The sequence below is a fragment of the Phocoena phocoena genome, chromosome 13 (genome assembly GCF_963924675.1).
Source record: "Phocoena phocoena chromosome 13, mPhoPho1.1, whole genome shotgun sequence".
Lineage (NCBI taxonomy): Eukaryota > Metazoa > Chordata > Mammalia > Artiodactyla > Phocoenidae > Phocoena > Phocoena phocoena.
The window spans coordinates 26,896,167-27,032,848 of record NC_089231.1 but is presented as its reverse complement, the minus strand read 5'-3'; the positions used below and the strand labels follow the sequence as shown (position 1 = coordinate 27,032,848).

The window sequence follows — 136,682 nt, the reverse complement described above, 5'->3', positions numbered from 1 at the left end:
TTTTTTATGACAATGGTTTAAATTAAATAACATTAGAAAAAGTGTTATATCTCATTTCTCCATCATGAACTTTTAATCATTACATTCCAGGAGAGAAATCCAAAACATAAAAATTTAGTGACTTCCCTTCCAACCAAGAAGAGACTGGATCTATCCTTCTGCCTGCAACAATCAAAATATCCCCAAAATATATGAAACAAATGCTTTTAAGATACTGGATATCAGGCAATCAAGGACAGTAATCCTTGAGAGAACAGAAACAAATGAGGTGAGCCCTACAATTGCCCCAGCTTACTGCCTTGAGAGTTTCCAAGCTGCAGCACAGAAGAGAACCCAGGCAAAGCCCATCAGATCCCCCGGATTGAGGAAATGGAGCTGAGAGTCCAGAGAGACCAAGGTGGTGAGAATTTGCAGGACAGAGAACAGAGACAAGGAGCTAAACAGAGAGGGACTCCCTCAGGAATTCATCACAGAGGCTATCAATAAATGCATGTGAGGAAATTATCTGAGGTTAGGGAGAAAACATCCAAAAGAACTAGAGGGAACAATGTCAAACCCACACAGGACCAGGAATGGTGCCCACTCCCAATAGCTAGAGTGTAAAACCTCACAATTCAAGGGGAATTAGGTACAATAACCAGGAAGTTCCTGCCTCAGTAGTGGGAAATAGCTAACCTTAGAGAAATCACTGTTCTGGAAGCTCCTAAGAAATCATAAAAGCAAGACCTGCAAGAATCAAATGCTTCCAAGTAACATAACTGCATCTCAGAACAATGCTCAATTTACTCATAGGAACACAAATATATTCAGCACCTGACAAGGTAAAATTTACAATGTCTGGCATCTAAACAAAGATTACTAGGCATACAAAGAAGCAGGAAAACACATGTCATAACCTGCTGAGATAGAACGAGGTTTTCCTCAAGAATTAAAAGCTGGGCTTCTGTATCCCCAACACATGAATGCAATGAAGAGACAGCTAATCAGCTCTGAAAATATGTGGTTTCTCCAAATCATTATGTAAACCATCAAGAGACCAGTATTGGCTCATATGCCACATTTTTTTTAAAAAAAACCAAAGTCCTCTTTTCACTTAGTCTTTTCAAATAAGTAATATATTCATACAGTTCAAAATTCAAAAGTTACAGAAAGGTATACATTAACAAAACAGTTTCCTCTCTTCTCCCAGCTACTCAGGATTATCTTCTACCATGTACAGGGAGTGCTTCACTCCTCATTAGTTATGTCTACTTTTTGCTAGAGGCAAGTGAATTTTGAGATGGACCTGAAGGACAAAAATGGCAGGATGGGGATAATGGTAAAGCAACTTGAAAGAGGCTTTCCTTGAGTCTGCCTTAAAGGCAGCTGCAGGGAAGGAAATGGGGAAGAGTGTACAAGCTGAAAATAGGAACAAAATTAGCTAATACAGTTGGCCCTTGAATAATGTCAGGGTTAGGGGCACTGACGCTCTGCCCAGTCAAAAACCCATGTGTAACTTTACAGTTGGCCCTCCATATCCTAGGTTCTACATCCAAAGATTCAACCATCATGTAGTACTGTAGTATGTATTTAGTTAAAAAAAAAAAAATTCCACATATAAGGGGGCCTGTGCAGTTCAAACCTGTGTTGTTCAATAGTCAATTGTAAAATACAATTCAGGGTTTTTTATAGCTCACTTTCCTTTCTACTTCCTGGACTACTGTGCTGCTCAGAGGTAACTCACAATGCTTTAGTGATGCAAAGGTCATCAAACATCATCTGTCCAACCTACAATACAAAGAGACTACAAGATTCAGATGAAATCATGATGTGCAAAATACAACTCTATAGCATTTTTAAGTTAGAATGCTATTACTGGCACTTCTTCCCCCACTAAAGTAAAATGCTTTCCAGGACCTAATCATACTGCTAGAGTTTTATTTCTTTAACTTAAGACATGGCTGGGGATGCTCTAAGTTGAGCTATCATCTGATGACATAAAAGAAAAAGACTGACTTGGAGGTAAGAGCATATGGGAGAAAAGCCTTGTGGGCTCTTAAATCCTGGACAAAAAGAGGTAAAATCAGTGAGGAAAAGAGTTTAGAACAGGGAAGCTTGGAAAACCAAAGATAAATGTTGCCAAATTTGGTTTAGACACAGCTCCACTGGGTAGAGAAAGGGGTGCTTCCTTTAATTCTCGCCTTATTCACTTAAAGTATTAGACATGTTCAAAAAATAAAGCTGTAAGTAGAGAGTGTCTGGGAGGAACACTGGCATTAAATATTATTATTAAAAATAAAACCTGTTGCTTTGGCCTCAGGCCAAGATGGAATAACAGCAATCATATTTACTCCTCTACCTGAACTAATAAAAAAAACAAAATATACAAAATAATAGTTCTCAAGACACCGGACATTTGGCAATGAAGGCAAGCAACGCCAGAGAGATGGGAAAATCAACCAGATGATACCTATGATTGTCCCATCTTTCTTCCTCAAGAGATTTCTATGCCACAGGGCAAAAGTGGGAGTAGTGGCAAGAGCAGGCCACAGGAGGTGGCCAACAGTCTCCTTCAAAAGCTGGAGAGAGTCCAGTCCTGCATGAAAGGAGCTCAGATGTTGTCACTCTACCCTAACAATAAGAAAAAAGCTGAGCAAGCTGAAAACCAACAATTCTTCTTAGATCCAGCAGAAAACTAACATCACAGTGCAAACCACTGCCCTCAAAATTGAAGAGGGACAAGCAGATATACAGAATCACCACCTAAAAATAGTAGAAGCCCAAGAACAGAAATCTTCACAGGAATGAGTACTGGGTTCCTTCTACCCAGTAGATCATGTCTGGCTTACAACAAGAATTACAATGCAGGGCTTCCTTGGTGGCGCAGTGGTTGAGAGCCTGCCTGCCGATGCAAGGGACATGGGTTTGCGCCCCGGTCCAGGAAGATCCCACAGGCCACGGAGTGGCTAGGCCCGTGAGCCATGGCCGTTGAGCCTGCGCATCCGGAGCCTGTGCTCCGCAACGGGAGAGACCACAACAGTGAGAGGTCCACATACCTCAAAAAAAAAAAAAAAAAATTACAATGCACACTCAACCACAGAAAGAGAAATGAGGAAAAAATGATTACATGGAGACTAAACATGCTACTGAAAAAACCAATGGGTCAATGATGAAATCAAAGAGGAAATTAAAATATACCTCAAGACAAACAATAATGAAAACACAACCATACAAAATCTATGGGATGCAGCAAAAGCAGTTCTAAGAGGGAAGTTCATAATGATACAGGCCTTCCTCAAAAAGAAAAATCCCAACTAACCTAACCTACCACCTAAAAGAATTAGAAAAAAACAAACAAAACCTAAAGTTAGCAGAAGGAAGGAAATAATAAAGATCAGAGAAAATAAACTAGAGATTAAAAAATAGAAGAAAATCAATAAAACCAAGACCTGGTTTTTTGAAAGGCTAAACAAAATCAACGAAACTCTGGCCAGACTCTTCAAGAAGAAAAGAGGGAGGACCCAAATAAACAAAATAAGAAATGGAAAATAAGAAATAACAACTGACATTGCAGAAATACAAAATACCATAAGAAAATATTATGAACAGTTATATGCCAACAAAGTGTACAACATAGAAGAAATGGACAAGTTTCTAGAAATGTACAGCCTGCCCAAATTGAATCAGGAAGAAACAGATAATTTGAACAGACCAATCACTAGATATGAATAGAATCTGAAATAAAAAAAAAAGTGGGGGGTGGGGATAAATCAGTGGCTTGAGATTAACATACACACACTACTATATATAAGATAGATAACCAACAAGGACCTACTGTATAGCACAGGGAACTCTACCTAATATTCTGTCATAACCTATATGAGAAAAGAATCTGAAAAAGAATGAATATATGTATATGTATAAATGAATCACTTTGCTGTACACCTGAAACTAACAGAACACTGTAAATCAACTATACTCCAATAAAATTTTTAAAAAAGAAAGAAAAAAACCTCCCTGCAAACAAAAATCCAGACTGGATGGCTTCACTGGTGAATTCTAGCAAACATACAAAGAAGAACTTATCCTATCCTTCTTAAACTCTTCCAAAAGATCAAAGAGTAGGGAATACTAACAAAACCAGACAAAGACACTACCAAAAAAGAAAATTACAGGCCAATATCTTTGATGAATATAGATGCAAAAATCCGCAACAAAATATTAGCAAACTGAATCCAACAACACATAAAACAATCACACACCATGATCAAGTTGGATTCATTCCAGGGTCACAAGGATGGTTCAACATATACCAATCAATGTGAGACACCACCACAACAAAAGAAGACAAAATCTACATGATTGTCTCAATAGACGCAAGAAAAGCATTTGATAAAATTCAACATCCATTCATGATAAAAACTCCTGCCAAAGTGGGTAGAGAGGGAACATATCTCTCTCTCCTCTCTCTCTCTTTTTTTGGCCACGCGTCTTGCAGGATCTTAGTTCTTGGACCAGGGACTGAACCCAAGTCCCAGCAATGAAAGCGCTGAGTCCTAACCACTGGACTGCCAGGGAATTCCCAACATACCTCAACATAATAAAAGCTATTTATGACAAACCCACAGCCAGCATACCCACAGTACTCAATGGTGAAGAGCTGAAAGCCTTCCTGCTAAATTCTGGAACAAAACAAGGGTGCCCACTCTCACCACTTCTATTCAACATAGTATTGGAAGTCCTACCCCCAGCAATTAGACAAGAAAAAGAAATAAAAGGTATCCAAATCAGAAGGGAAGAGGTAAAGTTGTCATTATATGCAGATGACATGATACTCTATATAGAAAACCCTAAAGACTCCACACAAGAACTATTAGAACTGATAAATGAATTTAGCAAGGTAGCAGGATATACGATTAATATACAGAAATATTTTGCATTTCTTTACACTAACAAGAAAATATCAGAAAGAGAAAGTAAAAAAACCCAAAACAACAACAAAAACAATCCCATTTAAAATTGCATCAAAAAACAAAACAAACAAAAACAACCTAGGAATAAACCTAACCAACAAGGTGAAAAGACTCACAAGCTGAGAATTATAAAACAATGATAAAAGAAATCAAAGATGATTCAAGGAAATGGAAAGATATCCCATGATCTTGGATTGGAAGAATTAATAGTTAAAATGGCTATAATATCCAAAGCAATCCAGAGAGTTAATGTGATTCCTATCAAATTACCCATAACATTTTTCACAGAACTAGAATAATCCTAAAATTCACACAGAACCACAGAAGACCCAGAATTGCCAAAGCAATCCTGAGGAAAAAGAACAAAACGGAAGGCATAACCCTCCCAGACTTCAGACAATACTACAAAGCTACAGTAATCAAAACAACGTGGTACTGGTACAAAAACAGACAGATAGATCAGCAGAACAGAACAGATAGCCCAGAAATAAACCCACCCACCTATAGTCAATTAATCTTCAACAAAGGGGGCAAGGATATATGATGGAGAAAAGACAGTCTCTTCAGCAAGTGGTGTTGGGAAAGCTGGCAGCTGCATGTAAATCAATGAAGCTAGAACACTCTCTCACACCATACACAAAAATAAACTGAAAATAGCTTAAAGACTTAAATATAAGACATGACACCATAAAACTCCTAGAAGAGAACACAGGAAAAACACTGCCTGACATAAATCGTACCAATGTTTTCTTAGGTCAGTCTCCCAAGGCAATAGAAATAAAAGCAAAAATGAACAAATGGGATCTAATCAAACCTAGAAGATTTTGCACAGCAAAGGAAACCATAAACAAAATGAAAAGACAACCTACGGACTGGAAGAAAATATTTGCAAACAATATGACCAATGAGGGCTTAATTTCCAAAATATACAACAGCTCATACAACTCAATAACAAAAATAACAAACAATCCAAGCAATAAATGGGCAGAAGACCTAAACAGACATTTCTTCAAAGAAGACATACAGATGGCCAACAGACACACGAAAAAATGCTCAACACTGCTAATTATTAGAGAAATGAAAATCGAAACTACAATGAGGTATCACCTCACTCTGGTCAGAATGGCCATCATCAAAAAGTCTACAAATAATAAATGCTGGAGAGGGTGTGGAGAAAAGGGAACACTCCCACACTGTTGGTGGGAATGTAAATTAGTGCAGCCATTATGGAAAACAGTATGGAGTTTCCTTAAAAATCTAAAAATAGAGTTATCATACGATTCAGCAATCCCACTCCTGGGCATATATCCGGAAAAGACAAAAGAACTAATTTGAAAAGATACGTGCACCCCAATGTTCATAGCAGCACTATTTACAATAGCCAAGACATGGAAGCAACCTAAGTGTCCATCAACAGATGAACAGATAAAGGATTATTACTCAACCATAAAAAAGAACGAAATAATGCCACTTGCAGCAACATGGATGGACACAGAGATTACCATAATAAGTGAAGTAATTCAGACAAAGACAAATACTATATGACACCATTTATATGTGGAATCTAAAAAAAATAGTACAGATGAACTTATTTATGAAACAGAAGCAGACTCATAGACAAAGAAAACAAACTTATGGTTACCAAAGGGGAAGGTGGGGGTAGGGATAAATTGGGAGTATGGGATTAACAGATGCACACTACCATATATAAAATAGATAAACAACACGGATTTACTGTATAGCACAGGGAACTATATTAAATATCTTGTAACAAACTATAATGGAAAAGAATTTTTAAAATAACAAATATATATACATATATATGTATAACCGAATTACTTTGCTATACACCTGAAAGTAACACAATATTGTAAATCAACTATACTTCAATTAAAAATTTACCAAAAAAACCCCACACAATTTGAAGAGATAGAACAAGCATCAGAACCAGACCTACATATGGAAGAGATGTTGAAATTGTCAGACTGGGATTTAAAACAACTATGCTTAATACGGTAGAGGGTCTAATGAAAAAAGTGGACAACATGAAGGAACAGATAGGTAATATAAGAACAAAGATGGAAACTCTAAGAAAGAATCAAAAAGAAATGCTAGAAATAAAAAACACTATCACAGAAATGAACTATGCCTTTGTGATGGACTCATCAATAGACTGGATATGGCTGAGGAAAGAATCAGTCAACTTGAAGGAAGAAATGTCAATAAAAACCTCCAGAACTGAAGTACAAAGAGACAAAGAAAAAGGATAAAACCTTCAAGAACTGTGGGACAGTTACAAAAGTTATGACATACACATAATGGGAATACCAGAGGGTGAAGAAAAGGGAACACTCCCACACTGTTGGTAGGGATGTAAATTAGTGCAGCCATTATGGAAAACAGTAAGGAGTTTCCTTAAAACACTAAAAACAGAGTCATCATATGACCCAGCAATCCCACTCCTGGGCATACATCCGGAAAAGATATATCTGAAATAGTAATCACAGAGAATTTCCTAAAATTAATGGCAGACACCAAACAACAGATTCAGAAATCTCTGAGAACATGTAAGATAAATAATAAAAAAAAATCTACACCTAGGCATATCATATTCAAACTGCAGAAAGTAAAAGATGAAGAGAAATTCTTGAAAGAAACCAAAGGAAAAAGAAGTCTTCCTATAGAGGAGTCAGGATAAGAATTACATTGGGTTTCTTTTCAGAAACCATGTAAGCAATAAGAGAGTGTAGTGAATTATTTAAAGTGTTAGGGAAAAAAGTCCACCAACCTAGAATTCAGTATCTAGCAAAATTATCCTTCAAAAATGAAGGAGAAATAAAAATTTTTCCAGACAAACAAAAACAAAGGGAATTAGCTGACAGTACACCTACATAGCAAAAAATGTTGAAAGAAAATTTTCAGGAATATAGGTCAGGAACTCAGATCTACATGAAGAAAGGAAGAACATCAAAGGAGTAAATGAAGGTAAAATTAAATCTTTTATTTTCCTTATTCTTATTTTAACAGTTTGTTAAAAATAATAACAGCAACAAAACATTCAGTGATTATAGCTATAGATAAATTAATTGAATGACAGCAATATCATAAGAGATGGAGGGAGTAGTTGGGAATACTCTGTTGTAAGATATTTACATTACCCGTACAGTGTTATTTGAAGGAGAACATGGATTAGTTGTAAATGTATATTGCCAACTCAAGAGCAAACACTAAAAAAAAAATAAAGAAAAATTGTAAAAATAAATTGATATGCTGACAAGAAAAAAATGGAATAATATAAAATGCTCAATTAAAACTAGAGAAGGCAGAAAAAGAGGAGAGGAAAGAAAAACAAAGAACATGGGCAACAAATAGAAAACAGGAAAAAAATATGGTATATATTAGCCCACCTACATCAATAATCACTCATTTACAATGAATGTGTATTACTTTTGTATTCAGAAAAGCTGTTCTCTCCTGCTCTCCCCACCCAGGAAATCCTTCTCTGATATCATTCACCTTCTGCCATGGCTGCCAGCAAGAAGGGGATGACAAAACCACAGGCAGGTTAACTATTCAGAATCTGTGACCAACAAGGGGTTCACTGAAATTTAAAGAACTTTGCAAAAAACAATGAAATACCATATGAGCAACAGACTAACTGAATACACAGCTTATTCGAGATTAACCACTGTTAATTCTTTACCCGAGAGCTTCTTAAAAACACTTCTAGCAATTTGCAGAACTCTTTCCTTAGAGATTTCTATTAGCCAACACTTGTTATATGGCCTTTTAATTGAGAAAACAAAACACCTTGATACCTTAGGGTTTTGTGTTTTCGATAATATTTTAGACATTAATCATTCCAGTCAAACACCACAGGAAAAATTTCAAGCCCCATTCCTACCCATCAGCAAAGGCCGAGTGAAAAGCCTAGACTTCTTTTCTCGCCCAGAAGTAACAAGGTACCCTTCCCCTCTGGTTGCGGGGGGTGAGGTCAGAGAAGGCTGAGTGAGATTGTCATACCTGCCAGGCGTTATCAAGCCTCATCCTAACCCCACTGTCAGTGGAGAATATGTGGGGTACCTGGACCTTCAACCCCACCTGCTCCACCTTTGTGCTGTGTTAGTATCAGAGGAGGCCTAGTGGAGAGTCAGGACTCTGACCACTGCCTGGCAGTAAGGAGCCCAACCATCTCCCCTTGGTGTCAGTGAAGGCCATGTGGGGAACAGTAACAAGGCAAACCTATCCTTCCTAACCAGGAGGGCTCCTGCTTAGCGAGGAGCCAGTACTCCTATCTCTGCCCAGCAGTAAGGAGGTTCTCCTACCCCCTGGGGTGTCAGTGGAGGCCGAGGAGGGAATCTGGACTTACACCTACGTCTAGAAGTATTGAGACACTCCCCTTGTCTCACCAGTGCAAAGCCAGAAGAAGCCTGATAAAACAGAAGACTTAAATAAATTCGTCTCATAACACCCCAATGTCCAAGATTCAATTAAAAACCAACAGATTCCATTGAGATGACACTGATGTTAAAATCAGATCTGAAAAGGATTTTAAAGCAGCTATCATAAAAATGCTTCAATAAGCAATTACAAACATTCTGAAACAATTGGAAAAATAAGTCTCAGCGAAGAAAAAGAAGAACCAAACAGAAATTTTAGGATTGAAAAATACAATTAAAAAACCCAAGAGAAAGGAAAGCATATGTCCATACATATACTTGTACACAAATGTTCATAGCAATCTTATTCATAAGAGCCAAAATGTTGAAATGACCCAAATGTCTATCAACTGGAGGATGGATAAACAAAAGTGTGGTACATCCATACAATGGAATATTACTTGGTCAGAAAAAGGAATGAAGTACTGATATATGCTATCTGGATGAACCCTGAAAACATTAGGCTAACTGAAATGAGCTCATCACAAAAAGCCACATATTATATGATTCAGCTTATCTTAAATATCCAGAATAGGCAAATACATATACAGAAAGTAGATTAGTGGTTGCCTAGTGCTGAAGGGTGTGAGGATGGGGAAATTAGGGGTGTGTGATTGCTAATGGGTATGGAGTTTCTTGTGGGGCATAAGGATGATGTTCTAAAATTGATTATGGTGATAGTTGCACATTTCTCTGAATATACTAGAAACCAGTGAATTGTACACTTTGAACAAGAGAACTGCATGTGTTACGGGTTGAATTGTGTACCATACCAAAAAAAATATGTTGGAGTCCTAACCCCTAGTAGCTCAGAATGTGGCCCTATTTGGAGAAAGGGTCTTTAGAGGTGATCAAGTTAAAATGAGGTCATCAAGGTGGGCCCTAATCCAATATGACTAGTATCCTTATTATAAAGGGGAAATTTGAACACAGAGACAGACATGTATGGAGGGTGAAGATGTTCATCTACAAGCCAAAATGAGAAGCCTTGAACAGACTTCCCTCAAAGCCTGTACAAGAAGCCAACACTGCTGAACCTTGATTTCAGACTTGGTAGCCTCCAGATGGCAATAAAATACATTTCTGTTAAGTTTAAGTCATTCCCAGTTTGTGGAATTTACAGCAGCCCTAGCAAACTAAAACAGCATGTGAATTATACCTCAATCAAGCTGCTACCAAAAAATCAAAACAATATGCTGTCTACAAGAAACTCATTTCAAATATAATGACATAGGTTGAAAGTAAAAGCTATTCTAGATACTTGCAATAGTATGGTTAACGAAAGAAACAAAATCCTAGCCCTCATGGAACTTACATTCTAGTGGAGTAGATGAGTTTGCCAAACAGTGTGGGTCAGGTGGCTGGGGAAAGGCAGCTAACCAAGCAAGGTTTCATCTACATTTACATTTCCAGGACAGAGAGAAGAAAAAGAGTTCCTGAAGGAGACAGAAAAAGAATTGCGTGGTCACAAAAATCAAGGAATGGAAGGGACTGGGTCAAACGCAAATGTTGAAGTTAGTAAAAGTCAAGTTCATGGAACTTGGCAATTATGTGCACATTTTGACATGAGCAAGAATCATTTCAGGAGTGTGATGGCAACTAAGATTCCACCATGTCAGCTACTTGCCAGCATGCTCAAAATATTCTTTCTTTCTTCTGTTGCACCCACTTGACAAAAACTCAACTCTGAATAGCCTTTACCAATGAGCAGTGTTGAAGAATAGTCCTCCAGACGGATGCCACTGTAAGTCCATTGTGTCCAACTCACTGCTGTTCTTTTCTAGTCCATTCTTTCCCATTCTCTAGGACCACCATTTCAAACCATCTGTTGTCTTTGTACCTACCTCCATTCTCAGCCCCCCCCCCCCCACTTCTGGAACTTGCCACATCACTTGGTTCTCAAAGATGTGAGAGCAAAACCATTAGGTGAAAACTTTAAACCCTCTGCTACCCAAATGACACACATGCCCATGTCCATGCCCATTCCTTCCTCTGCCTGTGATATGGATGCCAGCTTCCCTCCTCAGGAACCTAGATGTACCAATGATCTTGGCCAACTCCTCCTGCACCACTGCATTTTAACCTCCCCCCTCTCCTGATTCTACCTTTCCTAATTAGCATTTAAATGAGATGCAAGTTTCTCCTGCCTTCAAAAAAAAATCCCTCAACCACACGTAATTCTATTGCTACAGCCTCACCCTTGGTCACAGCCAATTTTTGAGTTATCTGCACTTGCTCACTTCATTACTCTGCAGTCCTCATCCCACTGCAACCTAGATTTACCCTCACCAGTGCACTGAAAAAGGAAGATATAGATTACCATAATTCCTAAATTCTAATATGCATATTCATCCTCCCCCACATTTTAATAGACTACCTCTTATGATCAATGTGATTGAAAGCAATGGGCCACAGTTTAGATTTTTCTTTATGTAAAGATGCCTTAGATTCAATCAAATATGGTGTTTCTGAAAATAAAATTTTTTTCTAAATGGGTACTCTTTTTATATTGTATTAGATTTTTTTTTTTTTTGGCGGTACGAGGGCCTCTCACTGTTGTGGCCACTCCTGTTGCGGGGCACAGGCTCCGGACATGCAGGCTCAGTGGCCATGGCTCACGGGCCCAGCCGCTCCGCGGCATGTGGGATCTTCCCGGACCGGGGCACGAACCCGTGTCCCCTGCATCGGCAGGCGGACTCTCAACCACTGCGCCACCAGGGAAGCCCATATGAGAGCTTTTAGCTTCACTAAACACCCTGAAATACATTCTTTTGGCCTCTGTGGTAGCTCAGCTGCTCCTTCTCAATCCCCTTCCTGTGTTCCTTGTCTAGTTCTCTTCTTTCCTCACTCATCAACTTCTTTGGATGAGCTCTTACACTACCATGGTTTCAGTACTACCCATATGTTATAGGACAAGCCTGTAGCTGGTCCAATGTCATGTGGGCATGACTTCAGAGACATCAAACTAACTGATTCTTGTTCCAAAGTAGAGTCCAATAATGACTTAGGTGAAGTTGTTAGCCTTGAGAGACTAAAGATGATAAATTAGAATGTTTACACCTGTAGTTGTATTGCATAACTCAGAGCAGTAGAGCTGACCCAGATGACTTGGTCCTTAGTACAAAATACAGAGGTTACATGCAGAATTTCTCCAGCCTTACATATACAGTAGGCTGAGTCTACGAGGGGTCACTTAGGCCTTCAGGTTTAATAAAACACCTACTCGCACATTATTGTCCCCACTGTGCATTGCCCTACCAATCCCCCATTCCAGGCCCTTGCCCTGAGATTTCAGAGTCTATTAGGTCAGCTTGCTGACTTCCTCTGAAATCCCCAGCATCTTTCATCCATCTGCCTCCTCGTTTCCCTCCCTTGTGAATGCCTGCTGCTCAGGTATCAAGTGATTTCCACAGTCAGCTTAAGTCAAATACAAAGGACGATCCACCATTTCTTCATTCACAAATATTTATTGAGCACCTACTATGCGCCACACCATGTTAGGCTCTGGGATGCAAGTGAAATAAGATATCACCCCTGCCCTCATGGAGCTTACAATCTAGCAGGGGAAACAGACAGTACACAGTAAACTAATACATAAAATAAACACAGGTTGTGCTATCTGCCATATAGGATATAAACAGTGGTAAGATCAGAATAGTTAGGAAACACCTCCTTTTTAGATAGAATGGTCAAGGAAGGCCTCTCTGAGAAGGTAGTTAAAAACTAGGTATGAAGCCTGGCTCCCCGCTTACGATCTACACGACCTTAGGCAAGTCACTTACCCTCTCAGAATCTGTTTCCACATTTGTAGAATGGAGATAATCATATCAAACTCAAGAAACGCTCATTACTGTGAATGATCATGAAAACTCTTCAATGACTTCTTGGTATTTTACAAGGCTTTTCATATCTTACATACTTCTCTTAATATTACTTAGCAAATTTCTAGCTATCCTCAACATTCTTAGTTCTCTGTGTGCTCCTATAGCACCCTGTACCTTTTACCACTGCACTGTAATCTCCCTGTTCACTTATCTGTATATTCTACTGGGTCTGAGGACATGTGGAAGGCTGTGATAATGAAGGAGTCTAAGTTGGACAAGAAGTACAAAGAAAACAAAGGGTTAAACAGTGGTAGGGAGTTTCAATGGAAGAAAATGTTGAAGGTGAGGTAACCAAAAATCTCACTGGCCAGGGTGTTGGATCATCCACCAGAACACTGAAGATACTGAGAATAAGAAAGAATCGGAGATGGCAAAGTGTGCTGTGAGTTAGGAAGTGAGGCCTTCAGGAAATCAAAGGAGTGATCAGTGGCAAGAGCAGAGGTAACTGATAGTATAACTTCTTGGCATAGGCTGCAAAAGGGGCAGATTTTTGTCAGAAGCTTTGGGAGAAATTATTTAGAAATTACAATAGAGAGGAAGGGCAGCAACCACCATCTCGAGATACATGGAATGTGGACACAGCCCACACTGGGGAGAGCTACAGGCTATGGCAGGCCTTCAGGTGACAGCCGAATTGGTTATGGCAAGGCAGTTAAGAGAAAAATCAAAAGAACGACATGCAGCCAAGCATGGATTAGGGAGGAGAGAGGGAGGGTAAGCAGTTGGGAGTGACTAGAATACATATAGAAGGGAGACAAGTGAAGGTGAAAGCGGAGGACAAGGGAAGTTTGCACTTAAGACTGCAGAACAGATAAGCTTCTTGGACACTCCCTTTCTGAAATCTCACCCTTCCCATCAAACTCACCACTGTCTCCCCTAAATGACTAACGTCCAGTCTAACTGCCTCCTGTCTCGTAATATCACCATTATCCTGGTTACCCAGGCTTGAGAAATGGACTCAGCCCTTACTCCTATAACCACTCAGACACTGAATCTTGAGTCTTCCATTGAAATGGCTCCAGCATCCCCTCCTTCCTTATTCCTGTGGCCATCACCTGAAATCAGTTCTCATAATTTTATGTCTAGATTACCCTATCAGTCTCCCAAATAGCCTACCTAATTAGTGTCACTTCAGTTTAGTCAGAAGGCTTTGGAGGTACGTCTGTTTCAGGCTGCCAAGTCCACTGCGAAATTTATGTCTCTTCCTTTGCAAAACAGAGACAATACTACTTTCCTTTGAAGGACCATGGTAAGGAATGTGACAAAACAGAGACAATACTACTTTCCTTTGAAGGACCATGGTAAGGAATGTGACATTTTTGCAAGGTTCTTAGCATGTCTGTTAGTAGGTAAGAATTCCTGAACTTTGAAAACTTGATTTTAACCCTTTTGAAGTATGGGACCAGACCTTTTATACTACTCTACCCCACATACACTTACAAAACACGTTGAATATATGTTGAATAGTTTGATGAAGGCCAAAATAAGAGGGATATTTTACAACACAACAACACTCTTCTTCACATAAAAAGAGGTGAGCTTTGAGAACACAAAAGCAGCCTTCAAATCCATTCAAAAAGAAAAAGCAGCCTGGGAAATGTGGTATGCCAATCAAGAAAATAATACCTTGAGCATCCGAAGATAGCAATCTGTTTTTCTTTCCCCAGAGCGGCCCTGAGAACACCAATATGCGACTGAAAACACAAAAAGACAAAGTGAAAAAGCAAAGCTTAGCTCTGCTTTTGTTGTTGTTTCAGCCTTACCACTCTTCCAGTTTGGTTTGGACTGCCTCTGGCTCAGAAGATCCTACTGGCTTTGGGGAGCTCAGAAAGGCCAAAATGGAGCCTACAGGAAGAGGAAAAAAAAGAGAGCTGGCTACCAAGGGCTGGCCCCAGGCACAAAAGATTTAAGAAAAGGCAAGATTTTCTAACTAAAACCAGAAAATGTAGTGTAACAATGGGCTACTTCATAGTGCAAGTAAAACTATGTAGAAAATCATTTGGATATCCTTATGTAGGTGTTTCTGGAACATATCAGATACATATATTTGAAACTGAGACATCCCAGGAAAGTCTCTGCCCATTTTCTCCAAATCAGTTTCCCCAGCTCACCAAGGTCAGAAGGTGGAGGGTCTTAATGCAGATGTCTGCATAGAGCTAAATAGCACATATTCTTGGAAACTATGGTTAGACAGTTCTTCTCATACCAAATGGTTACAGTATAACTGAGTAAAACCACTTGGAAAAATGACAGGAATCAAAAACTACAAAGTATTTACATCCTTGACTCAGGAATTCACCTCTAGGAATTTATTCCAAGGAAATCATTTATGCACAAAGACATGAACTGTAACACTGCATCATGAGATGCAACCTAAAATGTCCAACAGGGAAAGGTAACAGGAAGCATGGCACATCCACACAGAATAGTTTTTAATGACATGGAATAATGCCTGTAGATTGAGAAAAAAATCAAGGCACAAATTATACCGAGAATGAATGAAACTATGTAAAATCGCAGACAAGTAGCTAAAAGACTGGCAAGAAATATGCAAAAATAGTAAAGTGCCCTTTTCCCCTTTTCTGTATTGTCTAGATTTCCCGCAATAAGCATGTATTACTAAACATAAACAAAAAAAAAACCATTATTGAGTCAGGCAAGCATTAAAGAATGGGCATTTATATTTAGCCTAATCTGTTTCTCCTAGGAATTGGAGCGTGGTTCTTAACAACAAAAAAGCGGGGGCTTACAAACCAGTCATTCTTAAAAAAGCAGAGGAAGTATTAAATTCTTTCCACAAGTTTCACCATATTCGTGTAGAACTGCAGCAGAAAAGATGGTGAATCAGGTTCAGACATCAATCACCAACCTAAATGACAACTCCATGCTCCCACAAGACACAGATCCACGGTCACAAAATACAATGTCAGACCCAAGTTTAAATGGCATACTGGGGGCTTCCCTGGTGGCGCAGTGGTTGAGAATCTGTCTGCCAATGCAGGGGACACGGGTTTGAGCCCTGGTCTGGGAAGATCCCACATGCCGCGGAGCAACTAGGCCCGTGAGCCACAATTACTGAGCCTGCGCATCTGGATCCTGTGCTCCGCAACAAGAGAGCCCGCGATAGTGCGAGGCCCGCGCACTGCAATGAAGAGTGGCCCCCACTTGCCACAACTAGAGAAAGCCCTTGCACAGAAACGAAGACCCAACACGGCCATAAATAAAATAAATAAATAAAATTAAAAAAAAAAAAAAAAAAATGGCATACTGCTCTACATTTTCCAAGATGAAAAAGATTAGGAAAGTAAAAGCATTTACTTGGGGGTGGGGGAGAGACTTTTTTTTTTTTTTTTTTTACACCCATTGGGGGCTAGAGAGAAATGAAAGACAAAGCTGAGAACTAATGCTTTATAAAATTCAACTTTACTTAAAAAGACAAACTGTAACAATAAATACTTTTTTGGCAGAAGAAAAGCAGACAACTCAGTTACTAAATGACGGATGTCCAAGACTCGTCTGAAGGCAGAATGGTTCAAAGGTCAGAATCCAAAGTCAGAACAGTCTCTGTTGAATGTCATTCATCTAAAATCCAACATCTTACCTTTCTTCAAATTCTTTAAGTGTCGACCCTAGGGCAACTTGTTTTATACCAAGAATTATGGATCTCCTTATTTATACTCACACTCTTTCACCAAATCATGATTCTTTTCATTCTAGCTTTCCTGATTCTACTGTTTTGTTTGGCCTTTATAATTATTCCATGACAGATGCAAAGAATTTATACCTTCTGGGCAGAAATGGAAACAGAATCCTAAAGCAGCTCACCTAAGGGTCAGAAAGTCAGTGAAGTAAGCAGACCTTAGGTGTGAAGCTACATTCAGCACCCATTACATTGTCACGAGTTACCAAAGCAAGGAAATCCTTTAACATTTCTATGTGAATAAAGATAAAAATACAGGTTGGCTAAGTGTTTGTAAGAGACTAATAACTGCAGTTCCTTTCCTTAAACATAGTCACTGGTTGGCTGACATCTAAGTAACAGCTATAGATGACCTCCTCTGAGACTGAATTATACTTGGTTGAGCAGATATCTGGACTAGTAAAAGAAACTGCTACAAAATCAGAGCCTCAGTAAAAAATATTTAGTGACCATTCTAAAAAAAGGACAGTGGCTTAATAAGCATGTTGTTGTCACAGGGCCAAAGCAATAAAGTACTCACCTTCAAATATACATACACAAAAGTCTCAATTTTAAGATTATAAACTTAAAAGTATATTTTAAAAAATGTTAGTCGCCTGTATGAGATAAATTAAAAATTTATGTAATTCAGTGTAAAGCACCAAAAATGAACAATAAAACTGTTCACATAAACAGTGAAAAGGAAACAAAGCACAACTATAAAAGCACAGAGGTATCGTTTACAAGAACCAAGTAAATAAACTAATTTCTATTAATTTTTTTCATTTACCTGATAAAACTGTTGGTTAAAATGGGGAGGGGAGGGTCTCTGAGCATCTAAAGGGTAACAAAATGGTAACAAATATACAGCATTTCTTTATTAGCAAATTATACCACACAAATCAGGTTATTTTTTCTATCTGATTACAGAGTTAACAGAACTTGCATCCACGTGTAGAGCAGCAACATAAAATTTTACTAGGAAGAAATTCTGTATCTGGACCAAAGGACTGTAACATGGACGAAGAAGGTAAAACTGGCAACTATGATGCAACTACTGCAAGAAGATTCAGGTTCGTTTTCCATGCTTATAACTCTCCAAAAGGGATAATACATTAAGGGGATAATGCAGCCAAAGAAGGGATGATGTAGAAAATCACATGAAATTAAATGAGTACAAAAAGAGCACGGGGGGGGGGGGGGGGGGGTGCGGCATGAGAACTTGAGAAGGTGTGAAAAACCAAGCAGTGACAAGTCAGCTCCCTGGAGTTACACCAACCCAGATTGTTCCCTATCCTAACTGAAATTGGTGGACTCTTCATCTGGGCACTTCAGCTTGAGAAATCAGTTAATCATTTTTAACACAGGTTTATTTTAAAAGTAGATACAGCTTAAGGAGAGAAAGCTAAATATTAGGGAAGTATCAAGTCCTTCAGAACTCAAAATTCTGCAGCCAAATGAAAGCAAAGTATAAAATTTGGATAAAAATGTTTCTCTAAGGGTAAAACAGTTTTCTGAGAGATTTTAAAACCAAACACACAGTAAGAGAGTGGTTTTCAAAGTGGGTTTCAGGCCCATCCTCTCCTCTTCAAACCTTTCTTACATTCAAACATTTCTAATTCTGTTTTGTCTTTTGTGGCTTCAGGAAAGATTTCCTTTTAAAAAAAGGAAAGGGAAATCTGATGCCATCCCCATCCCCTTGCTACTGTTTGTTCTTTAAGTTTGAAAATCACTGCTATGAGAAAAATGAGATCTAAAACATATTTTCTTTGTCAGTGTTACTACACTGAAAAGTTTCAACACAGATCTGTACATTATCCTGTAAAATAAACGAGCAAAAGAAGTTCTTAGAAAGAAATTAAACTTTGCTATTCCCACCGCCCCTAAATCTGTTCTTCCACTGCCTCCAACCTCTCAATATTTCTAGACAGTGTGAACAAAATTCTAACAAACATTCCAGCCCACACCTTAATCTAAAAACATTTCATTTGATGGCTGCAGAGAATTTTTTTTTGAGAAGGTAAGCCCCCAACTTATAGAAACCTCTAGAATAAGAATGTACAATTACCAAAATAACACACATTATATCAGGGAAGACTCTGCATAGGGTTTCTTCAACATAATCACTAATAATAAAGAAAAGCCAAATCCCAGAACGTCACTCTGCATTCATCAGCACACAATACCAAAGTGTAAACAACAACCAGGGGAAAATGCTTAACACAAAGGCCATTTTTCTTTGATGGAATCAGGGAGAAAAGTGGAACTGCAGGAAGAAAAGTGGAACCCAAGCTTTGGCTACTTATCAAGACTTCATTACTTCAACGAAATAGAACAAATCTCCATGGAAAGGGCTCATTCGGCAAACGTAACTTCTTTCCATATATTTTTCCTTCACATCAGATTAAACAAAACTTGTCATTTCAGAATCACTGATTACATATTTTTTTAATTAGAAAAAAGTTTACTTGAATATTTACATAACTTTATTGCTGTTTATTACAACAAAAAAAATTTTAACTGATTTGTAGAATCCAACCAGTATCATATGAAATTGAAATCCATCTCTCAAGAAGATGCAGTTACAGCTGAATGTATCTGATGCTCAGAGTACAGCATGAATAAGAAAAATCCTTGCATGTCATGTGGTTCTTGCTGCAGTCATCTGTGTTCATCTCTCAGAAGGCAAAAGAATCCATTTGACACTTCAATAAATATCAAAGTAATCGTTACCAAAAAAATAGCTTCCACGGACCAGAGATCCAAGAAACAGCAGTTTTAATGAATGATTCCTAGAATCGAGTGAGTCCTCCTTTAGTCCAATGAGATGATGTCAGGAATGTTACTTCCACTGCTGGTTATGACCCCTGTCTCACTCCTGCTGCTGGATGAACTAACATGAGTACTGCTTTCATGGGGGCTGGTGGTGGTGACAGACGTACTGCTTGCTGTTAAGGGTGAGGTGAGACTATCCAAAAACATAGGAGGACAGTACTGCTTGAAACAAACAATGATGTCGATGAGGAAGAGGCTACATTGATTTTAAATATAGAGACTAGAAATTGTTAGATATGCACAAGTGATAGCCACATATTTAAATCTCAGTGGGACTTAAAAACTTCTCAAAACTTCACATCTTTGGATGGAAGGTTGGCATGAATTTTAACATTTTACATTATTTTTTGAGTGCAGCATATTCCTGATTGTCTCAAAACTCACAGAATTTGTGACCAAATATGTAGTAGTACAAAAATGTCAACAATAACTAAAGTTATTTAATACTAAATATTGGCCCCAAAATTATGACTCATACTTGATCTCAAAAAGAATTTGCTCAAATGTATTTATACCAGATTTAAAACACACTGTAAAAGGCTAATAAACTTATTTTTAATGGTGTTAAGAAAAATGCTAATGCAAAATTCAATAATTCTCTCAAAATTTAGTATTAATCAGACCCTTAAGGAATAATGTTAAGACTGATCAGCGGGAAGGCAGCATCTGACTCCTTTGTACATACACGTAACGGAACCTGTGTAATTAGAAGATAGCATACATTCTAATATAGAGACTACATGGTAGCTAACTACCACGGGATGCTCAGAAAGAGAGTTATCTCAGGTACTCACAAAATTCTGGAATAAATCTTAAAGGAAATCTAATCTAATCTAATTTCCTTTGAGATGCTTGCTTGACACCCCCTTCCAACTGTTCAAATTTCTGGTTTCTTTAACATCTTAGTTGCTGATTCCCAAACTAATTCCAACCTGAGTTTAGTACTCTTAATATTGACCTGGAGGAACAGAGAGAGACAAGAGCTAAAAGCTTTATATCACCATAGAATATTTTATGTGAGAGACAACTGCACTGACTTGAGTGAGATAAGTGAGGTCCAGTATACAAGAGGAGAGGTCCTAAGTCTGTGTTTAGATTGACTGTATGAAAGAAGATCAGTAAGGATATCTGATCAATATTATCAATTCTATATATTATTCAGCCTATCATCAGAGGTATTAAAAACAGAAATTTAAAACTGAAGTTGTTTAGACTACACGATCTTCAAGAAGACCATAAAATGGGAACAACGGCCCCAGGTTTAAGGCTGCCAGTCAGTGGAAGGGCAACAACTAAAATTCAGGGTGCCTTTTAAAAAAGTAACTTAATGTTTAGGATGGACAATTGTCTTGGTTCATCAACAAAACGAATGCCAGGCACAAAGACATTCAAGGGGAGTTCTTAAAGAGCTTCTAAGAACCTCTAAAGAGAGTTGCACTGTCAGGTATTAAACTTCTTTAAAATCAATTTCTAATTTTCCACTAAAATTGAGCCAAGAATCTGGAAAAAGCCCAGAAAGTTAGCATTTTATTTCTACTACCTCTGAGGGAGTTTTTGACCACCTAGGAGTAAAAAGTACCCTTCTTCATTTGTATAATGAATGCTAGATACTACAGTCCTGCTATCAATAGCCTCTACATCTTGAAATCTTACAATACTCAGGTAGCAGCCAATCTAGCTCTGTAGCCTTTATGTGTAATTTGAACACATCTGCATAAGGATAACAGGGATTAAGGGGGCAATGTGGAGGTAAAGTAGAACAAATCTAAGGATTCAAGGAAAACTGAAAGCACAACCTCACCCTTCATTTGGCTTAGCAACAAGTTAGCCTGACACCAAGCATGCTAAATAGCCCTATAAAATCAAAATCCTCTAGGTTAAAAGATCATTTTTTAAAAAAAGGATGATTCACATTAAAAACAGTAATACTTTTAAGCCTGAAGAATCTATTTCCTTAAAAAACAGATAGATATTTTGCTACAGAATCTACTGCTGTAACAAAGTCAACTCAGAATGAGAAGAAGAAACTCCTCATTCTGTGCCTGTTACCTTGGGCCCAAATTTCCAGTGCTGTTTATGTGATCAGATACAGAGCACTGAACCAGGAAGCTGATACAAGACCTGTGGTTAGCTGATTCTGAGCAGCCTACAAAGCAGTGGTGCATGGCTCATCCTCTATCCCTCCCTACTCTCAACACTTCTCTCAAAGTCTCTTTCTCTGTTTTGCTTTTCCCTTCAGCTTTTCCCATGCCTTTTCCTCCTCTGCTCTGCCTCTGCTATAAGCCTTATCAGTGGAGTCCACACTCATTGCAAGGTCTTCATGTTGGGACGCTGGGATACTAGAGTTTCTTATCTCTGACAAAGAAAACAGGAATGACTGGTTTATAGCAATTTTAGATTAGGGCATCTCCAAAGTCTGAATCTGATTGCCTTTAAAAACAAGGAAGAATCAAGCTAATGATTCAGTCTGTTTAATCAGCATCAGCTATTTTCTATGTATAGAGCAAGTGTTTTACAACTTATCTCTGTAAGGTTTTAACTTCCAGTCATTGAGCACTGCTTCCCCTCATTTTAATCACTAAAATGCTCATAAGAAATGCCAACTGATTATATTAAACTAAATAAAATATAATTTAAACTTCCAGCATTAAAGGCCAAAATATAAACTGAGAACTAGCAACTTCATCCCTCCCAAGTAAAATTGTGAAATATTTATATAGTACTTCCTTTCCATCAATTTAAGTAACTGAGAGTTGACTGTCCTGATTTTATGCAACTGGTCATTTTTAGTTAGTATGACACAACCAACAATCAAATACAAATTAGTTGCTTAAATTCAGGATACATACCTGGGGATCAACTGGAATAAGGGAAAGAAAATCCAAACCTAAAACAAAAATGTTCTGTTAATAGTTGTCTCATATGTTGGAGACAAGAATTATTTCCCTAAATCATTTTTTATTTATCTTAAGTCATAAAACATTTGGGTTAATAAGGTCTTACCATTCTGCCATAGGGAAGGCCTATACCACAATCAGAATATTTATGTGGATAAAACCCAAAAATGAACATATTTCCTAACAAAACAACTAGAAAAACCGCCTCCCAGAGACTTAAAGGGGGCAGTCCAAAATTTTTCAGATAAATAGGACTAGTCAAAGCAAACTTTCCCCCTTTATCACTTAGCAGAATGAGAAGCAATAAAATGAAGATGACGATCTGGATTCGGACCATTAAAAAAACATACTTAAGACTCTTAAGGTACTTCACATTTATTTTTTAGAAATACACCACACTGAGCTTCATCTAAAATATCACTTCTTAGGCAGATAAATGTCTATTTCACGGACAGCTCTCTGTTCCCCGGTTCCCACAACAAGAGTAGCAGTACACAGTTCAACGTGCTGCACAAAGCAAGCACCTGCTAACTGCTGCTCACTAACAAGCTAAATCTTACCAAGGTTTGCTGGGTTATAAGCTAATGCAGTTTTCTAAACCAAAGCTTTGGGATTCTCCAGTTATGCTTTTGAACTAGAACTGTGGTAAAACGTTGCCCAGTAATACCATTTTGAAACATTAAAGTTATAACAATAAATAAAAAAAATTTCAGGTCTGAAAAATCTAGCAATAAACTTCAAGGTCAGTCCCCATAGACCTCTGTTTGACTAAATTTCAAAACATTAAAAAAAAATAAAATCACATATTAGGTGTACCTTACTAAGACGGGCCAATTTCTATCCATTCTGTGAATTTTTATATGCTGGTATTCAATGTCACCTCAAGTATAATAATCATACAGAGTGTACTCTAATACTAGACTGTTACTCTAAAGAGAGAATATTAGCGGGAAATATTTAAAGTATTTAATAACCAGTATGAAAATTTTATAAATCAAAATGTTAAAGTATATTTATTCCCTGATAATCTCTAAACAAGGGTATGATAAAAATACTTATCAAGTAATACAAGCTGTAGCACCAATCATTTGAAAGAAGTCATTTAATTTCTAAAGCATTTTTGAAAACTGCTGATATTTTTCATTTCATATGCCTATCACTAGCTATATGATACAGCAAGGTTTGAGCCAACACTGGAATCACAACAAACTTTTCCAAGGAGCTCCCCATTAAATTGATACTAAGTAGGTGACATATCTCAATAAGCAAAGAGTTTCTCTTCACACTAATGATACTGTCCAGTAAATCCTCTCTCTGCTTCAGCTGAACAGTAATTCACAATTTGTCTAGCCCTTATAACACCTTCTGAGAGTTTTATACATTCAACGTTTCTATTATGGACTACGTCACAAAAAGAGTTTATTTGCATTTTATTGGCTTAATTGTATTAATTTTGTTTTGCTTCAAATGGTATATAACATTATTTATATAATAACTTCTGCTTTTAAAAGCTTATTTAATTTCAAATATTCAATCACTTTTAATGTTTGTTGAATAACTCAGTCCATTTGAATAACAAAATTTCTTTATAAAGCTACAGGAAGTATTGCTATTTCCGTTGGAATATTGTGTATTGAAGCCAAATCACTCAAAATGCTCATTTTCTAAAGTTTATTCCCATTTTGTAACTTCAGTTTAAATAAATACACAGGCTTGATATAATTTTCAAGCTGTTTTTGTAGTTCTAGCACTGGAGACTGCCCATCGAGGAGGTGCCAAGTGTCTCCATATTTTCATTATTTCAATTCCCATCTCTTCAGATGTACTGCAATTCTCTTTGATGATTATTTCATGTGTGCTAGTAGATATACAGTCTACTGATAAAACATTTTAAGAGATTTGTTTGATCTATATCTTTTGACACCTCATCCAGGGATAACTGAATATGGTAACTTATACAATGCCATAATAAAATGTCTAGAAATTTTTTTGAAATTTTGGTTGAAACCCATTGTCTCCCTAGCATTACACAGATGCTGTATACACAAAATTCAATAATGTTTTTAATGTAAATATTTCTCACTGAAACCAATTTTCTCAAACAGTAACAAAGAAGTTCAATATAGTATTTCAGATGTTATTCCTCCTATCAAAAGAAGATTACCAACAATGTCTTGCAATTCTACTTTGTAAGAACAGACTATTAAAACCCTTACATGAAATAGATGACGTTTCACAAACAGTGATCAAATGTTATTGCCTTATTTTCTAAGTTTAGTAAAATGCTGTTTTCTTATTTCACCGTAAGTTTGAACTGCAATGATATGTTGTACTGACGTATTTTTAGGCCCTCCTAAGTATTCCACAGTTGAAAATGCTCATCTTTAACTAAAAAGCAGGTAGTGTTAAAAATTCTGATGGTACATTCTAAATGCTTTTGTCAATACTGATAAAATTGTCGTTTTAGATTTTAAATGCTTCTTCATGTGAAACTGACTCTGTATGTCTTATTAATAACAACACATTCTCCTTACTTGAGCCATGAACTTTAACAAAACATAACTCCTACATGATTAAATATGTAAATGTTTAGCACTTTCAAATTTTAATGATACAACTTTTGAGCACTATTCCCACCTGACAAATATGGCACTAGCAATAATAAGGCAGTCATATTTTTTCATGAAATAATCAAGCTGTTTTCCATTCCATAAATACAAATTATGTTTTATTTTGCATTCACTGCTGCACAGTATCAGAAGATGTTCCAAGCTGCAGTTCATTATTAATATCATTTCTTCTTTGTTCTCCTGCAGATTCAGAAGATTCATGTTTACGATGTTTAAAAGGAATGTTAAGAAATGTATTAAAAGTTTGTCATCTCTCCATTCTTGGTGTTCTATTTAATATTTTATTATAAATTATTAAACTTATAAATATCAAAACTTTGTACAGTATGACTAATTACATAAAAATTATGCACAAAAAATCTCCAAAGTAATTACTAATTACAAAAGAGCATATTAACAGTAAAACCAAAGTAAAAACTAAACTACTTAGATGTAGTAACTGCTACATAATTCATAGATGACGGTAAACTGGTAACTCTTCTAAAGTACAACAGTTCCTATTCTATTCTGTTTATCAACTGATAAGAAAGCCTTTCAACATTTTAATAATCAGTATCACTATATTGGCTTATATTGGCCAAATATCAGCCCTGGATATTAGTCTTAGTTCCTTAATGTCAGCTTGAAATGCATTTTATGAAATACACAGTTAACATATTTTACTGTTTTTCTCAAATCTGTACATTTTATAAAGTAAATAGGCTGACTTTATGCCCAAATTTTGAAATAATATAAATTCCCTGAAATTAAAAATTCATCCAAACTCACATAACTCAAAAACTAACAGGGCAAGTGATTTGTACATTGTACCTATTCTATCGCTAAATGGCCAGAGTCACTCAGTAAAAACAGAGAACGTTCATTATCTTTTTTCAGGATTTTTAATTCAAGATCTTTAGGAAACAAATCCTTCTGGAATGCTTGTTTGTAAGATGACATGTGGACACTCTTCAACTTCATTTGAAACTAGCCACACTTAAAGCAAAACATGGCAGTAAGGAATTAAGACTCTCTGACTTTCCATCTTTCTTAGGACCACGAAACCTCACCTGTAACTCAGCATCAAGCTTTGTATCAACAAATACTCTATAATTGGTGCTGGCTGGGTTTGCAAACTATTTTTTAAAATACCAATTCCCAAAGTACATGTGGAGTAAACACATTTAAGAAGCAAAAGGTACCTAACATTTTTTTTGATGGATACTATTTTTAGTCTACTCTTTTCCATTAAATTTTATTCAAACTGAATAAATGCTGAACAAATTTCAAGTGGCAAAATTACACTGGGGCAGAGTACACAACTATCAACTTCTTCAACAACACAAACTTTGCCCAACAGAATATACATTGTGCTTAAAATAAAGACCTTACTAAGAGGGGCAAGAAGAATAAATCATAGGTCAAAATTAATTTCCTAAATCCAGAAAATTAACAGGAGGAGGTGACTGTATTCCACTAAAAGGGTCCTTCAAAGAGAAGGGAAGTCATGAATTTAAGAGTCACTGGTACTAACTTGCTCAAATTTGATCGACCAAAAGTCTGCAAAAACAATGGCTATGTAGGGAGAGAAAAAGAGGGAGGGAGGAAAAAGCTTTAATTTTATAGTATGGCCTCGGTTGCATACGTCTTGGTACTAAGGTAATTCAAGCAGCCTTGAAGCTTTTAACTGTTGAGTTAACATACATATAAAAGATATCCCTCAATATTAAGCAGAGCTCTAGGGAAACAGCAGGTAGATCCTATTTTTACAGGGTAAAGCTGGTAGGCAACACTGACCTCACAGTACACCAGTATATTCTGAAGTTGTGATGGGATACCAAGAAGTGATGGGCTACTAAAAAAAGTATGAGAAAACATTCTCCCTAACCTGTGAAGCTTCCATGATAAATGAAGAAAGAGTCTCCCAGTATAAATTCTCTATGAGGAAGAATAAATTCTGTAAAATTTTCCTACTGTTTTCCTCTCATCAAAATCTACAGATTGCTCTATAGTTAAAATAATAGGAACTGAATGTGATATATTTAAAACATACTAACTTTACAGGAAGCCTCTCCTTAGCAATTTCCTTAGCATTTCTATTTAAGATATTTGAATTATATTTGCTCCACAGATTAAGATAAAAAGAAATGGTAAAACTTGATAAAAAAAACAAAACACCTCTTCACATACCTGGCAAGTCTGATGACATGCTTGATATTGGCGTGTGGTGGAATGGTACTGAGTAGTCTGTTAATGAAGGCGGAATAGCAGCAGGATCAACCGAAGTCACACTGGGCACCCTTACAGAAGATGGCTGATACATGAGAACCCTGTTTTAAATAGCACGGGAAATTACAAACAATCTGGCTGTTAGTTCACAGGAGAGAAGGGCTGTACCACTGGGCATTGTCAGTCGTTAAGTTCACTAAGTTTCCAAACAACTATACGGCAGCTACTCACTACACAGTACTCCACTCACTCTCCTCTTTCATAACAGTCTTCACTTTAACATGAACACATGTTGGCTCTCAACAGCAGCTGTGACATAAGAGCAAGGTGGGGCTTCCCTGGTGGCGCAGTGGTTGAGAGTCCGCCTGCCGATGCAGGGGACACGGGTTCGTGCCCCGGTCCGGGAAGATCCCACATGCCGCGGAGCGGCTGGGCCCGTGAGCCATGGCCGCTGAGCCTGCGCGTCTGGAGCCTGTGCTCCGCAACGGGAGAGGCCACAGCAGTGAGAGGTATACCGCAAAAAAAAAAAAAAAAAAAAAAAAAAAAGAGCAAGGTGGCATTAAAACATAATGGACAGTGCTGGAGCAATACATAAAACTTTGATCCACAAACAGGAATATACTCTACATAATGATTTTATTAATGTATATGTAACATGTATGTGAATATTAGTAATTTTATATATAAAGAAATTTAGAAATAAAATAGAAGACTCCTAAGATTTGATTAAAATCAGAGTACCTTTATGAGTGAAGCTACTTACTATAGCTCAAGCATGATTTCTTCCATCCTAACGTGAACTGTTAATTATTAGCGATCTTATCTGGGAATCACCCAAGCAAAGACAGCCAGTCCTAAAGCCAGCCAGCCTGATAACAACAGGCAGCAATCAGCAATTAGAATAAGACAACGACTCAGGATTTCAGACATAATATCCAGAAATAAAAACACTGGCTACCATGATACCATCTACTCTTCTAAGAGGGCTTACGACTTTGAAATTCTCTGTTCACGCTATGAAAAACACAAATTAAATACACTTAAGACACACTTTATTACTGGTATTTATACATGTACGTATACACACTATATATGTAATAATAATAACTTTATAATTTTAAGAAGCAGTATAGTTAAACATATTTTTGAAAAAGTTCAGGAAAAAAGAGAGATGATTTTGCATTCTTCCTACTTAACCTTCATTTTATCTTAGTCCAGGGTAAACAATTACAAGTTCTCAAGAAAACATCTTGAACATATACAAGAAACTAAGCAATGTTACTGACCCTCTGGCTGATGGTGGCCACCTTTTTGTCCAGCATCTTAGTGAGGCTGCAGTGGTAGCACCTGCTCTCCGAGCTCTGCGATGCCACACAAGGATGACAAGAAAAAGATAGATGCTGGAAAGTCAGCCAAGAAAGACAAAGACCAAAGGCAAAATGTAGGACAAGCTCAATAACCTAGTCTTGTTTGACAAAGCCACATAAGACAAACTCTGTAAGGAAGTTCCTGACTATAAGCTTTATTAAAACCCCAGGGCTTCCCTGGTGGTGCAGTGGTTGGGAGTCCGCCTGCCGATGCAGCGGACACGGGTTCGTGCCCCGGTCCGGGGGGATCCCACTTGCCGCGGAGCGGCTGCGCCCGTGAGCCATGGCCGCTGGGCCTGCGCGTCCGGAGCCTGTGCTCCGCGGCGGGAGAGGCCACAACAGTAAGAGGCCCGCGTACCGCAAAAAAAAAAAAAAAAAAAACCCCAGCTGTTGTCTCTGAGAGACTGAAGATTCACAGTTCCCTGGCCAGCGCAGCCCTTCAGGAGCTGCTCAGTAAAGGACCCATTAAACCAGTTTCAAAGCACAGAGTTCAAATAACTTATACCAGGAACACCAAAGGTGGAGATGCCCCAGCTGCCAGTAAAGATGCATAAACAGGTCCCACCACTGTACATTTTGAAAAGTAAAACTTTACTAAACTGGAAAAAAAAAAAAAAAGGAGGGTGGGGGACGGGGACACAGGGACATTAGGTCATTAGGACATTAAGGTCAGCATTCCAAAGCGCTGCCAGTAAACTACCGTGAGCTTAATAAGAGAGGCACAGAGCTCTGTAGCTGGAAGGGACCACTACAAAGATGAAGCACAACTGACAGAAACAGTACAACCATCAAAGTTAGACTGAGGTGACAAGTAGGACCTCTAGGTGTCCTTTCCCTTGGTTGAAACTTCCTGTTATTGCTCAGATTATTAAATACTAGTAATAAGAAATGATGACATATTTGCATGACATTCTTCATACTCTAAACAACTGACAAAACTATTTCATAACCTCAATTAAAAATCTCAAACCACTTAAATAATCACCACCTATTTAAACACTGGAGTCCCTCTAAAACCAGTTTCCATTATAACATGAGGCTCTTGTCTAGCTGTTATTCTGTACTATTCGTCAAAAATACAGATGTTGTTGGAAAGGAGGAAAATGAAGTCATCTTGAGAGGACACACATGGCTGTGCTGGCAACTGCTAGTCTCAGAAAAGCAAATAAATAACATAGGTCAGAGTTCAGGAATCTTAAACTGATCCATTTGGGAGGCAAAGGAAATATAACATGCTTGAGACGGTAACATAAGCCTCATATTTCAAAACACATTTTCCAGATGTAGATGAAGATGGACAAAAACAGCAACCTGCCTCGGTTAGAATCAGAAGGTTTCTTGGCCTCCAGTGTTACCTGTCAACCTAAAACCACAAAGGTAGACTCCAGAGGGGGAAAGAGAAAACCTGAGATGAGCTCAAGTACATATGTTATATTAAAGCACATCTTTTTCTGGAGGTTTGAAGGCACTGGTCCTCTACAAGGATGAAAGTAGAACAAAAAATCAACAAAAGTATTTTCAAATTACAAACGATCCTACCTCCCACACAAGAATGTGTATCAGAAGTTGGGGGCTGGGGGATGGGGATAAGAAGGAAAAAGACAGGGACTTCCCTGGTGGCACAGTGGTTAAGAATCCGCCTGCCAATGCAGGGGACACGGGTTCGAGCCCTGGTCCGGGAAGATCCCACATGCCGCGGAGCAACTAAGCCCATGCACCACAACTACTGAGCCTGCGCTCTAGAGCCCGTGAGCCACAACTACCGAAGACCGCGTGCCTAGAGCCCATGCTCCGCAACAAAAGAAGCCATCACAATGAGAAGCCCTCGCACCACAACGAAGAGTAGCCCCCGCTCACCGCAACTAGAGAAAGCCTGCGTGCAGCAATCAACACCCAACACAGCCATAAATGAATGAATGAATGAATGAAGACACTGGTATATGTTAGTACTAAGGAGGGGGTTTAAAAAGTGGCTCTGATTATTATGGTTGTTTCACAGTATTAATATCTTAATCATATATATTTTTTAAGATGCAAGCTTTTGAAGAAGACCTATATGTGTGTGTGTGTTTGTATACATATGTATGTATGTGTGTGCATATATATATACACACATACAATATACACACATACATATGATTTCATTTATTTTAAAAAGTTCCTACTTAAAGGTACATTTAATCTGTCACTTTTTCTCTGACACTGAAAGAAATGAAAAGAAAAATTTCAAGTTTACAAGAAAAAGACAATGGCTGCCTTCCTCTTGCTCCCTCTTCTCTTCCTTTGATGTCTCACACTGGAGATTGTCTTTTGTCTTGATCCTGAACTGACCTTTCAACCTGGATCAGATTTATAGAAAACAACAATAAAACTCATTTTCCTACCCTGGCCCCTTTATTTCCATCTGTAGAGGAGTAAGGTCAATGTCCCAATGCACATGTCACCACAGTAACTCTTTTTTTTTTTTTAATTCTTTTTTTAACCACAGTAACTCTTAACCACTGCATATCTTCTGTTCTCATAACATGAAACGTTGAGTGATTAAACGACTATTCCTTGTTTCTCCAATACAAAATGCTGTCACAACACATGAAAATGTCACAATCCACTGACAGTACAAATTATTAAATCAATATCTAAAATCTCAGCAAACATCAAACTATTTAGTGTAGGTTAATTCCTATTACCTGAACTTTGTAACCATTAATACAAATTCAACTTTATATAGAATGGGTGAAATTCGCCATTTGTTAGGATTATCAAATTACCTACTAGTAGAAAGATTTTTGTTTTAATCAGAATCTTCACAAAGACCACATTCAGAAAGGTAAATGATTCTGATGCCTATGCAAAAAAAGATGTATTTATAGATATGGAATAACAGGAACCATGGAGAAATGTAAATGGCTATGTCTGGTGGAATTGTGGGTATGTGATGCTATAAAATAATAAAAACATTTTTTAAAACTTTTAGTATTTGTTACTCCCTCCTCACAGGATTGGCAAATACACACACAGGCTTTATGTGTACAATATGTATGTGTACATATATAAATTTTTATAGCTGTATCCATAGTATCACAGCACAAAGGTAAACTGCTGGCATGCTGCTAGACAGCAAACATTAGTATTCTAGACTGTGTACTAGATCACTGAATTCATCATACTTGGCCCCAACTTACATGTCTGAAAATTCAGTAACTTGAATTTTTATCCATAAACCTGAAATTCACTGGGTGCTCCCACTTTATGGTCATAAAAATATTTTAAAAGATTCAATTTTGCTAATGATTCTTAATCTATTTCTAATCTTTGTTTCCTGTCTTTAGAATACCTCCTCATTAATGACAAAGCAGTCATTGAATTTCCCAGCCATGGGGTAGGGACATAATATTTAAAATTATCTTTTAATTTAGAAAAATAGCAGAAGTTTCCTAAAAGTCTTAGATTAAGGTGCCAATTTCTTCTGACAGGCTATGCAGGGAAAGAGGCTAGAAGAATTACCATCAAAGTGTTAACAGAATGCTTTTTATTTCTTGATGCTTTGAAAAATTGTTTATAAGAATAATTTTTTTCAAAAACAATACCTCTTAAAAAATAACTGCTCACCTGAATTTTAGACTGTAACTTAAAGTAAGTTTTCCTGTTTTTCCTCTATTTCCCATTTGCTTACTATCATTGACCAAGAAGTCCTATGATAAACTTACACCTCAGGAAAAATTTCTAGATGCTGACACAAAAGAGAGGATACGAACAGAATGACCAGGAACAAAAACCAGGAGATAAAAAGTAAGAGTTGGAAGGGATTACAGAAATGATATAACCATAGCCTGAGTCTCCACTGTGACACCTGGACAGGTGGCATCCACTCTTTCTTAACACAGAAAATGTGATTTTAGCACAAAACATCAACTTCCTTAGTGTTCAGAAAACTCCAACGGGAAGTTTTTCCATGTATCTTTCCTCCATTGGACTTAGATCTGCCAAATGTTATAACAAAGAATAAACTTAACCCAGTTCATCAATGACTCCCGTTCAAGAACTACAAGATAACTATAACATATTCTTTTCTCCTGGCTTAACAGCTTCAATCCTTAGACCCATTCATCCATCAGGCTATGTTTCCACTATTCACCATCCTGTTTCCCTCCTCTGGCTGCTCTCTTTAATACCCTTCTTGATGACAGCCCTGACTAAAATGGTCTAAGTGAAAGTCTTCTAGCCTAAAAATGGAACGAAACTGGCATGCGTATGTATCCTGGACACTGCTTCGCTTATTAATGCAGTCTAAGAACAAATCAGCTCAAGTGGTGAACCCTTCAAACCATTAAGTGAATTCTGACACTTCAAAGAGTTTCTATCAGGAATGGCCATTAATTTATGGAATGTCACCATCTATTAAAATGACTATATACAGTCATCCCTTGGTATCTACAGGGGATTGGTTCCAAGGACTCTCCCACCCCCCACAGATACCAAAACTCATGGATGCTCAAATCCCTTATATAAAATGGTGTAGTACTTGCATATCCCCCATATACTTTAAATCATCTCTAGATTACTTTATAATACTTAATACAATGGAAATGCTATGTAAATAGTTGCTGGCAGCAAAGAGCAAATTTTGCTTTTTGGAACTTAAAAAAAAATTTTCCCCAAGTATTTGTGATGATCCATGGTTACCCGAATCCATGGATATAGAGGGCTGACTTGTTGTCCTATGACAAGATCCATTTTATCAATGTATTTCCTAATAATAAAGCATTCTTAGATAAACCCTACTTGGTGGTAATGGATGCCATTTTAATGTATTATTAAATAATTTACTAAGACTGAATTCAGAATTTTCACTGAACTTCCTGTTTCATAATGGTTCTTCTCTTTTGGCTGTTAATGCGTAAGTCTAGTTAGGGTATTAAGAGTTATGTCAACTTTGTGGAATGAGCTGGGAAGCTGCAATTTACGGACATTTTAAACCAAAATTTTCATGTGTTGCTGGTTTAGTCAAAAGTTTCTACCTTATACTCACAATGTTAGTTTTTATTTTCTTTTTAACCTCGATGAGGAGACTTACATCTATCTCTACGGTAGCTGACCGCAGGTGTGAACTGTCCTGATTCCTCTGCATGTTGAAGTCATTTCAGATTGTCACCCAATGTACGTGCCACTCCTCCAGTTCTGAGTCCTCATCAAGTATTGGTAAAAATGTGCGAAAGGAACATAGAGGGTAGACCCTTATGGCGAGCCACCAGAGACACCCTCTATGATCACAGTAACTCATGAGTCCATATCACTACGCACAACCCTTCAACCTGGCAGGAAACCATCTAACTATAACACTGTGCAACCTATGTTTTTCCAGCATATTCTAAAGAGTTTCATTAGAGAGTAAAATCTGGAAATACCACATCTAAGTATTCATTCCCATGATTCTCCACTTTAGTAAACATTTCAAAATTACATTTTCATTTTTTATTATTTAAATGCTAGAAGTGCCAAACAAATTGTCTGAAAGGAACAATAAATGATCAGCATACCCCCCAAAAATTCCACTTGAAATACTTATTTCATTTTCTGTTCCACTAAAAAAACAAACAAACAAAAAATACCCTTACTGTGATACATAAATCACATCTGGAAATATAAGCATTTTAACAGTGAAGAAGGCAGCACAAAAAGTTTAATTCTCCTGGTTTCAAAAGTAACTATAAAAAAAGAATGTTTCAAAAGTGCACCGAGAATATAACTCCACTTGTATAAAATGTCTAGAAAAGGCAAGTTTATAGAGATAAAAAGATCAATGGTTGTCTAGATTTGGGGTGTGCATCAGGATTAACTGCAAATGAACATGAGAGATGTTTACTGGCTGTTCAGAATATTCTACAACTGAATTGTGATGATGACTATACAGCCCTATGAATTTACTAAAATCACTGAACTGTGCAACTGAATACTTAAGATGGGAGAATTTTATGGTATATAAATTATACCCCAATAAAGCCATTAGAGAAAAGAAGTGCTATGAGAAGCCAAAAGATAAGGCTGGCATACTCAAGTTTGAAACAATATGTTCATAGATGTCAAGAGAACCCGCTGCTGCTTTCCTGCAGATTCCAAAATCTCTAAGAAGCACCTATTGCTAAATACTCAAACCTGTCACTCACTATAGGTCAGCAACAGCTTCTGCCAGATGACTCATAAATAAACGCTAGACTGCTTTTACTAGCCCATATTTTGCCCTGGAGAGGGTGAGAAGGGAAGGCAATCAATTTTTTACTGAGACAATGACCATGTGGTTGACACTGAGGCTGAGCTCTTTCATTATCTTATTGAAACCTGAATTTAATCTTATGAGGTAGGCATTATTTAACCCCATTGTACAGAACAGGAAAAGGAGGCTCAAACAAGTTAAATATTTCAACCAAGATCACAGAATGAGTAAGCAATGGTGTCAAAACTGGAATCCACACTTGTCAGATTCCCAATTCCACACACTCGGCTTCCTCGTGTTGGTCTGTGATGCCAAATTTACTCCTTCCAAATAGATTCAAGAAAATAACAAAAAGTATCAAATTTGAAATAAATATTTAGACATGAGAAGATTTCAACTCTCACTTCCCAAAGATGGGAATATATTCTTCATCAAAATTTGCTTTCCTATAAACAACATGCTCACTTGAAAATATTTCAACTGAACAAAAGGCAAATTAAAATAGCCCTATATGGTTATGCAACTCTCAAAGAGACATTTACAAACTTATCCCAAGAATAGTTAGTTCCAAGTGTAATAAACAATAGTGAACTATAAATTAACAAACCCTTTGGTTGGGCTGCTTTGTGTTTCTGACATAAAGATGCATTTCCTTTTGGCAGGAGGGTCTTCCTCTTCATCAGAAGAGCTTTCTATTGTTAGGTCAATGACATCCACTTTCTTCTTGCTTGCCTCATTGGCTACAGTCACTGAACAAGGCTTACTGAGGACACCTGCAGCTGCAAGTAGGGAACAGAGGGGCAAAAAAGTCAAAGGTGTAACACGAGCTCTAACCATAAGAGTTTTAACTGTGTAGCACATCCTGGAGAATACACAGCCAATAAAGCCCATACTCTGTCCCACAGACAGAGACCAACTCTCTAACTCCAGTCATCTGTCTATAAAATGACTGCTTACCTAGGGAGACAGGGTGAACGCTATGCCTTGTGAGAAGATCGAAAGCCTCTTTCAGATGGCACACTCCGCGTTATCTCCCCAGTACTGGGACAGATTTGCACAGATCCTGCACCTCACGCTGTCTCCCTAGGTGAGGACTCATGTTATACAAAGACATCCGGAGTTAAGGGGCTGGTCTCCGGCCATGGACAAGAGTATGTAGCTTTACTGGCTGTGTATTCTCACAGACATGCGGGAGGGTTAAGTCAGAATCATACTTCCAATCTAGCAAAGCAGTGGTGCTCACATCAAAGAATATATAAGCTCTGCACCATAAGCAAGAACTTGATAAAATTTTCACCTTGATAAGTGGAAAAAACCCCAAACATCTCACTTAAGTTACTCAGACATGTAAGTTTTTCTTACCAGCTATCTACTTAGGTTCTCCTTTCTGCCCACTACAATAGTCTCACATGATATGTTAACTCACCATTTCAAAGAGTGGTGAGTTGACTCACCATTCTACTACAATCTATTTAGTAGAAAATGCATGCTACTTGATAATGGAAAAGCAGCAGCAACTAATTAACTAAATCACTACTTTTCTCAAGGATGAGGAAAACCCTGATCATTCCACCCATAGGTTCAGTAACAATCGCAAGAGAACGATTAATATTGACATAAATCCTTTACTTTTTCCTTTCTTCTTACTCTGAACGCCTATTATTCATTACATTATTAGAATGTTAAATATAGTCAGCACAAAACTCAAATGCAGTGACTGGACTATGTCAGATAAAAAGAAACTAAGTTCACCTATCAGTTTCAATTTCTCAAACAACCTTTATTTTCCCCACTCAGGGTAGACAGCACAGGGAGTTGAAGGTTGAGTATAATTCCTAGGTAACCAAGGCAATAGTCAAATTTCTTCCCACAAGGCAATGGAAACAATTAGTTCACTTCTTTACCAACTAACCTATGACCATCTTCCCCCACCCTCCATTAATGGATGATACAGCCTCTCTAACCACACCTCCACCTGGGGTTCCTCCAACAGGTGCTCTAAAAATAATTCTGAGGGACCTCCCTGGCAGTCCAGTGGTTAAGACTCCGTGCTCCCAATGTAGGGGACATGGGTTCGATCCCTGGTCAGGGAACTAAGATCCCGCATGCTGCACAGTGTGCAAAATAAATAAATAATTTTTTATAATTTTTAAAATGAAAAGTTCCAAATAAGTGTCCACAGAAATGTCATTTATAATTTTCCATGTTGTAACAAGCACCATATATTAAAATGATTTTAAAGAACACAAGTAACAAATGTTGGAGAGGATGTGGAAAAAAGAGAACTCTTGTGCACTGTTGGTAGGAATGTAAACTGGTGCAGCCACAGTGGAAAACAAAATGGCAGTTTCTTAAAACATTAAAAATATAACTACCATATATGACCCAGCAATTCCACTCCTGGGTATATATCCAAAGAAAACCAAAAACACTAATTCGAGAAGATACATGCACCCCCAATGTTCATAGCAGCATTATTTACAACTGCCAAGATATGGAAGCAACCTAAGTGTCAACAGATGAATGGATAAAGACAATGTGGTGTATATATATGTATTAATATATACAATGGAATATTACTCAGCCATAAAAAAAACAAAATTTTGCCAGTTGCAGGAACATGAATGGACTTGGAGAGCATTATGCTAAGTGAAATAAGTCAGAGAAAGACAAATACTATATGATATGACTTACATGTGGAATCTTAAAAATATAACAAACTAATGAATATAAGAAAAAAGAAGCAGACTCACAGATACAGAGAACAAACTAGTGGTGACAAGTGGGGAGAGGGAAGAGGGGAGGGGCATTATTACAGGGGTGGCGAAGCAGGAGATACAAACTATTAGCTACAGGATGTGTTGTACAACACGGGAAATATAGCCAATATTTTACAATAACTATAAATGGAGTATAATCTTTAAAAATTGTGAGTCACTACATTGTACACCTATAACTTCCATAATATTGTAGAGCAACTATACTTCAATAAAAATAATAAAATGATTTAGGTGATTGTTTTATTTACTTTATATATGAAAAATATACTATGAAAAAACTGATTATAATGTGGTATAAACTTTAGCACGCTTAAGAATAAAAATCATTTGGGAGAAATTACATATGTAATAGATGATCAAAAGATAAAGTGAGCAAACTGAGCTCCAAATGGTAGCTCTAATGGCCAAAGTTAACGCTAACGATAACATCACACAAGTCCCATTGTTTTGCTCTCTGCTGCCATTCTGCACATACTTTCTATTTTTGCACATGGTTGGCTGGATACTTTCATAGCTTCTTTCTTCGGTCTCATTGGGCACCAAGAACCATCTTCTTGGAATTTGATCTCATCCACATCAGAACAGTCATTGAGAATTTCCATAAAAAGCCTATAAACCAAGTAAGAAGTACAGAAATGGAATCAAATGGCTCTGTTCAAAGGTGAAATAAAGTAACACATTTTACCTTGGAGACAAAAGTAATGCTTTTTGTTTGTTTTGGCCCTAGGCTTTAGCTGTTTAACTGGCAACAAAAGAGTTAAGTGACTTACTGAATATCATCTTAAAAATCAGTGATTAAACAGAAATAGACACCTGGAGCCTTCTTGCTGGGATTGGCAGTAAAGAAACCACCCTCAGGGACTTCCCTGGTGGTCCAGTGCTGGTAAGTCCGCCTTCCGGTACAGGGGACATGGGTTCCATCCCTGGCTGGGGAGCTAAGAGCCACATGCTGTGGGCAACTAGGCCTGTGCACCACAACTACTGAGACTGCACACCTCAACAAGAGAGCCCACGTGCCACCAACTACAGAGTCCATGTACCCTGGAGCCCACACACCACAACTAGAGACAGAAAACATGTACTTCACAACTAGAGAGAGCCCATGCACCGCAAAAAAAAAAAAGAACCCTCAACATAACACATAAACCAAACATAAAAATTATTGGGTTCACGGCTTCTGGGAAGATAGTGGAAGAGTAAGACATGGAGATCACCTTCCTCCCCGCAGATATACCAGAAATACATCTACACGTGGAGCAACTCCTACAGAACACCTACTGAACGCTGGCAGAAGACCTCAGACCTCCCAAAAGGCAAGAAACCCACCCCCCCAACCACCACCACCACCACCACCACCACCACCACGTACCTGGACAGGATAAAAGAAAAAAGAATAAACAGAGACAAAAGGATAGGGACGGGACCTGCACCAGTGGGAGGGAGCTGTGAAGGAGGAAAGGTTTCCACACACTAGGAAGCCCCTTCGCGGGTGGAGACTGCGGGTGGCAGAGGAGGAAAGCTTCGGAGCCGCGGAGGAGAGCGCAGCCACAGGGGTGCAGGGGGCAAAGCAGAGAGATTCCTGCACAGATGATCGGTGCCGACGGGCACTCACCAGCCCGACCGGCACTCACCAGCCCGAGAGGCTTGTCTGCTCCCCCGCTGGGGCGGGTGGGGCTGGGGGCTGAGGCTCGGGCTTCGGTCTGAGCTCTGGGAGAGGACTGAGGTTGGCGGCGTGAACACAGCCTGAAGGGGTTAGCGCACCACGGCTAGCCGGAACGGAGTCCGGGAAAAGTCTGGAGCTGCCGAAGAGGCAAGAGACTTTTTCTTCCCTCTTTGTTTCCTGGTGCTCCAGGAGAGGGGATTAAGAGCGCTGCTTAAAGGAGCTCCAGAGACGGGTGCGAGCCGCGGCTATCAGCGCGGACCCCAGAAACGGGTATGAGACACTAAGACTGCTACTGCCGCCACCAAGAAGCCTGTGTGCCAGCACAGGTCACTATCCAAGCCCCCCTTCCGGGGAGCCTGTGCGGCCCGCCACTGCCAGGGTCCTGTGATCTAGGGACAAGTCCCCCGGGAGGACGCATAGTGCGCCACAGGCTGGTGCAACATCATGCCAGCCTCTGCCGCCGCAGGCCTGCCACACACTCCGTGCCCCTCCCTCCGCCTGGCCTGAGTGAGCCAGAGCCCCCGAATCGGCTCCTTTAACCCCGTCCTGTCTCAGCGAAGAATAGACGCCCTCCAGCGACCTACACGCAGAGGCAGGGCCAAATCCAAAGTTGAACCCCCGGGAGCTGTGACAACAAAGAAAAAGGGAAATCTCTCCCAGCAGCCTCAGAAGGGCGTATTAAAGCTCCACAATCAACTAGATATACCCTGCATCTGTGGAATACATGAATAGACAACAAATCATCCCAAATTGAGGAGGTGGACTTTGAGAGCAAGATTTATGACTTTTTCCCCTTTTCCTCTTTTTGTGAGTATGTATGTGTATGCTTCTGTATGAGATTTTGTCTGTATACTTTTGCTTCCACCATTTGTCCTAGGATTCTATCTGTCCGTTTTTTTCCCTCTTAATAATTATTTTTTTATTTTAAAAACTTTATTATATTTTATCTTATTTTATTTTACTTTATCTTCTTTCTTTAATTCCTTCCTTCCGTCCCTCCTTCCTTTCTTTCTCTCTCTCTCTCTTTCTTTCTACTTTGTCCCCCTTTTATTCTGAGCCATGTGGATGAAAGGCTCTTGGTGCTGCAGCCAGGAGTCACTGCTGTGCCTCTGAGGTGGGAGAGCCAACTTCAGGACACTGGTCCACAAGAGACCTCCCAGCTCCACATAGTATCAAACGGCGAAAACCTCCCAGAGAGCTCCATCTCAACACCAGCACCCAGCTTCACTCAACGACCCGCAAGCTACAGTGCTGGGCATCCTATGCCAAACGACTAGCAAGACAGGAACACAACCCCATCCATTAGCAGAGGGGCTGCCTAAAACCGTAAGTCCACAGACACCCCAAAACACACCACCAGACGTGGACCTGCCCACCAGAAAGACAAGATCCAGCCTCATCCACCAGAACACAGGCACGAGTCCCCTCCACCAGGAAGCCTACACAACCCACTGAACCAACCTTAGCCACTGGGGACAGACACCAAAAACAACAGGAACTACGACCCTGCAGCCTGCAAAAAGGAGACCCCAAATACAGTAAGATAAGCAAAATGAGAAGACAGAAAAACACACAGCAGATGAAGGAGCAAGATAAAAACCCACCAGACCGGGCTTCCCTGGTGGCGCAGAGGTTGGGAGTCTGCCTGCCGATGCAGGGGACACGGGTTCGTGCCCCGGTCTGGGAAGATCCCACATGCCGCGGAGCGGCTAGGCACGTGAGCCATGGCCACTGAGCCTGCGCGTCCAGAGCCTGTGCTCCGCAGCGGGAGAGGCCACAACAGTGAGAGGCCCGCGTACGGCAAAAAAAAAAAAAAAAACCTACCAGACCTAACAAATGAAGAGGAAATAGGCAGTCTACCTGAAAAAGAATTCAGAATAATGATAGTAAAGATGATCCAAAATCGTGGAAATAGAATAGACAAAATGCAAGAAGCATTTAACAAGGACCTAGAAGAACTAAAGGTGAAACAAACAACAGTGAACAACACAATAAATGAAATGAAAAATACTCTAGATGGGATCAATAGCAGAATAACTGAGGCAGAAGAACACATAAGTGACCTGGAAGATAAAATAGTGGAAATAACTACTGCAGAGCAGAATAAAGAAAAAACAATGAAAAGAACTGAGGACAGTCTCAGAGATCTCTGGGACATTAAACGCACCAACATTCAAATTATAGGGGTTCCAGAAGAAGAGAAAAAGAAAGGGGCTGAGAAAATATTTGAAGAGATTATAGTTGAAAACTTCCCTAATATGGGAAAGAAAAGAGTTAATCAAGTCCAGGAAGCACAGAGAGTCCCATACAGGATAAATCCAAGGAGAAATATGCCAAGACACATATTAATCAAACTGTCAAAAATTAAATACAAAGAAAACATATTAAAAGCAGCAAGGGAAAAACAACAAATAACACACAAGGGAATCCCCATAAGGTTAACAGCTGATCTTTCAGCAGAAACTCTGCAAGCCAGAAGGGACTGGCAGGACATATTTAAAGTGATGAAGGAGGAAAACCTGCAACCAAGATTACTCTACCCAGCAAGGATCTCATTCAGATTTGATGGAGAAATTAAAACCTTTACAGACAAGCAAAAGCTGAGAGAGTTCAGCACCACCAAACCAGCTCTACAACAACTGCTAAAGGAACTTCTCTAGGCAAGAAACACAAGAGAAGGAAAACACGTACGATAATGAACCCAAAACAATTAAGAAAATGGGAATAGGAACATACACATCGATAATTACCTTAAATGTAAATGGACTAAATGCTCCCACCAAAAGACACAGATTGGCTGAATGGATACAAAAACAAGACCCATATATTTGCTGTCTATAAGAGACCCACTTCAGACCTAGAGACACATACAGACTAAAGTAAGGGGATGGAAAAAGATATTTCATGCAAATGGAGATCAAAAGAAAGCTGGAGTAGCAATTCTCATATCAGACAAAATAGATTTTAAAATAAAGACTATTAGAAGAAACAAAGAAAGACACTACATAATGATCAAGGGATCAATCCAAGAAGAAGATATAACAATTGTAAATATTTATGCACCCAACATAGGAGCACCTCAATACATAAGGCAAATACTAACAGCCATAAAAGTGGAAATCAACAGTAACACATTCATAGTAGGGGACTTTAACACCCCACTTTCACCCATGGACAGATCATCCAAAATGAAAATAAATAAGGAAACACAAGCTTTAAATGATACATTAAACAAGATGGACTTAACTTGATATTTACTGGCCACTCCATCCAAAAACAACAGAATACACATTTTTCTCAAGTGCCCATGGAACATTCTCCAGGATAGATCATATCTTGGGTCACAAATCAAGCCTTGGTAAATTTAAGAAAATTGAAATTGTATCAAGTATCTTTTCCGACCACAACGCCATGAGACTAGATATCAATTACAGGAAAAGATCTGTAAAATATACAAACACACAGAGGCTAAACAATACACTACTTAATAATGAAGTGATCACTGAAGAAATCAAAGAGGAAATAAAAAATACCCAGAAACAAATGACAACAGAGACACAATGACCCAAAACCTATGGGATGCAGCAAAAGCAGTTCTAAGGGGAAGTTTATAGCAATACAAGCCCACCTTAAGAAGCAGGAAACATCTCGAATAAACAATCTAACCTTGCACCTCAAGCAATTAGAGAAAGAAGAACAAAAACACCCCAAGAAAGAAGAACAAAAACACCCCAAAGCTAGCAGAAGGAAAGAAATCATAAAAATCAGATCAGAAAAAAATGAAAAAGAAATGAAGGAAATGATAGCAAAGATCAATAAAACTAAAAGCTGGTTCTTTGAGAAGATAAACAAAATAGATAAACCACTAGCCAGACTCATCAAGAAAAAAAGGGAGAAGACTCAAATCAATAGAATTAGAAATGAAAAAGGAGAAGTAACAACTGACACTGCAGAAATACAAAAGATCATGAGAGATTACTACAAGCAACTCTATGCCAATAAAATGGACAATCTGGAAGAAATGGACAAATTCTTAGAAATGCACAACCTGCCAAGACTGAATCAGGAAGAAATAGAAAATATGAACAGACCAATCACAAGTACTGAAATTGAAACTGTGATTTAAAATCTTCCAACAAACAAAAGCCCAGGACCAGATGGCTTCACAGGCGAATTTTATCAAACATTTAGAGAAGAGCTAACACCTATCGTTCTCAAACTCTTCCAAAATATAGCAGAGGGAGGAGCACTCCCAAATTCCTTCTACGAGACCATCATCACCTTGATACCAAAACCAGACAAGGATGTCACAAAGAAAGAAAACTGCAGGCCAGTATCACTGATGAACATAGATGCAAAAATCCTCAACAAAATACTAGCAAACAGAATCCAAAAGCACATTAAAAGGATCATACACCATGACCAAGTGGGGTTTATTCCAGGAATGCAAGGATTCTTCAATATATGCAAATCTATCAATGTGATAAACCATATTAACAAATTGAAGGAGAAAAACCATATGATCATCTCAATAGATGCAGAGACAGCTTTTGACAAAATTCTACACCCATTTATGATAAAAATCTTGCAGAAAGCAGGCATAGAGGGAACTTTCCTCAACATAATAAAGGCTATATATGACAAGCCCACAGCCAACATCATCCTCAATGGTGAAAAACTGAAAGCATTTCCACTAAGATCAGGAACAAGACAAGGTTGCCCACTCTCACCACTCTTATTCAACATAGTTTTGGAAGTTTTAGCCACAGCAATCAGAGAAAAAAAGGAAATAAAAGGAATCCAAATTGGAAAAGAAGTAAAGCTGTCACTGTTTACAGATGACATGACACTATACATAGAGAATCCTAAAGATGCTACCAGAAAACTACTACAGCTAATCAATGAATTTGGTAAAGTAGCAGGATACAAAATTAATGCACAGAAATCTCTGGCATTCCTATATACTAATGATGAAAAATCTGAAAGTGAAATCAAGAAAACACTCCCATTTACCATTGCAACAAAAAGAATTAAATATCTAGGAATAAACCTACCTAAGGAGACAAAAGACCTGTATGCAGACAATTATAAGACACTGATGAGGGCTTCCCTGGTGGCGCAGTGGTTGAGACTCTGCCTGCCAATGCAGGGGACATGGGTTCGAGCCCTGGTCTGGGAAGATCCCACATGCCGTGGAGCAACTAGGCCCGTGAGCCACGACTACTGAGCCTGCGCGTCTGGAGCCTGTGCTCCGCAACAAGAGAGGCCGCGACAGTGAGAGGCCCGTGCACCGCGATGAACAGTGGCCCCCGCTCGCCACAACTAGAGAAAGCCCTAGCACAGAAACGAAGACCCAACACAGCCAAAAATAAATAAATAAATTTATAAAAAAAAAAAAAAAAAAAAAGGTACCTACTCTTAAAAAAAAAAAAAAAAAAGACACTGATGAAAGAAATTAAAGATGATACAAATAGATGGAGAGATATACCATGTTCTTGGATTGGAAAAATCAACATTGTGAAAATGACTCTACCACCCAAAGAAATCTACAGATTCAATGCAATCCCTATCAAACTACCACTGGCATTTTTCACAGAACTAGAACAAAAAATTTCACAATTTGTATGGAAACATAAAAGACCCTGAATAGCCAAAGCAATCTTGAGAACAAAAAACGGAGCTGGAGGAATCAGGCTCCCTGACTTCAGACTATACTAAAAAGCTACAGTAATCAAGACAGTATGGTACTGGCACAAAAACAGAAAGATCAATGGAACAGGATAGAAAGCCCAGAGATAAACCCACGCATATATGGATACCTTATCTTTGATAAAGGAGGCTTGCCACAAATAGAGAGAGCCTCGCACAGAAACAAAGACCCAACCCAGCCAAAAATAAATATAAATAAATAAATTTGGGGAGAAAAAAAACGACATTTGTAAAAACTTTACCACAAAGAAAATTCTAGGCCCAAATGTCTTCACTAGGAAATGCTACCAAATATTTGAGGATTCATGATACCACTACTTCCCGCTCCCTATATAAGGCCAGCATTACTCTGATACTAAAAACAGACAAAGACAAAACAAGAAAACAACAGACCACTATCTCTCAGGAACTTTAGCAAAACAAACCCAACAATAAATATAAAAGATAACAAATCATGACCAAGTGGGGTTCATCTCCAGAATGAAAGGTTGTTTAATATTTGGAAGTCAATCAATGCAAATCATCATGTCAACAGACTAGTCAGTTCAAGACAGCAGGACAAAGATATAAAAGGCATCCAGATTAAAAAGGACGAAGTAAGACTTTCTTTATTCCTAAAATATTACTGCCTATACAGAATATCCTATGTTCTATAACAATGCCATTCGAACTACAAAACGCATTTAGTAAGGTTTCAAGATAGAACATACAAAAATCAACTATATTTCTATATAATACAACTAAAAATATAAAAAACAATACCACATGAGAAATATGAAACAATGGGATAAATCTGACATAAAGCATACAAGGCCTATATACTGAAAACTACCAAACATACTGAAACCTGATTAACTAAATAGATATATATCATGTTCATGGATCAGAAGACTAAATATTGTGAACTCACCCTCAACTTATCTATAGATTCAACATTATACAAATCAAAAACCCAGATTTGTTTTCTAATTGACAAGCTGATTCTAAAATATGCAATGAAATGCAAAATATGTATAATTGTCAAAATAATTTTGAAAAAGAATGAAGTTAGAAGTCCCACGTTACCCTGATTTCCAGACAGTGCAGTACTGACATAAATATAGACAAATCAATGGAACAGAATAAAGTTCAGAGATAAATCCACATATATATGGCCGACTGATTTTTGAAAAGAAGGTGCAAAGGCAATTCAATGAGGAAAATACAATCTTTTCACCAATGTGGCAGAACAACTGCATGACCGCATGCCAAAAACAAAAATGAAGCTAAAACCCTGCTTCTTATCTCACACCATATACAAAAATTAACTTGAAGTAGATAACAGATCTAAGTATAAAATTAAACTATAGAACTTCTAAAGCAAGCAAGGAGAAAATTTTTCTGACCTTAGGTTAGGAAAAAATGTCTTAATGTGATATCAAAAGCACAGTACATAAAAGAAAGCCTTGATAAACTAGCCTTAATCCAAGAACTTTTTCTCTTTGAAAGACACTATTAAGAGACTGAAAAGAGGAAATGGCAGAAAACATTAGCAAACTACAGATCTGATAACGGACTTATACCCACAATATATAAAGAACTATCAAAACTCAGTAATATGAAAAACAAACAACCCAACTGAAAAATGGGCAAAAGTTTAAGCAGTCACTTCACCAAAGACGACACACAGCTGGCAAATAAACACACAAGAAGATGCTCAATACAGTCATAACGGAAATGCAAATTAAATCCACAATGGGGTACCACCATATACCACTAGAATGTCTAAAATTTAAAAAACTAACCATACCAAATGTTGATGAGAATGTGGAGCAACTGGAACTCTCATATACTGCTAGTGGGAATATAAAAGAGTACAACCACTTTGGAAAACAGTTTGGTAATTTATTAAAAAATTAAGCATACACCTAGTATGTGACCAGGGATTCCACTCGTAAGTACTTACCCCAGATAAATTAAAACATCAGTCCACACAAAGACCTGGACACGAATGTTCTTAGCAGCTTTATGTGCAAGAACCCCAAACCAGAAGGAACGCATAAACAAGTGAATTGATAAACTGTGGGATATCTGTACAATGGAATGTTATTCAGGAATAAAAATGAACAAACTATTGGTACATGCAGCAACATGGACAAATCTCAAAGCAAGCATACTGAATAAAAATAAGCTAGACAAAGGAAGCAGACACTTTATGATTCTATTCATACAAAATTCTAGAAAATCCAAAACAATCTGTAGCAGCAGAAAGCATACCAGTGTTTGACTGAGGATACAGTGAAAGAAAGAGATTAGGAAGATACATGAGAAAACTTTAGGTAGGACAGATATATTCATTATCTTATTGTAATGATATTACAGGTGTATACTGGGTCAAAATGCACCAAACTGTACACTTTAAATATGGGCAGCTCTTGTATCTCGATAAAACTGATAAAAACAAATAAGGAAAAATGCTACCTTCATTAGAATATGTAATACTTTAAATATGTATTTTCCCTAATTATATGAAAAACATAATTCCAATCAAAATTCAAACAGGATTTCTTTGTGTAATTTAAGGATGCTTTTATTCAAGTGAATATGGCAAACTGTAATAAGTCAAGAAAATTCTGAAACATATGGCCTAAGAGATATTAATGAATAACAGAAATCCAATAATTAAAATAGTTTTGTACTGGCCAGTACTTTGATCAATGGCACAAATACCAGTTCAGAAATGACACTTGAATACAAAAAGTGTTTTAAATGATGGAGGCAGTGTCTTAAGCCCATGAGAGAGATTACTCATTAAGTGTTGGTGAGATTACTGACCAACCTTCAGGTGGAAGGGTGGAGTAATGGGATCACCTATTCGCTACCCTAAAGTTTCTCCCCTATCCCCAATTTTTTCACATAGTTCCATTCTTTACCTTCATAGCGCTTAACACAATATGCAGTTCTTTACTGTTTCCCACTCTGGAAGTGCTCTGGTTACCATTTTAGATCTAGTATCTGACACACAGCCAGTATTTAGTAAGTATTATATTGAATGAATTCGTGAAGGAATGCATGATGGAATAAAGAACTGCATGAATGGAAGGGGGAAAAAAAATGAAATCTTAAAAGTACCTGACAAAAAACAAGTGAACGCTCATAAAATCTCTGGGACTTTCTAAAACACGTTAAAGACAGAAAACCAGAATGAAGAGACAGACCTGATGGAATAAAAATTTTAAGTTTCTGAATGAGAAAAATGTCACAATACAATCAGAAGGCAAACGGGGAAAATATATTTAGCAAATGTAAACAGAGAAGTTAATATCCTCAGTATATAATGAGCATTTATAAGTCAGTAAGAAAAAGATGAACCACACAGGAAAAAAAACATTAAGAGACAATTCATAAAAAGTATTATAACAACCAATATAAGGATGAAGATAATAATTGATAATTATTGATAACTGATAATTCTTACAATAAATAAAAATCAAAACAATAAGATATCTTTTCAACTAGAAAACTAGTAAAGGCATTTTAAAAATAAGATTTAATATAATAAGTTTGGTAAGATGACTGAGAAGTGGGCTTCCAATACACTACTGGCAGGAGAGTGAAATGACAACTAGGAGCGTAAAATCGTTCACTCCTCCTGGGAGGCATCTTGGTAATAAATAGTAAAAGTCTTAAAATTATATTTATTCAGCATTTCAATTTCTAAGAGCTTAAGGAAAAAAACTCTGTCTAAATGAGCAAACAAAAGCTTCAAAAATGTTCGTATCACAAGGTAAAACAGAAAGAGTGGCAACCATGTAGGCTGTAATATTGGGTTGGCCAAAAAGTTCGTTTGGGTTTTTCCATAAGATCTTATGGAACTTTTTGGCCAACCCAAGAGGAAAGAAAACAAACAAGCGAACAAACAAAAAAACCCGCTTAAATGATTAGTAATGTACCCACAATGGAACATCAAGTATCTAGGAAACATACCCTAAAATATTAATGGGCAAAGGGACATGATATATGCAACTTAATTCTCAAATGGTTCAAAAGGTTTCTGAAAATAGTAATCTCTTTCTCTCTATATACACACATGCACACACCAAAAATACCTACACATTAAGAGGGAATGTGACAAAACAAATATGGCAGAATGTTAACAACTAACACATTGTACTACTGTGCAACTTCTTGCTAAGTTTGAAATTATTTCAAAGTAAGTTAAAAAGTAAAAGTTTACAGAGAAAAAAGTCCCATCACTCTTCATTGTCTCATTCCTCTCTACAGTAATACTCTTTTCAAACTGAAAAAAATGCTGAAGTATCTTTAAAGATCTAGGATATTTTTCACTCTATAGAGTGAAAATCATGATGTATATACACATCATTATGCAAAGAGTGATTTCAATCTTTTTAATACATCAATAACAAAATCATCACCATAGGGTGGGATGTTGATGATTTTATTTTAATCTTTTCATTAACTGTATTTCCTAAATGTTTATAGGGGTGCATGGATGATATATGCAATTTTTTTTAAACAGTGTTACAGGAAAAAAAGGGTACCTCATTTACTAATAATTAGTTTATATCATTTTCCTTAATTCTGACATACGCAATATGACATGAGAGATAATGCTTAAGAGTTTGGGCTCCAGAGTCAGAAAAACCTGGAAGTGAATTCTAGTTTTAAACTTAACAGCTGCATAACACAACTCTATCCACCCTGCCACTTGCTCTGCGGTTTTACACAGACCTGGTTGCTCTTCAAGAAGTTCTAGGTAAGCAAAATGACATCACTAAGTGGATTTTACCCTTTCCTATGGATAATGAAATATGATCATGAAAAGCAAAAATAAAAGGAAACTACTCACCCTCTTGTCCCCAACACAAAGAATATTATAAAGATAAAAGGGCCACTAACTACAGTTTAGAAATAAGATTAAGTATAATTAAGTATTATGTTGGGATACACTTACCCATCTAAAATTAGACTTTCATAGGCAGCTTTTTTGTCACACACAGGACAAATCCAGGTGGGCTTCTTCTCATTCATTTGCAGATAAAGGGCAGCATCAAAGCACTGTAGATGTGTACAAGTCACTGCACGGCATGGGATTGTCAGCCTCATTTTTCCTAACTATGGGACAGGGAAGACAACGTGGGAAATCATTTCAGAAAAGAGAACAAAGCCTCAAAAGTCATAAAAATGTGAAGAAGTCATACGAGACTAACAAAATGAAAAAGAAACTAAAACCAGTATTTATTTCCATCGATTGCTATATATTTTATTTGTATTCACTGAAGGACGTATAATTTTTAAAAGACCATCTCACTTTCTGAAAGTAGGTAAAACTTGTAAATTCACAGGTAGGAAAAGATACATATACAATGAAAACATGTCTCTTTCTCATCTCTTCCCCTATTTAGAAAGAACCACTGTTATCCATCTCTTGCATGTCCTTTCACAGATGTTCTATGCATAATCAAATGTGTATTTTAAAAAACATTTTCCCAGATATGGTGGCGTGCAATTCACACAATTCTGTACTTACATTTAAACTGTCTCCAATCTCATCACGACAAATAATACTGCAATAAATAGCTATGGGATAAATTCCTAAAAGTAAACTTTTTGAGTCAAAGAAAAAGTGTATGATTTTTGTCACAATGACAAACGATCTTCCACAGAGGTTACCTACTGATTTACACATATACGTGTATTAACGTGCTTGGTTCCCCTCGACCTTGTCAATATAGCGCTATTGAATCCTTTGACCTCTGCCAATCTGATAGGTGAAAAGTACCCCATTGTAGTTTTGGAATACACTTCTCTTATTATAAGTGAAGTTGAACTGCTGCTGCTGCTTTTTTTTCTTTTTCTTTTTTTTTTTTTTAACTTCTAAGGGTCATTTGTGTTTCCAAGAACTGTCTATTAATAACCTTTTCTCATTTTCCACTTGGTTATTTATCTTTGGTTACCTATATTAATCAGCCTCATGTATGTGATATGAATTGCAAACACATTTTTATATACTTTTTTTCACTTTTGTATAAGCGCATATGTTGATGTTTCAATATACTCTTATAACCTAGTACTCTGTTCAATTCTTATTCCAATTGGTAGAGGAATACCAACATCAAGACATATATAGCATCCAGATTAGATCAGATCAAGTTTTTCTGTAGAGCCTTTTGAATCTCCCTGTATACTCCCTTTATAGAAAAGATCTCAGTTTATAACCAGCTCTCTTATTCTGATAGAAAATCTGTTTCTCCCACTACACTCTAAGCCCCACAAGGTCTATGTCACTGTTCACCAGTGTAATCCAAGTGTCACAACACAGTACCAAGCACGCAGCCTATGCTCAGTATTTGTCAGCCAGATGGTAGAATGAATGGAGAAAGTGGGTAAGGGGCAAAGAGAAAGAAAAGGAAGAAGGAAAGACTTCTTTATTTGCACTATAAAGTCTAGAAGAAGTCACAGCTAAACTATAACACTGTTAACTCTGCCTGAGGGGGTAGGATTTTTAGAATGTTCCTTTTTTTTTTTCTTTTGGTTTATCTGTAATTTCTTTCTGCTAAAATGAACATTTGGTTATTTTATAATTTAAAAAGAAAATAATTATCCAACTCATCATTATAGCAATAACTAATGCTTATATAGTTGTACCTACATGTAAGGTATCATGTTGAATACTTTACATTAATCTTCGTGACACTTTACATTTTAACCTAACAACTACACTATACAGTTGATATATATTATCATCCCCATTTCATAATGAGGAAATAGGCAAAAAGAAGCTAACAAAATTGACTAACATTACAAAGTTAGAAAGTGGCAGAGTCAATATTTGAATACAGATGCTCTAACTCCAGAGTCCATACTACCTCTAAGTGTCTAGGATTCTAAAAGAGATTTTGGAAGTTACAGTGATTCATGCAAGTATGCAGCACAATTTAACTATTTAAGATGGAAAAAAAATGAGAAAAGAATGTGAGGCAATTTCTCTTCTATGATATTCCCCTCTATATTTTCCCTTCCTTTAATAACAAATTATCCCTTAAGTAATGTAGAACCTTACAGCATGCTAAAGACTTCTATGTAAATTTCATACAATTCTCATAACAACCCCATGACTCCAAAAGGACTAGTATCTATGTATCTACTTCTGAAATGAAGATGCTGAGGCTACAAGAGGCTAAAAACAATACAATCACTAAGATGCAGTTGCTAGAGCTATAACACAAATCCAAATGTTTTTCAATTTCATAAAGACATTCCTAATTTTACATTATACATGGTGGTAGTTTTTGGTTTTACTTATCTACCATTTCCTACTTTGCTAAGAGTTTTTGTTCTATAGGAATGGATGTTGACTAAATATCTATTTAGCACCTAATGAGATGATCAGAGGATTTTTTTTTCTTTTTCAATTATTATTATAGATAATTTCAACAGATTTTCTGATATAAAACTATACTTACATTCCTAAGAGGCATCCCTTTGTTATCACATATTACCCTTGAAAAAGAGTACTGGATTCTACTGACTAGTGTTTTATTTAGGAATTTTCCATCATTGTTTTTTTACATAATCCATGTTTGTAAACAACCCAAATAATCACTAAAAACAGGTGAAAAAAATAAGCTGTACCATACCAATTCAACAAAATACCTAGAGTGGTTAAAATTAGATCTAGACATATTAATATATTTAAGATATGCCATTAATTTAAAAACAGTAAACCACTGAACAGTATATATAGCACAATACAGTTTTTTCCAATAAACATACACATGATTATAAACAGAGTTAAATCTAGAAAGAAAGATATCATATTATTTAAAATGTTACTTCTGAATAGGTTTTAGTAATTTTAAATTCTCTCTTTTGCTTATTTGAACAACTGTATAATAAAGTAGGCATTATTTGTCAATTTTTTGGATTTGTTTCTTTAAAATAATGTTCTATCTAACTCAACCTACTACGGTTTTTTTAGGCAACCAGATCTCAAACTTTTGGCTTCAGAATCCCTTTACACTCTTCAAAATTGAGAACCTCCAAGAACTTATATGTATGTAAGTTGTATTTACCAATTTATTGTATTAGAAATTAAGAGACATTTTAAAACACAAGAATACACAAGTACACATTCCATCAGCCATCAGAGCAATGACATCAGCCCCTGTCAGATAACCCCTATCAAATATCACTGTCTGCTCATGACAGAATGAGAGCAAGAAAGGGACAAACTGTGTCCTAGTATTATTATAAATAGTTTTGACTTTCTGGACCTCTTCAAAGAGTCTCAGGGATCCCCAGGTACCCTTGGGCCACAATTTGCAATCTGCTGCTTTTTTCTTTTTCTTCCTCTTCTATGCCATTCTCATCTCTCCTGTAACTGCTTTAGAATTTCCATAGCATAAAGAAACAAAAACATTCAGGACTACAAAAGTTGCTGATCCTAAATTTAATGCTACTCTAGTGTCTTACAAGAGCTAATGAACATTTCCCAAGTTAAAAAAGCATTTATTACTAACTGGCAAAATCTGACCGATTTCCTAATACTGATTATGTAATGTTAATAAAAAAAGATTTGAATGTGCTGAATTCTATTTAGTCAGATGATGGCACTGTTTTGAAATGTATTGATTTTATGAATAAAATGGTATCTAACACCGTAATGCAGCTTTTTTATTAATCAAATATTAAGCAGGTAGTATCCAAATTGATTTTTACTACATTATAGACTAATTAGTATCTGTCTAAAGAAAGAGTAGGTATAAGCAAAAATGGCTCAAATCAGTGGTTCCAAACTATTTGTAGAAGCGGTACCTTTTTTTAAAAAAACTTGAGTCAGAATCAAACAAGACATAAAATCAAACCTATTTTTCTTTTCTATCCTGGGGCACCCACCTAGCCTACCTCTGCAGGACAGTCCAAAAATCACTAGCTAATATCACTAAGATGGAACTCCTATGTAAAATTCAGATACTGTGTTCAAAAATTTAATTATACACACTCAATCAGATCTCTCTTTAACAGCTGTTGTAAAATTACCTTCCTTAGGTCCTAAGGACAGAGGTTTTGAACTGTGTTCTCACTATCCAGATTCATGTCTACTTAAAATCACTTTACAAACCATACTGTGAAATAGAACATTTCTTCCACAACCTTAAGCTATCATTTTCTCTCATTTTTGCCTAATTAACCCATGGTTCACCACTTATCCTTCCAAACGCCTATGATCCTTTTTTTCTTCACCATTTCCCATCACCACCCCAGATCCTGTGTTATTTCCACAGTCAGCTGGATACACTCCGTCCATTCTGCTATCTTCAACTGATACTAGTATTATCTCTGCCTCTAAAACTACTTTCATCATCTAACTTCTGTCATCTATCTGTTAAATTTGATCAAAACACCTGTTTGGTTTTCTGATAACATAGATCACATCCTATAGTTAGCAACCCAATGTTAGGTTAACACTAGTATAGTCTGAAGAATACCATTCACTCTTTTCTTAGAAAGTGCTCTGAAAAAATCAGGTAGGATGAATACTGAGGAAAGCTCAAAAGATAGTCTCAGAAACAGATCTGTTTTCACTTGTAAGCAGAGAAGGAAAACATTTAATGAACTTAAAACAGAATCTTGTTACTTCATTTCTTCAAATCATTGAAATGTTAATTTTCTTAAAACTATCAGTTTTATTAAAATTGACACATGTGAAAGGAACTATTCCCTATTCTTATATAGAAGAAATCCTAACGAAGCCAATATACCACTTTCACTATTTTTGAATGTCCAAGAATCCAATAGTTTGGTTATTGTTTTGTTTTGGTTGTTGTCATGTAGAACAGCACAGTGTTTGAAGGAAAAAATGGAAAAAAAATTTAAAGACCAGTTCCAAGACAGTAAGACTTACAGAAAACGGAACTGTGCAAACTGTACAACTCCTTAGGTAAATTGTGTAGAAGCGCTTTCTTCCTGATAGAATAGTCTGACATACTAAAACAAAAAGGTGACGTGAGTACCCTTCCCAAATAGTGGTTGTGATTAGAATATAGCCGGCAATGAACATATGCTGAATATACTAGAGTTAAACCATAAGAAACTTCCAATATCCAAACTGTTTTTGACGAACAAAATGGCAATTTCATATGTTCCAATTTAATATCAATCTTAACATGAGAAGGAGGAAAAGGTACTGTGAAGAAATGAACTCAAATGAACTCATGCCCAGCTTGTGAGTAGAGGAGGTCCCAAGCCCCTCTAGGGCCCCTGCCACCACCTCAGGGCATTAATGTCCTCCTGCAGACCTTCTCTGTGTTTCATAAACACACATTTCCGATTTCGAAGCAATCCCAATTTCACGTTAAGTCTATCCCTTTCCAATAAAGGTAAGTTAAAGTTAATGATAATAGATAATAAAGCTTTAGAAAGAAAGATATCTGCTTTCCCAAATACAGAGGTAGACTTATAATCAGGATATTTATATTTTTGGCCCAATGTGGCAATATGGTACACTGCCTTATAAGAGAACTGGAATAATGTCAGAAGACCAAAATTTAAATCCTTGTTCTACTACAAACTAACTGTGTGATTTGGGTTAGCCAACCCCTTTCAGTCTCAGGTTCCTCATCTGAAAATGGGAACAATTCCATACAGGCTTGCTAATAAGACAATATAAGGAGCACATAATAGGAACTTAACAAATTATTCCCTTCTCTGACACAATTCTCTTTCCATTTTAAAAAACTGTATGTTTCTCACAATGGTTGCTGGTCACCAAATGCCTCCCCCCGGCAACTATATTATAAATTCCTAATTCCATACTTTTCTCATAAAGTTCCTCTCATCTGCAAAGGGTCCCCTCCAAGAGTAGTGATTTTAAAGAAGCCTTCATCCACTTCCTGACCTCGTCTATCAATTAGCATTTATTAGGTCCTAATAACTTTACTGCTATTTTTCAGTACCGTTTATATTGATAAAAGGAGCCAACTCTCTAGATATGTTCAGTATTAGCTGTGGATTATCGATAACTAACTGTGACAGATTACTCTGAACCTAAAACCCTCTTTCCTCTTTGATGCAATATCCCTTTACATCTCTTCTTGCTTAGTCATTGCCTGAAGAACGTTTGCATTCTTTGGAATTGTAATGCTTAACCATGAAGATCCCCGAATGGGAAAACGAAAAAAGTTCAAAATTCTATAATATACCATTCATTCACATACTTACTTTTATAGGAAAACTAGTAATTTATAAAAAGTAAGACGCCCCAGAATGTTTTGTTGCTTTACTTACAGGGCACATCAAGGACACCCGAAGGCTAGTGGTAGCAATTTCACTATCAGGATCCGCAGTAAGTTTTTCTTTAACTTTAGGAGGGAAAATCAATAATAAAAACACAGTTTAAAAAATTAATTGTGACATATGAACAGAATTATAGAAATATATATATCATCTTATATAAAGTTTCCCAAACACTTCAAACAGATCAAGAAACTACAAAAACAAAACAAAACAAACAAAATGTTAAGTATTAATGTACTGAAAACACAACCATACTTCCAGTATTAGGTTAAAGAATTACAAACTTACAAACTCTAGATGACATGTTTAATTGAATTTTTAAAATTTCTTTTTAAAAGTAAAATTGCAGGTGAGGAAGAGTTTCAAAGCAGAAAGCTGTTTAGGACTTAAGAACAATACAACAATTAGGAAAGGAACTTGGCAGGCAGCTATCCTCTGAGCTTCAATGTTTTTCTAAAACATATTCATGATTGTTTTAATTTGGGAGTACTGGTAATTTCCAACAATTGTTAAATTTGTAAACAGAAAAGGTAAAATATCTTATACTTCCTTTAACTATTGAAAACTACTATGGATGTGGGAATGTCTGTGATCTTAATCATCATGTAATGTATACAAGTTATTGTCTATCTATACAAGCTAATGAAGACATACACCACCTTCAGATGCCTAATTCTCAACACCACAATAGGGAGAACAGGACTGTAAGTAGAGACAGTGGAACCTGAGTGGGGTAAAAAAAAAACTATGGAAGAGCTTCCATGGCTTTCAGCTCTAGGCAGGAAGATCAATACTGTACTGTTTGAAATGAGAAATGGCTTGAGTATAAGAAACAAAATACCATTTCAACAGCCCTACTTGGTTCCCTTTTCAACCTATAGATCCTCTTCTCCTTTCTGGTTCATTCAGTGATATGAACTGGGAGAAAAATATTCTCTTTCCCCCCAAAAAAATGTCCTGTTCAATTAACTTCAATTACTGAACTGAATTATTTACAGTTTGGGTTAAGACTTTTTTTTTCTCTACCTATTATACAGTATGAAAGCAAAGTACAAAATAAAACATCTCAGAAGGCAAATATTATTGTTGATGGATATCAACATTTCTTTTGCAAAAAGACCTTTTTTAGTTAGAAGTTTTTAAATGTACATCACACTACACACCGCAGGTTTTGAAGACTTGCATTCCTATTCTCAAGTCAACGTAGGCATCAAAACTGCCATCAACCTGACATTTACCTAAATAACTTCTTATGAAAAGGTGAAAAATCAGATTAGCTGAGATTTAAAATTAATCCTCTTGGGAGTGGTTTCTAAGAGAAGGGCTTTTCAATTCATAGGGCTCCATTCTTAGAGTATTTTTAATTCATAATTCATTTTACGTTTCTAATAATTGTTCCCAAATTGTTCCTGTATGGAGATATATGTGAAGCTTTTTAAATTTCCATTTAAAGCATCTCATATGCTCAGTCTTACAAACATTACTTACTTAGTGCTCTGGAATGATCAGGGTTTCTAATACCTTTCATTTTTAATCTCTGTAATAACATGGCTGATGTGAGCTGTCGTACAAGATATACAGACATGGAGTAATTCTACAAAGAAAGATAATCTGTATTAAAGATGAGAGATAATAATCTATTTACATAAAACACTTGTCTAAGAAGCTCTGGTTTCTAAAAATAACATTCAAAATAACTTCCACAGGACAGTCAATGACTGGGAAGGGAACAAAATCAACTCAGCTACTTTAGGGAAGATGAACGCTTCATCATCTCAGTGATTGAGATATTTCTCAATCACTTATAACTTTAAAACATCTATGTGAAAGATAAAATGGCTCAGATCAGTGGTTTTCAAACTGTGTTTCTAACTTAGCAAAACTGGTGCTTTAGGGGCCACCATGGTATAAATGAAAATGCACTCTCCCATGCCCACTTCTAACTAGAATTTTCTGTTTTTATGTAATGGGGCTCTCATAATATATTCATTGAAAAATGAGATCCACTGCAGAAACAAAGTTCAAACACCTGTGGTCTAAATTAACACTTCACATCCAGAGTTCCACCGTTCTAATTCTGGCAGACACTTGCTACATGGCCTTAGGCAAATCACTCATATGGACCCAAAATCAGCTTTCTTTTGAGAAAAAATTTGACAATTAATTCCTGTTCCCAAACGGGCATTTTACTAGGGAAGGGGAAGCTACTACAGTATATAAGACACATGAAGAAACTATAAAAATCAAAAAGACAAGGCCAGAAAATAATAGCATCCAATCCCATATTCTCTTAGATCTGGCACAAAGGAACTTTCATTAGCTATTTATAAAGCTATGAAGAGATGATATACAATTTTACCTAAATGCTAAAAACCTACTTTACCATTTCATTACATTCATTCATTTAATCAATCCTACAATAAACAAAATACTTTTAATAGTTGCCAAACCAAATACCTTAAATATCATTTTTAATGTCCTGTAACAGTCCTTTCAAATATCTGAATACCCACTATAGTGTGCAAATTTAAGTCAATTAATCATTATAATTACAAGGAAAGAATATTATTCCCATTATGTGGCAAAAAACCCCCCACACCTGTCAGGCCTTCAATGTCTGCAATCTTTTACTCAAAAAATCTGTAAGTTCATAATCATTTCAAAAAGATATACTACTCTTCTGTTCAAATTCCTCTCACTAAGCTTTAAAGCATTAATACTTGCTCAGTTAACAATGTCCCTTATATTTGCATATAACACCCATTCTCCAGATTTTATTTATTCTTTATAATAAGCAGGCCTCAGAGAATTAATCAATTTGGCCAAAATCAAACAATTTGCCAACTTGGGACTAAGCCAAGATTTCCCAAATCCTTATCCAGTGCTTTACCACTGTACATTCAGTTCACACAAATAAAAAATATTAGGGATCAGTGTCTTACGATAAAAAAGTTAGAGTAAAAATTCAGAAATGAGAGCTCAAGAGAACAATCATTAAAGAGATCCTAATGTCTGTATAGTCAATACAAAAATATTCTTTATATCCAGCTCTGCAATTACCTTCGTGGTAAAACCAAATGATTCTGGCTACAAACATGACTCAACTTCTCCATCCACAAACAGGAATACTATCCTTTATTTCTATGAAACAGCAACATTAAAGCTGATGTTCAGAAGTTAACTGAAATCTCTTGCTATTCTATTATTTCAGTTACATAAACAAGCAGTTCTAAAATGGAAATCCCTTGTTGTATTAATCAGTATCTCATAATTGACAAAATGCATTTTGAGACTAAGCATCAGCAGAAACCCAGGTTCATCAACTAAAAATACAGAGGAAATAATATAAATCTAAGTAAATATTTTCATATGGATGCCCACATGTTATTTGAAGTATCAGCTATTCATATAAAGGCTGGAACAGATTATTTCTAATCACAACATGAGTACATTTAACCAAATGTTAATCTTCTCCAAAGCCTGAGAAAGCTTTCTTTGTTCCTCTTCAAAAATTACCCCAAATTCCCAGTTTCTTAAAATACTACTTAAACACACATAAACACAATTGTGATTAACCATTAACTTAAGAAATACTGTAATGATACTTATTTCCTTTCTAAGAAAATAAAGAGATGATACTCAGGAAACCTTAAAGTTTTAACCCTGAAAATCTCTACATCTCTACCCTGAACTGAAAATTACTGCTTTTTGGGGTTACAAACAGAAAACTGAATGAGCTGGAGCTAGTAGCGTAAGAAAAAAACAAAGTAAATCAACACCTAGTGGGAACACTTTCATGCTACCCAGAGAAAAGAATCTTTACCTTTCCAATTTCTGACGCCCAAGAAATGGAAATCTGGTTTGGCACAGCTGAGGATAATCTAACTAAAGATGTAATATTCAAAGGGCGTCCAGGGCGCTTCTGCTCAATCCCATTTTTAGGTGGTGGTGCATAGCCCTATAACCAAGAAAGAAAAATAATTTTAAATTCTCCATAGAGGAGCAAACATTTTCTCCAAGACGAGTACAGTATCTTGCCTAATTTCAGTCACACTTAATTACTTTTATTTTATCCTGGAAATCACATAGTCCTCACCCTAAAGTCACCAATCCAAACGAGGAAAATGACCTTTTAAAAATGTTACAAAATATTTCACAAATCCAGAAAAATACAACAAAAAATCCATGTTCCATTAAAATTAAAGATGCTGAGATCTTGCCATATTGACTATGAATTTTTTTCCTTTTTTTAAACAATATAGTTGCACCTCTTTACACTGATTCATCTTAGGAGCTCCAATTCATTCAAATACTAGGGGCGAGAGAGGGAAAACGAACTCTGGAAATTTAAAAAAAAAGCAAATCAGTGAATTTCAAACGAATTATTAAAATCTTCTGAGTGATAAAAAAGCTCTCCACTGTCTTCTCTCCGAGTAGAACAGAGATTGCCATCTTTAAAACCAGGTCACGTTAACAAAAAAGAAAAACCAATATTTCAATTGGCATTGAATTAGCTTGACGGCTATAATAAAATCGCTACTTATATATTTTTCTATTTTTTCTAGTCATTAAGTATTTGTTTTAAATAGTAAACAGTCTCACTTTTGATTTCACAGTACATCCAATTCTCAATTACCACAGGACTTTTCAGTTTCTGATTTTCAAAACCAATACATTTTTTAGAAAATTAAAATTTCTTAGCTGCGAAAACATCTACATACTGAAAAGCACACACCATAGTTCATTGAATCTAAGATGCCAATGATGCAATTTATGTACCACTGAGAAGGAAAAAACAGTAAGTTAATGATACAACCTAATGTACTTTTTCTTCCTGCATACATATCAAGAAAACATAAGCAAGATGAACTGGCTAACATATTCCTTTAGGATATACAGAAGAATCTCTTGAATCGTTTTCTCACTGTCATCAATGCATGTTTTCCACATGATACTCTCCTATATGCCACCAAGAGCTCAAGATAAAAATACTTCTTAAGGGCTTCCCTGGCGGCGCAGTGGTTGAGAGTCCGCCTGCCGGTGCAGGGGACACGGGTTCGTGCCCCAGTCCGGGAAGATCTCACATGCCGCGGAGCGGCTGGGCCCGTGAGCCATGGCCGCTGAGCCTGCACGTCTGGAGCCTGTGCTCTGCAACGGGAGAGGCCACAGCAGTGAGAGGCCCGCGTACCGCAAAAAAAAAAAACTTCTTAAAATTATATTCTACTCCACAAATATCTCTCAGATTTCCTTGCAAGTCACTGACACCCTTAGACTAACTACAAGTGTTAATGCTGACACACCCTGGATATTAAGAGAACAAAAATTTCAAATAACAGCCAGGATTCACGAACCTTCCTCAAAACGTTCCCAAGTCATTTGTTGACTGAAAAACCGATAAAGGGCAGTTAACCAGTCATGCCATGGGAATAATAACATCAGGGTTGTACAAGTGCAGGCAACAACAATACATTACAGCTGCCACCTGATCATCAGAAACTGTTAAGACACCTCTAGATTTTAAAGATGTCAAAAATATGCACCTTGGTAACAATGAGATACAGTTTTGGTGGTATCACACGGCAGAGCCTAGGAAAACAGTCTTTCACACTAGGGAACACCATTCGCTGCCTTGTAGGAGGTAGGATAGTAATTTTTTTTTTTTTTTTTTTTTTTTTGCGGTATGCGGGCCTCTCACTGTTGTGGCCTCTCCCGTTGCAGAGCACAGGTTCCGGACACGCAGGCTCAGCGGCCATGGCTCACGGGCACAGCCGCTCCGCGGCATGTGGGATCTTCCTGGACCGGGGCACGAACCCGTGCCCCCTGCATCGGCAGGCAGACTCTCAACCACTGCGCCACCAGGGAAGCCCGGATAATAATTATTAAGTGTGAATTCCCATGATAATGTGTAATCTACAATGTGCAACAAGACTTTGAAAATCATTGAGAACTGTATGAGCAGAGGAATAGAAGACAAAGAGAAAAACGTAAATAACTTTCATTACACTATGGAAAAGGGAAATTGTGTGTGTGTGTGTGTGTGTGTGTGTGTGTGTGTGTGCAGAGGAGGATTATGCCCATCTAAAGTTGTTCAAGTGAAATAAAACAAAGAAGCAAACTCATAAGAAAGTCCTCTTATAAAGACTAGGAAATTGGTTCAATGAGCAACACACACAAGGAATATCAACACCAGTATCTGGGTAATTGTGAATGAAACCTTTGTTTTGCCTGTTTGGGGCCTGAAAGACTAGTCTGTCTTCTGGTATGTCCACTAGTATGTTAACCAAATAAAAATAATGGCACAGGGTGTGCCAAAATGATAAAAACTCATGAACTAGTTAGACAGTAAACTCTGTAAATTGGAATTTGAGAAACCCAGCAACAATGCAGTTAGTTAATTTGACAGAAGAGACCAATAGAAGGGAAGAGAATAAACGAGCATATAAGAATGAGGTGTTACTCCATCCAAAAACAACAGAATACACATATTTCTCAAGTGCCCATGGAACATTCTCCAGGATAGATCATATCTTGGGTCACAAATCAAGCCTTGGTAAATTTAAGAAAACTGAAATTGTATCAAGTATCTTTTCTGACCACAACGCCATGAGACTAGATATCAATTACAGGAAAGATCTGTAAAAAATACAAACACATGGAGGCTAAACAATACACTACTTAATAATGAAGTGATCACTGAAGAAATCAAAGAGGAAATAAAAAAATACCTAGAAACAAATGACAATGGAGACACAACGACCCAAAACCTATGGGAGGGATGCAGCAAAAGCAGTTCTAAGGGGGAAGTTTATAGCAATACAAGCCCACCTTAAGAAGCAGGAAACATCTCGAATGAACAACCTAACCTTGCACCTCAAGCAATTAGAGAAAGAAGAACAAAAAAACCCCAAAGCTAGCAGAAGGAAAGAAATCATAAAAATCAGATCAGAAATAAATGAAAAAGAAATGAAGGGAACGATAGCAAAGATCAATAAAACTAAAAGCTGGTTCTTTGAGAAGATAAACAAAATAGATAAACCACTAGCCAGACTCATCAAGAAAAAAAGGGAGAAGACTCAAATCAATAGAATTAGAAATGAAAAAGGAGAAGTAACAACTGACACTGCAGAAATACAAAAGATCATGAGAGATTACTACAAGCAACTCTATGCCAATAAAATGGACAATCTGGAAGAAATGGACAAATTCTTAGAAATGCACAACCTGCCAAGACTGAATCAGGAAGAAATAGAAAATATGAACAGACCAATCACAAGCACTGAAATTGAAACTGTGATTAAAAATCTTCCAACAAACAAAAGCCCAGGACCAGATGGCTTCACAGGCGAATGCTATCAAACATTTAGAGCTGACACCTATCCTTCTCAAACTCTTCCAAAATATAGCAGAGGGAGGAGCACTCCCAAATTCCTTCTACGAGGCCACCATCACCTTGATACCAAAACCAGACAAGGATGTCACAAAGAAAGAAAACTACAGGCCAATATCACTGATGAACATAGATGCAAAAATCCTCAACAAAATACTAGCAAACAGAATCCAACAGCACATTAAAAGAATCATACACCATGATCAGGTGGGGTTTATTCCAGGAATGCAAGGATTCTTCAATATACGCAAAGCTATCAATGTGATACACCATATTAACAAACTGAAGGAGAAAAACCATATGATCATCTCAATAGATGCAGAGAAAGCTTTCGACAAAATTCAACACCCATTTATGATAAAAACCTTGCAGAAAGTAGGCATAGAGGGAACTTTCCTCAACATAATAAAGGCCATATATGACAAGCCCACAGCCCATCATCCTCAATGGTGAAAAACTGAAAGCATTTCCACTAAGATCAGGAACAAGACAAGGTTGCCCACTCTCACCACTCTTATTCAACATAGTTTTGGAAGTTTTAGCCACAGCAATCAGAGAAGAAAAGGAAATAAAAGCAATCCAAATCGGAAAAGAAGTAGTAAAGCTGTCACTGTTTGCAGATAACATGATACTATACATAGAGAATCCTAAAGATGCTACCAGAAAACTACCAGAGCTAATCAATGAATTTGGTAAAGTAGCAGGATACAAAATTAATGCACAGAAATCTCTGGCATTCCTATATACTAATGATGAAAAATCTGAAAGCGCAATCAAGAAAACACTCCCATTTACCACTGCAACAAAAAGAATAAAATATCTAGGAATAAACCTACCTAAGGAGACAAAAGACCTGTATGCAGACAATTATAAGACACTGATGAAAGAAATTAAAGATGATACAAATCGATGGAGAGATATACCATGTTCTTGGATTGGAAAAATCAACATTGTGAAAATGACTCTACTACCCAAAGCAATCTATAGATTCAATGCAATCCCTATCAAACTACCACTGGCATTTTTCACAGAACTAGAATAAAAAATTTCGCAATTTGTATGGAAACACAAAAGACCCTGAATAGCCAAAGCAATCTTGAGAACGAAAAAAGGAGCTGGAGGAATCAGGCTCCCTGACTTCAGACTATACTACAAAGCTACAGTAATGAAGACAGTATGGTACTGGCACAAAAACAGAAAGATAGATCAATGGAACAGGATAGAAAGCCCAGAGATAAACCCACGCACATATGGACACCTTATCTTTGATAAAGGTGGCAGGAACGTACAGTGGAGAAAGGACAGCCTCTTCAATAAATGGTGCTGGGAAAACTGGACAGGTACATGTAAAAGTATGAGATTAGATCACTCCCTAACACCATACACAAAAATAAGCTCAAAATGGATTAAAGACCTAAATGTAAGGCCAGAAACTATCAAACTCTTAGAGGAAAACGTAGGCAGAACACTCTATGACATAAATCACAGCAAGATCCTTTCTGATCCACCTCCTAGAGTAATGGAAATAAAAACAACAATAAACAAATGGGACCTAATGAAAGTTCAAAGCTTTTGCACAGCAAAGGAAACCATAAACAAGACCAAAAGACAACCCTCAGAATGGGAGAAAATATTTGCAAATGAAGCAACTACAAAGGATTAATCTCCAAAATTTACAAGCAGCTCATGCAGCTCAATAACAAAACAACAAACAACCCAATCCAAAAATGGGCAGAAGACCTAAATAGACATTTCTCCAAAGAAGATATACAGAATGCCAACAAACACATGAAAGAATGCTCAACATCACTGATCATTAGAGAAATGCAAATCAAAACTACAATGAGATATCATCTCACACCAGTCAGAATGGCCATCATCAAAAAATCTAGAAACAATAAATGCTGGAGAGGGTGTGGAGAAAAGGGAACACTCTTGCACTGCTGGTGGGAATGTGAATTGGTTCAGCCACTATGGAGAACAGTATGGAGGTTCCTTAAAAAACTACAAATAGAATTACCATATGACCCAGCAATCCCACTACTGGGCATATACCCTGAGAAAACCAAAATTCAAAAAGAGTCATGGGGGCTTCCCTGGTGGCGCAGTGGTTGAGAGTCCGCCTGCCGATGCAGGGGACACGGGTTCGTGCCCCGGTCCGGGAGGATCCCACATGCCGCGGAGCGGCTGGGCCCGTGAGCCATGGCCGCTGAGCCTGCGCGTCCGGAGCCTGTGCTCTGCGACGGGAGAGGCCACAACAGTGAGAGGCCCACGTACCGCAAAAAAAAAAAAAAAAAAAAAAGTCATGTACCAAAATGTTCATTGCAGCTCTATTTACAATAGCCAGGAGATGGAAACAACCTAAGCGCCCATCATCGGATGAATGGATAAAGAAGATGTGGCACATATATACAGTGGAATATTACTCAGCCTTAAAAAGAAACGAAATTGAGCTATTTGTAATGAGATGGATAGACCTAGAGTCTGTCATACAGAGTGAAGTAAGTCAGAAAGAAAAAGACAAATACCGTATGCTAACACATATATATGGAATTTAAGAAAAAAAAAATGTCATGAAGAACCTAGGGGTAAGACAGGAATAAAGACACAGACCTACTGGAGAACGGACTTGAGGATATGGGGAGGGGGAATGGTGAGCTGTGACAGGGCGAGAGAGAGTCATGGACATATACACACTAACAAACATAGTAAAGTAGATAGCTAGTGGGCAGCAGCCGCATGGCACAGGGATATTGGCTCGGTGCTTTGTGGCAGCCTGGAGGGGTGGGATAGGGAGGGTGGGAGGGAGGGAGACGCAAGAGGGAAGACATATGGGAACATATGTATATGTATAACTGATTCACTTTGTTATGGGGCAGAAACTAACACACCATTGTAAAGCAATTATACCCCAATAAAGACGTTAAAAAATAAATAAATCAATCAATAAAAGAATGAGGTGTTAGCAAATTCAAAACCAAATATGGTACTAGTATTATTCACCAAAACATTTTAAATCTATTCTCTACCCCACATGACTAGTTTAATTTCATTGGTAATTCTGAGTTATCTGTATAATTATATTCTCCCTCTGACCAACAGTATCACCTCCAGTCAACCACCAGTTACCCGATTATTGAGAACAGGATATACAGTTGACCCTTAAACAACTCGGGGGCTCGGGCACTCACCCACCACACAGTTGAAAATCCAAGTATAACTTACAGTCAGCCCTCTGAATATTCAGTTCCTCTGTACCTGAGGCACATGCAACACTGTAGTATTCACTACGGAAAATAACGCAGTATTCGGACCCAAGCAGTTCAAACCCATGTCGTTCTAGGGTCAACCGTAAAAGCTGAGCCTTCACATATTTCTAACAATTTTCCATATCTAAAGCAAAACTAAAATTAAGTTCATCTGACAGGAGACCTTTGGAGTAAATCTAAAGCTTTCTAAATAAAGGCTGCTGAAGAGCCACCGAAAGATTTTTTCATCAGTCTCAACCTAACACTTCAATAAAAGATATACCTAAAGAACCTTTTCTGTTCCATGCTCTGACAACATCTCATCTACTTGTAATTCTGACAAAAGATGACAGTGTTGCTCCTTTAACATTTTCCCCCTAATTTTCTAATTACCATTACTACTTTAGTACTACCAACATATTTACTATTTTACTTTGTATTATAAAAATTTTCAAACATACACAAGAGTAGAAAGAACAGTAAAGTACCCACCAAACCACTTCAATAACCAACATGTTGCCAAGCTTGTTTCATTTGCCTCTGGCCCAACCCGAGCCCACCCCAAAATACATACCCGCCTCCCAAAATACATACCCCACACATACACACATTTATTTTTGCCCGAGTATTTAAATGCAAGTTCTAGACATGCCATTTGACCCATACTTTTATATGCATCTTTAAAAGACCTTAAAAAAAAAAAAACAGTATCACGATCTTAATTTAACCATAACTTTAAAAAATTATCTAATATCTACTTTATATTCCAATTTCTCAACCGCCTCAGAGATGTCTTTTATCTTTTTATTACTGAAACTTTCAAACCTATAGAAACATACGGAAAAAAGTATAACAAATTCCCATATACCTATCATCCAATTCAATAATTTACTTATAAGCAGTCTTTACCCCCATCTCAGATTATTATATAAGGTATCCCAGACACATTACTTTACCCACACATAGTTTGGTATATATGATGTCCTTTTACAGTTTGAATCGGAATCCAAACTTGACCCTCACAGTGTGCTCAGTTGTTTCTGAAGTCTCCTTTATTCTATATTAAAGAATAATTTTTATTCTCCGCCACCCCCTGCCTCCAAGTCTACTCCTTTTCCAATGCTGTCGTTGAAGACCCCAGGGCTTCTGACCTGAAGAATGACCTCTTCTTCTGTATTAGACAGACTGCTTCCTCACAGTATGAAAGTATGATACTCCCATGTTTTAAGCTGGTAATTAGTTGTACAGGCTTGACCAAACTCAGGTTCAAATTTTCAGGCACAAAAACTACATAAGGAATGTTATGTTCTTCCTATTGTACCACATCATGAGGCACAGAATATCCGTTTGCCCCATTTTCAGTGATGTAAAGGTTGATCAGTTCAGCTGATGTAGGCCTGATCCTTCCACTAGAAAGTTCCGCATCCAGCTTTGACCTAATGGTTTTAGTATCCATTGATGATGGTTACCAAGATCCATTATATGATTACGGATTACAAAAAAAGTTTTTAAATCCATTCTTCCTTTTGCTTTTATTAGTTGAAATCTTTGCATAAAGAACTTGACCACAGCAACATTTGTTACTCTGAAATCAATGATTCTCTCCCTTAACCAGTTTTTAGAGTAATGAGTTGATGTAACCTCCAAAGGTTTATTTTAGCATAATTATAAACTCATTTATATATTTGATAATTTTGAGTCCACTTAAGTATTATTTTTTTAGATGCCAATATTATCCCATCTTAGGCCAAGGGAATCTCTTCAAATTGGTGTGTGTGTGTGTTTCAAAAGAAGAATATATTGACTTTACTTCAGGCCAGATTTACTGTGAGGCAGACCGTCGGTGTAACTAATATATGCAGGAAGAGAATAATATATCAGCAAAAAGAAATCCACAAACTCAGAGAATACATTGAGATAATGGCACTAGTACTAATAAGTCTCCTGCTGCACCGAGAGGAAGTAGTTAGGAGATCTTTTTCAGCTGAACTGTAAGCACACATTCTCTCCATTCTTTGGAATCTTTCCAAGAAATACTACCCCATGTCAACCCACCTCCACACCCCAACCTTACAGCTCCACAGGTTTACATAAATTTCTCAAAATCTGTTTAAAAGGAAAAATAATTCAGCCTCTCAAAATAACTCTCCAAGCAAAGAATTTTTCTCTCCTCTACCCTTAAAAGCATGTAATTTTCTCATCTGGCTGTCAGTGTGTATGCTTGCAGTGCTTGAGTCAAAGGTGGAGGTGTGGGGAAGATTCTCAGAGGAAGTTTCACTTGTGTCTGTCCACTCTGCACTTATCGTTCTACAAGTCCTGCTATGAACTGCTTACTGTCATCTCTGTATCAAGGGATTGGAAAAATCAAGGGATAAAGATGTCTTATAAAACTCAGCATCTTGATGTGGGTAAAACAGCACATAAACTGCTTTCATCACTATTTGACCCTTAAGAATCCAGGGACACATTGCTATTATCAAGGTAACACCATTTCCCATCCAGTTTACTCTTTGTTCATCATGGATCCATAATGACTACATACTACAATAAGGTCATACACGTAGACACTTGTTCCCAGACACAAATTTGAATTTATTCAGAGCTCTAATGGGAAATCCCATGACTTACTCCTCCAGGCTCTGTTGTATGATAAACCAGGATCATGGGCAAGGACCACATGTCGAATTTCTTTGTGGCCTGTTGATGCTTCTTACAATTGGAACAAAGTCCCTGAAGATCTCCACAGTGGTGAAGAGCTCACTTCTTCTCAGGCAGCAGTACACTCACATGATTCTCATAAATCTGCTGCATGCTAGTAAAGGCTCCATATTACATTATCCCAAACAACAGCAATTGTGGATCAAGGGGAGGTCTGAGCAGTTTTTCATCAGTTGCATGTAAATTTATGTCAACTGTTCCACAGGAGTTCACAGGGCTGAAGACGAAAAACCTGGGAAAGACTGGCATCTGGTCTTTGGGATGGTCCTATTAGGGTCAGGCAAGCTCACCCTTGCCCCCATCATCACCCCATTGCCTTCTGTTTGTGAAATCTGTTTTGAAATCCTTTGTCCTAATGCTCACCTTTCTTCATCTCCCTCACAAGTGCTCCTGGAGCCACTGCCGGACTCTGGCTCCAGAGGTGAGTTCAAGACTCATCAGACAAAGGGTGTTTCACGTAGTAGCTGATGTGTTCACAAACAGCCTAGTATAAGTACTCAACGGTTAGTTAGTGCTTTTGGTAAGAAAGCAGCAGTGACTGAGTAACAATGTCCCAGAGGAAGTGCTCAACTGCCTAATTTCTTCTCTCTCAAAAGTCCTGGAAGAATGACAAATTCAGAGCTCTCCAGAGTGGTGCTGCAGATCTCACAGATGGAAATATTACAGCAAAAATACTGGTCCACCTGGAAAATGGTGTGTGTACACACCTGTCACTATCACATTTTCTGAAGCAATGCCAGAGTTTAGGTAGAGCCTCACACATTTCAGACACGACCCCCCAGCACCGGCACATATAATACTGGATAGATCTTCAAGGTGGGTCTATAGACAGCAAGAAGATCATCATAATTAGATATTTCTAAGGAGAATGAGAGAGTTAAATAGCAATAAAAGTCAAAGGTCAAAAGAAATCTTAGCCCATCATCAACAAAGAAAATTGGATATGAAAAGCAATGGAAAATGTGCTATCATTCCAAAACCCCAGGTTTCCTTTGCTACACATCTGGCCACCCAGTGGCATCCTTCAGCTCCAAGTAAGGCTGCTTCTTCCCTTGGTTTAGATCGTTATATGATCCATCCAGATAAAAGACAGCTCCTGAGATCTGTTGTTGCTTATGGCCAGAAACCCAAGAGACAAAATGTCTCACTGGGGTTTGAACGTGCACAAGGCCATGTAAGCATTCCTCCCCACCATAACTGCTCAGCCTCTGAAATTTCCCCTTTCATCCCCAGAAAACTCTCTTTCATGATTTCAGCCACACAGACATCTTTCAGAAAGAGTAGGCAGTCGTGCAGTATTGCTCAAGCCCTATAAAATGCATGAAACACGTTATTTCTCAGGTCTCTAAATCCACAGGCTACGCATGAGAGAAATGAGACTCGTGACAACCAAGAAGTCACATCTTTGACTGGCAGGGTCAGCCTTGGCCATTGACCATCTTCACTTTGGGCTTCAACTACAACCACTTGGCCCTGGTACAGCCTGCTCACAGCTGTTGCGCATATACTTATTCCAGAGACAAGTCTTGTGCCCAGCAGGGATGCTAAACAGCTGCCCCATCTCTATCTCAACAGTCACGTGGTATCTGCTTTACTGAAATGGCAGCTTAACATAACGGTGGAATCACTGTTCTCACAGCACTTCTTCAGTTAAGATACATATCCACTCTGTAGGGCTTGAAAAACAGGCCATGCTCTACTACTATTGTGATTAAGGCTTTACTTCCACACAGCTGTACCAAATTAGTAACTTAGTCCAAACCTCAGTGGAGACAGATAAATAGTCCTGTTCAACAATTAATTGTTATATTAAGATTTGACTAACAGGATTTGAAGAGTCTGGAGCTATCTAACAGGTCAGAAGCAGGCTATACACACTGAGAGAGAGTGTGTGTGTGTGTATCTCCCAGGTGCTGAAGCCCATATACTATATCACTGCTTAAACAATAGGTTGTCCATCAAATATCACTGCATCCATCCCCCAAGTGTGCACCATCAAGGCTCAAGCTCAGAATCCTTAATCTCCATGTCCAGTCGCTCTCAGCAGCCTCTAACTTTCATCATCTCATCCATGGCTGAGGCCCAGCTCATTCAGACATCACTACAACACGCTGCCCTACATATGCAGGTCCTGCCCTGCTACTATGCCATTTGATATGATCTGAAGAGTCTTTCACAGCTTCCTCGCTTCCTGCCACAAGATGCTTCAAGCTCATCTCTTCCATCTCCCCCAAACCTGGAATCAGCCACTTCCCCAAGGAGCCATGAATCTCTCTAGTGGAAAACAGTATTTAATGCTGGGACTGTTCATTGGTACTAAGTGATCACTATTTCTAGGCCTTGTTAGTATTTATAATAAACTTACATACAAAAGCCTGTGAATAAAAAGCAACTTACAGGCAAAGGAAACAGCTTCCCATTTACTTTTATACAGAGACTATTGGGATAGTTATCTTCTTGAGGGCAACTCGTCTCTGCCAGGCAAAGTCTGCATTAAAGAAAAAAATACTCTTAAATAGTGTACTCAAACATGCTTATGTATTTACAAATTCAGGACTATATACATATAGTTACAAGTATAAAATTAAAGTAACAAGAAAATTTCAAACTCACCTCAACTGAACTTGGACTGTATAATCTCTCCTACCACCTGGCAAAAAATCCCTGTTGGAAAGAGAAAAAAAATCGGGTTAAGAAAACACAACTAGAATTCACAGAAACATTCTCAACAGAAAAAAGCATTATTGGTATTTTTACTCTTAGTCCTTAAAAAATGAACACTACCTTACCAATAGCACAAGACTTAATTAAAACACTGTAGTTATGACAGCCCTCATTTGCTTAACATTTAGTCTTGTCTTTATGGCAATTTTAAAGTATTTTCAATTCATGGGAACTTTCGCAATACAATTTTTATTTCAACAGACAACAGACTTGGTTAACAGGAAAAGGAGCATGGTTCTGAAAGAGTTTAATAAATTAATTTGTTTACTTACAGTGGCTCTGAAGCCTTGGCTGAGCATTCTAATCACTTGCAAATTTTGTTTTAATACACAGGCCCACTCATCAGACATTCTTATTGGTTCTGAAGCACAGTCTGAGCATTAGTAGTTTATACAACTACTCAGGTGATTCTAATAAAGAACTAGGATGGAGAACTGGTGTCTAGAGCCTCAGAACCTCTATACCCCAGCAACTTCATAACTATGTACGAGCCTCAGAACCTCTATACCCCAGCAACTTCATAACTATGTACCCGAATAAGGAAACAGAATCTCTTAAAATTTCTAGATGAGAACCTAACAGAGTCCCATGTGAAATATCTCTGGGATGGAACCTCCTAAACACTTGCCACTCAAAATGGAGTCCACAATGAAGCAGCACTGTAACTGCTTGGGAGCTTCTTAGTTAGAAATGCAGAATCTCAGGCTCCACTCCAAAACTACAGAATTAGAATCTGAATTTTAGTAAGATTCCCAAAGTGACATGTATTCACTTTACAGTTTAAGAAATCTTCTCCTCAGCCATTATCATAAATCCTGGACTGTGTCAGAGAGAAGATCATTAGAGATTAGTCCTGTCTTGAGAGTACATATAGCCCTCCATCTTGTTCCAACATGCTTCTACTGCTTCCAATTCTCTATGTTCACTGGAAGGCAGTAAAGCACAGTAGTGATCAGCCTGAGTTCCATAGTCCCAAACTGTATGACCTTGGGCAAATTACCTAACCTTTCTGTGCCTCAGTTACATCTGTTAAAGATGGAAAATTACTGCATCGACTTCATGAAGTTGTTGTGACAAACGTGTTAATACTACATGTGAAGTGCCTGGATATAAGAAGTGCTCAACAAGTGTGAGCAGCTGGCTGCTATTATTGTTAACTGTTTCTCTTGCCAGTAGTAGCTTCCACATTTCTCAAATGCCTATTCAAAATATCCTAGACAACACTGACCTCTTGAGAGTAACTCATATCATTCTGCTCATTAAAATCAAGAAACACTGCAAAGTCTGGGTGCTGGAGCATCAAAGACAAATAAGACATAATATTTGCTCTCAAAGGTCTCATATGCTAGTAAGTAACAAATATATACAACTAAAAGAATATGTGGTAAGTGTTACAGTACATTATGAAAACTAAGTGTTACAGAAAAGAGGGAAATTCAATTTTGTCTTGAAAGTTCAAGGCAGTTACCACAATCAGTCCAAACAAATTAGAAAACAGGGTTTGTACAGCAGTGGTTCTATTTCCACGTAGAGAGACACACTTCCATCAGTAACAGTGTCTTCACTAGTAGGGTGATTCTCAACAGAAGGAAAGGTGAGTATCAACCAGAGATACATGGCAGAAACTTGTTAGGTTGGGAACATAATTTTCAAAAAGAGAAAAGACAAAAGATGAACCTAGAAAGATAAATGGGAGAACGTTATAAAGGGTTTTGAATAGCTCACTAAGGATTTATACTTTATTCCAGTAAGGGAAATTAACATAAACTGGGAAATGCAATGTGTTACAGATCTTCACAAATGTGACAAGTAATGACTAAGCATCTTCTGACATTCATTTTCTGCCAGTCACTGCTCTAGGAACTTTCACATGTTGAACTCATTTATCAGATATAAAGGCATTTACTATATGCCAGGCACTGTGACAGGCTCTGAGAATATAAAAATGAGTAAGAGATGTTGAATTTACAAACTTCTTAGTGAAACCAAGTAGTCAAATAAATGCTTTAATAGAAAATAAGTACATGGGAGTAGTACAGAGAGAGACAAATGATGAATTTGGGGAAATGTAAAAGGCATCACAGAAGAGGGAAGACTTGAACTGGCCCTTAAAACATGACTCATGTTTGCCAAACAGAGTAAGGAGGAAGAGAATATGCAAAGATGCACAGCTATGAAAGTCCAGCTAGAGTATAGGCTGCTAAAAAAGAGTGACAGGAGATGAGATGATTAAAAAAAAGTTTAGTAGATCCTACAGAGGCCACTTCTCCAAAGTCGAGAAACAAAACTAACCTACCACATACATAAAAATACAAAGAGCAACTTAGACAAAATGAGATGGCAGAGGAACATTTTCCAGATGAAGGAACGAGATAAAACTCCAGAAGAAAAACTACATGAAGCAGAGACAGGCAATCTACCCAAGAAAGAGTAATGATCGCAAGATGATCGAAGAATTTGGGAGAAGAATGGATGCACAGGGTGAGAAGTTAGAAGTTTTTAACAGAGTTAGAAAATATAATGAACAACCAGAGATGAAGAATATAATAACTGAAATAAAAATATACTAGAAGGAATCAACAACAGACTAAATGATACAGAGGAATGGATCAGTGGGCTGGAAGACAGTAGCAGAAATCACTGCCACTGAACAGAAAAAAGAATGAAAAGAAATGAGGATAGTTTAAGAGACCTCTGGGACATCAAAAATCACTAATAATTCACATTATAGGGGCCCCCAAAGGGAGAAGAGAAAGAGAAAGGGCCTGAGAACATATCTGAAGACGTAACAGCTGAAAACTTCCTTAACATGGAAAAGGAAGGAAAAATAAACAAATGGGACCTAATCAAATATAAAAGCTTTTACAAAGCAAAGTAAACCATCCACAAAACAAAAAGACAATGTACGGAATGGCAGAAAATATTTGCAGATGATATGACTGATAAGGAATCAATATCCAACATTTATAAACAGCTCATACAACTCAACATCAAAAAAAACCCGATTAAAAAATGAACAGAACCGAACAGACATTTTTCCAAAAAGGAAATGCAGATGGCCAACAACATTGTTAATCATCAGAGAAATGTAAGTCAAAACTACAATGAGGTATCACCTCACGAGTCAGAAGGGCTATCATCAAAAAGTCTACAAATAACAAACAAATGCTGGAGAAGGTGTGGAGGAAAAGGAACCCTGCTACACTGTTGGTGGGAATGCAAATTGGTGCAGCCACTATGGAGTACAGTGTGGAGGTTCCCTTAAAAACTAGAGTTACCATATGATCCAGCAATCCCACTCCCAGGCATATATCCAGGAGACAAACACTCTTAATTCAAAAAGATACATGCACCCCAACGTTCACAGCAGCACTACGATAGTCAAGACATGGAAGCAACCTAAGTGTCCATCAACAGATGAATGGATAAAGAAGATACAGATACACAAAGACACACACACAAACACAATGGAGTATTACTCAGCCATAAAAAAGAATAAAATATTGTCATTTTCAGCAACATGGGTGGACCAAGAGATTATCATACTAAGTGAAGTAAGTCAGACAGAGAAAGACAAATATTATATACCACTTATATGTGGAATCTAAAAAAAATAACACAAATGAACTTATTTACAAAACAGAAAACAAACTCACAGGCACAGAAAACAGACTTACGGTTTTCAAAAGGGAAAGAGGGCTGGGGTAGGGATAAATTAAGAGTATGGGATTAAAAGATACCACCATATATATAAAATAGATAATAAGGATTTACAGTACAGCACATGGAACTATATTCAATATCTTGTAACAATCTATAATGGAAAAGAATCTATAAAATATACATATAGGGCTTCCCTGGTGGCGCAGTGGTTGAGAGTCCGTCTGCCAATGCAGGGGACACGGGTTCATGCCCCGGTCCGGGAAGATCCCACGTGCCGCGGAGCAGCTGGGCCCGTGAGCCATGGCCGCTGAGCCTGCGCGTCCGGAGCCTGTGCTCCACGACGGGAGAGGCCACGGCAGTGAGAGGCCCGCGTACCGCAAAAAAAAAAAAAAAACAAAAAAAACTGATGAAACCTGAATAAAGACTGTAGTTTAGTTAATAGTATTACACCAAGGTTAATTTCTTGGTTTTGATAACTGCACTTATAATTATGCAACATGGTAATATTAAAGGAACTGGCTGAAGAGTATTATCTACTACTTTCACACCTTTTCTATAAACCTAAGATTACTTCAAAGTAAAAAGTTATTTTTTTAATCCTGGGAGACATAAAAGTCAAAATAATACATGTCTGAATACTGAAAAACAACTGAGAAAATTTCAATATAGGGTAGACACTTTTATATTAAAGAATTATTAATTTTTTAGTGATTACATTAAAAATTAGAGATGTATCTTGAGGTATTTCTGGGTGAAATTACACGATGTCTGCAATTTCCTTTAAAATATTTCAGGAAAAAAGTTGAGGAGTGGTCACATACAGATTCCAAAATGTTGATAATTATTAAACCTAGGTAATGGGTACCAAACTGTTACTTCTGCTTCTTAGGAAGGAGATTTTTTACTATTTGATTACCCAACTCTGAAAAGGTTGGAGTTTGCATGCACATGTGTATGTGTGTTTTGTCTTCTTTGCTGGTAGGATCACAAATAGCCTTACTTTTATGGTTAATTTTTTTTTAATTTTTATTGTGGTCAAATATTCATAAGATAAAATTTATCATGTTAACCATCTTAAAGTGTATAGTTCCATGGCTTTAAGTACATTCACATTATACCATCACCACCATCCATCTGCAGAACATGATTAAAATTTTTAATTGAAAATAATTATTTAAATTTTAGTCATTCATTTTTTTTGACTAGTTAATACATTCACATAGTTCAAATAGATACAAAAAAGGATATAAAGTGAAGAGACTCCCCCAATTCCGACCCCGGCCACCTGATTCCCTCCTCCAGAGGCAGCTTATCATATCTGTCCAGACATATTTTATGCACTTACGCAAATAACACACACACACCTTTTTAAGGCAAATGGTACATACTATTCACAATTCCATGCTGAGTAAATAATCTCCTTCCTTCAAAGGCCCACCCAACACCCTAAAGAAGCTTTCCCAGACCACCAACGTTAATAGTAATCTTCTCCTATAAATCAGCTCTTATTTATCATTACTGAATTGGCTCTTTTCATGCTGGCTCTTGCAATGCCAACAATCATTTTAGGTATATGAGCTAGTTCACTAGCGAGACTGCAAGCAACTTGTAGAAAAGAGGCATGTCATACAATACAGTGTTTTGTACCTAATAAACACTTAGTAAATGTTCTCAAGCAAGGAATCATCAATGAATAACAAACAAAACTTAATAATAATGATATGGCTTGGATATAAAATATAATTTTTCATTTATCCTATTAATTTTTTAGTTGGTTTATTACTATCCCCAAGATTGAAAGTACTTACAATTTATAAAAACTGCCTGCAATGTCTTGCCCCTGGTGGACATGAACTCCATCAAGCTACATTCATTTTACTTCTTTGATAATTTCCTCCTCTAAATTTTCTCTACTTTTCCTAAAACCTCTATTATTTGGATATTGGGTCTTTTGGACTAATCCTTAGTACTGTCTCTTTTTTTTTTTTCTTTTAATCTTATTTTTCAACACTTTGTCTTTTTCCCTTTTGTGGGAGAGCCAGACTATCTAAGCACTACTTTTTGGGAGCTCAAATTTTACCAGGTCAAGTTATAAAATCATTCTGAGACTTTGTTGAGAGCAGTGATGTGATTGACGAAAGAATCTAAAGCTGTGTGTGTCCCATACTCTTCCACGTAACAACAGTGCATCTTCAAGAAGTCAGGATGTTTAAAAGAGAGAGAGGCCCATAAATTTGGATCCACCACCCTGGGAGACTGACAATACACATTAACATATTAAAGACGGAAAAGTCTGGCTTTAAGAACTTATGTACCTACGTTGAATCTAGAATTTCCCAAACTTAACTGCTGAATCTTTACTTTTTAAAAACTCCTATTAACATCTCAGAGAAGGTGAGTGTTCTAATGAAGAGCTGAAAGGATGCAAAAAACCTCTAATTTGCTCAACTCTTTGTTCCAACTTTTAACTCTACAATCCCAGAAAATCATGTGACCTCCGGGAGTCTCAGTTTTCTTATGCTAAATCTTTCTAAAGTCTTATAAATAATATATTATTAACACCAAGGATGACTATATTTTTAACTGGGAAAGTATATACTACAGATTTCCTTTTCTTTCCTCCTATCTCTTAGTTCATTTGCTCTTTATAAATGTGTTTAAGTTTACCCTATTTTTTGAAATGGAAAAGCTAAGAGTATTTTTCATAATTGTTTTCATATTTCTGCTAATTTTTTGGTCTAGGTGAGCATATAGCTCAGAATGGTCCCAGTTTATGTTCTTATCCCAGAAAAAATTATTAATAATATCCATTTTCACTCTAAAAATGCCTATGTTTGGATGATGAAGTTTATGGTCACTCTATCTTTGTTCTGTTACCACAAATTCTTTATGTTGCTATATTTAGAATAAAAGTTTCATTTAAAAAAAGTTACTGCCAAAAGTAATTCAAAGGGGTTTTATTCAAAAGTTAAAATTTTTTTCTAACAGAGTATTTATTAAATATTTGGCTAACCTTAGTCAAAATATACTATGCTTACTTAAGGAGAAATGGCCCAACTGTTATGGACTGAATTGTGTTCCCCCAAAATTCATATGCTGAAACCCTAACCCCCAGTGTGACTGTCTGTGGAGTTGGGGACTTTAAAGAGGTCATTAAGATTGAATGAGGTCATAAGGGTGGGGGCCTTAATCCACTAGGACTGGTGTCCTTATAAGAAGAAGAAGAGACACCAGGAATACACAGGCACACAGAGGAAAGGCCATGTGAGTACACACAGCAAGAAGGCAGCCATCTGCAAGCCAAGGAGGGAGGGCTCAGAAGAAACCAAATCTGTCCACACCTTAGTCTTGGACTTCAAGCCTCCTGAAATGTGAGAAGACAAATTTCTGTTGTTTAAGCCACCCAGTCTGTGGTACTCTGTTACGGCAGGTCTAGCAGACTAATACACCAACATCCTGGAGAATATATTCCAAACTCCTCTTACCTGGATATGCATATCTCTCTAACTTGTTGAGGTGTCAGAGCAAAAATAAAAAACTTCTCTTGAAACCGTTGAATACTGCTTTGAACTGGGGAAGAAAAAAAAAAGAAAGATAATATTCCAATAACAAATCCAATAACAGAAGAACCTGCAATAACCAGGCACTTCTGATAAAGAGTATGCCAAATTCTGAAACTTTTATGGTTAAAATACACCAATATAAAGTACTAAGCTACATTCATCTTGGACTCATGAAAGTAAAGTCACTCTAAAGCAGGTTCAATGTTAAACATTTGTCATTCTTTATTCTAACATACCAATTTTAATCAAAATATAACACAACCTTCGGGCTTCCCTGGCGGCACAGTGGTTCAGAGTCTGCCTGCGATGCAGGGGACATGGGTTCGTGCCCCGGTCCGGGAAGATCCCACATGCCACGGAGCGGCTGGGCCTGTGAGCCATGGCCGCTGAGCCTGCGCGTCCGGAGCCTGTGCTCCACAATGGGAGAGGCCACAACAGTGAGAGGCCCGCGTACCGCAAAAAAAAAAAAAAAAAAAAAAAGGATATATATATATATATATATATATATATATATATACACACACACACACACATATATATATATGTGTATATATATATATATACGTGTGTATATATATGTGTATATATATATATATAAAACACAACCTTCAAAATTACATTTCATCCTTGACTACAGTATCATCTAATGAAAAGTCTGAGGAAGTCAAAAACACCCCCCAGGAGAATTCTATCCAAGATTCAGGTCTCGTTTGTTTTGTTTCTTTTGTTGTTGTGTTTTGTTTTCAATACTTTATATTCAATTACACAGAGCATTCATATAAGATAAAATTTTTAAACTTCTAGGTTGGGAGACTTATTAAGACACAAAATAATTATCGGCATACAGATGATTAGCTAGTTTAAAAAGATTATCTAATGAAGTCATCCTTCAAAAGTGTATTATTAAAAACTGAAGTGTATTTTCTTCTCAAAGAACTTTAACAGATTCAATGATGTTCTAGTACTCATTAAAACAATGAATGCTTTCAATGAACACTTGACTGAATATGCATCTATATTCCAATAATCAATTTACAGTTATCATTAAACACTGCTTTATGAGAACATTCTAAAATGATAATCCTCCTATACACACAGCAAAATTTTTCTAATTATATGAGATTTAAACAGAATATAGAAAACTCGAATCACCTGGAAGAATTTTATCTATACAGAAACAATCACTATGTTAATAATCATCAGTGATGTTTAATACTAAAATACTTTTCTCCCTATACAACAGCTGCAAAGATCATTTGGGGAGGGCAGAGTACTGAGGTTTCACTTTTCTTGTAAAACAGTGGCTTTAATTCAGAATTATGAAAAAAGGAGAATTGTTACCAATTGTTCAATCACAGAAATCATTCATTTCCTTTATCTCAGTTCTCCGTCTTCATCCCCTATATCCAGTTAGTCATTAAGTCCTGTTTTGTTTTGTTTTTTAATTTTCTTATTGGCTGCCTCCTATTTTCACTACCACCATCCTACTCAAAACCTATTATTACTTTGTACAGATGAAGGAGCAACCCTGCCTCTCTGCCAGTCCCTCATCAGAACACAAGTGCAGAGCTGGTAATCCTCAGCACCACTTTTTCATCACCATTCCTCTGCTGAAAAATGCTAAGCAGAACTTATCTGTGAATGAACCATGTCTAAACTCCTTTACCTATGAGAACCTCCATAACAATGGCCTCTACTCTTTCTTAACAAATCTACATTTCCAGTGTCTCCCCAAGTCCTGCTCTATTCACTGTCAGGTCTCACAACTGTGTCATTTTTATTTCTACTCCTGTGACTACTCACAGTTCTCACCCTTCCTGATGCCCACTCTCCGACACACTCCATCAATTCAAAGCAAGCATATTCATCCTTCAAAGCTCCCTCAAGTGTCCTCCTACTCCAAAGTCTTGATTAACTTCTTCATTCATTAGGCCAATACAATATTTGAGCTTTAGGTTCACAAGTTATAGGGCTTCGTCATATAAGCATATAAACTGCTTGCAGCTTTTCTCTCATGTTAATATTCTCTCTCTAACTAAACAGCAAAATTCCTAAAGCCCACTCCATACTTCTGACTTCTCCACAATTAGGCTACATGACCATATCCAAATTAAATCCTCATTATATACTTGTTAACTGAGTTAAAAGAAATGAATTTATCCAAATTCTTTAGAAGTGAGATTGTGAAGTGATTTAATGGCTTTACACTAATGTGCATATCACTTTAAACCTGTTTAACTACACCCAGAGGCTTAATGAGTATTTCCTAATATTCAGAAATTTAAGAATAAGAAAAGATGCTGACGCTCATTAATTTGTCACCTATCAGATTACAAAGATGAAAAGACCAACAACACAATGCTGATGAGGTGTAGGGAAAATAATACATTCATACATTATTGGGAGTATAAATTGCTACGATGCTTCTGAAGCAACCAAAATTTCTCTACAAAAGTTGAATATCAAAATATTAAATAATCATACTCCTTGACCCAAAATAGTCACATCTAGGCATTTACATTTCATGAATATGCAACGGAAGTATTCAGAAACACATATGCAAAAATGCTCACAGCAGCAATGTTTCTAAGACTGCAAGAATAGTGCCCAAGATATGTTACACACTAAAATACTTCTGAATAAATAATAAAAACTGAAAACAACTGAAAATGTACATCAACAGGATACTGGTTCAGTTATGGTACATCTACACGATAACAGACCTACTATAATCTACAGATGTACAATATATTTCTAAGAAATACAGTTAAGAAAGATTGTCAAGGCGCAGAACTCCAGAGGGCACTTTTCACAGTGGTACAAGTAGAATAATGCCTACTACCTCCACCAGAAAAGTGGCACAGTGGTTCTGTGGTTAGAAGAGCCTTGTTTAATGAAGGGGAAGAGAAAAAAGATGACATAATACGCAGAGAAACAGTTAATTATTGATATGACTCAAGCTGAGTAATAAATGAGGTTATGAGGGAACTTTCCCTTTTTGTTATACTTCTATGTTTGAATTTTCAATTACTAGCATAAGTTACTTTTGTAATCTGAAAAGCACAATGAAGAAATTTTAAGGAATCAAAGACTCATAATACTTTGAAGGTATTTCACAAAATACCAAACAGCTAGACATATCGACATGTAGATGTTTGTAAACAGTGAACAAAAAGAGCTAGCCACAGAAGAATATATACACAGTATACCATCATATAAATTTCAAAAGCAAGCCAATTAAACATTACATTTTTTATACACATATGGTAAAACAAGCAAAAGAGAGAAACACAAAATCCAGAATAGTGATTTAACTCAAAAAGGAAAAGGCAAGGAAATGGCTTCAAAGATACTGGCAATGTTCCTTTCTTAAAAACCGTGCAGTGGTTTCACGGGTGTTCATTCATGGATATTCTTTATAACAATGTTTTTTATGTATTCTTTTGTACAGACTGAATATAGACAAACTTTTTAAAGAGAAAGGATTTCATCACCACAAGAAATTATCTTAAAAAAAGAAGAGAAGAAAGAAAACAGAAAATTAAAAAAAAGACAAAAATACTGCCTGTGAGAGCAAATTAGAATAGCTATTTAAGGGAAGAGAAGAGATTCTGTTAGCCTGTTTTCAGATTAGGGGATTATGCATCTGTTACAGTAAAACCTCAGCTATAGAGAACCTCACTTAGTATTACTGTGTACACTCATGCTTTCTAGATGCCACAGTTTGTCATTTTAAATGCTAAAATAATTTTATTTAAACAATTTTAATAAAACCAAACTGCAAAACTATGTAATAATGTATCTTCTTAAATAGAATATACTCGTCGTGGTTGTTTGGGGGTTTTATTTGGCATCAATACATGCACCTTGCTGTAACAGCAATTCCCTCAATACTAAAGGACTATTGGTTTCAATATTCCCAAGGGGTTTTGGAACGACATTTTTTGACTTTTTGTTTGTTTTTTTTCTACCAGGGCTCTTTCAATCTTTCCCATGTTGTTAATTAATTCCTGCTCAACAGTATGTTGACGGCTTAGAAATCATCTAATCAACTATATATTAAATCGAGAATACTCTGACTGGCCCACGGATATAAAGCATATGTGCTTTGAAATACGGATTTGTTCTCTCTTTCAATTCCTGAGGCTAATTTAATTCTCAGTTCCCAAATGTAAATAGGTTTCTCCATAACAGTGTTCCAAATAAACGGATTTACCCCAAATTTTAAATTTTTACAAATATTTTCAACATTATATAACCAAATCATTAAAACTTAAGGCAATTTCTAAATGTCACTGCATTGCTTTAGACATCATGACACTAAATATTTTCATATGAAGGTCGTTACTGGAAATGATTAAATTTTTCCACTTTTATTTGGCAGACTATATGGTATTACGCCGATGTTTTAACTTTCTACTTCAAAGTCTAAAACAGCCTTTTTTAGATCACTGTTTTATCAATCTGAAATAATAAGACTATATACATTAAGAAAATTCTTTTTTTTTTCTTTTTGGGGAAGGCAGGATAAGGAAATGTTTAAGCCTTGTTATAAACAAAATCTGTTTATAAAGTTTATAAAAACAATGATAGGCAGAACTGAAAAATACATGAGTCAACAATTTTTTAGCTCAGAAACAAAAAGTTATTTTATAAGCTCTGAGGTTTTATGGATTTCTTACATTCTAATGTAAGCTATGAGCAAAAGGCAGGTTTTCTTCTTACCCACTCTTCAACAAAATATGCCTCTGGCATTATTTTATCTAAGCCACATGAGATACAAAAATTTTATTTTAGTAAATTTATAAAAAGCCTATTACCTTCCTTTAATTGAGGTTAATGAAAGAGAAACTCTATGAAGAATACAGAAAAGTAAGAAAATTCCTATTTCTGTTTCTGAACAAAGGAAAGTATGGAAAGCAAGGCACAAAGCCTCTTAAGAGCTCACTGCTTGGCACACCGCTGACACTAGGAGCAGAGAAGACATGCTGCTGCATCTTCTCTCCATCTCCAGTCATCTTCCTTCCAGGCTTTCGATCCGGTTCTGAAACACCTTCCCCTGTAACCAGAACCCCACATGGCCTCTTATGCTCAGTCCTGCCTTAGCCATATTCCTGAGGAGGTCCATGAGGTAGGGTCACCTAAGCACATTACTCGTCTGACTCTTTCTGTAAACACGAAGAAATAAATTTGCAATAACTCCTAAGAAACATGTGAATGAGCCATGACACTGTATGTACATTGGTACGAACCAAAAACCATGAAAAAAGGAGGAACAAAAAAATAAATTATGGAAACATTTTAAGCAGATAAATGAACCTGGTTAAAAAAAAAAGTTAAAAATGAAAGTAAAATCATAAAAGAAACACAGCTGGGTAATAAACATTTTAAATGTTTGTTCCTGTTATTAATTTTAAAAATGAAAAATCTAAACAAGATACAAGTTTCCATCTACCGAAATTGCAAAGATCAATAAAGGCAAGAAGTAAAAAGTGCAACGAGAGACATTCTCTCACTTTGTGGAATTTAAACTGGCACAGCTAGTCTGGAAACTAATTTAGTGATATGTTATCAAGAGTCCTTACTCTTTGATGCAATAATTCTACTCAAAGGACTTTGCACAAATGCGAACAAACACAGAATCCTTATTTCAGAATGAATGTAATGAAGGAATAAAATGCATTACTCTACCTCCCTGGCTCAGTTTTGTTAAACAAATACAAAGCAAGGAGAAAGGGCCTGGGAAAAGCACAACCACCTTGGCCTGCCACCATCAGGCCATACTGACCCCATTAACCAGCCCTGCCCCTCAAAATTTCCTTCTAGTTCAACCAAGATGTACAAGTATAGTCCTATACAAAACTAAAAAAGCACATTGATATATTTAAGAGAGTTTTCAAATGACTTGAGACAAAAAGGGTTCTTCCTAGGATGGAAAGGAAAATGACCTCCCGGACTAACTATGAAATGCTATTTCCCAAACAATTTATTTTATCAATAAATTCAAATACCTCTGTAAATAATTTCATTAGCCAGTAAGAAAATATGCGTTTACAGCACAGAAGTCATGAACCTAGGTATAAATTTGTTAAAGTCACGTGTATCAACGTTTAATAATATAAAATTTACTACATTTTCTAAGCAGTCAACGATTATTAAACAAAAAGCTAAAAAACGTGTGTCAAACTCTGCCATGTTAGGAAAAAATTAAGTATAAAAGATTTATTCCTTAGGAAAACAGTTTAAAAAGCTATGTTAAACAGAAACTAAGTCTCTTTGTAAAAACATCAAAAGCATCAAAAGGTGGAACCACAGCAATAAATAAGATTTGTGTCTTTTGTATACACACAGAAGCAATTTGAGTTCTAAGCTATAAGAAGAAAGTTTGACGAATAAAGAGTTTTATATTAGATTTCTGTCATGGTTGCCAATATTTCTTTTTATTTGTACATTTAAACATTTGGTATTTTAATGCCTCAGTTTTATAATACTAACAGCCAATCATTAATTAACAGCTGAAGGCCTCTGGCTTTACTTACTCTCTTGTCCAGAAGGAACAGATTTCTCTAACACTTACCTAAACTCGTGGGCTTGATGAGAACATCAAGGACATCATAAAAGGGTAAGTTTTTTAACTGCACATCAGGATGAACAGGAGGGATTGGGGGAGATGGCTGCTGCATCTCAAACGTGGGTTTAGTATCTTGAAGCAGCACAGAACCAACAGGAGAGGACGGCGAGTGAGGTGTAACTGAAGTGGAAGGCAACGAGTGGATTCCAGCCACAGCCAAGTCAGGTTCTACAGGTGAGGAGCTACCATCCAAACTGAAAACCGATGATTTGATTGCGGATAAATCAGAAAGGCCTTCAAGAGTCCGTGGGTATCGGCGTCTATACAATTCTCGGATTTTAATCTGAACCGCAGGGCTGCAGCCGCTCTTCAATAAATGCAACGCCCTCATCAGGAGGTCATGCTTGCGTCCACTTTTATTCCTTCCGGCAAAGCCTAGTAACACTTGTAGTTCAGAAACCCTAAAACTAGAAACCATATTCTAAAAGGAAAGAAAAAAAAAGGGATATAAGCCAATAGTCAGCCTCAAGCATATAAAAATCCTATCTAAAATCTACTGTAAAATCTGATTTTTCTAGCATTCTATCAACTGGCATGTGCTAGTAACCAGCATTTTCACATATCACTTAGAATTGTTATTGTTTCTATAGCCACCACCCCTCCCCCACCAATTACAGTCAAGTTATAGTGTTAATTATGCTTTGTTGTACTCAATTTTGGTAATCTATGGTCTATTGGTTTCTGCTAACCACTTCATTATCTGATTATGCCCAAGTGTAAACCCATATTTGCTTTATCACTATGAAATCTAAACCAATGAAAATGTTCCTCTTCAAAACTAAGCCCTAAAAAAAAAATAAAAAAAAATAAAAAAAAAAAAAACTAAGCCCTACCAATACACAGTGTAATGTCTGTTACAGTATTATCACCAATTAACCAAAAAAATTTAGGTTTCTGCAACAACGTACCTGTAAAACTTCTGAGGTTAAGCAAGAAATCTACAAAATCAAGACAGAACTGTAATACAAAATCCAATGAATTTTTCACCCCAGCTCAAATATTAAGGAACACACAACATACGAAAATAATATTTTTAAATATTAAAGCTAAAAACCACATACATCTTATTTAGCAGTCAAACTTCTAAAATGATTGAAGTTCTCAGCTAAGTATCCAATGTGAAAAATAGCTTTGAAGAGTAAGGATACGAGTGGTCATATATCTTAAAAGGCAAGATACCCTCCTTGCCACTCTACCTACTTGTTCTTGGGTGTAAAATGAAGATTATAAGTAGTTCCTGTTTCATAGGAACCATCTATTTAATTCAACAAAACCTAGTAAATTCTAAGCACTATACTGCCTCATAAACCCACCTACTTAAGTCATTTTCAGCCAATTCTGAACTCAGAGGTAAAGCACACTTGGGTCAGATTTATCTGTACCACACATGCACCATCTGGCCAGAAAGAGGAGTAAGACCTGGAGCTGAGCAAAAGCCCTTTCAGAAACCAACCTTAAGGAAACTTTCCCCAGCCCTCCTCCTCAGTGCTGCACACTCTACAGCTGCCTGGGATTCCTTCTCAACCTGGTGAGTATGCAGTGGCCACACCTACAGTTGGCAGTGATTCATAATGCCTCCGTTCTGCACTTTTAAGTCTCACTGACAGCCCAGGAACAAGTGCTATAACTCTGGTTTTAATTGTTGGCAATACTTGATAGTTTTCCAAAATGCAAACAAATTTAAATATATCAAAGTAATCTGCATGTACATGCTGTATCATAATTCTACTTCATGTATTAGGTCTCCAAATTTCATATTGTACAAGTCAGAGAATACTAAGTTGTAATCCTAGCAACCATTTTATACTCTTGATCAGTGCTGTCCAATAGAAATAGGAACCACATATATAATTCTAAATTTTCTAGTAGCCACATTAAAATAAATTTTAAATTAATTTTGATAATATGCTTTATTTAACCCAATATATCAAAAAGTATTATTTCAAGATGAAAACAGTTTTTGTGGTTTAAAAATAGTCATTTTTCGGGCTTCCCTTGGTGGCGCAGTGGTTGAGAATCCGCCTGCCGATGCAGGGGACTCAGGTTCGTGCCCCGGTCGGGAGGATCCCACATGCCGTGGTGCGGCTAGGCCCGTGAGCCATGGCCGTTGAGCCTGCGCGTCCGGAGCCTGTGCTCCGCAACGGGAGAGGCCACAGCAGTGAGAGGCCCGCGTACCACAAAAAAAAAGTCATTTTTTAAGTGTCAATCAGATCTTTTTCATACTAGGTCTTCAATATCCAGTGTGTATTTTCACACTTGAAGCACATCTCAATTCGGACTAACACCAGTTCAAGTGCTTAGGGAGCCACATGTGGCTAGTAGCTACCACAATGAACAGTACGGCTCTAAATCATACTCTAATAGCAACATATATCACAAATACCATGATCGTTATACTTTAACTCGCTTCATTTCCCCCATGTGTAAAAGGAAGACTTTATTTATCTTACCCCTTATGCTATGAACAACAAAGATGGAAAACAAGAAAAATTTTGGCCTATCTCATGGCACACCAGTAACAGTCAAGGTTTCATGCATAATAAGGACTACGAAAGCTTTTGGAAGTTTCCTCCCAAGCAAGAAATGCAATGCATCTTTCCCAAAGTCCTCAATCCTAAAAAAATACTTCAATTGAAATCTGCTTATATTACAGTAGCATAAATAACATTAAAACATGGAGAACGCTAATAACAGTCACGCTATCTGTGATTCTTTCTAAAGAAATCAAACTAACTCAGAATACACTGCTTCTCTCCTTACACTTATTTTCAGGTATTCTTCACTTTAAGGAAACTTGTGTTACAGAAATGACAAAATAGAGTACAAGGCACCCTAAAGCTTGACTCTCAAAAAGGAATTTCTGGGAGGTCGCATAATACTTATTTCCAATGGTAACTTTATTTGGCCAAGAATGCTGAAGTAATTGGTCTAATAGCTATTGTAAACATACAAATGAAAAGGAAGAAAGAGAAAGGCTTTCAACTATGAATGCAGAGTCACAGCATTCGGAAGCAAAACAGAAATCCTCCAGTTTAGGGAAGGGCAAAGGAAACAACAGGAACCAGGACTGTCTTTACACTGCAAAATGTTGCCAAAATAAAGTATTGCCAGGCACTTGCTCAAAGATGATGGTGTTGAGAGTCAATGGTACCCTATGGAAAGCTTCACACCAGCAATCACTAGTTGAAGGTCAAGTCCAGGCATCAAGACTTAGGACTTTGGCCAAGTCACATTATCTTTCTGGTCATCCATTTCTATTTTAAAACAACAACAAAAAGAACCCTCTCCTTTATTTAGCATTCACTACTAAGATATTCTCTAAGGAGATTACTAAATCAAATTCTATGAATATGTTTTTCTTGGCAAACTTCGCTGGATCCCACTTCTTCTTAAAGTGATGCCTTTTTTTTTTTTTTTTAACTCTGTCTTCAACCAATTTCAGCAGCCACCAGCTGAGGTGAGCCTGCTATGAATACTACCAAGAATGGATTTCAACTGTTACTTTCCACCAATCTCTGATGTCTACATTTCTAGTCTAATTTTTTTCAAGTGGATTTTATCCAGTTCATCCTACTGCCTCCCAAAGTCTGCCCTCTAATACTTCAGTTACAATTGCTATGTGCTCTATACAGAGAAATTTCTCAATAAATGTCTGCTGACTAACTTTAAGGAAATTCATGAACTACAGAGAACTATGCTGGCATAACTGATTTTTAAAAAGATACATAAGCAATCTGATTTCTAAAGAAAAGCTAAATAAATTAAGACTAGAAATTTAAATCAATCTTTTTCTTTGTCAAATTTAAATAACACAAAATTATCAAATTTTAAAGCTGGGACTTTATATAACTGAAACATTACATATAGGAGTGAAGGCCACTTGAAGGTGCTATAAAATTGTCAAAAATAGCACAGAATTTGGGGAAGCTCTAGTGGGTCAGCTAACGCATATATATGGAATCTTAAAAAAAAAAAGGTACTGATGAACCTAGTTGCAGGGCAGGAAGAAAGATGTAGACAGAGAATGGACTTGAAGACACAGGGTGGGAGGGGGAAGCTGGGGCGAAGTGAGAGTAGCATCGACATATATACACTACTGAATGCAAAGTAATTAGCTAGTGGGAAGCAGCAGCATAGCACAGGGAGATCAGCTTGATGCTTTGTGATAACCTAGAGGGGTGGGATAGGGAGGGTGGGAGGGAGGCTCAAGAAGGAGGGGATATGGAGACCTATGTATGCATGTGGCTGATTCACTGTGGTGTACAACAGAAAGTAACACAGTATTTATACTGTGAAGCAATTATACTCCAATGAAGATCTATCAAAAAAAAAGTCATGGTAAAGAACAATACAGCTTTGTAAATCCTCCATCTGCTATGATGGATAATATGGGGAAGGGAGAGGAGCTGCTGACGGAAACTGACAAATCACATTATTAATATCGCCCATCCCAACTATAATATTAAAACAATCTACACCTTCACGTATAAGTAAGAATGGATTAAAAAAAAATCAGGTACATAATCAATACATCGAAGGCATGTTTGAGCTGATGCCATAGAAAGAAAAACTATGTGGCCCGTTGGAAAGATACTGCAATTCCAGAAGTCACAGGAGGCCCCAGTTCCTGGCCCTGTACTCCCGTGAAATCATGTAGTCCCTATAATTAAATCCCTTTTTACTTGAGATACTTGATGTGGATCTCTTCCTCACAATGCACTGATAAAAGTAACTACTCAGCTAAAAAAAAATCAAAACTGGAAATCATCTATTAAAAGAAACAATAAAAAAGACACATTTTAAAAACCTATAAAATTAGCCAAAGCTTGGGAGACCATCTCCCTAAATGCTTCCATTTTATACAAGATTTAAAATAAATTGAGTAGTCAATTCGAGAAGCAAAAAAGTAACAACAGGGCTTCCCTGGTGGCGCAGTGGTTGCGAGTCCGCCTGCTGATGCAGGGGACACGGCTTCGTGCCCCGTTCCGGGAGGATCCCACATGCCGCGGAGCGGCTGGGCCCGTGAGCCATGGCCGCTGAGCCTGCGCGTCCGGAGCCTGTGCTCCGCAACGGGAGAGGCCACAGCAGTGAGAGGCCCGCATACCGCAAAACAAAACAAAACAAAAAAAACTGCCTATGAAAAAAGTAACAACAAACACACACCCTCAAAAAGAGTGAAGAATTAAAGGATAAAAGCAAGAAAACAAGACTTAGAAAGCAAAATGCAAGAAGCCTGTAAAGTCAGGCCAAAAAAGGGAAAGAAAATGAATATGGTCCTGAGAATGAGGAAAGAAACATAAAGACCACAAATACTAAGCAAATTTCTTTAAACAAAGAGAACAGCACATGCTGTTATATTCTAATAACTTAAAGATATAGACGTAAGTTATTTCCTAGAAAAATATAAATTACTCAATCTGATTCAAGAAGAAGTATATTATCTTTGTCCCCCTCTCCACTTCCAAAAGTATCTGTCCAGACAAGATAGCTTAGTAAATAAATTCTACTAACTCTTCAAGGAAAAGATGGAATTCTGTTCCTTAAACTGTTCAAAAGCATAAGAGTCAGAAAATCAAATACAAGATAGAAGACAAACATGGAAAAAATGGTTGAACACAAAACACAAGTTTTTAAAATATGCAAATTATTGTTTTTTCAAACTTCAGCAGGAGAATCCACTCATCCAACCATAAGTTTAGGCAAAAGCCTGACAAAACGCCTAGTATACCACCTATTCTTTCTCATTTCCCAAGATAGATGATAATGAGTCTTTTTGTAACACATCAATGTTTCCTATGAGTACAGACACAAAAGCTCTCAAAGTACCCAAATAAAGTTTAATCTACGAAAATAAAAATGGTTTAACATAAATTTAGTAAATTACTTGGTTAAGATGATTTCGGTCCTTCTATTCACATACTGAAATACTTATGAATAAAACTTATATAAAATATATGGAATTTCCTCTAAAATCATTTGTGGGGAGTAAGTGAGGACATACATGAAAAAAGACCAGAGGTGATAACTGCTGGGTATTGGGTACACGGGGAATTCTCTACCTTTGTAAGTTAGAATGTTTCCATAGTAAAAAGTTTGCTTGAATGGGAAACTGGTTGTGGGGTATATGGCACTGTACTATCTTCCCAACTTTACTATTAATCTGAAAGTATTTTAGATTTAATTAAACAAAATTTGTCAGTTTGTTTAAAGCTAGGATAAAAAGATTGTGGTCTAAATACCATTTCCCACAAAAAGAACCCAGGCTCCTTGAGAAACTGGCAAGTCTGGGGTAGAAAAGGCACAAGATAAGCCTACAACATCCTATCCAGAAAGCAAAGAAATTATCAAAGACTACTGGAATCTTGTCAGAAGGACACAGAAAACAACCCAGTAGCCCAAGACAAGCCAATTTGAGCAGCAAAAAGACTAATAACTGCATCAGAGTCAAACACATCAAATATATTAAATATCATTTGCACATGATACTTAAAAAACAACTCACTGATCTCCTTTAGCAAATACTGCGAATATTTAGTATTAGTATTCTGAAAATTGATAAAGAATGAAAACAATACAAAAAGATTTACTGGTTCACAAAAAAGCCATATGATTATGTGGATAAACGCTAGAAAAGCATTTGATAATATCCATTCCTGACAAAGCCTCTCAATGAACAGGAATAGAAAGAAACTCTTAATATGATAAAGGATACCTATCAGAAATCAATAACAAATATACTTAAAGACGAAACACTGGATCATAAAGACCTATGAAATACACATTATATTTTGTCATTTAAAAGAATTCCAAAGAACCTAGACAGTAAAAATCTTAAAAGTAACATTAATAATTTACAAATGATAGAACTTTTTATATTGGAAATAAAAGAAAATCCACTGAAAAATCAGACCCAATAATAATCAGTCAACAAAACTTTTTGAATTTTCTGTACATCAAATAGGTTTTCAAATGACTTATCAGGGAAAACAGTATTTTTTAAAATGAATCTAGGTAACATAAAGATATGAAATGCCACGGTATAAATTAAAAAATTTTTCAAGACCTACATTAAAAAAAACTGATAGTACATTTTTTAAAAAACCTTGAATGAATTAAGGAATATATTATGTTACTAGGCAAAAGTAGTAAATGCTGAAAAGATGTCAATTCTCCCCAACTTGTTATAAATATAATAAAATTCCAGTGAATTTTGACAGATCAAACTTACAACAAAGAATTAAATAAAATACATAATATGACATGTGGTGATGAACACAATGGACAAAAGTAAAGATGGAAAAAGAAATGAAGTGAAGAGGTAGAGAGGATTTGCAATTTTAAAGAAAGTAGAGCTCCCTGAGAAGGTAACTGAGTAAGTAACTGAAAAAGTAATAAAGCATCCAATGGATATCAGAGGAAAAGCATTCCAAGGCACAGGACACAGCAGGTGCAAAAATCCTGAAGAGGAAAGCATACCTAACACATTGAAGGGAAAGTAAAAGCCCATCACTGTTGAACCAGAGTAATCTAAAGGAATGAGTATTCACATAGCAGAATGATGAGCAAAGAAAAAGACAAACCTGGGGAGGGAGATAATTAATTGGATAAAATTATAATATCAAATTTGTGAGGCTAAGAAAAGATAGAACAAAGGTGCTGGGCAAAATGGCATGCATGAAGAGTGGTAAGCAGTTTAAAGTGTTCTACAGGCAAGGAAGGAAAAGAAAGTAATTTTAGATTTACATACATATATTAAAGTTTCAAGAGAAAATTCAAGAAAACTTCAAGAGTCTGTGAGAAAGCAAAAAAAAAAGTACTAATTTCACAACTAGTAAGATGGGGAAAACATGAAAAAGAGGGAAGGAAAATGAACAACCCACAAGACAGCAAGAAAACAGATAGGGAGACAAAACCGAGCAAAAGCAAGATGCTCAAAATGAAGGGGTAGAAATAAATGCAAATATGTCAGTAATTCCAACAAAAAAAATGAAATAAACTTCCCAATTAAAATAGCAAGATTAGGGGATATCATTACAGAAACCACAGCATCAAAAAGATAATATGGGAATACTAAGAACAACTCTCCACACATGAATTTGGCAACTTGGTTGAAATGGATCGATTCCTTGAAAAACACAAACCACCAAAACTTACTCAATATGAAACTGATAATCTGAATACCCACCTCTAGCTATTCAGGAAATTTAATTCTTAATTTTAAAACTCCAAACAAAAAGAAATTACCACACACCCAGATCATTTTATTGGAGAATTCTACCCAACATTTAAATAAGAATTAACACCAATTCTACATAATTTCTTCTGGAAAACAGAATATGAGAGAAGACTTCCAAATTCATTTTATGACGCTAGTATTATCCTGATACCAAAACCAAACAAAGGCAGTTCAAAAAATAAAACTACAAACCAACATCCTTCACGAATACAGATGCTAAAATATTTAAAGTATTAGCAAATAGAATTCAGCAATATATAAAAAGAATTAACACCAAGACCAAAGAAAGCGTCTATTCCAGGGATACAAGGTTGGGTCAATGTTTGAAATCAATGAAGTACACTATATTAACAACTAAAAAAGAAAATCACATGATTATATATACATAATCTTTTATATATACAGCAATGAAGAAAAAAGCATTTGACAAATTCAATGCCCACTCATGATAAAAATTCTCAGAAAAATAGGAATAGAAGAGAACCTCCTGAACTTGACAGAAAGCACCTACCAAAAAATCTAGAGTTAACATACTTAATGGTGAAAGAATGAATACTTCCCCCTAAGATTGGGAATGAGGCAAGGATGTGTTGGAAGTTCTAGCTAGTGGAATAAGACAACAAAAAGAAAAGACATAGGGGTTGAAAAGAAAAAAATAAAACCGCCTGTATTTGCAGATCCCAAGGAATCTGCAAAACAACTACTAGAACGAATAACTGAGTTCAGCAAGGTGGCAGGATACAAAACCAACACACAAGTACCAATCACATCTCTATATACTAAAAAGAACATGTGAAAACAAGTTAAAAACACAATACTATTTATAATCACTCCTAGGAAAATGAAAATACATATGTTTAAAAATATAACAAAACATATACAGGACTTGTTTGCTGAAAACTACAAACACAAATGAAAGAAGCCTATAAAGATCTAAATAAATGGATTCTTTGTGGATTGGAAGACTCAACAAAGTAACAATATCAATTTTCCCTACACTGATACACAGATTTAACACAATTCCTACCCAAATCTCACCAAGACTTTTTATGGATATAGATGAGATTATTCTAAAATTTACATGGAAAGGTAAAGGAACTAGAAGAGCTAAAACAATTTTGAAAAAGCATAGAGAGAGAGGAATCTGTCTGTCTATCCTATTTCACAACTTAGCTCAGTAATTAAGACTGTATGTAGTATTAGTAGAGGGATAGACATAAAGGTCAGTGGAACACAACAGAGAACCCAGAAACAGACCTACACAAATACACCCAAATAGTTCTTGGTGAAGGTGCAAAAGTAACTTAATGAGGGAAAGACAGCCTTTCAAAAAATGGTACTGGAGCAACTGCACATCCATAGACCAAAAAACGAATTTCCACCTAAGTCTCACATTTTATATAAAAAATAACTCCATGGGGCTTCCCTGGTGGCGCAGTGGTTGAGAGTCCGCCTGCTGATGTAGGGCACACGGGTTCATGCCCCGGTCTGGGAAGATCCCACATGCCGCGGAGCGGCTGGGCCCGTGAGCCATGGCCACTGAGCCTGCGCGTCTGGAGCCTGTGCTCCGCAACGGGAGAGGCCACAACAGTGAGAGGCCCGCGTACCACAAAAAAAAAATAAATAACTCCAAATGGATCACACGCTTAAATGTTAGAATAAGCTGTAAAACTTAGGGGGAAAAACACAGAAGAAAATATTCAAGATCTAGGGCTAAGCATAGAGTTTGTATACTTGACACTCAGAGCAAGATTGACAAAAGGCATAACAATAATATACTGAACTTCACCAAAATTAAAAACTTGTGCCCTTGCAAGACCCTGCTAAAAGGATGAAAAGACAATCCAACAAAGGACTAGTATCTAGAATATATCTAGAACTCTCAAAACTCAACAGGAAAAAAACAATCCAATTAGAAAAAAGACATGAAGCGACATTTCATCAATGGGGATACACAGATGAAAAATAAGCAAATGAAAATATGTTCAGTATCATCAGCCATTAGGGGAGTGCAAATTAAAACCTTACTAAGATATCACTAGGTACATACCAGAATGGCTAAAATCAAAAACAGTGGTAACACCAAATGCTGGCAAGGATGCAGAAAAACTGGATCACTCCATACATTGCTGGTAGGGATGTAAAATGGTACAGCCACTCTGGAAAACAGTTTGGCAAGTTCTTAAAAAACTATATGCACAATAATCATACAACCCAGCAACTGCACTCCTGGCATTTATCCCAGAGAAATGAAAACTTATGTCAAAAAAAAAAACCCTATGCACAAATCTTCATAGCACTTTTATTCATAATAGCCAAAAACTGTAAACAACTCAGATGTCTTTCAACAGGTATATGGTTAAACAAATCCATACCATGGACTACTACTCGCAGTAAAAAAGGATGACCTACCAATACATTTAACAACATGGATGAATTTCTAGAGAATTATGCTGAGTGAAAAAAACTGAACCCAAAAGGTGACAAACTGTATGAGCCCATTTATATAACATTCTTAAAATGACAAAATCATAGAAATGAAGAACAAATGAGTGGGTCCCAGAGATTAAGGGGATGGAAAGGAAATGGGTGTGGCTATAAAAATAATAATATGAGGGATCCTTGTGGTGATGGAAATGGTCTGTATATTGTGTCAGTATCAATACCCTGGTTGTGATATTGTACTACAGTTTTGCAAGACATTACCAATGGGGGAAACTGGGTAAAGAGTACACAGATGTCTCTGTATTACTTCTTAAAACTGTCAGTGAATTGACAATTATTTTAATAAAAAGTTTAATTTAAAATTACAAAGACCAACACTATTATAGCAGATTAATTTTTTAATTCAATAGCATGACATTCACAAGAGATGAAAATAAAAGAACACAAAAATGTAGGGGAAGGGGGAGTTTTAAAAATCAGGCAAAACTAGCTGACCAAAAATAATAATAATAGGTATGTTAATATCAAACAGTAGTATGTAATACAAAAAGCATTACTAGACATAAGGAGTCACTACACAGAGTAAAAGTTTCAATTCAACAGCAATATATGATAAATTTTCATGTACTAATAACAATTTTAAAATGCATTTTAAAAATTGAAAGAAACTACAAGGAAACAAAAAATAATTCTAGTAAAAGACTAACATACACCTGCTCTCTAAAAAAACAAAGATATAAGATTTGAACAACAGAATTAACAAGTCTAACTACTGGACATATATAAAACTTTGCACCAACAAATAGAAAATACACATTCTCTTCAAATACAAAAAACTGACCACAGTCACAACAGATTTCAAAGGACTGTATCATACAGATCATGCTGCCTAACCACAACACAATTACAAATCAAAAACCAAATCAACTAAAGGATCACCCATATGTTTGGAAACAAAACTTTTAAGTCACTCATAAAGAATTCATCCCTTGTGTGATGCAGGGAAAGCAAATACATAGAAATTCATGATCATTTAAGCCTGTCAAAGTGTTAAAAGTTAATAAGCAAGGTGTCCAACTTAAGAAATTTAAAAAGGAATAGAAATAAACCCAAAGTAAGTATAAAAGAAAGAAAGCAAGCAGAAATTAAGTAGGGGGAGGATACATTAAAGAGCATAAAAAGGACAAAAATTTGATTCTTTGAAAAGCTTTTAAAAATTGGCACTTTTAGCTTTTAAAACTCATCAAGAAAAGGGGAGCATTTAAAAAAAAAGATAAGGACAGTAACTACAAAATAAGAGACTAACAATTTAATGCCATAAATTCAAGAACGTGAATGAAATGGACAATTTTCTATAAAAGTATAACCTACCAAAACCAGTTTGAAAATTGAAAATATGAGCAATCATATAACCAAAGCAATTGAATCAGTGATTAAGATGTGTCCCACAAAGAAAACAGTAACAATTCTACAAGGGAGTTCTACCAAACACTCAAGAAACAAATTATTCTAATCTTACATAAACTCTTCCAGAAGAAAGAGGAAAAGTATATATATCTTTTAAATTATAGCTCAATATTACTCATTATTAGAAACAAAAATCCTACATTAACTATATTCAAACTGAGTCCAATAATGGAAAAAAGGGACAGACCAGGGCTGACTTTATACTTGGAACACAAGGTTGGTTTAAATATTAGAAAATCAATCAATGTATTTCATCATGTTAACAGGTTACAGAAGAAAAACATATGATCCTTTCAAAAGATGCAGAAAAAGCTTTTTTTTTTTTTTTTTAGAAAAAGCTTTTGATAAACTTCAACATCCATTCTTTTTCTTTTTAATTAAAAAGCTAATAATAGAAAGGAACACCCTTAACCTGAAAAGATTATCTACAATAAACCTACAGCAAGCAGCATACTTAACTGTGAAACTCTGATAGCATTCCCTTTAAAATCAGGAACAAGATCAGGATGCCCCCATCACCGCTTCTATTCAACATTGTACTGGAGATCCTAGCCAGCACATTAAGACAAGAAAAAGAAAGAAAAAAAAGCATAAGAATTGGAAAGGAAGAAACAAAGAGGTCATTATTCACAGATAGATCTGTCCACACAGAAAATCCTAAAGAATTCTATACACAATTTATCACAATTAGAAGGATAGCAAGGTTGTTATACGAAGTCAAATTGTACTTCTATACACCAGCAAGGTAGAAAATATAATTTTAAAAGATACCATTAATGATTTGATACAAAAATAAGGTACCTAGAAATAAATCTAACAAAATACTTGCAAAAGTTTATTTGAAGAAAATTATAAAACTTTATTGAAAGAGACTGTAAAAGACCTAGATAAATGGATACTACAATGTTCATGGTTAAGAAACTTAACAAAATGCTAGTAGTTCCCTTCAAACTGGTTTACAAATTCAATGTATTTCCATCAAAATCCCAATAGGTTGCATGTGTGTATCTATATAACTTTAAAAAACGATACTAAAATTTTATGGAGGAGCAAACCAGCAAGAAATTCCTTGAAGAAGTACAAGGCAGGAGGACCTGGCCTACTTCTGTGTCCCTCAATGACTGACTAGACGGTTTCACACCAACCCTCCCTATGAAAACTTTAAAAACTGAACATAATATAAAAAACATCTGTTTGAAGACAAGAAGCACTACAAAAGGCAGCAAGAACCTGGGAGGCCAAGACCGTGGAAAGAAGGGAAGCCTAGAAAATGGAGTCTAATATTTGATGCCTCTTTTCCCCTGGAGATAACTGCCAATGGAAAAAGGGCAATTGATAAGTTAAGAAATCCAGCAGAACTTTGAATAGACTTATAGGGCTGGGAAAACCAGAAGATATTTGCAAAATATAACCTGCAAGTCCTGGTATCTGGGATATATAATAAACTCCTACAAATCAGTATGAAAAAGACCAAATATAAAAATGGACAAAAGACTTGGCAAACCACCTCACAAAAGGCATCCAAATGGCCAGTAAGTATATTAAAAGGGGCTTAACATCATTTCTCATTAGGGGAATTCAAATTAAGACCACTAAACATCCACCAAAATGTCTAAAATTAAAAAGGTGGATGAGAAAGGACAAGGAAAAACTAGAACTCTATTATTTTGCTATTGGAAGGGAATGAACAAAAAACTACAATTACATACAACAATAAGGATGAATCTCGCAAACAAAATTGAGAGGAAGAGGTGAGACACAAAAAATATACACGTAATATAGTTCCATTTATATAAGGTTCAAAAAATAGGCAAAACTAGTCTAAGATGTTAAAGTCTGGCCAGTAGGTATCTTTAAGAAGGAAGAGGTTAGTCACTGGGAGAGGACTCAAGGGAACTCTCTAGGGTGCCAGTAATGTTCTATTTCCTGACCTGCATATGGTTATATTGAGAAAATTCATTTAGCTGTCCTCTCATGATCTGTGTACTTTCTTTCTATACATATGTATGCCCTAGAGCAATAGAAGTTTGTTTTTACAGAAGCTGTACAAAGTTACAGTAATTAAAACAATGTGATGGTACGGTTACACTAAGAGACTAGAGTCCAGAAAGTATAGATAGATCCAATTGTATAACAAAATCAGTAAGAAATAAATTTTTTTTTAAAAACCTAGTACAAACATGGGCAAAAGAAATGAATAGAATCCCAGAAGAGGTAAGAACAGGTTAATCAGCACAGTAAAAGATGCTCAAACTCATTAGTAAAAGGAAAAAATTGAAAACTAAAAGGTGATACTTCATACTGGCAAAAACTTTTAAAGCCTGATAAAACTAAGTATTAGCAAGAAAGCTAAGGAAACCTCTGTATTCCTGGAGGGAGCAAATACTGATACAATCCTCTTTGGAAAATAATCTGGCATTATCCAGTGCTGTTGAAGATGCGAATATCCTTAAGTCCCAGCAATGCAATGCTACTCCTAGAGTTTCTACAGTGAAACATACTGTATTAAATATTCACATTAAATGAGATCAATAAAGACTACAAATAACACCATATCAATGCAGATTAAGTTTGTTCACAAAGTTTTATTTTGCATTTCAGAGCCTTTTGGATTTCAGGAGTGTAGATAAGGAAAAAAAAGGAAACTACACAAATTTCCAACGAGAATGGATAAATTGGTATTTATACAATGGAAACTCAAAAACAATGATAAACCAAAACACCCCAAATACATACAGCTTTTATTCAATTTGTATAAAATTTAAAAACACACAAAAACAAAAAATTTGTATATATAAAATGTGTGATTTATATATATATAATTTTTATATCTATGTAATGTGGATGTGATCAGGGAAGGGCACCCTGCTGACCTAATGAACTATTTCTTAACTTGGGTGGTGAGCACATGCATGTTTATTTACCTACATCTTACCTGTTATAAACAACCTTTTGTACCTATTAAATAATGTAAATATTTAAAAATTTTAAATTAGCATGATATACCCAAATACATAAACCACTATTAACCATTACCAATTCTGAGAAATGACTCAAGAGAACTTTTTTTTTTTTTTTCAAAAGAACTTTTTGAAGGAATTAGTATCCTAAGAGAGTTCAAGGACAGGTTGCTATTTTAAAAAAAAGGAAGGGAAGAAATAAAGAAAAAGAGGATAAAACTCTTATAAAGCAAAAATATAATTACTAAAATAAATTCTATGGAAGAGTTCTAAGTCAAGGAAACCTTCCAGAACGTAAACAAATAAAATGTACATCTTGGAAATCCGATATTCACCTGTCAAGAGTCTCAGAGAAAATAGGAAAAAAATTAACAAAAAAATAGAAGATAATTCCCCAGACCTGAAGAGCCTTACATCCAAAAAGGTTCCACCAGAAGGAATGAAAAAGGCCCACAACTAGACACATTTCACAACACCAAAGATAAGATCACCATAAAGACTGTAAACAAGGTTACCACAAAAGATAACGATCAGATTTGCAATGGATCTCTATCAGCAATATTGAGTGCTTTAAATTCCCAAAGCAAAGCTTTCAACATTCAAAAGGAAAAACTGTATTACCAATTTATAATTCTGTATCTAAACTTTCAATCAGGAACAAATGCAAGCCATTTTCAAACATTCAAGAAATTAGAAAGTCTATCACCAGCATATCCTTTCTAAAACAACTACTCAAGAGGGGGTAGGGGGAGGAAAGGACTGGGAGTTTGGGATTAGCAGATACCAACTAGTATATATAGGATGGATAAACAAGGTCCTACTGCATAACTCAGGGAACTATACTCAATATCCCGTGACAAACCAGAATGGAAAAGAACATGAAAAAGAATATATACGTGTAACTGAGTCACTCTGCTGTATAGCAGAAGTTAACACAACCTTGTAAATCAACTATACTTCAATAAAATTAAAAAAAAAAAACTACTCAAGATTACATTCCAGTAAAATCAAAAAGAAGTCTAAAAAAGAGAAAGACATGAGATCCAAATAACACACCTAACCCAGGAGTGCAATGTAATCTCAGGATGACAGATGTATAGCAAGATCCAGAAAGCAAGCTGCCCGAATTACAAAAAAAAGTTGAGAGCTCCAGAAAGCCCATCTTCAAGAAAAGTTCAATGGCTACAAGATGAAAACACATTGTACTGGGTTGCCAAAAACTGCCTTCAGGTTTTAAGTAAAAATAAAAGACACATTTTTCATTTTCACCAGCACTTTATTTTTTTTTAATTAATTTATTTATTTTTGCCTGCGTTGGGTCTTCGTTGCCACACGCGGGCTTCCTCCAGTTGCGGCGGGGGCGGGGGGGGGGGGGGGCTACTCTTAGTTGCAGTGCATGGGCTCTAGGCACGCGGGCTTCAGTAGATGTGGCACCAGGGCTCAGCAGTTGTGGCTCACAGGCTCTAGAGCTCAGGCTCAGCAGTTGTGGCGCACGGGGCTTAGCTGCTCTGTGGCATGTGGGATCATCCCAGACCACGGCTCGAACCCATGTCCCCTGCCTTGGCAGGCGGATTCTTAACCACTGTGTCACCAGGGAAGTCTCACCAAGCACTTTATTAAACAACGTATTCACCCTTTTGTTCCACTACCTTCTGCCATTCTTCAGGCAACTTCATAATTCCATCTTCCCAAAACTTTTTCTCTTTTTAAGCAAAGAACTGTTCCAGATGCCTTTTACAGTCTTCCAGGGAATTGAAATTTTTTCCGTTAAGAGAATTTTGTAAAGACCTAAATAAATGGAAATCCGAAGGTGCAATGTCTGGTGAATACGGCGGATGAATCAGAACTTCCCAGCCATGCTGTAACAGTTTTTTTGCCTGGTCATCAAAGAAACACGCGGTCTTGCGTTATCCTGATGGAAGATTATGTGTTTTCTGTGGACTGATTCTGGATGCTTTTGGTGTAGTGCTGCTTTCGGTTGGTCTAACAGGGAGCAGTACTTGTTGGAATTAATCATTTGGTTTTCCAGAAGGAGCTCATAATAGAGGACTCCCTTCCAATCTCACCATATACACATCACCTTCTCTGGATGAAGACCGGCCTTTGGTGTGGTTGGTGGTGGTTCATCTCCCTTGCCCCACAATCTCTTCCATTCCACATTATTGTACAGTATCCACTTTTCATCGCCCGTCACAATTTGTTTTAAAAACAGAACGTTTTCATTGCGTTTAAGTGGAGAACTGCATGCAGAAATACGGTCAAGAAGGTTTTTGTCGCTTAACTTATGTGGAACACAAACATCCAAGTGATTAACATAATCAAGCTGGTGCAAATGATTTTCAGTGCTTGATTTGGATATTTTAAGTATGTTGGTTATCTCTCATGTGGTGTAATACTGACTGTTCTCTATTAATGTCCCGATTTGATCTCTATCAACTTCAACTGGTCTACCCGACCATGAAGCATTGTCCAGTGAGAAATCTCCAGCATGAAACTTCGCAAACCACTTCTGACATGTTCGATCAGTCACAGCACCTCCTCCGTACACTGTACAAATCTTTTTTTGTTTCAGGTGCGTTTTTACCTTTCTTGAAATAATAAAGCATAATATGGCGAAAATGTTGGTTTTTTTCTTCCATCTTCAATATTAAAATGGCTACACAAAAATTCACCAATTTTGATAAGTGTTTTTTTAAATGCACGCTGATATGACAGCTGTCATATACAAGCTAACAAAATTGTTTCGAATGAAGTTAAAGATAACTAAGTGCTACCAGAACTCTCCATCTTGTGGAAAAAAAGGAAAGAACCTTTTGGTGAACCCAATAATATTAAAGTTTAAAAGTGATTTCCATGAGCTCTCCACAATCATGCAGGGCTTTATTATATTTCTCCTTTAAGGAGCCGAGGTTTAACAACACAGAAGTTCCTCAGCAGCTCCACACTACTTGGCTCTATAGTAACTAATACTTATATCAGCACACATATTACAAAGGCTGGTTATTAGTATTCAATTTCTAGAATCTTCCTGTAGAAGCACAGAGAAGTTTAGAAGAGTTATAAACCACAATATAAATGCTATAAATCTTGACAACGTAGTATCAATAGAAAATTAAGGCTAGAATGGGGAAGAAAGGTGGAGGCTGGGAGAAACAAAGGGAAAAAGATGGGTGCTAAATCCTCTTTAAGACTGGGAACTAAAGAGATAGTGTCTAAAACTGATAGGTCAAGAAAGAGAAATTTAACTGTTACAAAAAGATTAAAATAATCAACAGCAGAATTAGGAACAAAAATGTAACTGGTAGAAATCAAAGTGCTAGGGCAGGCGGAAAATGAAATGACCTAAATTTCTTATCTACTACAGAGTCAAGCAACAGATACTGTTTATAGAGTTGAAAGAAAAATCAATATATAGAAAGACATGCTTTATTTTTGAGTTTTGGAATTAACCTAAAAAAAAAAAAAAAGAAAAACTAAGGAAAAAAATCCCCACTAAAGGCAGTTATATAAAGATTTAAGAAAGAACTTTTACTTTTCTTTCTGGATTTTTCTGCATTTTCATTCAAAGAAAAAAAGAATGAAAGAAAGAAAAAGATGAAGAAAAGAAAAAGAAATTTTAAATATATTATTAAAGCCGTTCCCAGATTGGGGAGAAAAGGTCAAATAATTTGTCTAAGGTCATACAGTTGAAAACCATGCATCTCCAATGCTAATATCAAAAAAACCCCAGAGAACAAACAAAAAAACATACCTTCTGTGGCATAATCTAGATCTGCTTTTTTACTGACTTGTATGAATAACCAAATGGAGAACTCCGAATGTCTATGTTAAGTTTTTATTGTTCTCTGCAGTCACAAAAAAAAATCTTATTCGTTTCACACCATTTTTTCCAAAAAGTCTAGGGAAATGACCATGTTACTAGTGGGTTCAAAATGAAGTCAGAGGATAGTTTGGACTATGATACCAATTGATTCCACATCACTTTTACTTCAACTTCAATTCAACTGTGAATTTCTTAAATTCAGATTCCTGAATAAAAACAGACTAGCTGTCAAGACAACTCAATGGGGAAAGAACTGTCTTTTCAACAAATAGTTCTGTGAAAACTGGATATCCACATGCAAAGGAAGCTGTATCTCTACTTCACACCATAAACAAAAATTACCTCAAAATGGATAAACAATCTAAATATAAAAGTTAAAACTATAAATATAAGCTCTTAGATGAAAACACGAATAAATCTTTGACACTGGATAAGGCAATGGTTTCTTAGATTTGACATCAAAGGCATAAGCAACAAAAGAAAAAACAGATAAAATTAAAAACATTTGTGCTTCAAAGTACACGATCAAAAAAGTGAAAAGATAGTCCATAAAAAGGAAGAAAATATTTGAAACCATATATCTAAGAACTTGTAACTGGAATGTATAAAGAACATAAACAGTAATAAAAAAGCAAACAACCCAATTAAAAAAATGGGCAAAAGGTCTGAATAGATATTTCTCCAAAGAAGTATACAAATGGCCAATAAGCACATGAAAAGATGCCCAACATCGTTAGTCATCAGGAAAATGCACACCAAAACCGCAGTGAGATACCACTTCACACCCACATGGACAAGGATGTGGAGAAAGCAGAACCCTTATACACTACTGGTGGGAATGAAAAATGGTGTAGCAGTTGGAAAAGAGTTGGGCAGTTCCTCAAAGACTTAAACAGAGTTACCACATGACCCAGCAATTCCACTCCTAGTTATATATCCAAGACAATCAAAAACATATGTCCACACAATACTTATACACTTGTAGATAAATGTTCACACCAGTCAAAAAGTGGAAATCACCCAAATGTACATAAATTCATAAATGGATAAACAAGATGTGGTATATTCCATACAATGGAATATTATTCGGCCATAAAAAAGAATGAAGTACTGATACATCTACAAGAATGAACCTGAAAAGATTATGTTAAATGAGAGAAACCAGACACAAAAGGTCAGATGTAAGATTTTATTTCTATGAAATGTCCAGAATAGGCAAATCCATAGAGACAAAGTAGCAAATGCTGAGAGCTGGGGGAAAGAGGGCATAGGGAGTGACTGCTAATGAGCATGGGTTTCTTTTGGGGTGATGAAAATGTTCTGAAATTCAATAGTGGTGATGGTTGTATAACTTTGTGAATAGACCAAAACCACTGAATTACACACTTTAAAAAGCTGAATTTTATGGTATGAGAATTATATCTCAAAAAAAAATTTTTTTAATAGACTAGCTAAGATCCAATCCAGAAAAACAAAGGCAAAAATGCTGAGAAAAGAGAAACATTTGGAGAATTTGTTAGAAAAATGCCACCTTTATCAGAAAAGATATTCATGTTTACCAGAGGGAGGGTGCAGACCTAAGGAGCAAACAAACACAAAAATGTCTACCACAGCTAAGAATATCTTGGTTTACTGACTATAAAAAATTATTTCATTTTAAATTAAATATCTGGTTTTGAATGTGCTTTCATAGACATGATCTTAAATGAAGTCCTCCTGGAAATTTAGTTGTATCCACTAATAACAGCTTTGAATTACATGGTGAATTCTGTTAACATCTATCATATGTATTAAGTCTATTTCTTTGCCCAATAGTTGGCAGCTTGGAGGGATGAGGACCTCTAACCTCAACACTCCCCTTCCCCATTAACTTCCCATTCTCCCTGTGTATCCCAACAGCACCCGAAGGTACCAGGATGGCAAGTAAGGAACCAAACCCTCAAGCCTTCTAGGCAGAAAATCTTCTGTTATAGAATTATTTAACCCTCTTATTAGATCTTCCGTGTCTGGCTTACCAGTATCTATTAAGTTACTATCACTGGCTCTTCCACTAGATTCCTGCACACACATTGACTCTCATTCTCTGACACGCACAGAGATAATAAACCCTCAATGCACAGGAGAGAGAGCCTTAAAAAAAAAGTTAGTACAGTAGATCCCCCCTCCACTCCCACACTGGAGAGAAGAAGGAAGAGTGGATTAAACAGGTTAAATTGCAGCAGGGACCTTTTTAAGGACTGCACCAGGAGGAGTATTGAAATTATGCAACTGCAGGAGGCAAGGGTAGAAAAGCTGCTCTGGTTGAAGAAGAGGTGAGGGACTTTTAGACTCCAACTACTCCGCCTCTCTTCCACCACTGTGCTTGGCACTGCTGGAGAATATTTTGGAGGAAGAAAGCAGGGCAACAGTGACAGAGGCCTAGGCCACCAGACTGCATGAGCTTGTCCCAGGTTAATTCAATAATTAGTTAATTCACAAACTCCTAACAACATAAATGTTTTCAACAAGCCACCACTGAACTGAATTTCTTCTCTAGCACCCTGAAAGCTTCTAATACCTGAGGCACTATTATAATCATCTTTGACTACACAGCCCACAACTGCCCTGCACAGAAGTTACCCCTTCCCTTCCCTCACCCATCAGGATGATCCTGTGAGTCAGGTTTGCGTGATGTGACTCTAACCTCCTGGCCATAGATAATCAGGACAGAAGCGGACCCTCACCGATCCTCTCTCCCAGAAGAAATGAAGAGAGGTGTGCTGGTATTCTACTGGTCACTTGAACTGAAAGCAGCGAAGTGTAGGGATGCCATATTCTGCTGTGACTGGACAAGATCTCTGGTACTGGCCCACAGGGAAGTCTCAAAACACTGAAACTGTCAGGCAACTCCTCTGTCTGGAGTTGCCTCGTCAAATAACTCCCCTCCCCCGAGCAAAGCAAAGGCACAGGAGTCACTGAAGCACAGTGAAGATGACCTTTCCCAAAATTCCAGACCTCCAGTACAGGAGACGCCAGCGCTAGCCAGCAGTGACCTGCTCTGGTTATACGGGCTCCTAGGAAGTGGCCCTGAATGATAACGGACAAAGATAAAGGAAATCCTCTCAGCGGCATTATCAGCAGCCAAACCTGGCATTCAGGTCGGCTGGCCATTTCTTCTACGGCCGAGAAGTCAGCCAACAAACCAATGCCCGTGATTTTTCCTGGTCCTTCAATTTACTTCAGAATATATTCTGTAGCAGAGACCATTTAGAAAACCCTCGATGTTTCTTCCCCTTTTCCTCCTTTCTAATTAGATTTTTCTTCAGTTGTCCAGTTTTCCCTACAATATTATATATCATATAAGCAGGGTATTGTTTATCATTCAATTTAGTTCATAAAGTGCAGGATGGTAGCTAGGAGCACCACGTGGACCCAAAGGAAACTGAACAGAGCAGTAGAGCTTAGACTCTAAGGAGTGTTCACTCTAAAGCTAGACCTCCGAGGTTAAAAATCCCAGGTCTTCCAGTAATGAGCTGTGTGATCTAGGTCAGGTTATTCAACCTCTCTGTGCCTCAATTTTTCACAGAATTGTTGTGAGAACTAAATCAGTATGTATGTAAAGTGCTTAAACCAGGGCCGGGCATATAATAAGCACTTTCTTATAATGGATATCTGCCATCATCATCATCGTCACGATTTGCAATGGGGAGTGGGGAGAGCTACAGCACATCTTTAAGTGTAGAGGATGCTACTGAGCAGGTAAGGCAAAAACTGGGGTGAATAACTCTTTCAGCATTTGCACAGCCCATACCCTTCCCTCCTCTGAAAACTCTCCCCAGTTAAGTCTCCTAACGTGAACTATGGCAGAGGAGCTATCTTCCAGCAAGTGCAGGGAGAAGAAAAGACAGCTGATTTACAGAAAAAGATGATGAAGCTGACCCACAAAACAAAATGGGAGGGAAGAGAGAGGGGTATGGGATGGAGACAGAGGATGGAGGGAGTGGGGAGGGAAGGGGGAAGAAGGGGAGACAAAGAAAGAAAATCTTGGTTTCCAAACACTTTCCAGTTCCTGATTCCACTCCAACCTAAGCACTGACTGCTCTTTCTGCCCTATACCAATAAATAAATTCTTCACTTTTTATTAAGCTTTGACAAACGACAGAAAAGTCTAACACAAGCCCTGGAAAACTTCATCAACAAAAAAAAAAATCTTTGAAGAGATAAAGTTATATAATCCGTTACTACACAAATCCCAAGACAATACTGCAGATATAAATAACTACAAACTTCAGTATTCTCAACCCATCCTAAACCTAATGCATGAATTTACACAGGTGAGGCTCAGGCCTGGTTGTTTCAAAAGCTCTACAGGTGTTATAACCCCTACAGCTGAGGCTCTGACACTAACACCCTTACACTTATCAATATGAACACCCTTTCCCTACTATCACGGTTCTCTGTGTAAACTAGCATAGGGCATAAAATGCATGAATATACTTTTCTCTTTACCGGGAATTAAATAATTTTTGAAACAGCAAGAGAGAAAATGGCAGGCATTATTCAAACTAAAGCAATTTACCTTTAGATCAGAACCATGAATACGTTCTTTTGCTGATGTTCACCAAACCAGCCAGGTAACCAGACAACATGCTTCCCCCGCATCCCATCCCTCTCCAAAAAACAATAATAAACATACAAACTGAATCTTTTACCAGATTTCTTTTCCTTCTTATTCGGAAACAGTCATGCTAACAACACGTCCATGGTTGTGCAAACTGATTGCAGTTAACTTAATTTCAAGTTCCTCTTCATCCCTTTTTTGAAAGACTTTTTTTTTTAAATCAGGGTTTCCGATCTTAAGTATCCCATTTATGCCGCCAGTAATTCAGCGATCCATAAAAAAATCTGGCTCGTTTATCACAATTATGTCTCAGTTGAGGGCTTTGAAGGTTATCACCCACGGGGAAAATATCTTTTCCGTCTAACCCCAACACCGTGCATTTCAAACCTCTACTATACAAAGGTAAACAAAAATAAAGTTGTGACCTTGTTCGAAAGGCTAGGGAGAAAAAATTTTCAAGTGCAAAACGAGTTCACAAACCTCATGACAACACGGACTTTGCGGAGTTCTTACCATGGCACTAAGAAAATACCAAGGTTTAAGGCCCATCATTGAAGGCAGGGTTCCCAAAAGACCACGCTTCTCCCCAAGATGTTGAGGAAGCACTGGTGGGAGGAAGGGGCCTTTCTCGAGTCAGAACTGACTAAGAGGTAGCATCACCCACAGAAGAGAGAGAATTCCTAAAAGCAACTTCACGTTTCAGAAGACAGCTTCCCACCAAGTGAGTAGCCCGTAGACTTAGGAATCGCCAGACACGTACACCCCTCGCGAAGGTGGAAAAGCAAATCCTGCTTTCCACCTCACCTCTTAAAATAGACGGGGAAGTTGGGTCCCCACGAGCCCCTCCCGAGAGCGGCCCCAGCGCCCCGCGCCAGGTGTGCGGACCCACCGACCGGCTCACCTGGTCCCCAGGCCCGCCACCACCGGGTGGCACGGGCTTCCTCCGCCGCCTCGCTCCCCTCCCCCGCCCGCCCGGGCACCCGTTGGGACGCGGGCCGGGGCTCGGGGCTCCGCCAACCGGTCCCCGCGAAACAAGAAGGTGGCGGCCGGCGACGCTGCGGCTTCCCCGCCTCGCCTCCCCTCCCCTCCCCTCCCCCGCGGCCTCCGCTCTCCACTCCCACGCCCCCGCTTACCCTCAACTCCTCGAAATCCGCCATTTTATACCACCCGCGGGCGCCGCCGCCGCCGCCGCCACAGCACCCCCTCCCGCTGCCGCCAACGACACCGCCGCCACCACGGCCGCCGCCGCCGCCTCCAGCACCATCCTGCACTGGGAGCCGCTAAAGACGCCGCGGCCGCCGCCGCCGCCGCCGCTGCCTCCGGGCCCGTCACGTGACCGCCGCCGGAGCTCCGCCCCCGGCGAGCGCGGCCCCGCCCTCCAGGCGCCCCGCCCTCTCGGCCAGCCGCTTTCCGCCCGCGTCTTCCGCCAGCCCCCCGGGCCTGCGGCTCTGGCCTCGCCTGAGTCCCCGCCCCCTCCCGCTGCCTGCCCACCTCCCGCACGCCTTCCGGCGCTCGGCCTTGTCGGCGTGCAGCCCTCAGCCCGCGGGTGCCTCCTCTCCCCGGCGCGGAGGCCCAGCCCCAGTCCCTGAAGCGCCCTCGCGACTGCAGCGTTACCCGCGGGACTGGAGGAGGGCCTGGGCTGTGGGAGGGACGGAGAGGAAGAAGAGATGGCCGGGACTCGTGACGGGTACATTTACAGTGCCCTTCCCCACGGTGGCTGTGGACGGAGGGAGCACCCACAAATAAAGGCATCCCCCGGAGTAGTTGTGGCGGAACAACCTAAATATGGGTGTTGGATAAGCTATTGTTCTGATCTAATGGGGCAAGATTGGTGAGACCTTTTTGGGTTGATAATATCCTCAGTACTAACCTGGCTGGTACTTTCTGACTTTGAAGGGCGACTGAATGTCAAGGACTGCAGAGTTGAAAGGGTTGGGGGAGGGAAGTTGGAGAAGTGAAATAGGAGAGCGCCCAGAAGAGCCCTGATAGAAAGTCGAGGGGTCAGGGAAATAAGATAGCTGGGAAAAATGAAATGTCAGAGGAAGAGAAGATGGAAGGAAGTTTCACGGCACTCCTGACTTGCTGACAAAGGATGAGAAGATGCTGAGTTAAGCTGGTCAAAAAATTCGCTGGACCAAATCCAGGGTTCAAATTTCCTTGATGAGGTGGATGGAATCCATTTAAGACACCTAATGTTGATCCCGGGGCCAAGAATAGTTTACCACTACACCTCTTCGCCTAATTCCTGTTCATCCTTCACCTCTCAGTTTAAGTATCACTTCCTCAGAAAGACCTTCCCTAAACCCACATGCCCCCATTTTAATTCAGATCCCTCTCCGACTGCTCATAGGATCCGAATATTTCCTTCCTAATATTTTTCCATGGTAATTACGTAGGTCTTTGTGTGATTATTATATAAATAATTATCGTTTAACTTTTTTTCTTAAAAGTGTTTTTAAACCCGCTAGACTATAATGACTGACAAATGCTTGGAAAACTGTGGGCCTCTCATTGGTTTAATGAGTAAAAGAATGAACAGTATCTAGTGTAGGTTTTAATTCTGGCTTTCCACCATTAACTTTAGCTTGGCTTTTTCTTGATCTTGGCTTATTCTCCTTAGACCTTGATTTCCACCTCAGTAGAGTTTAACATTGTTCAACAGACGTTAAGTGAAGGCCAATGCGAGCTAGGATCTTCAGGGGAATAAAGATGAATAGAATACAGTACAGCCCTTCCACCAAGGAGCTTACAACCCATAAGAAGCACCATGCATGAAATACTGAGTTTAGTTTCTAAGCACCTGTCCTGTTAATCCTTTCTCTGCCTGTCTCTGAACCCATCAATCCTCTTGATCTCAACATCTCTCTTTTCCTTTCCACTGATTTCTTCCTCTTTCCCTATATCCGTGTTCAAGTCTCCTAGATAGTTTCAAGCCACCTTTCTTCTTTTGCCAAGAACACATCTATTTTAATCACATTTCTTTGCTCCTTTACACTTTACCTTAACCTTTACTGAAACTATACAGTATCAAAGAAAATGAACAATGAATTTATCTTTTATATTCCCAATTTTTTAGTCTGGAATTTTTAAACACAAACAAAAGTTGAAAGCATAATAATGAATATCTGTATACATTCCAACTAGATTCAACAGTTATTAGTATTTGAACAATTTTTATTAAGGCATAAATAACATATAGGTAAATCCTCCTATCTTAAGTAAACTCTTCAATTAGTTTTGAAAAATGCTTATCAAGATACAGAACATTTTCATCACTCCAGAAAATTCCCTCCTGCCCCTTCCCAGTCAAACCTCCCACCAGAAATAACCAATGATCTGATTTCTAATACTGTAGAGAGAATTTTAAAATGAGGGAAACATTTTTAAATGCTATTATAGCCTCAATGCCAAAACCAAACAAAAATTAATTTTCCTATCTAACTTATAAGCAGATTTTATGCCAGTAATGCAAGGATGGGTTTCACGCTAGCATATATGTTAAAGAAATTGGTAATTTGATACAACTCAGCAACTAAGAACAACCAAAAAATCTGGACTTAGAAAATCAGAAGCAAGTGCCAAATGTAAGGAGTTAACCAGTCAAGATCTTAGACGGCAGTGTTCTAGGCAGCTAAACTGAACATTTATCCTGAGACATTTGACAATCCAAAAGTAAAATCTATAAACTGAGCTATGACTTTTGCAGGATTGCTGGGCAAGAGAGACATAAATCTAAATCTAGTGCCACAGAAGAAGCAAAGTCCAATAAACACCCCCCATATTTAATACAAGATCCCGTAGGGTAAAGATAAACCAGAGATAAATCAGCACTTCCACAAATTGCATTCAGGTTTTATAGCAATCAGGAAATCTCACTCCTTGAATACTGAATAAACAGATCCTAGAGTGGTACTCCACAGACACTGGGCAGAATCAAACAAAAATCCTCTCCAGATGAAGATATCATTAGCCCAAACTTCAAATTAACCTACATAAAATTTTACAAGTTAAATGACCAAACATAATCAAAAATCAGAAAAAGACTGCAATAAAAGCAAGCTTACACAAATAAGTAAATAAACCTTGAAAAAATAATCTAATAGAAACTCTAGAATTGAGATGTTTAAGAACTCAATGGATAAGTTTATAGGTATATATGTATATTACACATGGTTTAAGAGAGAATTAATAACAAGAACATGTTAGAAGACTATTTAGAATGAAGCTCAGGGAAACAAAAAGATGGAAAGTGCGTAAGAAAATATTAGGGACATAGATTTGAGACAGAAGACAATGCCAAGAAAGTCTAACAAATGTTTAATTGGAGTCCTCAAAGAACAAAAAACCAAAATGAGGCAGTAGCAATATGTGACGAGATAAAGTCTGAGATTTTTCAGACTGATAAAAAAATCACTATAGGTAAAGGGTTAACAAAACCTTTTCCTGTCTACATAAGAACTTAACCTTCAGCTAATTTTCTAGCTCTTTTCACCTGGAAACATGATAGAGGTTTATGATAAAAATGACCTCTGATTAGTAAATTGCCTCTGGACCAGGAGGAACTATAAATGGTCTACATTTATAGACCTGATGGGGATACCATACTTGGGACTTTTCTGAGTGAGTCAAGTTCACCAGTAAAATATAGCAATTTTAAATCTGTATGCACCTAATGACACGCACTTAATGTAGCTTACAGAACTACAGTGAGAAAATCCACAAGTATAGTGAAGCATTTTACCATACCTATCTCAGTAATTGATACAAAAAGCAAACAGAAAATCATTAAAGATACAGATTTTTGGAACAGCATAATTAACAAATTTGACCCAGTGATTACAAATAATGTGCAGAAAATGCATTATTTTAAGTACATATGGAATATTTACCAAAATTGAGCATAATAGAGTAAGCCTCAACAATTTTTAAAATTGTGATAAAATATACACAATATAAAGTTTACCAACTTAACCACTTTTAAGGGTACGATACAGTGCCATTAAGTATAGTCACGTTACTATACAGCCATCACCACCATCCAGCTCCTGAATTCTTTTCATCTTGCAAAACTGAAACTCCATACTCATTAAACAATAACTCCTAAAAAAAAAAAAAAAAAAAAAAAAAAACAATAACTCCCTATTCTTTTCTTCCCCCTGGACCCTGGCAATCACCATTCTGCTTTCTTCATGACTTTACTCTAGGTACCTGATATAAATGGAATTATACAGTATGTGTCTTTTTGTGACTGGCTTATTTCCCTTAGCATGATGTCTTCAAAGTTCATCCATGATGTAACATATGACCAAAAATTTTCTTCCTTTTTAAGGCTGAATAATATTCCATTGTATGTATACACCGTATTTTGTTTATCCATTTATCTGTCCATGGACAGTTAGGGTGTGTCTTAATCAGGCTGGGGTACTAAAACAAAATACCACAGAATGTGTGACTTAAATAGCTAACATTTCTCACAGTTCTGGAGGCTCAGAATCTAAGATCAAGGTGCCAGCCTTTAGTGTCTGATGAGGATCCACTTCCGGGTTTACAGATGACCACCTTCTTACTATATCCTTACATGATGGGGACAGAGAGCTCTGGTTTCTTGATCTTCTTATAAGGGCATTAAGCCAATCCTAGGGCCTCCACCCTCATGACCTCAGCTAAATCTAATTACTGCCCAGAAGCCCCACCTCCAAATATCATCACATAGGGGATCGAAGCATCAACATATGGGTTTTTGAGGGACACAGACATTCGGTCAATAGCAGGTTGCTTCCACCTTTTGATTATTGTGACTAATGTGAACAAATATCTCTCCTAGATCCTGCTTTCAATTCTTTTGGGTATATACCCAGAAGCGGAATTATTGGATCATATGGTAATTCTATTTTTATTTTTTGAAGAACTGCCATACTGTTTTCCAAAGCAGCTGTGCCATTTTACATTCCCACCAGCAGTGTACAAGGGTTCCAGCTTCTCCACACCCTCATCAACAGTTGTTATTTTCTGGGTTTTAGTAGTAGCCATCATAATAGGCACCAGATGATATCTCCTTGTGGTTTTGATTTGCATTTCCCTAATGGTTAGTGATGTTGAACATCTTTTCATGTGCTTATTGGCCTTCAGAATAACTTCTTTGGAGAAACGTCTATTCAGTCCTTTACTCATTTTTACATCACGTCGTTTGTTTTTTTTGTTTTCGAATTTCAACAAATTTTAAAGGATTGGAAGCTGCTACAAGTCTATTTTCATTTGCTCTCTATGACAAAGATTGTCCTGAAACAGTGTTTTATCATCTCTCAGGTTCTGATGAGATATACTAAGCCATGATGATAGTATGTACCCTTGATATGATGTGATGAGAATGGCACTTTATCGCTGTGATCTTTCTCTCAAAAAACACACAAACCCAGTTGAATCATGGGAAAAAGTATCAGAGAAATCCCAATCAAGGAGCATTCCACAAACCACCTGACCAGTATTCCTTAAAAGTGTCAAGGTCATTAAAAACAAAGAAAGTCAGAGAAATCATCACAGCAAAGAGAGCCTGAGGAGACACAACAACTAAATATGATATGGTATCCTGGCTAGATTCTGGTATAAAAAAGGACACGAGGCAAAAACTAAGGAAATCTGAATAAAATATGAATTTTAGTTAGTAATAATGTCTCAATATTTGTTCATTAGTTGTGACATATATACCATATTAATACACGATGTTAACTACTGCATAGCACAGGAAACTCTACTCAATATTCTGTAACAACCTATATGGAAAAGAATGTGAAAAAGAATGGATATATGTATATGTATAACTGACTCACTTTGCAGTATATCTGAAACTAACACAACATTGTAAATCAGCTATACTCCAATGTAAAATAAAAATTAAATTTAAAAATGATGTTAATAATCAAGGAAACTGGGGTATATAGAAAGGAACTCTGTGCTATCTGCACAACTAGAATCTAAAACCTATTTTATTTATCAAAAAATTTCAAAATTATATTTGTCATGATAGAAAAGGACTGGTTACTTGATTTTTAAAATATAATTTCAACTTTTGAATGATTGCGAAAATGCAAAATATCTTGTCAATAAGAACTTGAAGACATTGTCATTAAAATGTCTTGATCAAGAAGTACAGACAGGGCTTCCCTGGTGGCGCAGTGGTTGAGAGTCCACCTGCCCACACAGGGGACACGGGTTTGTGCCCTGGTCCGGGAAGATCCCACATGCCGTGGAGAGGCTGGGCCCGTGAGCCACGACCGCTGAGCCTGCATGTCCGGAGCCTGTGCTCCGCAACGGGAGAGGCCACAGCAGTGAGAGGCCCACGTACCGCAAAAAAAAAAAAAAGTACAGATAATTCAAACATTAAACCTGCCCATAGAAGTGCTCTTAAGCTCTTCACTAAAACTTCTGAAATTTTTTATTTGGAAGTTTTATGCAAATTTAATATTTTATATTTTCCTTAATACTTTAGTATTCCACTCTTTCTTATAATTATACAGAAAAAATGAGCTTTTTCACCAAGCTCCATATAGATATTCCTAAATCCTCTTCAGTTTATTAACATGCCACAGAAATTTTTTTTTTTTTTTGCGGTACACGGCCTCTCACTGTTGTGGCCTTTCCCGTTGCGGAGCACAGGCTCCGGACACGCAGGCTCAGCGGCCATGGCTCACGGTCCAGCCACTCCGCGGCATGTGGGATCTTCCCGGATCGGGGCACGAACCCGTCTCCCCTGCATCGGCAGGTGGACTCTCAACCACTGCGCCACCAGGGAAGCCCTAGAAATTTTATTGTTTTCTTTGTGTGCATGACCTGAAGTTAGGAAGTACTAACCTAGAGAAACTCTTATACAGGCACATGTGCACCAGGAGATATGTACAAGAATATTTATTCCATCACTGTTTGTAACAGCGAAAAGTTAAAAACAACTTGTCTTGTCCATCAAGGATAGGGTAGATACATGCATTGTGGTATGTTCCTAAAAAAGAATGCTATGTATACAGTAAGAAAAAAATGAATAGAGCCAGAGCTTCATATAAGAATATGAACAGGGCTTCCCTGGTGGCGCAGTGGTTAAGAATCCGCCTGCCAATGCAGGGAAGACGGGTTCGAGCCCTGGTCCAGGAAGATCCCACATGCCACGGAGCAACTAAGCCCATGCGGCACAACTACTGAGCCTGCGCTCTAGAGCCCACGAGGCACAACTCCTGAGCCCGTGAGCCACAACTGCTGAGCCACGTGCCACAACTACTGAAGCCCGCACGCCTGGAGCCCGTGCTCTGCAACAGGAAAAGCCACCGCAATGAGAAGCCCATGCACAGCAATGAAGAGTAGCCCCCGCTCGCCACAACTAGAGAAAAAGCACACGCACAGCAATGAAGACCCAACACAGCCAAAAATAAATAAATAATAAAACTAAAAAAAAAAGAATATGGACAAATCCCCAAAACAATGCCAAATGAAACAATCAAGTTGGAAAAAGTTATATACCTTTCATGTAAATTTTGCAAAAAGGGAAAACAATGCTGTATATTTATGGATAGGTACATATGTGAGAGAAAACATACATGTGAATGATGAGTATCAAAACCAGGACAGTGGGTACCTCTGAGAGGAAGGGAATAGGATCTGTAGGCTATTCTGGGGTATTCTACTATATTTGTAAAGTCTTCTTTCTTAAAAAAAAAGATCTGAAGCAAATATGGCACAATGTTAAGATATGATAGAATTGGAAGGTAGGTATACCAACCTATTATCCTCTATATTTGTATGCTTGAAATATTTCATAGTGAAACAAAACCCCAAATGCATCCTAAATCTGATCATTCTTCACTTCACTGCCACTGCCACCATTGTCCTGGATGACCACAGTAGCCTCCTGTCTTTCTATCTTGCTTTCTATCTTGTTCCACTGCAATCATTCTCCACGTAGCATCCAGAATGATTTTTGATAAATATAAATCTGATCTCACCATCCCCTGTTCAAAATCTTTCAACAGGTTTACAGCACTCTAAAAATAAAAATTGAACTCCTTACCGGAGTCCACAGGCCCTGTTTTATCTCCCACATTTAGCCTTTATTCTTCCTCTTCCTCCACTGTCATTACTTATTCCCTCAAACTGTGGCACTTCTCACTACCTCAAATTATATTAATTCATGGTTTATGGGTACAATTCTTCCCAGAGTCCCCGCCCCCACTAGAATATAAGTTCCAGGAAGGCAGGGACTTTGTCCTCCACTGTATCCCCACTGCCAAGAACACCGTTTGATTCATATTAAGCATGAAATAAATATTTTCTGGATGAATGAAAAAACGAATGATTTCATTTTCATTCATATAGAGGAGGAATAACATCTCAATCGTTAAAAAAAATGATGTAATCAAATGTATGGAGCCTGAAAATGACAGGGTACACTCTCAACAATGACAACAATTGCTAAGACCCATTAAGCACTTATTATGTGCATTTCCAAGCACTAGAACCACTTACATTTTGGGGTGCATGTCAGCCTTGCTCTCCTCAGAGGCCCTGCAAACCTGAGACATAGGAACCTCCTTCCTAGCCACAGCTGATTGGATTTGGAGGAGAGGAGACTGAGAAAAACCCATAGGTTAGCCAGGGGGAAGCAATCAGGTTCTTTTTCTCAAAAATTTATCCTGAGTGACATGTGCACTAATGAAGTTTGAAGATGAGTCATGTTAATGGCAGGACATTTTTGAGTGAAAGGAACAGCTGCTGAGGTCCTGAAAGCTGCACTGGTATCTACCGTTTCTGAACCTTGTTGTTCAATGTTTCATTGGCTAATGACAAAAGTCACCCGACTATTCTTCCAGAAAAATCCTCTCCCTTCATTTTTAAAACTAATACAGGTAGGTTACTTTCTTTGTTGGTTATTCATTCTCTTAGAAACAAACCAACAAGAGCAACAACAAAAATTAACAATCTCTTAATCAGGGAAACTTGACTAGGGCAGTCTTTCCCACACAAGGTCTCATTTCACTATGAGAAGGTATTACTGTTTCCATTTTACAGATGAGGATACAAGGCTTGAACAGGTCCAATACCTTTCCTAAATCACAGAGCAGTAAGTGATGGGGCAAGATTCCAATCCCGGCCTGTGTGCCTCTGAATGTGGTTGCAGGAATGGCAGCAGGAGGACTGTTCACAGATAAAGTTAGGAAGACAGGGCACACATTCTGATACCATTTAGGGTAAATTAGAAAATGACACTGATAACAGTGAAGGGTAAAAACCAGATTTCATTCTATTTTTGGATAAGATCCAGTAAAAGCTCTCTATTCTTCTGTTCCAACAACTGTTGGCAGAGAGAGATTTATACCAACACAGACTGTCTGTATGATTAAAACTTTTTCTCTTTCCACTGACAGAGGTAACAGTTTTTAAAGAATGATAGGATACATTCTTTTTAGGTGACGTAAAAAATGGAGTTTTAACAATATATATTCACAAATGAGCTATAGTTGACTGTCAGAGGGTTTGCAGTTAGGTGGGTATCTTTCTTGTCATTCTTGAAAACTCTCCCTCATTCTTGCATGCCTAGAGAAGCTCTGTGGAAGAGGTGGTTTGACATAAGTGAAGCTGTGAATACAGAATTCCAAGGTGTTTGTATGCGAAGAGGCTAGTGAGGAGAAAGGGATAGGCATTGATGGATTCACGCACAATTTGAAGAGCATAATCAATAAAACAAAAAAGTTTATGAATAAAAAACGCTCAGAATTCACCCTGCAAAACATCCTTGCTCTAAGAGAAAGAACAAGTGGAATAACTTGTTTTCTCCAACTGAAGTTGCACTGTGTTTTTCAATAGTTTAGAAATAATATGCCTTAAAAAAAAGAAATAATATCTCTTGAGAAACAAGAGGTAAGCTTTGGCTCTGTTTCATACACATCAAATGACACAACTTGGGAGCATCAATAACGTGGACACCCGACGCAATTTTGCTACTTTGGTGATTATTGAAACAATGTTTTAAAGCTCAAGGATAAGAAATGTAACGAATGTTTTACAAAAGGAGAGGAAAATAAAAATTTCCTTAGCAAGAGGGGAGTTTTTCTTTTGTCTGTAGGTATGAATAGTATAGGAAGCAATTAATGGACACATTTTTTGAAATGGTTCTGGCAGCGTGGGCGGGTTGTTCGCGCACCTGTTCCTGGAGTCGCAAAAGAAAGGGAGACAGGAGCAGCACGCTCTTCCTCAGAGATGTCTATTGCTGTGCATGTTCAGGTCCTACACGAGGCTGAGGACCACATTGTGAATGTCAGACAAACCCGGCAACGTGTATCGTGGGAAGTTCATGAGGCAGGGGACAACAGGAACTGCCAGATGTGCAAGGTCACAGTACCCTACAGAGGTGATGGGCGGCTCACCTGGACTGTACATCTGTGGCAGGAAGATTCACTTTCTGATCTTGCCAGATATGCTGAAAAACTCACCCATGTTAAAAAGCATGAAAAAGAAAAACCAAGGCTCGGGGCCAACCGGTGAAAAACTGCTATTCTGAAGGCCCAAGCGGCCTCAGGAGAAAGAGGATGTGGAAACATTTTCCAGAAGCAAAGATACATTGTTGAAGAGAACTTTGCCCTTATTTTTTCTTTTAGGTTATCTGGGTTGGGGTGTGGTGGTGGTGAAGTGCATGCTTATGTATATGCCCTAGGTTTTCTTTGACATCTTTCTCTTTAGATGAGGAGAAATGTTAAATTTAATAAACATGGTAGTGGGTTTTTTTTTCTTCTTGAGAAAAAGAGACAGGTCTAACCTGGGGCAATTTTGCCCTCCACGGGACAATGGGCATTTGGCCATGTCTGGTGATATTTTGGGTCGTCACAATTTGGGGGTGCTCTGGCATCTAGTGGGTAGAGGTCAGGGACCTGCTAGACATCCTACAATGCTCAGGTTAGCCCCCCAAAACAAAGAACTATCTGGCCTCGAATGTCAACAGTGCTGAGATAGAGAGACCCTGCCCTAGCCCAACAAATCTAGCTGGAGAATTTCAGTGAGAAAAAATGGGTTCCTCTCTTAAAGGAAAAGACACATGCTGCTGCCTTTGTGTTTTCTTTCTAAAGTGGTGGCTTTAATTAAAACTAATTTTACCATATGACCCAGCAATCCCACTACTGGGCATATACCCTGAGAAAACCATAATTCAAAAAGAGTCATGTACCAAAATGTTCATTGCAGCTCTATTTACAATAGCCAGGACATGGAAGCAACCTAAGTGTCCATCAACAGGTGAATGGATAAAGAAGATGTGGCACATATATACAATGGAATATTACTCAACCATAAAATGAAACAAAATTGAGTTATTTGTAGTGAGGTGGATGGACCTAGAGTCTGTCATACGGAGTGAAGTAAGTCAGAAAGAGAAAAACAAATACCGTATGCTAACACATATATATGGAATCTGAGGGGAAAAAAAAAAAGGTCATGAAGGACCTAGGGATAAGACGGGAATAAAGACACAGACCTACTAGAGCATGGACTTGAGGATATGGGGAGGGGGAAGGGTAAGCTGTGACAAAGTGAGAGAGAGGCATGGACATACATACACTACCAAACATAAAGTAGATAGCTAGTGGGAAGCAGCCGCATGGCACAGGGAGATCAACTCGGTGCTTTGTGACCGCCTGGAGGGGTGGGATAAGGGAGGGTGGGAGGGAGGGAGACGCAAGAGGGAAGAGATATGGGAACATATGTATATGTGTAACTGATTCACTTTGTTTTAAAGCAGAAACTAACATACCATTGTAAAGCAATTATACTCCAATAAAGATGTTAAAAAAAAAAGAACATTTGAAGAAGAGGAAAAAAAGTCAAAACAAAAAACTAATTTTAAGACAGGGTGAGATGAGATTGGGGAGTGATGTACATGTGAAAATGAGGGATTTGAATGCTCTAGGTTACAGGATTTTGTAGGTAGTAGTGTGATAAGATCTCTATTCTAGGAAACTAACACTGGGAGTAAGTCAGGGGTCAAGTGACCTCCAAAGATGTCCTCTGAGAGTGTCTCATTCGTGATAGTCCCCATGTCATGACCCCTCATCTAGGCTACACAGCCTCCTTTCTGACCTCCCAGCTCCTGGCAGTCACCCTTTCCAAGTCACCTTAATTTCTGGAGAATATTTTCACTGGGTATAGAACACTTAACTTCACAGTATTTGGTTTTCTTTCAGCCCTTTAAAGATGTTTTCTATGACCATCTGGACTCATGTTGTTTCTATGTCTTGGCTATTGTAAATAATGCTGCAATGAATATGGGTGCGCAGATACCTCTTCAGGATAGTGATTTCATTTCCTATGGGTATGTATCCAGAAGTGGAATTGCTATACCATATGATAGCTCTGTTTTTAATTTTTAAAAAAAACCTCCATACCGTTTTCCATAGTGGTTGTACTAGTTTATGGTTTCACTGAGAGTGCAGTTCCCTTTTCTCCACATCCTTACCTCTTGTATTTTTAATAATAACCATTCCAACAGGTGTGAGATGATATATCATTCTGATTTTGATTTGCATTTCCCTTATGATTAATGAGGTTGAGCACCTTTCCATGTACTTGTTGGTCATTTGTATGTCTTCTTTGTGAAAACGTCTATTCAAGTCCTCTGACCATTTTAAAATTGGATTGTTTGGTTTTTTGCTATTGTATTGTATGAGTTCCTTACACATCTTGTATATTAACCCCTTATCAGAAAGATGGCAAATATTTTCTTACATTCCATAGGTTGCCTTTTCTTTTTATCAATCATTTCTTTTGTTGTGCAGAAGCCTTTAGTTTGATATAATCCCACCTGTTCATTTTTGTTTTGGTCATGTGTGCTTTTGGTGTCATATTGAAAAAAAAAAATCATTGCCAAGACCAATGTTAAGGAGCTTTTTCCCTAGGTTTTCTTCTGGGACTTTTATGGTTTCAGGTCTTACATTCAAGTCCTTAATCCATTTCAAGTTAGTTTTTGTGAGTGGTGTAAGATAAGGGTCCAATTTCATTCTTTTGCATGGGAATATCCAGTTTTCCCAACACTATTTATTGAAGAGACTGTCCTTTACCCATTGAGTATTCTTGGCTTCCTTGTCAAACATTAGTTGACCAAAAATGTATTTCTTAATGTGTGTCTCAGTTGGAAACATTTGAAAGCCAGTTGTTATGTAGAGAAAATTCTTTAGAAACACTTATATTACATTTGGAAATAAGTCAAAAGATAGTACAGCATATCCTTTCAATGTCATACTAGAGCATTGTTTAAGAGGCCCAACTGCTTTCCAAAAGGACTTTTTGCGATGATGGAAATGTTCTATATCTGTGTTGTCCAATATATTAGCCATTAGCTACATATGACAATTGAATATGTGAAATGTGGCTAGTGTGACTGAGGAACTGAATGTTTAACTTTATTTAATTTTAATTAGTTAAAATTTAAATGTAAATGGCCTGAACTAGAGGAATGTTTCTATGTCCTTTAGAAAAGAAAATGTCAAGATTTTACTGCCCTGTAGAACATTAACTAATTTTGTATCTAAGCTAGCAATCTTATCCTAACCTTTCTTCTCAAAATGCCTATAAATACCCAGTTCCCCAAAATGCTCTTTAAACCAGCTTTACCATCTTACTGGCTCCCTCAGTGAGTTAGATAAAACCTTTGACATTATGTCCGTTCATATCAAAGAGAGTCATATTTTTAACTTTTTTGTGTGTGTGTGGTACACGGGCCTCTCACTGTTGTGGCCTCTCCCGCTGTGGAGCACAGGCTCTGGACACGCAGGCTCAGCGGCCATGGCTCACGGGCCCAGCCGCTCCGCGGCATGTGGGATCCTCCCGGACCGGGGCACGAATCCGTGTCCCCTGCATCGGCAGGCATACTCTCAACCACTGTGCCACCAGGGAAACCCATATTTTTAACTTTTTTGAAAGTCATGTCAACAAAAGAATGTGTTAAGTGTAGCGTAAAAGGATATATAGTGGAATCAGGAATTAGTTTTCTCTCCACCTAAGCTCTGCCTGGAGTAAGTATTGTGATCTGATAAACACCACTGAATTGTCCTAGAAAGTGATTCCGGAGCTGACTCTTAGTAGGCAAAATAGGCTTCAATTAGGCAAATGAGGTAGGAATGATCCTCCAAGCAAAATGAACTGCTCAGGACTGGTTCACAAGCATTGTAAGCAGTTCATTTATGCTGCAGTGAGAGATGAGGGGAGGTGTCTGGGTCAGGGTGGGAATGACAGGTGAAACTGGACAGAAAGAATAGCAAGAGAGTGTAGTGGAAAGGAACACTGGCTTCAGTCAGGAGACCTAGGTTTGCATCTTAACTCTATCTAGTTGGATAACCTAAAATGAGTTAACTCAGCTCTTTGAGCCTGTTTCCACAACTGTAAATTGGGAGTATTAATAACTTTCCATGGGGTGTTAGGAGTAAATTGGATAAACACATAAATCACATAGTACATTGCCTAGTGCCCTACTTTAAATGTTTAATAAATTATAGCTATTATTACTAATGAGAGATAAGTGAACAACTTAAAATGGTGCCAAGTTTAAATTTGGTAAAGTATAAAATAATCTATAATTGGATTTCCTATTTAGCAACTTTGGCAAGAACAGCTTCAAAGGAGTAGGAGCAGAAAGTGTTGAGAAATGAATGCGAGGTGAGGAAGTGAAGAAGAGGATAGCCAGTTTTCCAGAACGCTTGAAGTGAGCGCCAGAGAGGTGATTCAATTTAACAATTACAAGATGAGAACTTTTTTTTTTTTTTTTTTGCGGTACGCGGGCCTCTCACTGTTGTGGCCTCTCCCGTTGCGGAGCACAGGCTCCGGACGCGCAGGCTCAGCAGCCATGGCTCACGGACCTAGCCGCTCCGCAGCATGTGGGATCTTCCCGGACCGGAGCACAAACCCGTGTCCCCTTCATCGGCAGGCGGACTCTCAACCACTGAGCCACCAGGGAAGCCCGAGAACTTTTTTTTTAGACTGAGGAGACTTGAATATTTTTGTATCCTGAAGGGAGAATGGATGAAGGAAGCCAAAGATAATGAGGAGAAGATGTTTAGAATAAGATTCATAGCGAAAGAGACTGAAGGGAAAGACCTTGAAGACCCAAGAGTAGTTAGTAGATGAAGAAAATAAAGCAGAGGAAGAAGTAAAGTCCATGTTTGTCCACCTCTAATGAGTAGGTCTGATGTGGGGGAAATTGGAGGGGAAGGAAAAGTTTAATGCACAGTTTGCATCCAAGAAAGCCCCTGACAGCCATGGTCCACATCAGATTCTATCAGTCTAGATGGACCAAGTACAGACAATTTCAAAGTAAAGCAGGAAGGAATTTCCAAACCTTTTCCTTAATCAGGAGGGAGAGGGGGGCCTAGGGAAGTCGGGATGCCGAAATAGAGTCTTGGCAACAGAAGCATTGGGTCACGATGGCCTGAACAACTGCCGAAATCAAGGACAAATACTATGGTGCATAAACTTTAGAGACAGAATTTAGGGAAACAAAACAATTGCAAATGACCCAAGACCTGCCAATCATCCCCTTTCTGTCTCTCGATTGGTCAGTGCCGTGCAAAACCTCTGGATTAAAAGATTTATTTTAACATTGATTGGCATGAGTAAAGAATCCATCTTTGCCCAGTGATTGGCTGGCATGTCCAGGCTCTGGCCAATCCTGAAGGGGGCGGGCTGGTTAAGCGTCAGGTTTCCCTGAGCCGCCATCGGTGGATGTACTGGTCAGCCTAGTAACTGGTTCCTTTTCTCCCTGCTCTCGATGGAGCTTTCTTACCAGACTCTCAAATTCACGCATCAGGCGCGGGAAGCGGTAAGGAAAGCATATACAAAAAAATAATTGTACTACCAGGAGCTCCTCTCCCCTTGTTGCTGCGGGCCGATTCGAGTGTCTCCAGTTGCTATGGTGACAGAGTCCGCTGCCCGAGTGGAGCAAGCGCAAAGTCTGGGGACTGGGCTTGAAGCAGGGGGTGAGGGAAGGATGGGTCTGGGACGCAGGCGGGTTTGGACTTGACAACGGGTTTGATGAGAGACGGCAGGGTTGGTTTGTGACTGAGGAAGTGAGGTGTCGAAGGGGAGGTATTATTAGGCAGGCCGAGTCTTGATGGGTGAGCGGGTTTGGGGTGTGTTCAAAATGGGATTGTTCAAAGACAGGACAGCACTGACCTGGAAGTTGGAATACTGGGTTCTGGTCCTGATTCCCTACTACCAAGGCTGACAGACCTTAGGAATTCAATTCCTCTCTCAGGTTCCGGTTCCCCATTTGAAAGTAGGTAATTGGATTATAATCCTTTTCACAGGAAGATAACATGAATTTTACAATACATACTGTTTCCTGTTGTCTGTGTTATCCGCTAACTGGCTCAGCAATACTTTCCACAACAAAAAATGTGAATTGAAGATGTATTATATGCCAGGCACTGGGGAAATAAAAACAATGCTTTAGGGGGAAAAATGATTTAAAAAAATTTAAATTAAAAACTACTGGGGCTTCCCTGGTGGCGCAGTGGTTGAGAGTCCACCTGCCGATTCAGGGGACACGGGTTCGTGCCCCGGTCCGGGAGGATCCCACATGCCGCGGAGCGGCTGGGCCCGTGAGCCATGGCCGCTGAGCCTGCGTGTCCAGAGCCTGTGCTCTGCAACGGGAGAGGCCACAACAGTGAGAGGCCCGCGTACCGCCAAAAATAAATAAATAAATAAAATAAAAAAATACTGGTATCTAAGCTCCACCTCCCGAGATTCTGATTTACTGGTCTTGTTGTATCCTGTGCATTGATATTTTAGAAAATCTCAATGGGTGATTATAATGTGTAGCCAAGGTTATGAACCACCACTTTAGTGTCTCCCACCTTTAAAAAAAACTAATACACAAAAAAGGTAACCCTTTGGTCTCACATCCCCTCTACCTAGCAACCTCTCTCCAACTTCTCCAATTTCTCTTCAGTTTCTGGAAAGGATTGGCTACACTTGCTGTTGCTACTTCCTCACCTCTGTCCATTCCAACCTGAGCCTGAACTACCTGCATCAGAACATTTTGAACTGGCTTTTAATAAAGCAGATTCCTGGACCTCACTGAGAATTACTGGATCAGAAACTCTCAGGGATTGGGGGTCTTGAAACTTGCATTGTAAATGCACACTCCAGGTTTGAAAACCACTGTCCTAGATGGTCTTATACATTTTCATGACTTCTAATGCCATCTGTATGCCAACAACTACCCCAAACTGACTTTAGACTGGACTTCTTTGCTGAGCCCCAAACCCATGTGATATCCTAGAATATGGAACACAGAGAGCACAATGTATCAATTGATTGTTTGACAAATCCAGTGGGGAATCTCAAGAATCTGCATGTTAACTTGTTCAACCCCTAACATTTAACCTTTTTCTCTAAAACCTGTTATCTTTCCCAGTCTTCCTCCCTCTGGGAATGTGAAACCGCCATCCACCCAATTGCTCCAATCAGAATTCTGGGAATCATCCTTAGCTCCTTCTACCTGCTAATTCCTCCTCCCGTCCTCTACATAAGGAAGGCATCAGCAAATCTTACTGATTCTATTTCTATAATGGGTCTTTAATAATAGCCTTTATCCGGGTCCAAGCCACTATCATCTCTCACTTGAAGCATTTCGATAGCCTCTTAACTATTCCCCCTGTTGGTTTTGCCTCCTTCCAGTCCATTCTTCATCTAATGATCAGAGTGATCTTAAAATTGTGTCACTCCCTGGCTGGGATCCTTTTAATGGCTTTCCATTACACTTGGGATAAAACCCCCAACCTTGACATGATCTATAGAGCAGGCAGTGATGTGGCCCAACTTCTACATCCAGCCTCTTTCTCACCACTTTCCATATTGCCTCGCACTGCTACAGGCACATTCTCTCAGATCTGACATGTTTCTGAACTCCGTATGGTTTGTACCACACAGGTTACCATTTAATTGTGATTAATTTATGTTATTACCCATTTCCTGCATGTGACATAGCCTCTCAAACAGAATTCATGTGACTTGGAAACAGAGACCCAGTCTTATTTTTTTGTTCTATTCCATAGATGGGACTAAGAGCCATATTTAGGTATGCTCATTGATGTCTTGAACGTTTGGGGTCTGAGTGCAAGAACTGTGTCTGTGGAAGGAATAAGGTTGAGGTGGGGGAGGTGATCAGTGAGTTGGATATAAAGAGGATTGCATGTCCACAAGGAATTTTGATCATCTATGTTTACTGTATTAGGATTTCAAGAATACTTCCTTTTTATTTGGTTAATTTTTATTGTAGTTTCAAATTTTTAATATATATATATATTTTAAATATATATATATATATATATTAGATTTCTGTTTTAAACAAAGTAATGCCAGCACTCAGTTTAAAAACATTTAATAGTTCTACAAAACTTAAGAAAAAAAGTTTCCTGCTTCCCTTCACACCACCTTCAAATATTGCTCCCCAGAAGCAACTGCTTTTACCCTTCTTAGCAGCTTCTTCAAAATAACAAGTTATAACTTCTGAATTCTGATTTTTCATTCTCAGATGTAAATTCTATTTACTTTGATGGAAAATGAGCATTTGGCTTTTTTTAACCTACCTCGCTCCTTCCCCATCCTCTATCACTAGCCCATACTTACTTCCCTTCCTCCATTTTCCCAAGATCATTTTTTCACAATTTTTGGTTAAATACATATTCAGTACAGTTATGTATATTAATCTGACCATGAAACTGTTATTCACAGCTGATATGGTACACTGTGGTTATATTTTATTTTTTATTTAACTTTGGGCAGGACTCAATCATAGCTTAAGTATGCCTTACCCTTTGGCTTAATTTTCTGTATATTTGATAGCTACTTTCTTCCTAAATTTTCTGAAGGAATTGTAAAACTCCTTTCCATATGGTGAAGCTCACCAGGAAATCTTGCAGTTTCTTTTTTTTTTCTTAGTGATATCCTTTCTGGACCTCTTGCATCTCCTGCTTTGTAGACTGGTTGTTCTCTGGGCTTGCTATGCAGCATTCTTCCTGGGAAATCCCTTCCCCTCTTCCCTGTGTCAGAAACCCTGTTTCTTGGACCCCATGTCTTCTTCCTTCTTGTCCTATATCCCTGTTTTAGTGAAACATACTGACCAATGACTGCCTGACAAAAGGTACATGGGAGACAAAGTTTTTGAAGTAAGGTACCATGTATGAAACTCTGTTCTTCTCTCACCTTGTTGATGGTTCGGCTGAGATTAATATTCTAGGCTGGAATTGATTTCATCTCATTTGAGAAGGCATTTCTCCATTATCTTTTAGCTGCCAATGTGACTGCAACAAGTCTGATGCTATTCTTTCTCTGAAAGCTTTTAGAATCTTCTTACCGTCCCTGGTTTCTGAATTTTCGTGAAGATATCGCTTGTTGAGAATCCTTTTTCATTCACAGCACTGGTATGCAGTTATGGGCCATTTAGATCAGGGAATTCATGCCCTCAATTCTAGAAAATATTCTTGCATTATTTCTTTAGATAATTTTTTCCCTTTCTTTTTTTTCCTCTCTTGCTCTTCCTTCCTTCCTTTCTTTTTCTTTCTTTCTCTCCCTCCCTCCCTCCTTCCTTCCTTCCTTCCTTTTGTATTTTTTTTTCCTTTTGTACTTTTAAGGTTTTTCTTTTCCCTGGAAGTCCTATTCATTGGATATTTGACTTCCAAATGGAACCTCTAATCATTGCTGTTTTCTGTTTTATTTTACATCGCTTACTTTTCTTGCTTTTCTTATCAAGAGACCTCTTCAACTTTTTATCTCATTTTGTTGAGTTTTAAATTTCTGCTATCATATTTTTATTTCCAGGTACTTTCTTATTGTCTCAATGTTCCTTTTTCACGGCATCTTCTTCTTACAGGATGCCATAGCTCCTTTTATCTCCCTGAGGTTTCCTCTCTCTCTGTCTCACTCTCTCTCTCCCTCCCTCTTTGTCTTTTGCTCCTAGCATTATGTCTGTTTCCCCTCAGGTTTTTCTTTGCTTTTTTGCCTGGTACTCTGTCTTTCATGTAGGAGGTTTTCCTCAGAAGTCTAGTGAACTTTGCCTGAGGTGAGACACCTAAAAGCTAATTAGAATCTATGTGTTTTAGAAGAGGCTCCTCAAATAAAGATGGGTTTCTCTGTAGGATGATCACGAAGCCAGGGGCCTTTTCACTGGGACATCCCCAAATGCCAGTTAGTGTCTGTAGGTCTTTGCTCTGAGGCCTTCAGTTTCTCCAAGGAGAAGTCCTTCTCACCCTTCTACAGGGAATGAGGGCAAAACAAGCATGGTTGCCACCACTGTTGGAGTTGAACAGGGAAAGACAATTAAGGGGGTGGGGTGGGGGGCTTCTCCTCACTGTTCAGTGTATAAATTATACTTAATTACTCCTTCCTTTAAAAAAAATTCCTTTACCATCACTTTAATGTGATTTTGGGAGAGAGCAGAGATAAACAATCTCTAGAACAGTTTTGTTTTACAGTTATTTATTGAATGCCTACTGGGTACAAAGACTCGTACTAGTTGCTTTTGCAGGGGGTGGTTTCAGAGAGGTGAATGTCAAAAAAAAAAGAACTAATATATGATTCATACCTAAAAGATAACTTTATTTTGTTATTGTTGGTTTCAAGCTATGCATTTGTCATACATGTTTATATATTAAAATTTACTTTTAAATATGGTTATTTCTTTGCATGTGATAGGGGTTGGTGGCTGAGCATAAGAATGGGAGTTAGATACTCTTGAATTCATACCCCGGTTTTTACTTAACACTGAGGTAAATATGCATTTATTCATCAGCTCATACAATGAACACTTACTTAGTGACTACTATGTATAAAACATGGTGTTTTGAGATACCCAAGATGTTTTGTGCATTGACACGGTTGATTATCCGTAGGAAATGCCTCTTCTCTTGGTTTTCATAATGCTACAGTTTCCTAGAGTTCTGTTTTCCTTCTTGGCCTCCTTACTGCGCTTATGTTTCTCTGCCCCTTACATTTTTGTTCTTTAGGATCTGAACTTGCCTTTCTTGGTCAGCCTGCTTCCCAAACTTGACAAAGTGCCCCTCCTTGATGCAATGAGTAGACATCGCCATGCCACCTTTATCCCAGGAAATGATAATTGAATTTTTCCTTGTTGATTGCCTCCCCTGACCCCAGTAGACTATAAGCTCCTTGAGGGCAAGGACTCTGGCAAGTTTCTTTCCTGACTGGTAAACTGATCATGCTTCTGCAGGGCTTCTGAGTCTTTAACGTGCACACTAAACACCTGGGATGCTTTGAAAATTCAGATTGTGATCCAGTAGTTCTGGATGGGGCATGAATCATGAACTCTCTTGTGGTACTGATGCTGTAGTGATCTGTGGGTAGCAAAATCTGTGAGTGGAAAATTTTCTTCTATTCCATTTTAAATTTAGCGTTTAATTAAAATAAGACTATATGCAATTTGTAAACCTCCGCCACTTTCTTTTTTTCAACTTGAAGGTGAGATCCTCGGGGCAAAGAAGCTCTGAGGAGCAATTGCTTCAGTGTTTTTAGTTTGACCATACAATTAAAACCAAACAAACAGTAATTGGTCTCAGTGCAGAAGAGTGGTTTTTAGAAAGCCGTAATTGACCCGCACATTCATGTGTATACACAAAATAATCTGAAAAATAGTTACGTTTATTTATTCTCATGTGTCATTACGTGTACTTTTCAAAAGTTGTGACTTTGCTTGTGTGAAACTTATATTAAAAATATCTGCTATAAGTGTTAGCTATTTAATGAGGTGTCAGATTAGGTTTTTAAATGAGCGTTGTTAAATGCCTTAGCTTTTATTAATTGCATGGGCCCCTAAAAAAAAAACTAGAGTAATTGAAAATTTAATTACATCAATGTTTTTCTTCAGAGAACTAAGGCTTATTAAGCTTTAAATGTTTAAACATTTAAGCGTCTGTTGAAATACCAATAGCTATAAACAATGTGCAGTTCTAAATACTAATTAAACAAACTCTACCTCACCATAAAGCTAAGCTGAATTTTAAGTAACTCATGTTTTAAGTTCTCGGCTCTGCTCTTACATAAGGAAGGTTAACTACTTCACTACCGAGCACTGCCGTAGCCTTGTGGGCATCTTTAAAAGTGCTGTGGCTGCTGTTGAACCCCATTCTTCCCGTACCTGGACCAAGAAAGGGAGGCTGATCAGACAACCTGGAACATTTTGCTAGTGTCACATTGCTACTCTTGGAGATTTGTTCTATTTTCTTTTATTTTTCTTTTTAACCACTAACTGAGAATATGAGAATATATAAATATGACTTTGTATATCTGATGTTTTGGGTTAAAAACATCCTTTCTTTCTTTTGTAAAAATAATGTTAATTTTACTAGGTTTTATTTTTAAGTATAAAAAGTATGTATCTCTCCACCCAGGTCAATCTTGTGAACATTAAAAAAAATGATAAAACTTTCTGCTCTCAAATGTGGTAGAGTAAATGGTACCAGACTAGTCTTCCTGCTATATGTAACTAGGAAACTGGACTAAACATATGAATAATCTGTTTTCAGACTTTGGGCAATATGATCATGAGACAAGATCTTCTGCCTGGAAGCAGTAACTGGGTTCTAGCACACAAGGGAGTATCTAGGCAGAGCACAGCAGTTTTGCAGAGATGAGACAAGGGAGCTGAGTTTGGGAAGACTTAGCTGGTTAGAATTGGGAGGGAAGAGGAACAGAGAGGAGGAAGCTAGGCAAACAAATTGCTCCATACATCTGAGTTTTTGGCTGAATACTAAGCTGTGCATACACAGAGTGGAAATGTATGAAGCTGGGGAAAAACCAATTATCAGGGAACTATAAGCTGAACAACTACTGGTGCTCACATAACACTGAGAGACATTTGAAGTCCAGCCAACCTGTGTGGAGACTTCTTGTGGAACAGCAGAGCATTTAGTAGAGATTTCAGGAAGGCAATGCATTAAGAGTAACCTAAACTAGGCTTAGAATAAAATTGACTTTGGATAACCTCCTTCCTAACAAAGCTTGATAGAATCAGACTTACCTGCAAATAACTAAACTATCTGCCCCCTCAAAATACTTAAAAGAAGACAATATAACCTAGGTATTTACAAGACTGGCATCCAAGGAAATAACTACTAGTGGTCATAAAAACCAGGAAAATGTGCCAAAACCAGGACAAAAATCAGTCAACAGAAGATCCAGTAATACAACAAAAGACAGAATTAGCAGACAGGGTCTTTAAAAATAGCTATTATAAATACGTTTAAACATTTAAGGAAAACACGATTATAAAAAGGAGAAAAACAGAAGATATAAGAAGAATAAAATGGAACTTAACAGACTTGAAAAATATGCAGAATTGTTTCTGGGTCCTCAAGTCTGTTCCATGGGACTTTTTGTCTATTTCCTGTGCTAATACCACACTGTCTTAATAAATATAGTTGTATCCATTCTTGATATCCATTAGAGCAAAGACTTCTACTTGTTCTTTTTGTGTCAAATGGTCACACTATTATTTGTTCTTGTAGTTCCTTTAGGTGTAAGATTAGATTGTTTATTCGAGATTTTTTCTTGTTTCTTGACGTAGGATTGTATTGCTATAAACTTTCCTCTTAGAACTGCTTTTGCTGCATTCCATAGGTTATGGATCGTAATGTTTTCGTTGTCATTTGTCTCTAGGTAGTTTTTGATTTCCTCGTTGATTTCTTCAGTGATCTCTTGGTTATTTATTTACTTATTGTTTAGCCTCCATGCGGTTGTGTTTTTTTATGTTTTTTTCCCTGTAATTGATTTCTAATCTCATAGCATTGTGGTCGGAAAAGATGCTTAATATGATTTCAATTTTCTCAAATTTACTAAGGCTTGATTTGTGACCCAAGATGTGATCTATCCTGGAGAATGTCCGTGTGCACTTGAGAAGAAAGAGTAATCTGCTGTTTTCAGATGGAACGTCCTATAAATATCAATTAAATCTATCTGGTCTGTTGTGTCATTTAAATCTTGTGTTTCCTTATTAATTTTCTGTCTGGATGATCTGGCCATTGGTGTAAGTGAGCTGTTAAAGTCCCCCACTATTATTGTGTTACTGTCGATTTCCCTTTTTATAGCTGTTAGCAGTTGCCTTATGTATTGCGGTGCTCCTATGTTGGGTGCATATGTATTTATAATTGTTATATCTTCTTTTTGGATTGATCCCTTGATCATTATGTAGTGTCCTTCCTTGTCTCTTGAAACATTATTTATTTATTTATTTTTTGTGTGGTATGCGGGCCTCTCACTGTTGTGGCCTCTCCCGTTGTAGAGCACAGGCTCCAGACACACAGGCCCAGCGGCCATGGCTCATGGGCCCAGCCGCTCCGTGGCATGTGGGATCTTCCCGGACCGGGGCACGAACCCATGTCCCCTGCATCGGCAGGCGGACTCTCAACCACTGAGCCACCAGGGAAGCCCCAAAACATTCTTTATTTTAAAGTCTATTTTATCTGATATGAGTATTGCTACTCCAGCTTTATTTGATTTCCATTTGCATGGAGTGTCTTTTTCCATCCCCTCACTTTCAGTCTGTATGTGTTCCTAGGTCTGAAATGGGCCTCTTGTAGACAGCGTATATATGGGTCTTGTTTCTGTATCCGTTCAGTGAGCCTGTGTCTTTTGGTTGGAGCATTTAATCCAATCACGTTTAAGGTAATTATCAATATGTATGTTCCTATGACCATTTTCTTAATTGTTTTGGGTTTGTTTTTGAGGGTCCTTTTCTTCTTTTGTGTTTCCTACTTAGAGAAGTTCCTTTAGCATTTGTTGTAGAGCTGGTTTGGTGGTGCTGAATTCTATTAGCTTTTCCTTGTCTGTAAAGCTTTTGATTTCTCCGTCAAATCTGAATGAGATCCTTGCCGGGTAGAGTAATCTTGGTTGTAGGTTCTTCCCTTTCATCACTTTCAATATATCCTGCCACTCCCTTCTGGCTTGTAGAGTTTCTGCTGAGAAATCAGCTCTTAACCTTATGGGAGATCCCTTGTATGTTATTTGTCATTTTCCCCTTGTTGCTTTTAATAATTTGTCTTTAGTTTCTGTCAATTTGATTAGTATGTGTCTTGGCACGTTTCTCCTTGGGTTTATCCTGCCTGGGACTCTCTGCGCTTCCTGGACTTGGGTGGCTGTTTCCTTTTCCATGTTAGGGAAGTATTCGACTATAATCACTTCAAATATTTTCTCCAGTCCTGTCTCTCTTTCTTCTCCATCTGGAACCCCTATAATGTGAATGTTGTTGCATTTGATGTTGTCCCAGAGTTCTCTTAGGCTGTTTTCTCATTTCTTTTCATTCTTTTTTCTCTATTCTGTTCCACCCAACAAAAATAATAAAATATCTAGGAATAAACCTACCTAAGACCTGTATGCAGAAAATTACAAGACACTGATGAAAGAAATTAAAGATGATACAAATAGATGGAGAGATATACCTTTTTTCTCTTTTAAGAGATGCATTTAAAGATTTAAATTTCCCTCCAATCACTACTTTGCCTGCTTCCACATGTTTTAATATGTAGCATTTTAATGTTTTCCTTTTCATTCAATTTCACATATTTTCTAACATCTATTATGATTTTTCTCTGACCCGTAAGTATTTAGAAGTGTATTATTTGCATATGGGAGG

General features: G+C 37.6%; 1 protein-coding gene and 2 pseudogenes across 4 annotated transcripts; 2 read left to right on the top strand and 1 right to left on the bottom strand.

The window, feature by feature from the left end:
• Positions 1-19,768: 19,768 nt before the first annotated feature.
• Positions 19,769-86,904, bottom strand: PIAS2 (protein inhibitor of activated STAT 2). Of its 4 annotated transcripts, none has more exons than XM_065890154.1 (13): positions 86,433-86,904; positions 79,778-79,862; positions 72,519-72,569; positions 72,303-72,393; positions 60,376-60,510; positions 58,041-58,146; positions 56,544-56,617; positions 50,209-50,369; positions 38,358-38,491; positions 35,710-35,881; positions 27,486-27,625; positions 22,639-22,676; positions 19,769-19,951 (listed from the first exon to the last, which is right to left on the bottom strand). In XM_065890154.1, the coding sequence occupies exons 1-13, from the start codon at positions 86,902-86,904 to the stop codon at positions 19,769-19,771; spliced, it is 1,842 nt and encodes a 613-aa protein (XP_065746226.1). The 4 variants fall into 4 exon arrangements, with proteins under 4 accessions (XP_065746226.1, XP_065746227.1, XP_065746228.1 ...); XM_065890155.1 differs by having other exon boundaries at positions 19,769-19,948; XM_065890156.1 differs by having other exon boundaries at positions 19,866-19,922.
• On the top strand, positions 28,891-29,445 carry LOC136133053 (small ribosomal subunit protein eS25-like; annotated as a pseudogene).
• Positions 86,905-121,255: 34,351 nt separating the features above from the next.
• Positions 121,256-121,720, top strand: LOC136132511 (small nuclear ribonucleoprotein Sm D3 pseudogene; annotated as a pseudogene).
• Positions 121,721-136,682: the final 14,962 nt, after the last annotated feature.

Excerpts from the sequence above, each read along its gene's own strand:
- PIAS2 (XM_065890154.1), bottom strand. The coding sequence starts at position 86,904 with ATGGTTTCTAGTTTTAGGGTTTCTGAACTACAAGTGTTACTAGGCTTT. Across the intron at positions 72,394-72,518 it reads ACAGTCCAAGTTCAGTTGAG|ACTTTGCCTGGCAGAGACGA; the intron begins GTGAGTTTGAAA and ends TCTTTAATGCAG. Across the intron at positions 60,511-72,302 it reads GGAAGCTGTTTCCTTTGCCT|GGCTATGCACCACCACCTAA; the intron begins GTAAGTTGCTTT and ends TCTTGGTTATAG.